This window comes from Sinohyriopsis cumingii, chromosome 6 (assembly GCF_028554795.1).
Source record: "Sinohyriopsis cumingii isolate HCF-2022 chromosome 6, ASM2855479v2, whole genome shotgun sequence".
Classification (NCBI taxonomy): Eukaryota; Metazoa; Mollusca; class Bivalvia; order Unionida; family Unionidae; genus Sinohyriopsis; species Sinohyriopsis cumingii.
In genome coordinates, this window is record NC_142966.1 from 32,560,094 (window position 1) to 32,704,272 (window position 144,179).

General features: G+C 34.2%; 1 protein-coding gene and 3 non-coding genes across 6 annotated transcripts; 1 reads left to right on the plus strand and 3 right to left on the minus strand.

Moving 5' to 3' along the window:
* Nucleotides 1-547: 547 nt before the first annotated feature.
* Nucleotides 548-85,124, minus strand: LOC149796590 (uncharacterized). Of its 3 annotated transcripts, XM_089961313.1 has the most exons (26): nucleotides 84,955-85,124; nucleotides 79,052-79,214; nucleotides 68,057-68,251; nucleotides 66,459-66,587; nucleotides 65,780-65,869; nucleotides 62,897-63,091; nucleotides 61,079-61,195; nucleotides 60,391-60,465; nucleotides 59,468-59,557; nucleotides 56,843-57,037; nucleotides 55,003-55,125; nucleotides 52,644-52,733; nucleotides 51,586-51,780; nucleotides 49,760-49,882; nucleotides 47,400-47,489; nucleotides 46,341-46,535; nucleotides 44,511-44,633; nucleotides 42,147-42,236; nucleotides 34,405-34,599; nucleotides 32,590-32,706; nucleotides 30,242-30,331; nucleotides 19,169-19,312; nucleotides 16,936-17,078; nucleotides 14,196-14,340; nucleotides 12,876-13,013; nucleotides 548-4,471 (listed from the first exon to the last, which is right to left on the minus strand). In XM_089961313.1, the coding sequence occupies exons 2-26, from the start codon at nucleotides 79,104-79,106 to the stop codon at nucleotides 3,894-3,896; spliced, it is 3,720 nt and encodes a 1,239-aa protein (XP_089817439.1). In that variant the 5' UTR covers nucleotides 79,107-79,214; nucleotides 84,955-85,124; the 3' UTR covers nucleotides 548-3,893. The 3 variants fall into 3 exon arrangements, with proteins under 3 accessions (XP_089817439.1, XP_089817441.1, XP_089817440.1); XM_089961315.1 differs by lacking the exons at nucleotides 34,405-34,599; nucleotides 42,147-42,236; nucleotides 44,511-44,633; XM_089961314.1 differs by lacking the exons at nucleotides 30,242-30,331; nucleotides 32,590-32,706; nucleotides 34,405-34,599.
* An 11,675-nt stretch (nucleotides 85,125-96,799) lies between these two features.
* On the minus strand, nucleotides 96,800-96,872 carry Trnak-cuu (transfer RNA lysine (anticodon CUU)). Its single transcript has one exon. It is a non-coding gene; the product is annotated as a tRNA-Lys (tRNA).
* An 18,607-nt stretch (nucleotides 96,873-115,479) lies between these two features.
* Trnak-cuu (transfer RNA lysine (anticodon CUU)) lies at nucleotides 115,480-115,552 on the plus strand. The gene has a single exon. It is a non-coding gene; the product is annotated as a tRNA-Lys (tRNA).
* A 4,407-nt stretch (nucleotides 115,553-119,959) lies between these two features.
* On the minus strand, nucleotides 119,960-120,032 carry Trnak-cuu (transfer RNA lysine (anticodon CUU)). The gene has a single exon. It is a non-coding gene; the product is annotated as a tRNA-Lys (tRNA).
* Nucleotides 120,033-144,179: the final 24,147 nt, after the last annotated feature.

A 144,179-nucleotide genomic window follows, 5' to 3' on the forward strand; every position in this document is an offset into this window, starting at 1 on the left:
AATCCCATACAGTTTTATGTTTACATTTTAAATCTCCATTCTGACAGTGACCCACTCATCTTAATACTAAAACTGTTACATATACGAAGTATTATGTATTTTTTTTGTTGTGACAACAATATATACCATGATTTTAAAAAAATTCTTTTTGACTATGTTATTCTTATGAAATTCTTGTTAAATAGTACATTTCACCATTGATGCTAAGAAATTAAGCCAAAACTATAACCTTTGGCATATGGATGTTGTGTGAACCACTCATGTACCAATCTTGTACCCAGTGGTTTAGAAAAAATAGTATGCACAGATGGTAAAGAAGGGTAGAACAATCTTTCATATGTGATTGGAACCCTGTGGATAATAAACATGTAAAGATGAATTATATTTTGCATCAAATGCAGTGTAAAAATATGACAAAATGTGACATTCTTATATACCAAAGTCTAAAATTTGTACTTAAAGTAGGTCTAATTGCAAAGACTTGGTTTTTTATGAAAATATGGGTGCTTAAAGTAGGTCTCATTGTAAAGACATTCTATTGTTGCAGATGACAATATGGGTGCTTAACGTACAACAGAATGTTTACTAATAATTCACCCTTTTTGGACCTCAAAGGAACTCAACAGATGCTGCATGCTGACCTACAGTGTACATGTAGAATAGCACTTTTAAACCGAACAGACAGAAATTTGCGCGGGCCATGTTCTCTTAGCAAGGACCATGCTGTTTGGGAAGAAAGTTATTTAATATTCTCCTGCAACATGTTTGCTCTTACAAATTTCTGTGACAGCAAGAGTGTGGACATTGTTAACAAACAGAAGTCAATATCAACATCTAGTGATGTCCACGTCGGTACTGATGTTAATATCGAGTACGAAACAGAAGACATCGACGTGCGGTTAGGGAAGATTCAAGGATTATGAAAGACTGGTTCCTTGCCAAGAAAGAGGTTACTTTTACTCATTTCTTGTTACAATTTTTGCATATGGAATGATCAAAGTGGATCGGCTGAATCATCGACATTATAAGTATAAGCATACATTCAGTCATTTAAAATTGAGCCAAGGGTTTATTTCAGATTTTACTTAAAGATAATAATTCAACCTCCTGTTTCTAAAAATGATATCTATCCCATCGAATATTTATTTATGCCTTCCACAATTCAACTGTGGAACCATGTTTGGCTCCCACCCACCCCCAATAATTATGCGGGAGCCTCAGTGAGGACTACTTGCATTACCGATTGAAACAATTTGGACAAATATAAAAGTTCTTTGTTTTATTTTATTGCTGACTGGGTGGAGCAAGATCAGCATACATGATTGAGAACCAAATGCAGTAGCTTAATTTATGATTCCTAAAAGACATTTGCCCTGTCTGTCAAGTCTTTTGATTGGTAAATTTAAAATAGAGATTTAATTGGATAAGGATTACAGCTTTTCTTAATGCTTATATACACAATGACTCTTTTGCCAACCAAATCTTTTTCCCATTTCATTGCATTCTTTCTGTTCTGCATAGATAAAAAAATGATCAATTATACTAATTTTGATCTTTTTACAGATTAAACTACTTGAAGGTCATGAAATTTAATGAACACAACAAAGTTAGCAATCATTTGAAAGAAGTGCAAAACATTGACAGCAACATGAAGAAGTCATACAAAACCCCATTGCCATGCTAGAGGAAATTCTGACTCCAGTAAAGGGTATGTATAAGACGCTTCAAATTTTTTGATGTAATATACATGATACATATGCATTTCAGACTCTAAAATTTTATCCCCGATACATTTTTTTTTAAAATATAAAAATTGGAAACCAGATTTTGAATTTCTTTATATATTGTGAATGTACATATTTTGGAAAAATGTATCCTAAAAGTTTTGGAGAAATCTCCCTGAGGACTGTTCCAGAAGTAGAGATGTCAATTTTTTGGAAATTTCTAATGTGTACCCATGATTCCTAATGATCGGTTACCAGAGTATACGATTAAAAGGAAATTGTATTAAATGTGAAGCTGAACTGCTTTGTTGTAGGTTCACATGTTCCAACCCCAAAAAGAGCTGTAAGCATAATTATTACTAATATAAGTGGCAAAAAGCATAATCTGAGCACAACAAGAGTATAAATTACATGCCATTATTACAGAAAACTATGAAAAATGTATATGCAGTTACAATTTTTGTCACAAATCAGTTGAATTCATGTGGATTAGTAGTAAGGATGAGAATAGACACAAAAGAAAATGATAAATTATTTGTGCATAGCAGTCACTTCGACTAGTGTACATGTCTACAGTAACTTTTGTGAATTGTTGTAAAGTCCATAAATGATGATTGTTGTATTATCCTCAACCTGCCATGTTTCGTCCCATAATGATGGTCCGGTGCAACATGTTTTTAAGTTTAACAAAATCCGTTTTCTCTAACATTTTTCCATCACATAACATCCATCAGTCGCAACGATACATCCCGGGTATTTTTGCTGTTGTTTTTTCTTAGTTTTTAAAAAAAATGATATTTGGCACCATTTATTTTCAATTTAAGCTGGACTGCTATGTGTGTAGTCCCATAACAGAATAAATCTAGGGCATGTGGGTTCACATTCAAGAACACATCTGTTTTCTTGGAACTGTTTGATGTAAAATTCATGCAGAAGTTACCAATATGTGAATTTTTATTTGATTTTTTTAAAACTGTTATTAAGTAGCAAACTTTTTTTATCATTTATATTTAATTATTTCAGTCTGTATAGTTGTCCGTTCAGTTTATTTTTTTTCCTAACATGGTATAAGACGTGCATGTTACGGTAGCCAAGTTAAACCAGACATTCATTTTGTGCTTTATTTTATTTGACCTAGTTAATGTCATCTGGATCTGAAAACAAGAGTGTTTTAAATCATGAAAAGATTGGCACACGAACAAAGGACAGGCATAAAGTTAGGACAGTCCAGCTTGAAATATCAGCATTGATTCTTAAATAGGTCACTCAAGAAAGGATTGTATTATTATATAGAACACCTATGACAAGAAAATTGTAAGCAACCATACAAGCCCCTGTGATGAATAAATGCATACATGACACAAGCCTTGAAATGTAATCATTAGTCTGTGTCAATCTGAGCTTGGAACACTTTCTGTAACGGGTACCCAATTGTTTTTTTTATTACCCAGGTTATTATCAATGGGAGAATACCCGGGTACCCATTGGCATCTTTATCCAGAAGTAGTCAAATCTGGAATATGCGATGTGACTTGCAGGTATCTTACCAATAGTGCAGTTTATATGTTTGCTGCTGAACTATGGTAGCTCTATTGGTAGAGCAATTTGACTCATAGTCCAAAGGATGAATTTTCAGACTGGGTCGGCTGCGTAAGTGTGTCCTTGGGAAAACAGTTGGTTCCTATTTTCACAGTGTGAGATAGTCACTGTGATAAAAGTGCCATCTAATCCAAACTACAATTATGTATCAGAAAAAAACTTCTACCAACTTTTTCATTTCCATTTCAGGTTTCATTTTTCAACAGTTCAAAACTGAGCCTGCTAACTTAAATTCAGTGGTCAACAGGAAGTGCATTGATTCAAAAAGAACAATCTCCAAGTGAAAATATTTTTGTAGACTGGTATATGATGAAATTCAGAAGCAGGAATGTCAATTACTCCTTTTGTTTGCTGTGAATTTTCTGGAACAGTGAAGAATGGTCTTCATCTGAAGCAAATTTCCAGCAGTATCTTTCATTATGGCCTTAAAGTTTGTAAAATAAATGTGATGTATTAAATATAATAGGTACATATATTGTACTTGACTGAATGACTTTCTAACCCAGTAGTGATGATGTATGTGTCTGTTGAGGTAAAGATGGAAATTCCATTCTTACTCTTGTTGAGACATTAAAGGGTACTAGATGAAATTTCTAATGAATGTAATGTAACAGTAATATTTTTGGTTTCAGAATTAGAAGCGTTATTTTCAGAAACAATATCCACTGGTGTTGTTGCAGGTGTTGTTGCAGTTGTTGGTAAAATAACTGGTACTGTAGCTGTTGGTAATTCACCTGATCTTGCTTCTGTGGATGAACTACTTCTTACACTTGGTAATAATTCATTTGGTTTTGCTGTTGTTGGTAAATCACTTATTAATGCAGCTGTTGCCAAACCAATTGATGTTGAAATTACTGATACACCACTTGTAGCTGTTGTTAAAGTTGATTCAAAGTCTCTCAAGTCAGTTTGAGATCCCGCATCAATGCATTTTGGTTTGATTTCAGCTGCTGTGCTTTCTCTGAAGTCAGTTTTTGACCCAGCAACCATGCATTTTGGTTTCATTTCAGCCACTGTACTTTCTCCGAAGTCAGTTTGCGATCCAGCATCCATACATTTTGGTTTGATTTCTGCAACTGTACTTTCCCCAAAGTCTGTTTGTGATCCAGCATCCATGCATTTTGGTTTGAGTTCTGTAGTGGTACTTTCTGAAAGATTGAACCAGAATTTTACTTTACAGCAGTATTAAGGCTAACTTGCTTCAAACAAACTTTCAGACAAAAAAAATGTTCTTACACCTACAATCATATGGAAATTTAATCTAAGTACTTAATATCATACAAACTCCTAACAATTATAGCTCTGATCACACCACTGCCACCACAAGTTGAAATCTGCTGAAAGGCTTATTATCTATTTAACCTTGCTGTCAATATAAATTTCTATGGCTACAGTACAAAATGCAAAGCTTAGGCTAGCTACTGTTATAATAAAAATTTATATCTTTTCATTAAAAAACTTAATTACTAAAAACAGAACTGACATTTGAAAATGAGGCTCACTTACAGATCATACAGTTTGAGGTGGCAGCAGTGTTGTTTAAGATGTCTTCTGGAGAACAGTTTGAAGTTTGAATCCTGTGGTAATCATACTAAGCTAGATACCCAGATCATGTGGTACTGTGGTAGTTATACAAAGCTAGATACCCGTATCATGTGGTACAGTGATAATTATACTAACCTTGATAACTATATTTTGTCATACTGTGGTATATGAAGCCAGATACCTACATCATGTGGTACAGTGATAATTATACTAACCTTGATAACTATATTTTGTCATACTGTGGTACATGAAGCCAGATACCTACATCATGTGGTACAGTGATAATTATACTAACCTTGATAACTATATTTTGTCATACTGTGGTATATGAAGCCAGATACCTACATCATGTGGTACTGTGATAATTATACTAACCTTGATAACTATATTTTGTCATACTGTGGTATATGAAGCCAGATACCTACATCATGTGGTACAGTGATAATTATACTAACCTTGATAACTATATTTTGTCATACTGTGGTATATGAAGCCAGATACCTACATCATGTGGTACAGTGATAATTATACTAACCTTGATAACTATATTTTGTCATACTGTGGTATATGAAGCCAGATACCTGCATCATATGGTACTGAATGCTTAAATAAAAATTATCCACACCATTGAAACCAGAATGAAACTTTAACTTTGTTTCCTTTTAAAATAAAATATAAAATTTCCAATGTTTTGATGACATTCATTCTTTTTTTTGTGCAAATCATAAAATACCCAATCAATTCGGTTACATTACAGAATTTAGGTAAATTTACAATGGAAACCTACTCTGAAGTCAATGCCTTTCTAGAGTTATGAAATGCTTGTAATGGACATGATATAACATACTTTATATAACAGCATTTGTATCTATATCAGGAAGTATTCAAAGATGAAAATATGTATTATAAACTGGTCTATCCTGAACTACACAGTACTGCACAATTTTCTACACATTTTGACTTGAAATAGGTTATGCCATTATGGCCCTTGTTCCCAATGACCATAACACTTTGCACTATTAAAATACACAAGGAAGAACTGTAAACCCTGCTAAAACACACAAACAAATTTAAAGCCAGATTCTCATTATCTTATGTAAGCAGATATATTGTAACATGTGCCAAAACCTTAAGAAACCATTATCACATGTAATGTTAATGGGAGTGGGGACTAATGGTTGACACACAAGTGTTTACAGATTTTTTTCCAATCACTGCCATTTGCCACTATTTTCTTCAATAACAAAGTATATCAAAATCAGCACCCTGAAATACTTACAAGAATAAAAAGAATATTCTACATACATCCTTAAGGTTACACTCCAGATTTCACTTGCAATTCAATATTTGCAGTGAAAGCTGCCAATTACTGGAACAGTTTTAATTTTATTCAGTTCAAAGTAAAATTATCTATTAGTCAAGTTAATGGTTCAACATTTGTCTCATTAGAATGAATATTCTGATCTGGGATGGTTTTTAGAATTATTTCATGCCTCAAGGAAGTTATAAGCAACCAATGAACATTTATTGTACAATTTATTGAGTAGAATACATCATAGCTACTACTAAAGTGACACCTCCCTGGCAAGCCAGAAAAGCAGGAAGCAGTGGAAATGACTGGGGGGATTTATGGTTGGAGTAATGACCTGGGCAATGAAAAATCGCAGAAAAAATTTGGAAATAATATATTCCAAAATAAATTATTTTTTGTTCATGATTTTTGAATTATCTTTGAAATATGACATAAAATGAAATAGACTAAATAAAACAGATACAAAAATCAGAGTGGTTTTGACAGAGTCACAGTCATAAACTAGAGGAAATGTGAGTAATTTGTTCATGTAGATATACTCCTCTTCTCTGCACCCTATCTCTATTAAAAAACCCAAACAGCTCTTCCATAAATAGTGCAGGTAAAATTATTGGTAAACATGCATATCTTCTTATAATGATCATAATATGTACAAAGTTTCACAGTAATCAACTAAGAACTGCAAGATTCTTTCAGACACTGCATCAAAAAGGATAAAAAGATTTGTCCGTATGCATGATGACCATAAATGTACCAAGTTTCCCAGTGATCCATAAGAAACTGCATGAAAAATAACTGCATTTACAAAACTCTGTCTAACAAATACATTCAGCTGCAGGACATAATGGGCAATAACTCTAACAAAAATTGAAAAAGTTATTGTTAATATGTGAATTCTGAAATGATGACCGTGTACACAGTATGTAAGAAGTTTTATAACAATCCATGAAAAACTGAAACTAGATGTGTTCATGAGATGAGGTTATGCACTATAACAGGTTCCATATAAAAATGGGCAATAACTTTTATAGAAATGGCAGAAACAAAGTAATTGATGAAATGCCTGTCTTGAGGTGATGACCATGATACTGGCCAAATTACATGCTAGTAGCAATACATCACATAATGTGGGACTAGTTACACTAGCACGATTGTGTCATACACTGCATTTGGCTACAAGACAAAAAAGACAATAACTTTAACAAATATCATGAGAATCAAGTGATTTGTTGACATGCCCATCTTCAGATGATTATAATAAAACTTTTAGGCAATTCAGTTAAATCTGTGAAACTAGGTCAGAAGATTATGTCATACACTGCATTCAGATGCAAGTCAAAAAGGGCAATAACTCTGATAAAAATCACATGAACACAGTGATTTGATGATGTGCAAATTCAGATAATGACCATAATTTTTACCCCATTTCATGGCAATCCACATCATAAATCTTTTGGTGGAACCTACATGCTGATATGACCATTCATCTAGGAGAACTTGCCAAAACAAAATTTTCAATAGGCTCCCTATGGATGACATCCTTTATGGAAGGCCATGGAGCACCATTTTCAGCTTGACCATTAGATGAATGTGTGTATGCAAAGTTTCATAGCAAACCTCCAATTAATTTACAAGGACTAGCCATTACATAAGCTCTTTTGGTCTATGTCCAGTAGAGATAAACAAATTGACCAGTAGATGACCAGCAGAGATAAACAAATTGAGAAACTTAAAAATGATGACAATGTCCCAGAAATATAATCAGGCCACCTTCTTATGCATACAAATATCTTGCCAAATTTCACTTGTCTACCTCAAGGTTTTTGTCAAAATTGTGCAAGTCCAAGAAGTTTATAGAACATACAAGAGGCAAATTTAAAAAATGGCATGAAATTCTAATCTGGTCATCTACATATACATGCAAATGAGCCTGTCAAATTTCATTGGTCTATTTTGAACTTCTCAGGAGAGATGGATGGATCTATGGATGGGAAGGACCAAAAGAAGATGTACCCGCTGCAGATGCTGGGGGCTACAAATGCAACCAAAATGTATCCAATGCATTTTTGACCCACTAAACTGGCATTCTGTGGATACTGGTAACCAAAATTTAAAGATTATACTGTGAATCCCTTTGCTCAGGAATTATTTTTCAATACATTACATAGGTTTTTCACATGAACAATAGCGCCCCCAAAGGAACTTACACTCAACTGAATGAAAAGAGTCTCCATAAATCAAAGATAAGACATTTCCTGATTCTTTCATGGATTTTGCTGATGAATGAGAAAGTCCATTGTATCAAATTGGTAAAATGTTATTTGTTTTACTGGTTTTACTTAAAATGTTCACCTGTAGGTGCAATTTTGTTTTACCTTGATCCTGATGTTATGGATTTAACATCACTAAAATTATGTTAATGTCAAGATATATACATAGGCTACATTTGGTTGCATCTAAAAGTAACACATTTTGGGGAAAAATCAAAAACATTTATTGAAAAATTAAAGTTATTATATGACTATATCCACATTATGAGTTTGATAAATAAAAATCCCTTTGTACTTATTCTGTTTCCATTGTCACAAGCCAGTATGGCTAAATATACAAGTCCAGACTATTGACTTTAAAATCCACATCACAGTGCTATCAAGTTTTCCATTGGAATGCAACTAAATATGATGTCAGGTTAAAATTCACTGGTATATGTACAAGTCATTGTGTTCATTAGGCTAGGAAAGTACAAATATGCAAGTAATGTCCTCTGAGTTGATTCAAAGTTGTTACGTCTAGCTTTTGAAATGCCATCACACAAGTGCAGATATATTTGCGGTCAAAACTGTACCACTGTCATTCAGAACCAATTATATATTTTAAGATGTTTTTAGTAAAACCAACATGTCAATACCACCATTAAGGGAAAGATTTTCAAGGTGGCGACTTTGGTGCCATGTTGGATGTCAGATGAGCACCTTTCTCTATCACAACCAGGTACATACTGCAACAGTATTTTTGTGAATACCTTGTGTTGATAATCGACTATGCATGTAGGAGAAGTGGCCATATAAACATTTCCTGGATGATCATCAATAATGCCATTTTGGAAACTGAAGCAGCATCATTTTGAAAAGAAAATAACTATTTATGCCAAGAAAGAAGTGCACTGTGTTTTTTTTCAAATAAAATACACCAGTATTACCATCTGTTCAGGATGGTAGTTGTTAAGAGATATGTCCATGCCATTACTGCCATCTGTCAAAAGATATGTCCATGCCATTACAGTTACCTGTCAAGAGATATGTCTATGTCATTGCAGCCATCTATTAAGAAATATGTCCATATCATTACAGCCATCTGTTAAGAGATATGTCCATGTCATTACAGCCATCTGTTAAGAGATATGTCCATGTCATTACAGTTACAGCCATCTGTTAAGAGATATATCCATGTCATTACAGCCATCTGTCAAAATATATGACCATGCCATTACAGCTACTTGTCAAGAGATATGTCTGTCATTATAGCCATCTGTTAAGAGATATCTCCATATCATTACAGCCATCTGTTAAGTGACATGTTCATGCCATTACAACCATCTATCAAGAGATATGTCCATATCATTACAGCCATATGTCAAGAGATATGTCCATATCATTACAGCTATCTGTTAAGAGATACGTCCATGTCATTACAGCTATCTGTCAAGAGATATGTCCATGTCATTATAGCCACATGTCAAGAGATATATCCATGTCATTACATCTATCTGTCAAGAGACATATCAATGTCATTACAGACATCTGTCAAGAGATATGTTGATGTCATTACAGCTATCTGTCAAGAGATATGTCGATGTCATTACAGCTATCTGTCAAGAGATATGTCCAAGTCATTGCAGCCACCTGTCAAGTGATACGTCTAGGTTATTACAGCCATCTGCCAAGAGATATGTCCATGTCATTACAGCCATCTATCAAGAGATATGTCCATGTCATTACAACTATCTGTCAAGAGATATGTCCATGCCATTACAGCCATCTATCAAGAGATACGTCCATGTCATTACAACTATCTGTCAAAAGATATGTCCATGCCATTACAGCCATCTTTCAAGAGATATGTCCATGTGATTACAGTCATCTGTTAAGAGATATATATATCTATGTCATTACAGCCATCTGTTAAGAGATGTCCATGTCATTGCATCTATCTGTCAAGAGGTATGTCTATGTCATTACAGTCATATGTTAAAAGATATATCTAAGTCATTACAGCCATCTGTTAGGAGATGTCCATGTCATTACATCTATCTGTCAAGAGATATGTCTATGTCATTACAGTCATCTGTTAAGAGATGTCCATGTCACTACACCTATCTGTCAAGAGATATGTCTATGTCATTACAGTCATCTGTTAAGAGATAGTAGGATTAACAACAGTTTCAAGATGGCCACAAAAGCTACAATAGCTGCTATATTTTCCATTCAGTGTTAACTGAAGGTATTTGGATAGGATTTGAATATTCAGTGTTAATAAATATATCAAATCATCCATTTCTTTTGTATTATAACATGACAGATATATTTCTGCTCCTCTTTAGACACAAATTCAATTTGTTGTTTAGATCTGGACAGTTTTATTGTTTATTTGAATTATCTCAGGACTGCAGATGCCAAACATATGGACACTATTTTAAGCAATAAACTGTATCAATCATTATAGTTACAAACTAACTTTGAGCATAATTATAATGAGGAAAAAGGAAAAACAAGTCCTATGTTTCATCCTATGGAAAAATATATTGCCAAGTAAGTTCCCTAATTTATTGCTAACTTTCATAAAGCAAATAATGACCAAATTCCTAAGGAAAAAAAATCAGAGCCACCTCCCAGTTTTGATGTCAAAGCTTAAAACTAGGGGAAAAAATACAAAATGATCCTATACCCAAGGCAAGGGCCACATGCTCAGGAAGAAAGACTCACCAGCAGTATACTGCTCTGGTGGGCAAGTGGTTAGAGAGTCCGCTTCTGATGTGGGAATTCATAGCTTCAAACCCTGGCTGAGTTATAATAAAAACTAATAAAAATGCTACTAACAGCTGCCTCGCTAGGCACTCAGCATAAAGAGGTTAGTATTAGGACTGGTTGGCCACCTGGTGTCAGGATAATGTGACTGGGTGGTACATGATGCCACATGTCTGCAGCATGATGCCCCAGAACTAGACATCACTATAAACTGCCACACTGCAGACATCGTAGCGGTATGACTGAAAAATTGTTAAAGCTACATTAAAAATCCAAATCAGACACACACACACACACACACACACACACACACCAGCAGCATTAGCAAGCTCATAGATTACTGACCACTAGTGCAGTTTTTATACCTTATCTGAATCAGAAGAACTGACGTATCCTGCAAAAGCCAGTCACAATTTGGTTTACAGAACATTTAGGAATCTTGAATCAAAATGAAAACTTCCAATAGCAAAACAAGAAGCAAAGATCAACCAAGTGCTGCAAACAGTTTTATGGTTAGACATCCAAAATGAAATTATAAGGATGACTACATGCTAAACAAGTGAAGGTGGACTGTACAAGGTTCACTATATGGTTTGTGCATTGAGTGAAATTTACATTGAATACTACAGCATACTTTGGTAATTGCTGACACAATCACAAAGCTGCATACTGAAAACATTGTGACAGTTGTCATCTAAATCTAATCATGTAAAATTTTAGGGGTACATGCTCCTGATATTCAGACTTAAAATCAAATGAATTTTGGTGCTATTTCACCCTGTTTATCTATAAAACTCTGAATGGCCATAACATTCCTTTAAGTGCTCAATATGTACTATTAAGTAGGGCAGAAACTCTCGATTATAATATCTTGAGTTACATATGGGGACTGAAAGTTCTCTGGGAAGTGATTTGTATATAATCCATATTGCATGAGTATGTGCCAAATTTAATTTAGGTAAATTTTAATCCATTGACTGATACATAAAGACTTTGTTGAATCTATTCTATACCATGTTCTTTATCAACTTCCAGAAAAAATTACTTTTTCAAAAGTGCTTGAATGACAGACAAACAAATATATGAATACTGATTCTCTATTCAAATATTCATAGAAAGTATTTTTATTTCAGTTTTACACATCCTGTATGAAATAGATTGATGGAAACCACCTGTCACTGAGATGGAGACCACTTGTTTTATTCAAGAAATGGAAATATTCTAGGCAGAATATACCTTTCTATAATACCACCCACTTTAGTGTCTCTTACATGACCTTGACACTACAGAGTTCAGCAGTAGACTACTATCTCCTGATGTGTAAAGACAGCACCAGGGGTTAATGAGTTAAGTTACAATCACCTGTCAAGCTAGACATTATAACAAGTCTTTAAGTCAGAATCACCTGTGAAGATAACCACTCAGGCAGAGTAGCAATAACAAAATTTTCAAGATGACGACCATGGTGGCAATATTCAATGTCCATGAAGCACCACTTTTATTGATGGCCAACAAATTGTTGGGATAATTGTGTGCATAACGTTTCATGGTAATAGAGGAGTAGAGATAAATTGGGATAATTTAGTAATAAAAGACCTATGATGTATGACAGGCCAACATACAAGATCTTCAAGTTTTTGACCAGTAAAGTTGACAATTATTTTACACTACCTATAGGTTTGGCTGGTTTGGCAGACTCACAGGCAGCACATTTGTTTGCTTCTAGCTCGTTCTGAATGAGGCAGACATGACAATTCCAGGCTCCTGGTGGGGTTATGCTGGCCAGTTGAGTGGATGTGGTGCCAACACCTGACAATGTAAAACAGAAATAACAATAATTTATGGCAACTGAAGTAGGGATATACAATAAAAAATTACATGAATTATTTTGGTTCCTTGATCTTATTATCATTTATCATTTTCAACCTGAAATAATTCCTAATCTTGTGTTTAATTTTACCCATATCTAAAAAACAAAGGCAGTCATATGATAGGCAGTTCTCTCCCAAACACTTCACACTTATATAACCTAATTCCACATATCACATTTTAATGGATCGAATTACTGGAAACTTTAAAGGCACAAGTACTGTAAATTAATTTATTTTGATGTGAATACATTTTTGTGGATTTGACAATTCCATTGGAACTTAAAATTCATAAGTTATTTGTAGAAATAATAAATCCCATAAATAACAGTGAAATTCAGTTATATGAGGGGATGTACATGTATTAACTAAAGATGCTAGTTGACTTGGATATTAACTAAAGAGGCTAATTGACCTGGATATTAATTGAAGATGCTATTTTACCTTGGTATTAACTAAAGAGGCTAGTTGACCTAGATATTAACTAAACTGACTAGTTGACCTAGATGTTACCTAAAGAGCTAATTGACCCAGATATCAAATAAAGATGCTACTTTACCTTGGTATTAGCTGAAGATGCTAGTTGACCTAGATATTAATTAAAAAGGCTAGTTGACCTAGATATTAATAAAAGAGGCTACTTTTCCTTGGTATTAACTAAGGATGCTAGTTGACCTAGATATTAGCTAAAGAGGCTAGTTGACCTAGATATTAACAAAAGAGGCAAGCTGACCTAGGTATTAACTAAAGGTACTAGTTGACCTAAATTATTTCAGGGTTTTATTAAAAAAATATCTTTCACTTAGCAGAGTGTCAACTAAATATTTTTCATGGGGTACAAATTTATTGGATTCTGTGTTGCTATAAAAACAAGAAATTTAAAGAAACATCCAAAAATAATCTTTTTTATTGAAACAATACGACCCCATTCCAAATTCATACATTTAAAAATACCACCAAAAATGTCATCATATTTTACAAAACCACAATTTTTACCTATGAAAACAGATAAATAAACTGTGTTTGGAGCAAGATATGTTTGTGATGTTTTGCTTCAAAATATATTTGCTTGCAACATTCTTTAAAAATTTCCTGAACATAAAAAAGTTGTGATTTAAAATACCTGATTTTCCAAAGTCAATGCCACTACCAGCACGAACAAAGTTGAAACCTGATGCCTTTGTGACCGGGGTAGTTCTAAACAGAGAACCACCTGCCTGCTGTTGCTTGACCTTTTGGTTTCGTACATAGTCTTCCAATCTCAATTCCTACATAAAGAAAATTTTAAAAATATTAAATTGTCTGATGACTTAATTGTAGGCATTCATATCTTAATTAAGATTTGAGAAGATTCTAAGTTATACATTTTAACTTATCATTTACTTCAAAAACTTTTAAAAATCAATATTTCCTTAATTAACATTGCACATTATCAATTGTCAAAACCAAATACACTGATATATAACTTGACTATGAAGCACCAAGGAAACATTTAATCAGATAATTCAAAGTACAGTGCGACCCCACTATAACGCACCCCAAGATAATGCGAATTCTGATTTAACACAGTAGTGGCATGGCTCCCGAAATTTTGTATATTCATTTGTACATAAAAAAATAATTTTTGGTCCAAGTACATGAAAATTTATTATCATTTTGGGAAGAGATCGCGCATGAATTTGAATATAATATGATCGTGGCATGGTTCCTGAAATTTAAATACATGTATGTGTATTTTTCTCATACTGGGATTTTTTTTTTAAGTATGAGAAATAGTGTGTAAAATGTTTATTATCATTTTGGGGAAGAGTCTACGTATGAATTCGTATACAATATGATCGTGGCGTGGTTCCTGAAAGTTTAATATATATGTACATGTATTTTTCTCTTACCGGGAAATAATCTTGTTTTTTAAGTATGAGAAACAGTGTGTAAAACGTTTATTATCATTTTGAGGAAGAGATAACATATTATTTTAATACAATAGGATCGTTGAGTAGCTTCTGAAATTTAACAATTTCGCCAGGTTCCTGAAGTGTTATGCAAAATAAACATTGTCGGAAATGTTACTTATTACTGATATATGAGTGAAGCCAGTAAGTCATCTTTGTGATTGTCTTCAATTAATTCAGTATACAATCATTCCTCAAACAATAGCAGACATGTGTTTCTTCTTTAGCTGCATACACAACCAAGCAGCAGACAATGTGGTGGTTGATAAAAGAGTCTCACAATTTAAAAACATTAAAAAAACAAAAGCCGCCAACATGTTTGCTGGGCTTGGTGATGTTATTAGATGCAATCAGTTGACCAGTAAATAATGTCCACTTTTTAGCTGGAAATTGAAAGGGTATGAAATTGTACATGCGTTCAACTTTAAAAAATTAATAAAAGTGACTCGTGAGCATTGCAGGCCTACTACACTTAGTTCTCGGATTTTACATCTGTATGGTGTTTGTTTATGAACTCATTATTAATTTCCTATTTTTCATAAAAATATTTTACCATTATGGAAAAGCAAGTTCACAAATGCAAGTTGTTCTCTGCACTTTGTGCAATGATTAGTATAGTAGTTTTCACAAGTTTCTTTCGATAGTCACAAAATCTGAAGTAAAAGTTACATGCTTGTGGAAAGCATGTGTTGATTGTTAATTATTCTTGCTGTAGTAATTAAAACAAATAGGTGTACAAGTGTTAATTATTGGAAATTTGCAATGGATAAATGTACACAGAAACACATATGAGAAAATTTTAGCAGTATGAAATTTGTACAGACACCGTTCATAGACCATGGAACGTAATGAACCATACATGTGCTTTGTCTTTCTTAACCTAATTTTGCTGTTAATTTTTCCCATTGAATTCAGACAAATAATGATGTGTGCCAAAATTATTAAATAGTTTAGATATTTATGCAATTTTTGCAATGGAATTACATGTATTATGGATTAACTACAAGCGCTGATGGTACGATATCAGACGGCAAGTAAACGGTGTTAATACTCTGTTCATGCTGTACATTAGACATTGAATTGAGACACAATGATCTGGGACAAAATTATTGAATATTGTAAATCTGTGTGCAATTTTTCAATGGAATTACATGCATTATGGATGAACTGCATGCCACGACAGCACGATAGTAAATGGTGTTGATACTCTATTCATCATATACATTAGACATGAATACACGTATATGTGCCAATGAGTTGTTCTATGATAAAGTAAAATACTGCAAAACCCCACATTAACGTGACCCTGATATTAATGCGATCCAAGTTTTTGGACCCCAATTACCATGTTATAGCAGGGTTCCACTGTATGTACAACTAAAAATGCCAAAATTTCATTCATGCATGTATATATTCTAGAGTTTGAATGACAATCTGTCAAACTAAGAAAACCCCAGGCAATATCCATATTGGTCTGTATAGAAATAAGTAACCTAACAGTTGAATAAAAAGAGTAATGTTCTGATGATACAAACAAAAAACTATTTTAAAGTTTTTCAGGACAATTATTGTGAAATGGTCATAACGTAAGAAAAAGTCTTGAAATAAGAACATCCATTTGACACACTGTTGAACTGCATTGGGATCAAAAGCCAAGGATTATGCAGAACATAACATTTCACCTATGTTTGGGGCCATGATGACAGTGATTACAGTAAGGTAAGTAAGACTGTAATCATAGTATGTCAGGTCACCAACATTCAGCATACAGTACCAAAGAACCAAAGATTTTTAAATATAACAACTAATGTGGAAGTTATGTGACTTCCATAAACTTTAAAAAAAATCAATGCAGATGCCAACACCACTACTGTCTGCTGCATAAAGTCTGCAAAAACAGACTGTACTTACCTCTATACTTTTATTCTCATATTCTTTCATAGCCGTGATACACTGGTGTTTGGTGTCAATATTGGTAGTAACTCCATTTATGACAATTGTGTCTTGTCCATTGGGTGGACTGAATTTGATTAGTGTACCACTGGGAATAAAACCTATAAAGAAAGAAATATGTCAGTTGATTCCTCCTCAATGTACCTTAAAAATGTCTAAACAAGATTTTTTTTCTCTCATTCCTACTAAATATGCACAAAAAGTAAAAGAACACAGATTACATTCTTACAAAAAAGTCATTACAAAATAAAAATCATGCCCTCAAAATATAAAACAGCCATTTTTTAAATTTTATTTTCCATGGCCAAATAATACTAAATAAGCAAAATGCAATCTTTTGCCTTGCAGATTTTTTCTATAGGAAAATATGTTTTTTGAGCATACAAAACTAATTCAAGGTACTGTACTTGATTCCAAATCTCATGCAACTATTTTGCAAAACAACCTTTTCTGAAACAAGGAGTGGGTGAGATAAAATGGAGGTTGATGTTAAACAGGATTATTGTTGCATGTTTGAAACTGAAACAAAATACATGTACCAAAATACACAGCACATAATGCAAACAGTTACTAGAATTTCACAACGATGACAAAAATAATTTAAATGGTTACCAGGTTTACACAATGATATAAAAAATAATGCAAACAGTTACTTGAATTACATGATGATGACAAAAATAACCAGACAGTTTCCAGGATAACATGATGATGACAAAAATAACCAGAAAGTTTCTAAGATGACATGATGATGACAAAATAACCAGACAGTTTCCAGGATGACATAATGATGACAAAAATAACCAGACAGTTTCCAGGATGATATGATGATGACAAAAATAACCAGACAGTTTCCAGGATGATATGATGATGACAAAAATAACCAGACAGTTTCCAGGATGACATGATGATGACAAAAATAACCAATTTCCAAGATGACATGATGATGACAAAAATAACCAGACAGTTTCCAGGATGACACGATGATGACATAAATAATGTCATTGTTGCTCCTGCAATAAATACTTCCTATAATCAACTGTTGCCTCCCCCTCCCTTCTGGATCATCCTGTAATAATCTATTTTCCTGGAACTGAGATTTCACAAGACTGCTCACACATTTTATTCTTCCTTCTCATTCTCTAAAGAATTTTGAGAAACAGACATAAATGTTATATGCCCGGCAAAAGTTTAACTTGTCCAAGGCTGCCAGACAAGGTTTGCTTTGGTGTCTTATCACATAGCAACACAGATGAGTTATTTATTGCCATAGCAACTGAAGTAAAGTGCCTTGCCTAAGGATACACCACAATAGCTGATGTGATGGTAGGATTTAAACCTGCATGCTTTTGGCTGCAAGACCTACACACTAACCACTGTGCCTCTTTGACTTCTGTTTCCAATAGTCATTTGTATGACATGCAGTAAATCAAATAAGGCCTATGCTACATCACCACATCAATCTACACCCTGTAACAGGTTTCCAGACAAGTGATTTATTTTAGCAATTGTATGCCCAGTAAATACTACCTAATGACTGGCAAAACAATGAACCTCGCAAACTATGGCCTCCTGATAAGGCATCAACTGTGGATGCTTTGATGGTTGTTGAGTCAAAACCTAGAAAAGTAGTGAAACAAAATGCAACTAAAGAACTCTTTACCTCAGTGGCAAAATAAGGATCACAGCTGAAAATTTCACTTTCGATTGACTGGTCAAGGACCAGTAGGAGACTATCCTGCCCAGGTCTCCATAAGCCAAGGACCGGTCCAATACCTAAATCTTAGTCCTGGTTGTGAACAGACAAGCATTTTGATTGATTAAGACCAAGTATCGTCTGGTGACCTATGTACAGGATGCTAAGGGTGCCAATCTCCAATAACATTTCCACCACCAGTCTCTCACTATCAATCAATTTCTGCTTGATTCACTCTTCTGGGATGATTTAAGGACTGAAAAGCAAATTTCTTCACTATGGTGCCCATATTAGATGTCCAAGGGGTACTATCTTTCCTGAGGACTAACCAATCCTTCGGATTAATGTGATGAAATTTTGATGGCAATTCTCTCAGTAGTTGAGGAGGAGTAGAGATAACAAACTTGTGGTAATGGAACAATGGCAGACAGATGATAAATGACAGGCCAGTACACAAGATCTTCAGATTTATGACTGTTGACAATTATTTTACACTACCTGAATGCTTGGCTGGTCTGTCTGAATCACAGGCAGCACACTTTTGTTCTTCTGCTTTGTTCTTAGTGAAGCAGACATCACAGTTCCACCTTCCTCTTTGTTTTATGCTGAACAGTGGGTTGGATGTGGAGCAAACACCTGACACTGTAACACAGAAATAATAATTTATGGCTTCTAAATGGAAGTTTCAAAGGAGGCATGGTGGCTAAGTGGATATTGTACCCAACCTGCAACAAGAAAGGAACAGATTAGAACCCTGCATATGCCTAGCTGGTGACAGCTTGGGTGTGACCAGGGGCAAATCACTTTAGCTGACTTGCCTCAGCAAGATATAATATTTCAGGTATTGATGGGCAAATAAACATCAATCAATCATCATCTGATATACTGTGAGCATGTTTTATATTTAGTTCCTTCATAACCTGATAATATTTTGAAGCATTTCATTCCTTGCTTCACTTTTACATGTTAAAGTGATTGTGTGACAAAGTAAAATCAACCGAAGTATTGACAAGATTTGACATGGGCTTAAGAGTGAATTAATAGAGAAAAGACAAAAGGTAAAGAAAATATAAATTTCCAGGTGAAAATACTGGGTCTAGAGAAAGCATGGTATTCAGAATTTGAATTTACATATAGGTGTCTTTAACATTTAAGAATAGGAAATTGATTTGATGCTTCCTTATTTCCTAGTATTTCTTTTTTAATTCTATTAGTTTTTATTGCATGTATATTAAATAAAGGTGCTCAGGCAGTGACATATATGCTACAGATGGGGAGAAGAGTAATGAGAACATAGAAACATAACAAGGTTTGAATAAAAAATGTCCAAGTACAAAAGAAATAATAGAAACATAACAAAGTTTGAATAAAAAATATCCAGGAACAAAAGAAGCAATAGAAGAATAGCAAGGTTTGAATCAAAATTGAAAAAAATGCACAAGAAACAAGAGTCCCTTCAATGGAACTGACACTCTACTGACTGAAAAGAATTTCCAGGAATCCAAGATAAGCCTGCTTCTTGTTTTTAACTGCTTATTATTAAAACTATTCCATTCCATTTCAGACACTCCAATGTACCAAACTTTGGTACACAACTATTTTCTTATGTTGTTTCTTCGGCTCCTCATTTTTTGTCTGCCTATGATGTTAACATGATATAAATTGTCCAAGCAAAACCACATTACACTGAAAATAAATTTGATATTTCTGCTTGTATACAAAATTATGCTGCTCAATAGAATAGCCTTTAACCCTTTCCAATGACATGAAATTAACAATTCCTTATAGTAGTTTTTAAATATTAAATACATGACTGCATAATGACCCCTAAATGAAAAGTTTGTGGAAACATTTTTTCCTTCTTTTAGACCTTGTGATCTTGACCTCTGACCAATAGATCCCTAGAAAATAGAATATAGAAAAAAATAGAGAAATTTCTTTGTGAAAAGTTAGGGTGTAAAGAAAGCATGGTATTTGGCATTTAAATTTAAATATTGGCATCTTTAATATTTAACAGTAAGAAATTTATTTTGCATGTATTTATTTGTTTATTGATATTTTCTTTACAGCATGTATATATATTATAGTACTCAGGCAGTGAAATTTATATTACAGATGGGAAGAATAGCTGAAAGGGTAGGAAAAGCATTTCATATTTCACTGCTTTATATGTCACTTTCTGAAATCAATGGCTAATGGAGTTGTTGAAAGCTGTAGCAACTTAATTATACATAAAAATTGCTACATATTGTTGTAAAATAAAAATTTAGGGCAAACTTGTACCAATTGGCAAATAGGTACATTTATGGCTAGTGTGACAGAAAGCATGGAATCATAAAGGAGTAAGAAACAATAGGAAGAGTGTTCAATAGAGGACTATTTTTTACACAATACAAACTGATGAATTCTGAGTGAATGTATTAATAAAGAAAATATTTCTTTATATATGTAATGAGATAACAGAAGAAAACCTATGTACAATTGAATCATTTTTTGCAAGCTGTCCCAGGTCTTTTGGAGTTTTGGGACTTGAATTTCTTTTCAGTTTGGTTTTAGTCAACTATAGCTTTGTGTTGTGTTGTATACTGAGAGCAAATATTCTTTCATTATATGCTTCTGTTGTCTCATTATACATGTAAAAGAATCTTTTCTGTATTAACACACATCTGCAGTAACATTTACACCACGAGTCTCTCACTACCAATTGACTTCTGCTTGTATCAGTGCTCTTGTATGAATCTTTTTTGGATGACTTAAGGACTCAAAAGCACAATTTATTTCTTCAATTCATAGGAGAAAGTAAGAAATATTAAAGGTCCAATAAGTACATGCAGTGAAAACTCCCTAAACTTGTTTACTTCTTACCTAATCGATAGAATGCAAAAAGTATCTTTAAATGGTCAACTTTCTCAAAGTAAAAATATTAATTGTGGAGTACCACAGGGCTCTATCCTTGGATCTCTGTTATTCATTCTATTTATCAGTGACATACCTTTTAAGATTGGATGCAGATACTACACTGTCTGAGATGGGTAAAACCAAAACGTAACTTGAAAATAAGATGCTCTCAACAGACTTCAAGTATGCATGGTGCAAGGAAAACAGTATAAATACAGAAAAAATGAAAGCCCTACTAGTTACAATGCAACAAAAATGAGCAAGGCTAGATAGCAAGATACTCCAGGTTATATTTGACAATGTAAGCCTTAATATGACCTCTCATGATAAAATTCTTGGTGTATTTGTAGATAGAAATCTTACTTGGTCTATTCACATTAAACATGTTTCAAGAAAGGTTAATTATTATCTTTGGCTACTGAGGAAAATCAAAATATACATTCCTCTTCAGTATAGGGTCATCTTTTATAAAAGTTATATCAGCCATATCTGGACTATTGTAATGTAATTTGTGGTAATACCTCTAATTCAAACATAACAACACTTTTAAGACTCCAAAAGAGGGCTTGCCATTTAATTCTAGATCAATGTATAGACAATTTCCAGGATGCAATAAATAATATAAAGATTTTAACAATACATGAAAGAATATTTCTTAGAAAGGCCATATTGATGTATAATGTATCCAGAAAAGCCATTCCTGTCTATCTAAGCAATATCTTTCACCAAAGAGATGCTGATGGTACTCCAAATGTAAGGTCAATAAGAAGCAAAAATTACATTATACCAAGGCCAAAGAAGCTATTATTTATAAAAATATTTTCAATATAGAGGTCCACTGGTATGGAACAACATTCCCAGTGACATAAGACAGGCTCCTAGTATTTCTTCTTTTCATAATCAATGTCTCAAATGGATTCAGTGTTTAGACAACTGAACAGTTCTAGTACAATAAATACCGCCTGCTTTTCTGTAATTTTGCATCATTTTCACAGTTGAATTTTTCAATGCAGGATGATATTTTATATTTTATATATGTTTATGTGTTAACAGATGCCTGTGCATATGTTCCACTCTTGATATTTTGATTTCTAAAATCACTTAATTATCTAGTGTCAAGCCAGATTCTTCACATCATGTTGTATATACTGTATATATTGTACATAACAGATAGAAGGCCTCAAGGTAGATTAGTTCTGTAACTGAGTTACCTTCTCTAAATAAAGTCATTATCATTATTATTATTATTATTATTATGTACTGCTGCAAAAATATAACAAGTCCATAGCTAAAAAAAAAAGACAAGTCCCAGACCTCAGACCACCATAATTCTCAGGCGCTGCAGGATGCACCCTTTCCCATAACCTTTAAAAATTAGTTGAATTTTCAACAAAAGTACAGTGAATGATACATTATATGTTTACTAGTCCTCAAAGACCCTAGAGATTATGACCAATGGGTCTCAGTGACCTCTATCTCTGGTTATGGTCTCTTTAAGTAAAGTTACTCTGCAGAAACTATTATTTTTTTAATAGACTTACTATGACTGTGACTTCTAATGTTTAGATACGTAGGTATCAATATTGACCACAGTGCATGCCATTCACCATGTTCAGTCAAGAAAAGTGATCTAGAATAAAAGTTATTCTTCAAAATCCAATTTTTGTTGAGTCACAATGATCTTGTAGTTTGATCTTTTGACTCCCAAATCAATAGTCTTTTTCGAGAACTTAAGTGTAAGTCATCCAAATGATTTGCTCAAATTATGTGGTTTCGAACTAATGTTACTGTGCAGAAAAAAAAATTCAGTTGCAGTGACCTTATCCTTTGAGCTTTGACCCAAAATTGATAGATTTCTTCCTTGCTTCAAGTGTTAAATTATTGGCATTTCAAGCCAAATTGAAGTTCTCGATGTAAACAAGCAGAGAGACTGCTCTTTGTCCTTTTCTGGTTTCAGAAAAGTCCAATACAGTACAATCTGTGTCATCTGAATCCAATATTTGCAATGTCTAGTTTTAACATTTCTAAAACAAACTGAACAAATAAAAAGGAAGCACTCTTGTATATATGTGTTTAAAGAGATTTAACTCCAAAATTTATGGAATTGTTGAGATCATAAAAGATGGTTAACAACATCTGTTGCTTGAAAACATAGACTTGCCAGAGCAAATAAGGCAACCATGTTATTAAAGAAAGTCCCATTTGATTTGAAATGCCAACAAAGTGACAGTGTTTGGGAACCTCTAGTGACACTTAGTGACATTCAGGTTAGAAATTATAAACTGCTGAATGAAATGACTAAGTATTGTGCATTTTTTGTATCCTTGATGCCTTTTGTTTTTAAAATCAGAAGAGGGGTACAAACAAACAGGATGGTGTGCAAATACTATAACAGATGACAGGCACTAATCATGTAAAAAATAGAGTTATAGAGGTTTATCAATAAAATTAGATACTAAAATGATTTTTGGGCTAGGCAACAGAACACCTTGTTGTCCACATTACCTCAAAGCAAACAGTTTCAACTCTTCTCTTCAGAGCCATTAAATAACTGTTCAAAACTTCTTTACAGTAATTTAACTACATTAAGCCACCAATAATGGGATGGCTCTGAGTATATAACCTTTATGACCATTATCCAAGTAGTTTGGGAGAAGCAGTGATAATATTGCACAACTGGGCTGACATGTCTTTTCACTCCAATAATCATAAAAGTGATAAAATGGTCCAAAAAGTCATTGATTTTGGGGTGTTTGTGGAATTATTTTAATTAAAAAGATATTATTTCAGCACGCTTTCTTGGATTTTGATAGAAAATGTCCATATTGTTGTTCTTTCATGGTATGATAGACATGGTCTAATCGGGAATTTTGTTACCCATTATAATTTTTTTTTCAACATTATGCTCTCATCAGCCACCTGTGCTTTCGTGTGATTTTTGAGCCATGGAACATTGTTTTGACAACAGCGAATCCTATTTTACATATATGGAACAGCCTAATGTACATTTTAAAGTGTATGGTTATGATATGAATGCTAATGCAGGAAAATATAAAAGCCAGTACATATATACTGTATACAGAGTGCAAGATTCCAAATGCTATAATCAGTAAAATTAAAATAATACAGTATGAATAAAATAAGACTTTATAATATTTTTGTAAAATCCATAATAAACTAGCATTTATGATCAGTAGCATACAAAAGGGGAGGACAGGGCAGACAGTTGCCCCAGGCCCCAGAGATCATGGGCTGCCAAATCCCTAGGTGCCAGAGGTCTTGGGGTGGTAAAACCCCTTTGGGCCATCATCATCACTCCAGGTGCCATTTACCCTTAGTATGCCACTGTTTAAGATGTCAGTAATTTGACTACCTTTAAAAGTGCATGTAATTATTATTATTCTTATTCTTATTATTTAAGTCTGAAAGAAGCACATTCATATTCATGCAGAATCAAGGAAATAATTCAAATATTCAGTTGAAATTCTTTTCTCACTTGAACAGAAATCATTTAATTTTAAATACCCAAAACTTTAAACAAAAAATCCAAGAAATGCTTCTAAAACTAATTTCCTAATACTGCAGAGTGATGAAAGATCCATGATTCTACATACTGAACAATGGCATAGCTTGAATATTTGAGCCCCTATGCAAAGCTTACCAATGTATTGCTACTTACTCAACCATGCTGAGGCTATGACATCATAGCTATGATGGATCCCTGCCTAATCTATAGTGCAAAAAAATAATTTGTGGGCCATTAAGCTTTGCATACTCTTGCTATATGGTAGCAATGCCCCTGGTACTAAATAAGAACATTTGTATCACATGGATATAGATATACCAAATGTGCTGCAAGGTAGTTGAATTCTCACTTTCTGATTTATCCATATCTATCCAGGATGCACTGTTACATTTAGGCTCTTAATAAATGCAACAAGAAAAGAGTGAAGACAACAAGCTTTGCAAAATTAAAAATATAATTTATTTCCCAAGAAAAACAAGGTAAAAATGAGAAAATGAACTTATGGTTCTACGAATAAAATCCAAAAATTATCCAAGAATTAAAAAAAGAAGTCCTAGAAATAAAAAGTCCTAAATAAATCTGAGTTAGAGTCCTAATAAAAAATCCAAGATGAAGGACGATGACATATGCTGTGGTCAGTGTTGTCCTGATGTGTCAACAGATCCTTGCTGAACCACAGAAAATAATATTCCAGTTTTGAATTCTGAACAAAATTTCATTAAATGTCTTTGTCCAAGAATTCTATATGAGCACTTAACTATTTTCAGGAAAAAGAATTAATAATTCCATAAAACAGACTTTCAACTCAAAGTGGTCACAACAAAACACCTTTAAGTGCCAATGGTTTTAGCCCAACTGAATAAATTCTCTATAGAAAATAATTTTACACTAATTTAAGATGCAAAACAGATTCCCATATGAGGGTCATGTGATCATGTTTCTAGAACAAGATAGAAGTTTTACATGCCTAACATCACATATGGCCTCGATTTCACTTTATGAATTGACACTAAGAATGAATATATATTTAAAAAAAATAAGTTGTTTACTTGAGCACACCGATTTCTGAATCAAGGTCAGGAACTAGGTCAGTATTTGATGCAAAGTTTCTATTACTAGGTGTTTATGAAAAAACGGTCAGGTCAAACTAATTTCTGGAAAATGTCAAATCCAGTAAATAATGTTACATTACAATAGCATGTATTGGAATAAAAAAATTTTAAAAACTAATAATTGAACAATTAAATTAAATCAAGTATAAATTAAATCAAATATACATAGCACTTTCCCCCATAAAGAAAAAGAAAGATTTATATAATAAGGCTTTCTTTTTACCATAGATTAATTATATATGAGGTTTAAAAAAAAAACATAAGAAGAACTCTTATGAATTATACAAAGTATACATGAATTAATATATTTCTATACACGTGAAAGTGCATCTGCTATTAAATTATCTTTTCCCTTGATGTGCGTGATGTCAATATTATATTCATGTAACAACAAACTCAACCCACTGATTTTTATTTTTCATCTTGCTGATGAAAGTAAGGGAGTTGTGATCACTAAACACAATAATCTAAGAAGGAGCTGAACTAATGTAAACTTCAAAATGTTGTAATGCAAATATCAAAGCCACACATTCCTTCTCGATTGTTGAGTAATTTCCTTAGTGCTTATTTAATTTCTTAGAAAAATAGTACACTGGATGATCAACACCATTTTCATCTTCTTCAATCAATACTGCTCCAACCCCAACAGCACATGCATCAACAGACAGTTTAAATGATTGGCTGAAATTTGGAGATGTAAGAACTAGTGCACTTTTAAGTATGGCTTTTAACTTATAAAAAGCCTCCTGACATTCTTCAGTCCAAAGAAACTTGGTTTTCCTGCTCAATAAATTTGTCAGGGGTTCAGCAATTATGGAAAAATTACAACAAAATTTTCGATAATATCCAGCCATACCTAAAAATCACATCAGTTGCTTTTTACTAACAGACACAGGGAATTCAGAGATAGCCTTGACCTTAGCATCTATAGGTTTAACTTGTCCATGTCCCACGATATGTCCTAGAAAAGTTACACTAGCACAGCAGAACTCACTTTTGGATAAATTAATTGCCAAACTTGCATCAGTGAGCCTGTCAAAGAATTTCCAAATTGTTGCTAAATGTTCTCTCCAGGGGTCATTGTAGATGCTAACATCATCGATGCATCACAATGATCTAGACCAGAGGTGATCATATTCATTAGATATTGATAAAGTCCATCTGGAGTCATGAATGCCGAAATTTCCTTTGCTCTTTCCATGAGTGGAATTTGCCAAAATCCTTTCACAAGGTCAAATTTGGTGACATACTTGGCATTTCCAATCTAATCAATGCAGTCATCGATTCTTGGTAATGGAAATGAATCTGTTTTTGTCACATTCTTCACCTTCCTATAATCAGTGCACATACTGAAAGTTGTATCTGGTTTCGGAACAAGTATACATGGTGAACTCCAATCACTTTTACTGGGCTCTATCAAATCATTCTCCATCAAATACTGAATTTCTTTTTTCAAGTATTCCTGTTTGAGAGGGTTCATCCTGTATGAGTGTTGTTTCACAGGTTTGGAATTTACAATTTCAATGTCATGGAAAATTTTGTTTGTTCTTGTAGGAACATCTGGAAATAAGCATTTATATTCAAATAATAACTGTTTAAGTTCATTCCTTTCTTGCTTTTGGAAATGTGAAAATTTCTGGTCCAGATCATTCATAATTTCTGAATCCCAAAGATTTGTCACTCCCAAATCAATAGTCTGATGGTATTCCTTCAATTAAATCTTCATTAAGTGGGACAGGTACAACTAAATTTATTGCATGTTTAACCTGGCTATCTCTCTCAATATACTCCTTTAACATGTTTATGTGGCAAAGTTGTTTTTGTTTTTGCCTCCCAGGATTATTTATGATGTAATTTAAATCATTTACTTTCTTTCCAACTGTGTAGGGACCATAATACTTGGCCTGGTTCAAAGGGACTGAATCCTAAAGATTCTTGAACAGATTCCCTAACAGCAAACAATAGTAAATGAATGCCTTCATCCCAATTTATACCCATATCAAAACAATATGATCGAATCATATTTTTCAAAGTCTGATGAAATCTTTCTAAAACCTCTTGGCGCTCAGGGTGATAGGCAGAAGATTTGAATTGTTGGATGCCTAATTCATACATAACCTGCTGGAAAATTCTAGACATGAAATTTAATCTTGATCAGATTGGACAGATTTGGTAAGGCCGAATTGAGGAAAAAACTTTATCATAGCTTTTACTATTGTTTCAGATTTAATGTCCCGCAAAGGAATTACTTTTGAAAACCACACATTATGGTCAACAGTATTGGTTACCGGACTAATGGTCTTAGGTAAGAGACCAACACAATCTACCATAATTCTACTAAATGGTTCGTCAAATGCAATAGGTTACAGATGAGCCTTAGGTATCTTCTGATTGGGTTTTCCTAACATTTGACAAGTATGACAAGATCTACAGCATTTACAAACTTCACTTTTAATTTTTGCCAATAGAAGTGAGTCAAGATCTTGTCTTAATAATCCCTAAATGGAGAAAGAAGTTTCATGGGCTTGACTAAGTATTTCCTGTCTGTAGGATTTTGGAACTACAATTTGATAGTTCACTGACCACTCGGCACCAGCAGGTACCTTGGGAGGTCTCCATTTTCTCATAAGAATTCCATTTCTAATGAAAAAACAGACAGGTACTTCAGTGGCTTCAGTTTCACTAATGGCCCTTTGAAACAAACAGGAGATCTCAGGATCTTTTTCCTGTTTGACAACAAGTGATTGTTGTTTGTCACCCTGATTAGAATATAGAGAATGAATAGTTAAAAGAGGATCACTGTGATCAATACCTTCTGACTGATCCAAACAAGGAGTGAAAGTGACTTCATCAAAAGCCTGACCATAACATGTGTTAACTAATGGAATACTTTCCTGATCAACATTATTCCCAAGAGCTTTCTTTGCCATGGCTTTAGTAACAGAACAAGCTGGGTATAAATCTGGGAATTCTTTTTCAATTGGATCGACTTTCTGATCCAAAGAAGGCTTGTTGGTTACAAGTGGATTAACCACAACTTATCTCAAGCTAGCTCACTGCCTAGTAATAAGTGAATGCCCTCAATGGGTAAAGCAGACACTGTTATGACTGTCATGGGTCCTGAGACTAAGTCAGATGTCACATTTACACAATGGACAGGAACATTAACAAAGCTGCACTCTACTCACTGAATAAGAACATTCTCATTAGAAGAAATCTCAGAAAAAGGCAAAGTATCTGACAATAAAAGACTCTGAGAAGCTCCTGTGTCCCTTAAAATTTTAATAAAGATGGGATTTGCCAAATCACCCAAGAGTCATATAGAATCCTTTGACATGAATGGTTCATAATTCTCCATAATAAAATCAAATGGGTTTATTAGACTAAATAAATGTATTGCCTTCAATACATGACCATGACCTTGACCTCTTAGAAATAAGAGCATTTGGAATAGGTCTGTCTTGATTCTGATGCTTATTTTTCCATTTGTAGCAATCAGAAATAACGTGTCCTTTCTTCTTTCAATAGGTACATGTAGGAAGAGACAAGGATTTTTGGTGAAGCTTATCAGAAGCTTGATTCTTCCACCAAATGTGATCCCAGTTATCCATATATTTTTTGAGAACATTCCCACCAAATGTGATCCAAGTTGTCCATATAGTTTTTGAGAACATTCCCACCAAATGTGATCCAAGTTGATCCTCCAGCTTTTGGGAATGAATTAGCAAAATTTGATGGAGGATGACAGACCAAAACATAAGCTCAAGATCACTGCTATAATCAATTTCAGCAGACACATACACGCACATGGAAAAAACATAATATGGCCTTGGTGCATGCAGTTAGGATTTTACAAAACTGCACACAAGTTTTATTTTTCCTTTATGTGACCCAAGTGACTGAAAATTTTAAATGTTCACCAAATGTATTAATAGCCCCATACAGCAAGATGACTGAACACTTCCTACAAAACACTGTGTTACGTAAAATTTCACTGTGTACATGGCCTGAGCATTTATGTCCAATCAATACTACCTGATGCCTGGCCAAATAATGAGCTTCCTGAACTCTGGGCTCCAAATAAGACACTACCAGTAGATGCTGTAGTACTTGTGGCAGCTAAACCTGTTCAACAAAAGAGGCAAACTGTAATATGCATGGTTTTAGAAAGGAAAATCCTGATCTTTTTGTCACAGAAGGATGCATTTTCTCCAAAATAATTTTTGAAAGATTATGACAATATACTGACTGAAGTGTGTACAGTAAAAACTGTTATAAGCGACCTCTGCTATGAGCAACCACATGTTATTTCTGACCACAATTGTAATATATGGATCAATTTTATTATGAAGATGCTTTGTCATGAGTGACCACCTGCTGAACACTATCAGCGACCATGATGTCTTGGTAAAATATGCATTTTAACACTGCTATGATCAACCGCATTGCATAAACTTCACTGACCTTTATTTAATTCAATGACCACTTATATGTTCTATTAAAAAAACTTAAAACAGATGCTGGCAACCGGTATCTGAAATTTTGTGAGCACGCTTGGAGTATTTCATATTTTCTATTGTAAACTAGACTAAAGTACATCTAGAGCATTCCAGCACTTAGCCTGGTTCACTGTCTTATTGTAGTGGATTCATCGTAGCTACTGCCAAAATATATGAGAATGACCCAGCACATCATTTGTAACAATGATCGCTTGAATAGTAAAGATTGTTCTCATCAAAAACATGCATGAAAGGAAAGAAAATATATATTGGGTACTGGTTTGTACAGATTGACATATGGTACAGTCCATAAACCAGGCTAATATACATGTCACAAATTTGCCATAGTAGTGTTGAAATTAAGGTAGTGTTCATGTAAATTATTGTTTGGCTTTAGAGTTAATCCATATTGCCTGAGGGTAAATAAGGTCTTTGTCTATTAAACTAGCAAGTGAGAATCATTTGAGGGATTCCACAGTGTTAAAGGCTTGTGATGTTTCTTCTTACAGTGATTATATGCCTGTCACCAATCTGTCATCTATTCAAGTTGGTGCGACTGAGCTGCACACTTTGTTTATAGAGTTAATCCCTGTATGTCTTCTTTGAAGTAAGCTGTTGACTTTTGTCTCTGAGTAAATGCTTTAGTTTCTGGATGAAATAACTGTTTCTTTTTTATTTCATTAATTGTTAAATATGAAATGAACATGTATAAATTTGTCAATTTTTCCAAAGCCTAGTCAAAATCATCTTTAGAGTCGATATTACAACTAAGCACTCATAATGTTAACACCTACTACCTTAATAGTAATGGAAGAAACTCCAACTAAAATGAGACAAATTTTAACTATGGAGAAAATAATTATTGTAACTGAAAGCAGTGAGAAAAAAAAAACAGACAGCTTGCAAAATAGTGGTTTAAACATCAGTAAAATTTTTTTAGGGTGTTATAAAAGAAAAGGAGTAAATCAGAAATGATTTCAATGCTAATACATGTGCATGTGATCTTCAAATGTAAATGTGATTTCATGTTTACTGAAAGAAGTATATCTTTATTGCTATATAAAATTAGATTAGAAGAATCCATACAATATTTTAGCAAGAACTATTAATAAAGAATAGAATATATGTACAGTGATTGTGGTTATTATTCTTTAAATTATTCTGAAACTGGACCTTGGAAATGTCCTTTTGTACAAACCTGTTATGAAAGACCACCTGTCTTGAGAGACTTTTTCTTCTTGGCAGAAGGGGTGGTCTCTCATAACAGGTTTCACTGTAATACGAGACATGAAATGTATGAATATAAATTCAATATGGTTTTCTTCCATAAATGATTTCTTTTATATTGTATTCATTAGTCTCTTACATTTTTTTCTCTATGCATGTCTAGCTGTAACAGGATGTCACCACCAAATGCACCATGTATATTTCTTAAAAGTCTTCTTTGCTTTTTTAAGAAGATAATTATCTCAAAATCACACATTACCTAAACATCTACAACTCTTAGTTCACATTGGTAGACAAATGATTTTATTTGAATATTACATATACAAAAATTCCTTCAAATATATTGGAGAAGCTTATAGTCACCAAATAGAGGGAACAAACAAATAGTAAATTGTAATGCCAACATTGGCTCAAAACAAATGGTACAACAACTCGTATATTTTACCAAACCTGACATCTCACTTGTATCTATTTGTTCATACATCCCCAATATATCTGACTTTAAAAGACTTTAACATTATTGATGCTGTCACCAACACCAATGAAAAATTAGTACCTATATTTCACCATGATAATGCAGACAGAATGATAATGTTTCGTAGAGCTTAATCATGATGGCTATAATTATTCTGATATGTGCCATTAAACTGCACTTACCACTAAATCCAGGTGTCTTTGCAGTATTCCTGACAGGTGTTGCAAACAGCCTTGCTCCTGTGGACTGGTTGGTCTGACCAAACAGGCCACCTGATGCACTGGGAGTTGAGCCAAATACTGAAAACAGTATCTTCACTATTGAGTATGAATTAGAAAAATAGTGTATTTCATAGCCTCAGTGTGAACGTAACATTGTGATGCAGACATTTTATTAGGAAATTCAAGGACATTTGAAGAAAAGTTTTAAAACTTGTATTCATTGTAATTAACCATGTCTAAACATATAAAAAATGTTGACTACTGTATGAAGAGTCCACAAAGTTCCACATGCAAGTATTTCATTCTTAGACATGAACACTTTTTGGGGACCCAAGCTAATGTGAAGACACAGTTTAACTAAACGGGATTGGGAATGTGTGTGGAGGAGTGTGTTTAGTCATCTCACCTAGATGAGTTTTGAAATAAGCAGTCTTATTTGCTGGTGTTTCTGAATACGAGGTTTTTTAAAAACGTTTAAGCAAATATTATGAATTCATTCCTACTGTTGATCCTTCACAATCTTTGTTCTTTTACTTACTGACAAAGTAATTTCAACCATTAATCCTACATCAATTCCCTCTGGTAATCACTACACACAGCTCTTTGTTTATCTAGGCTGAGAATTAACAAAAAAATCAAACAAAGCCTTGCTGAATATATGTGACCCAACAGGGTACTATAATCCTGGGTGGGATAAATGAGTTTCTGACTTTATGCATCTTGAAATATTTCATTATATCACCAAGTTTTCTAATTAAATGTGTTTTAACATTTAATAACTTTTCAATGACCATTGAGCATTTTAAAAACCTTTACTCCACTTTTGGGACCAAATCTTAAATTTCAAGCAGTTTTCAAGGTAACCACCAAAATTAAAGCATTTTCAAAATTGTGTGAACCCTGACCAAGGACAAGCCATGCTTTGACTAACTGAACCAGACTGTAATGAAAGATTACATAGCAATCTATTATCTGAGTAGCCACAATAAGCATTGATTATGATGCTGAAAATAAATTCAGGCTAAATTGATTTCTGAATGCTTTGTATGTCTTCAGTTAGCTCTCATAATTTCTACAATGAGGAACATTCATGAAACAAGCAGTTTCATTTTCTGAATGCTGCAAACATTTTAATTGTTGTTTGGGTGTGTGTGTTTGATTTGCATTTTTCATGTAGCTTTAACAATCTTTCAGTCATATTGCTATGAAACGATGTCGGCAGTGTGACAGTTTATAGTGATGTCTAATACTGGGGCATCATGCTGCAGACGCATAACATCATGTCCCACCCGGTCATATTATCCTGACACCAGGCTGATCAGCCCTAGCACTAAACTCTTAATTTTGAGCACCAAGCAAGGCAGCTGCTTGTACCATTTTCATACACCTTTGACATGACTTGGCCAGGGTTTGAATCTGCAACCTCCTGCATCCAAGGCAGATGCTCTAACCACTAGGCCACTGGAGCAATCTAACACTTGTTTTTCCAATGAAATTGGAGAGCCATGTTGTGGATGTTTTTAAATTTCAATCAGTCATACTTTAGGTTTCATAGTTAATGACATAGTGAAGCCATGGTAGTTCATTTTGTAGAGCATCAGATTCATAATCCAAGGGTCAAGGGTTCAATAAATGGGACATCTTCATTACTTACTAAAATATAAATGGGTTAATTCCATAATCAACAGTATACAGTAAATATCAATTTTCTTATCTTAAAGCTTACAGATGAAAAACACCCAACAACTATTACAGGTAACATTCAATTTTACTTACCAAAGCATGTGTTCTGATTCCCTCCAAAAGTAGTAGTTTGCTGGCCACCTCCAAACAGTCCAGTGGCAGTGCTCGAACTAGCATTTTGCCCAAAGAGGCACCCACTGGGGCCTGCAGTGTTTGATCCAAATCCTGGTGTACCAAATCCTGCAGAAGTACCTGTGGTTGTTGCAGTTACGGTACTGGTATTACCTCCTTTATGCAACAAACCATAAGAAAATGCAAAATACAATGTTTTCTTGAGAAGAAAAAAACACAATAAAAACTTTAATTTCAGATAACTGCAATCTGTCCTAAAATGAGAACATTTACCAAAACAAACTGATTTAGTTTTTGAAAAACATAAGTTTTTCATTTACTTGAAAACTGACCGATTGTGATCACAGGCTTTACAAAAAAATGTTGTACAAAATATGAATTTTCCCAGCTGTACTTTTTCCATCATATACTGTGGAAAAGGATGGAATACAATGGAAAAACATGGAAAACCCTGGAAAACTATGGAAAAAGGAAATATTCTGCAGAATTTAGCATGGAAACCCTGGACATTGTGCATGGAAAATGGTGGACATGCCTGGAAAATGCTGGACATTTTGGACTTTGAAATTTTTCAGCATGGAAAACCCTGGAAAATGCTGGACATTTTGGACTTTGATTTTTTTCAGCATGGAAAACCCTGGACAATGATGGACATTTTGGACTCTGAATTTTTTTCAGCATGGAAAACGCTGGAAAAGCATGAACAGTTTGGAGTTAGAAATTTTTGGATAAATTTCAGCATGGAAAACCCTGGAAAAGGATGGACAGTTTGGACTTAGAATTTTTGAGATAAATTTCAGCATGGAAAACCCTGGAAAAGAACTTAGTCAATTTTCAAGATTGGTGCAAAGAATTATTTTGAATTACCTAAAGAAAGAGCAATCATGACTAAACTGCGCTGTAACACAGATTTTTGAACTTGAAACTAAACTATTATTTTGAACCTATGATAAATATATACTGAGAAATAGAGGACACAAGTCAAATAAACAAACTAAACCATACACACACAAACACTTGGCCCCTGCTTTAAAAAAACAAACTACAAGTGTTGAAGTAGTACATCATTTATTGTATGTACCACATATGTAATTAAATGTTCATTATCAAATGAACATCACTATACAAAAATGTTGGTGTAACACAAACTATACATGTATGAAAAGATATCCTGAAAAATTAGTTAAATCCTGACCAGAAAATATCTGGTGCACATAAAATCATAAATATGTCCAAATCTGTTCACCACTTGAGCTTGACACTACAGTGTATAGTATGAAATTCTGCTGTGCAATGGTGAGAGCCATTTTAGTCCTTTTCATGATGATTGGGGAGAACAGTACCATAAATGGCATTCCACTTTCAACAACAATAATAGGTTCTCGAAGACACTTGATCCTATTTTTGATGATGAAAGGAAGTCTTCTTTCTTGTCAGAGCCAACTTCATTCCAAAGAGATGTTTGCTCATAATTATTAGTTATGTACACCTGTACAGCCCCCAGTTTCACACATTTCTTCTTTATCGGAGTACAATTTTTTGCAGATCTCACAATAAAAATTATATTTGAGATACTCCTTACTGAATTCACATTTTTCCTTCAAATCTTTGACAATTGTCAATCCTGTGTTTGCTGAAGGAAGATGCAACTGAACTGAGTCCAAAAAGTCACATATTTAGCATCTGACAAATTATGTCTTGTTGGCAAAGCCCCAAGGACAATAACATGTTCAGACTTTGTGATTTCACTACAATATATATCTTTTTATGGGGCTATGACATAAAGTGGGGGATCTGTGACATGGGATGGGTAAGACTGAGTTGCTTCATTCACCTGATGATACTGTTCATCGTCTGAACTTGATTAAAACTCTATACTTTCTTCTGAGTCAGATGAAAAACTCATGTCACTGTCACCATATCTAGTTGGTTCATCTGTTGATATTCTCATTATATTTGAAGATTAGTATTACGTACTGTCACCAATTTCATAATATCCAAGACCAACAGAACTGGATTCACCTAGATCAACAACACTGTAATGAGAAATACAAATTTTAGTGAACATGTATAATTCATATTAAAATCTTAACATTCAAACATTATTGTTTTGTTGTGGGAATTGAATATGTACAGTTAATATTACACTGTTACAGTAGTTTAGTTTGACAAATCCAATGTTAATGCATGCATCATTTAAACATGGGTAATGCAAACATGATACACAATGAATGCATGTAAATGACAAGTAATTGATACACAATAATATACTCAATCATACAAAGTACATGTGATACAACATACACTTCATAAATTTATGTGATGTTTTCAGAAAAACAACTCAAGTTTCATAACGTTTTAGGGCGTTATAAGAAAAATGAAAGTAAAAATTATATTTAACATTTTAAATAATTAAAAACTGAAGTATGATTAAATGACAATGCATAACAATAAATTATTATATTTTGTTCTGCAAGAATCAATACTGATCAGATATTTCCAAGAATTTCTGTAATTGGCTGAGTTGGTTGTGTATGGTGTACATTGTGCATATATTGTGTATGGTGTGTTCGATAAACCATACAGAGTGAATGTTCTGTTCAAACATGCACATTGAATATTCTGTCTGTAAATACTGAATGATTTCACCATATACTCAGATTTTGTTGAACTCTGAAAAGTCCATTTAGTATTGTATAGTGAAATTTGTTTATTCCTTAAATTATTGATATGGTAATGAAACTGTGTCAAAGATATGAGCCATGTTAAGCTGTGAATGTACTAGGCAAGAACAAATGTATAAAGGATAATGCTAATCAACACACAAATAAACAATGTTGTGGGAGACAGATGCAGACATTATTTAAAATGTGAAAAAAATCTATACTACTCCTGGAATTACCATTGTTTTCTCTTCCTCCAGTACATGGTGCTTTTATGAATGGACTTTTACTTTGTGGAATTAACTTCATACTGCTTATATATTTTGTCCTGAATGCCAGTACCTGTAATGCACAAACAGCATTAAAACGTTTACAGACTGTACAGTCAGACTGATTAAAACACTAACATATTGTTCAAAAATCATCTTCATGGTAAAACCTGGGTAAATTTTAATCTTGCTAAGATTAATGTGAAATATATATATGTTTTTTTGAAAAACAAAAATACCTACTCTAATTTTAAAACTGGTGGAAGAGGAAACATTGTTTTTGGCCTTATATATCTTCTCACATTTATAGAAATTAAATCAGTCAATTCTTTTAACAACTATTTTGTATTAAAATTATGTAATGAATTTCAACCGTGCAGCTTTTAACACATTTGTCAATATATACCAATACCAGGATTAAATAATTAGTGCCAAAAGCCGGTGCTAACTAATGACTATACCTGTATCACATGGGTTCCTATACTTGCTTACAATTTAATTACCAGTCATACATGTAATATAGTACATGTATCACTGATAGTTAAAATGTAAGCACAGATACCATTATGAGCCCCTGTGGCCAATCCGGGAGAATAAATTTAAGATCAGTCTTGAAACCAATGAATTATATAGTGTTGGCCGGTGCATCATATAGTCAGTTTATACTTGGGCAAACGAGATAAATTCGAGACTCCGTTTATTTCATACTCACCTATAATATTTGGGTGTCCAATTTGTGTTGTCTTTCAATTTGTGTTCCACACCTCCTCACGATATTGCCTCTTGGTCATAAACTTCGTCTTCTAAAACCACTTTATTGTAAACCGATCATTCCCCAAAATATCCAAATCACGGCATTGGTATCCGATGTATAAATAGTAACTCTTTAGATAAATCATAAATCAGAAGAGAACAAAATGTCTTATTTTTCTGTGAAGTATTCTTCTTCATGTATCGGAGTCAGGTTTTTGTCATGCAGAAATAGCCGAGGTTGACTTATTACAATTAAAAAGCTGGCATATTTTGATTTCATGCATTTGAACAAAATTGTCTGCAAAAAAAAAAAATAATACAAAAATGTTTCTGTAAATTTTGGTTCCAAATTTGGCACCGTAAAAGACTTTGGATAATCAGTCTAGAATTTGGGCGCAATTTTCGATTAGAGTGTCACTGAAATTGTACACTATAAAATATCCCAGGATTTTAAGATGACCACTGAACCAGAAATAGCCCTGGTGAATGATCGTCCCATTCAGGGCGGCTTAATTTGTATGGCTGATGTTCACTTGCCACAAAAAGAAATGAAGAAATATTGAACGGAAGAGAAAGTGATGGCAGTTTGTTGTGGATTCAAGGGATACCATGAGTGTATTATGGCAAAATTGCAGGGAAGTCATTACTCAGTCCAAATGTAACAAATGTAGCAAAATTATTTACACAGCCGCCGAGTACCTTAGCTGCGAAAGACTTTGTGTGACGTACATTTACGGAAAGCTATTACGAAATATATCCTAAGGAACAATTTCTTTTTTTATGCTGTTTGAAGACTGATAAATTAAACATCAAACCTGTAAGGATACTGAAAGGTATATGTTGTTTTAAGCTTTGTTTACATAATTGGCAATATTTTTTACTTATCCCTAATGCACAATGACCAGTCATCTCATGGCTGTGTTTCTAAAAGTTGGTACATGCCAGCCTTGCGAATATATATTTCTAAATTGTAAATTTCACTTTAAATTTTATTCACCCATGATTTTATTAATGATCTGACTGGTATTTGTATTTTTGACCTTTTCATTATTATTTTCCAGACATTGTACTATTTGTAGCAATAAGTTACATTTGTTTTAATTAATTTCAGAATGTCGGAAATATACAGGTAGATCTCTTTTTCAACCAATGAATCTTTCATTCAGATTATGGCTTGTTTCTGTCTATCCAATTTATATTCAGCCATTTCAGTAATATTTAATAGTAACTTATTGTATAATTAATAAGAATGTACAGCTGAAAACTGTTGCAAATGATTATCAATTTTCCTCACCAAAAATACTTGATTAGTTTGTGTCCTTTAATTTCAGAAAAAAAAGTTGCAAGGCACAGTTATGTAAACAACTTGATGGTGACAGCTTCATTGAAATTCTTCGATCTTTTAATTTGTATCAAGCAAGCGAGAGGTAATACCACATTTGTTTCAAATTCAAATGTCTTGAACATTAGCTGTAACCTGGAATTGTGTATGTAGATAAGTAAATATATCAGAAACTTAGTGCATATATGGTAAAAATTTTAATTTCAAAATTTTTTCACACCCAGCATGAGGCAGAAATATGTGGAATTTTGAATTTAACAAAGCTGCTAAATAAATATTCAGAATGCCGTACAGTTCTGATGAATATATTGGCAAGATGCTAACTGGGGCAAGAGCCAATACCAAGTACACAACAAGGCCACCTTGCCAAGACCAGTCCAGAATTCAACTAAATTATGGTATATTTTAAATTATTAACCATGCGTTTTAAACATTGTTAACCTATGACAAAGTATATGCCAAATTGTAACAAAAATTTTTTATGAACTAAGACTGGAACATTATTGTGAAATTTAAACATATACACAACTACTACTTGAAACATTATAGTGTAGACAAGCAATATTGAATGGACAATGTAAATCTACTTTGTTTAAAAGGTATAATCACGACTGTATGTATATGGTAGCCAGTTTGTGTGTGCATGATTCAGATGTTTAGTAACATAGCTTTAACAAATTTTTAGTCACATCGCTACGGTGTCTGCAGTGTTGCAATTTATAGTGATGTCTAGCACTGGGATATCATGCCACAGACATGTAGCATAATGACTCCCACCCAGTCACATTATCTTGACACCAGGTTGACCAGTCCTAACAATAACGTCTTAATGCTGAGCACCAAGCAAGGCAGCTAATAGTACCATTTTTAGCAAGTCTTTGGTATGACTCAGTTAAGGGTTCAAACCTGCGACCTCTCACACCCACAGCAGGCACTCTAACTACTTAGGCCACTGGAGCAGTTAGGTAGCCAGTTTAATTTGTGACGAAAACCACAGGTTTTAAGTCTATTAAATTAGTCATCAAGCCAAGTGCCTCATTACAATTACTAACCTCAGGGATTGTAAAAGTACTGTAATTGCATGAAGATAATTCAAGATTTCTCATTCTCTCACTCTCTTTATATATATATATATATATATATATATATGGTACTGAACTAAATTTGAAATCTTGCTGGATTCTATTTATTAATATACAATGATTTGTATTTCAGAAATCATCAAGGAGAAGTATAACATTGAGGAGGTGATGGTGAGGCAGAAGCTTTGAAATTTGGTTAAACCATCAAGAGTACCATCACTTCCACAAACTCCAGTGGTGACAACAGAAAAATAAGAAATGTGGGGATTGAACTATGAAACAACACTTGTAAAAAAATTTTTTAAACGAAACTATTAAAATTGAGATAGAAGTTAATGTGAATTTCTGTTATTTTGTTGTTAAGATTGCTTCATAATAAATTCAAACTATAACAAGAGTAAGAGTACATATTTCTAGAAACTTGGATGATTTAAGGAGTATGTAATCTGGATTTTATGACACACCAGTAGAAGTGTAACAACATTTATGACAACTTAAGCCATGTTATCTACTGAATACTAGTGCACGACCTATTAAGCTACCAGTGACAAGTATAGTTTTTAATTTTTGTTTCCTTGTTCAAAAGTTACTAAACACCTCAATCCATATAAGGAGTTGATTAGGGTAATTTGGATCATGTTCTTCTTCAAATTATCATCAAAAAAAATTTGCATCGCTGTTAAAGTCTTGTTTTCATAAAAAAAATCAACGATTTTCAGCTAAATTTGAGTGTTGTCCAGGGTTTTCCAGCCTACCCTGGACATAGCCTGGAATGTAGTCCAAATACTCCAGCATTTTCCATGCTAGAATTGTCCACATTTTCCATGCTAGAACTGCCCAGGGTTTTCCAGCCTACCCTGGACAGAGGCTGGAATATTAGTCCAAATACTCCAGCATTTTCCATGCTAGAATTTTCCAGCATTTTCCATCGTTTTTCATGGAACATGATGGAACATCTACAGCTGGGTTGTACACCATGGAAGCTATAGTCTGAATATACCTCCCCATTTATTTGTATCACCTTCTGATTTAAAAATGAAAACAACAAATGAGATAAAAGATGCTCAAAACTTAATCAGTTCATTTATTGATTTATAAATTCAAACCTGATTATGCCCAGGGGGGCCCAAACACCATTATCGTCTGCGTGTTAGCAAAGGTTGATAGAAAATGAATGACCAACACATGACAGATGCCAAGTAATATGGCAAGTACACTTGGCCTTATGAGCTAAATGTAAAAAAATAGCAAACGTTGATAGAGGATGACATACCAACACATGACATATGCCAAGTTATACCGTAAGTACACTTGGCCATATGAGATAAATGTATTGCTGCTGCTGAAACAGATAAGCTCAAGATTACTGCCATAATCAATTTCAGAAGACACTGGCCTAGGTGCATGCAGTTTGGATTTCACAAAAGTGATATTTTTCCTTCATATGGTCTAAGTGACTGAAAATTTTATATGTTCAGCAAAATGTAATAATTGCCCCATACAGCAAGATGACTGAACACTTCCTACAAAACCATGTCTTATGTAAAATTTAACTGTATGCATGGCCTGAGCATTTATGTCCAATCAATACTACCTGATGCCTGGCTAAATAATGAGCTTCCTGAACGCTGGACTCCAAGTAAGACACTACTGGTAGATGCTGTAGTACTTGTGGCAGCTAAACCTGTTCAACAAAAGAGGCAAACTGTAATATGCATGGTTTTAGAGCGGAAAATCCTGATCTTTTTGTCACATAAGGATGCATTTTCTCCAAAATAATTTTTGAAAGATTATGACAATATATTGTCTGAAGTGTGTACAGTAAAAACTGTTATAAGTGACTGCTGCTATGAGTGACCACCTGTCATTTCTGACCACAATTGTAATATATGGATCAATTTTATTATAAAAATGCTTTGTCATGAGCGACCACCTGCTGAACACTATCAGCAACCATGATGTCTTGGTAAAATATGCATTTTAACTTTGCTATGACCAACTGCATTGCAAAAACAGGAATAAACTTCACTGACCTTTATTTAATCCAATGATCACTTATACATTCTATTAAAAAAAAATTTTAAAAAGCAGCTGGCTATCAGTATCTGCAATTTTGTGGGCATGCTTGGAGTGTTTCATATTTTCTATTGTAAACTAGACTGAAGTACATCTAGAGTATTCCAGCACTTAGCCTGGTTCACGGCCTTATTGTAGTGGGATCATCGTAGCTACTGGCAAAATATATGAGAACGACCCAGCATATCATTTGTAACAACGATCGCTTGAATAGTAAAGATTGTTCTCATCAAAAACATGCATGAAAGGAAAGAAAATAGATATTGGCTACTGGTTTGTACAGATTGACAGATGGTACAGTCCATAAACCAGGCAAGTGTACATGTCACAAATTTGCCATAGTAGTGTTGAAATTAAGGTAGTGGTCATGTAAATTATTGTTTGGCTTTAGAGTTAATCCATATTGCCTGAGGGTAAATAAGGTCTTTGTCTATTAAACTAGCAAGTGAAAACCATTTGAGGGATTCCACAGTGTTAAAGGCTTGTGATGTTTCTTCTTACAGTGATTATATGCCTGTCACCAATCTGTCATCTATTCAAGTTGGTGCGACTGAGCTGCACACTTTGTTTATAGAGTTAATCCCTGTATGTCTTCTTTGAAGTAAGCTGATGACTTTTGTCTCTGAGTAAATGCTTTTGTTTCTGGATGGCATAACTGTTTCTTTTTTATTTCATTAATTGTTAGATATGAAATGAACATGTATAGATTTGTCAATTTTTCCAAAGCCTAGTCAAAACCATATTTAGAGTCAATATTACAACTAAGCACTCATACTATTAACACCTCCTACCTTAATAACAATGGAAGAACCTCCAACTTAAGCAAGACAAATTTTAACTCTGGAGAAAATAATTATTGTAACTGAAAGCAGTGAAAAATAACAGACAACTTGCAAAATAGTGGTTTAAACATCAGTAAAACAAATTTAGGGTGTTATAAAAGAAAAGGAGTAAATCAGTAATGATTTCAATGCTAATACATGTACATCTGATCTTCAAATGTAAATGTGATTTCATGTTTAATGAAAGAAGTATATCTTTATTGCTATATAATTTTCTTGTAAGAAGAATGCATACAATATTTTAGCAAGAACTATTAATAAAGAATAGAATACATGTATATGTGCAGGGATTGTGCTTATTTTTCTTTAAATTATTCTGAAACTGGGCCTTGGAAACATCATTTTGTACAAACCTGTTATGAAAGACCACCTGTCTTGAGAGACTTTTTCTTGTTGGCAGAAGAGGTGGTCTCTCATAACAGGTTATACTGTAATATGAGACATGAAATATATGACTTTAAATTCAATATGGTTTTCTTCCATAAATGATTTCTTTTATATTGTATTTATTAGTCACTTACATTTTCTCTCTATGCATGTCTAGCTGTAACAGGATATCACCACCAAATGCACGATGTATATTTCTTAAAAGTCTTCCTTGCTTTTTTAAGAAGATAATTATCTCAAAATCACACACATTACCTACACATCTACAAATCTTAGTTCACATTGGTAGACAAATGATTTCATTTAAATATTACATATACAAAAATTCCTTCAAATATATTGGAGAAGCTTTTAGTCACCAAATAGAGGAACTAACAAGTAGTAAACTGTAATGCCAACATTGGTTCAGTGACAAATGGTAAAACAATTTATATATTTTACCGAACCTGACATCATACTTGTATCTATATATGCATACATCCCCAATGTATCTGACTTTATAAGACTTTAACATTATTGATGCTGTCACCAACACCAATGAAAAATTGGTACCTATATTTCACCATGATAATGCAGACAGAATGATAATGTTTCGTAGAGATTAATCATAATGGCTATAATTATTCTGATATGTACCATTAAACTGCACTTACCACGAAATCCAGGTGTCTTTGCAGTATTCCTGACAGGTGTTGCAAACAGCCTTGCTCCTGTGGACTGGTTATTCTGACCAAACAGGCCACCTGATGCACTGGGAGTTGAGCTTGAGCCAAATACTGAAAACAGTATCTTCACTATTGAGTATGAATTAGAAAACTAGTGTATTTCATAGCCTCAGTGTGACATAACATGGTTGATGCTGACATTTTATTACAAGGACTTTCTAACAAAAGTTTTAAAATTTGTATTCATTGTAATTAACTGTGTCTGAGCATCTAAAAAATGTTGACTACTGGATGAAGAGTCCACAAAGTTCCACATGCAAGTATTTCATTCTTAGACATGAACACTTTATGGGGACCCAAGCTAATCTGAAGACACAGTTTAACTAAATGGGATTGGGGATGTGTGTGGAGGAGTGTGTGTATGGAGGAGTGTGTTTAGTCATCTCACCTAGATGAGTTTTGAAGTCAGCAGTCTTATTTGCTCGAGTTTCTGCCTCCAAGGTTTTTTAAAAAATGTTTAAGCAAATATTATGAATTCATTCCTACTGTTGATGCTACACAATCTTTGTTCTTTTACTACTGACAAAGTAATTTCAACCATTAATCCTACATCAATTCCTTCTGACAAAGCACTACACACAGCTCTTTGTTTATCTAGGCTGAGAATTAACAAAAAAAAAATCAAACAAAGCCTTGCTGAATATATGTGACCCAACAGGGTACTATAATCCTGGGTGGGATAAATGAGTTTCTGACTTTATGCATCTTGAAATATTTCATTATATCACCAAGTTTTCAAATTAAATGTGTTTTAACATTCAATAACGTTTCAATGACCATTGAGCATTTTAAAAACCTTTCCTCCACCTTTGGGACCAAATCTTAAATTTCAAGCAGTTTTCAAGGTAACCACCAAAATTAAAGCATTTTCAAAACTGTATGAACCATGACCAAGGACAAACCATGCTTTGACTAACTGAACCAGACTGTAGTGAAAGATTACATAGCAAACTATCATCTGAGTAGCCACAATAAGCATTGATTATGATGTTGAAAATAAATTCAGGCTAAATTGATTTCTGACTGCTTTTTGTGTCTTCAGTTAGCCATCATAATTTCTACAATGAGGAACATTCATGAAACAGTAGTTTTATTTTCTGAATACTGCAAAAATTTTCATTGTTGTTTGAGTGTATGTGTGTGATTTGCATTTTTAATGTAGCTTTAACAATTTTTCAGTCATATTGCTATGAAAGACTGTCAGGTGTGTGAGTTTATAGTGATGTCTAACACTAGGGCATCATACCACAAACATATAGCATCATGTGGCACCCAGTCATATTATCCTGACACCAGGCTGACCAACCCTAGCACTAAACTCTTAATTTTGAGCACCAAGCAAGGCAGCTGCTTGTACCATTATAATACATCTTTGGTATGACTTAGCCAGGGTTTGAATCTGTGACCTCCTACATCCTCTGCAGATGCCCTAACCACTTGGCCAATGAAGCAATCTAATACTTGTTTTTCCAATGAAATTGGAGAGCCATGTTGTGGATTTTTCTTATTTCAATCAGTCATAGCTTTAGGTTTCATAGTTAATGACATAGTGAAGCCATGGCAGTTCATTTTGTAGAGCATCAGATTCATAATCCAAAGGTCAAGGGTTCAACAAATGGGACATCTTCATTACTTACTAAAATATAAATGGGTTAATTCCAAAATCAACAGTATACAGTAAATACAAATTTCTTGTCTTAAAGCATACTGATGAAAAACACCCAACAACTATTACAGGTAACATTCAATTTTACTTACCAAAGCATGTGTTCTGACTCCCTCCAAAAGTAGTAGTTTGCTGGCCACCTCCAAACAGTCCAGTGGCAGTGCTTGAACTAGTATTTTGCCCAAAGAGGCACCCACTGGGGGCTGGAGTGTTTGATCCAAATCCTGGTGTACCAAATCCTGCAGAAGTACCTGTGGTTGTTGCAGTTACGGTACTGGTATTACCTCCTTTATGCAACAAACCATAAGAAAATGCCAAATACAATGTTTTCTTGAGAAGAAAAAAAAAAAAACACCACAAAAGCCTTAACTTCAGATAACTGCAATCTGTCCTAAAATGAGAAAATTTTCACAAAAAACTGGTTTAATTTTTTTAAAAGTCCTTAAGTTTTTCATTTACTTGAATACTGACTAATTGTGATCACAGGCTTTACAAAAAAAAGTTGTACAAAATATGAATTTTACACAACACCATGGAAGCTATAGTCTGAATATAGCTCCCCATTTGTTTGTACTACCTTCTGATTTAAAAATGAAAACAACAAATGAGAGAAAAGATGCTCAGAATTTAATCAGTTCATTTATTGATTTATAAATTCAAACCTGATTATGCCCAGGGGGGCCCAAACACCATTATCGTCTGCGTGTTAGCAAAGGTTGATAGAAGATGAATGACCAACACATGACAGATGCCAAGTAATATGGCAAGTACACTTGGCCTTATGAGCTAAATGTAAAAAAATAGCAAAAGTTGATAGAGGATGACATACCAACACATGACATATGCCAAGTTATACCATAAGTACACATGGCCATATGAGATAAATGTATTGCTGCTGCTGAAACAGATAAGCTCAAGATTACTGCCATAATCAATTTCAGAAGACACTGACCTAGGTGCATGCAGTTTGGATTTCACAAAAGTGATATTTTTCCTTCATATGGTCTAAGTGACTGAAAATTTTATATGTTCAGCAAAATGTATTAATTGCCCCATACAGCAAGATGACTGAACACTTCCTACAAAACCATGTCTTATGTAAAATTTAACTGTTATGCATGGCCTGAGCATTTATGTCCAATCGATACTACCTGATGCCTGGCTAAATAATGAGCTTCCTGAACGCTGGACTCCAAGTAAGACACTACTGGTAGATGCTGTAGTACTTGTGGCAGCTAAACCTGTTCAACAAAAGAGGCAAACTGTAATATGCATGGTTTTAGAATGGAAAATCCTGATCTTTTTGTCACATAAGGATGCATTTTCTCCAAAATAATTTTTGAAAGATTATGACAATATATTGTCTGAAGTGTGTACATTAAAAACTGTTATAAGTGACCGCTGCTATGAGTGACCACCTGTCATTACTGACCATAATCGTAATATATGGATCAATTTTATTATAAAAATGCTTTGTCATGAGCGACCACCTGCTGAACACTATCAGCGACCATGATGTCTTGGTAAAATATGCATTTTAACACTGCTATGACCAACCGCATTGCAAAAACAGGAATAAACTTCACTGACCTTTATTTAATCCAATGATCACTTATACATTCTATTTAAAAAAAATTTTAAAAAGCGGCTGGCTATCGGTATCTGCAATTTTGTGGGCACGCTTAGAGTGTTTCATATTTTCTATTGTAAACTAGACTAAAGTACATCTAGAGTATTCCAGCACTTAGCCTGGTTCACGGCCTTATTGTAGTGGGATCATCGTAGCTACTGGCAAAATATATGAGAATGACCCAGCATATCATTTGTAATAATGATCGCTTGAATAGTAAAAGATTGTTCTCATCAAAAACATGCATGAAAGGAAAGAAAAAAGATATTGGCTACTGGTTTGTACAGATTGACAGATGGTACAGTCCATAAACCAGGCAAATGTACATGTCACAAATTTGCCATAGTAGTGTTGAAATTAAGGTAGTGGTCATGTAAATTATTGTTTGGCTTTAGAGTTAATCCATATTGCCTGGGGGTAAATAAGGTCTTTGTCTATTAACCCAGCGAGTGAGAATCATTTGAGGGATTCCACAGTGTTAAAGGCTTGTGATGTTTCTTCTTACAGTGATTATATGCCTGTCACCAATCTGTCATCTATTCAAGTTGGTGCAACCGAGCTGCACACTTTGTTTATAGAGTTAATCCTTGTATGTCTTCTTTGAAGTAAGCTGATGACTTTTGTCTCTGAGTAAATGCTTTTGTTTCTGGATGGCATAACTGTTTCTTTTTTATTTCATTAATTGTTAGATATGAAATGAACATGTATAGATTTGTCAATTTTTCCAAAGCCTAGTCAAAACCATATTTAGAGTCTATATTACAACTAAGCACTCATACTATTAACACCTACTACCTTAATAACAATGGAAGAACCTCCAACTTAAGCAAGACAAATTTTAACTCTGGAGAAAATAATTATTGTAACTGAAAGCAGTGAAAAATAACAGACAACTTGCAAAATAGTGGTTTAAATATCAGTAAAACAAATTTAGGGTGTTATAAAAGAAAAGGAGTAAATCAGAAATGATTTCAATGCTAATACATGTACATGTGATCTTCAAATGTAAATGTGATTTCATGTTTAATGAAAGAAGTATATATTTATTGCTATATAATTTTCTTGTAAGAAGAATGCATACAATATTTTAGCAAGAACTATTAATAAAGAATAGAATATATGTGCAGTGATTGTGCTTATTTTTCTTTAAATTATTCTGAAACTGGGCCTTGGAAACGTCATTTTGTACAAACCTGTTATGAAAGACCACCTGTCTTGAGAGACTTTTTCTTGTTGGCAGAAGAGGCCGTCTCTCATAACAGGTTTTACTGTAATATGAGACATGAAATGTATGACTTTAAATTCAATATGGTTTTCTTCCATAAATGATTTCTTTTATATTGTATTCATTAGTCACTTACATTTTCTCTCTATGCATGTCTAGCTGTAACAGGATATCACCACCAAATGCACCATGTATATTTCTTAAAAGTCTTCCTTGCCTTTTTAAGAAGATAATTATCTCAAAATCACACACATTACCTACACATCTACAAATCTTAGTTCACATTGGTAGACAAATGATTTCATTTAAATATTACATATACAAAAATTCCTTCAAATATATTGGAGAAGCTTTTAGTCACCAAATAGAGGGGACAAACAAGTAGTAAACTGTAATGCCAACATTGGCTCAGTGACAAATGGTATAACAATTCGTATATTTTACCGAACCTGACATCATACTTGTATCTATATATTCATACATCCCCACTGTATCTGACTTTAAAGGACTTTAACATTATTGATACTGTCACCAATACCAATGAAAAATTGGTACCTATATTTCACCATGATAATGCAGACAGAATGATAATGTTTCGTAGAGATTAATCATGATGGCTATAATTATTCTGATATGTGCCATTAAACTGCACTTACCACTAAATCCAGGTGTCTTTGCAGTATTCCTGACAGGTGTTGCAAACAGCCTTGTTCCTGTGGACTGGTTATTCTGACCAAACAGGCCACCTGATGTACTGGGAGTTGAGCTTGAGCCAAATACTGAAAACAGTATCTTCACTATTTAGTATGAATTAGAAAACTAGTGTATTTCATAGCCTCAGTGTGACATAACATGGTTGATGCAGACATTTTATTACAAGGACTTTCTAACAAAAGTTTTAAAATTTGTATTCATTGTAATTAACTGTGTCTGAGCATCTAAAAAATGTTGACTACTGGATGAAGAGCCCACAAAGTTCCACATGCAAGTATTTCATTCTTAGACATGAACACTTTATGGGGACCCAAGCTAACGTCAAGACACAGTTTAACTAAATGGGATTGGGGATGTGTGTGGAGGAGTGTGTGTATGGAGGAGTGTGTTTAGTCATCTCACCTAGATGAGTTTTGAAGCTAGCAGTCTTATTTGATCGAGTTTCTGCCTCCAAGGTTTTTTTAAAAAATGTTTAAGCAAATATTATGAATTCATTCCTACTGTTGATGCTACACAATCTTTGTTCTTTTACAACTAACAAAGTAATTTCAACCATTAATCCTACATCAATTCCTTCTGACAAAACACTACACACAGCTCTTTGTTTATCTAGGCTGAGAATTAACAAACACAAAGCCTTGCTGAATATAAGTGACCCAACAGGGTACTATAATCCTGGGTGGGATAAATGAGTTTCTGACCTTATGCATCTTGAAATATTTCATTATATCACCAAGTTTTCCAATTAAATGTGTTTTAACATTCAATAACGTTTCAATGACCATTGAGCATTTTGAAAACCTTTCCTCTACTTTTGGCACCAAATCTTAAATTTCAAGCAGTTTTCAAGGTAACCACCAAAATTAAAGCATTTTCAAAACTGTATGAACCATGACCAAGGACAAACCATGCTTTGACTAACTGAACCAGACTGTAGTGAAAGATTACATAGCAAACTATCATCTGAGTAGCCACAATAACCAATGATTATGATGTTGAAAATAAATTCAGGCTAAATTGATTTCTGACTGCTTTTTGTGTCTTCAGTTAGCCATCATAATTTCTACAATGAGGAACATTCATGAAACAGTAGTTTTATTTTCTGAATACTGCAAAAATTTTCATTGTTGTTTGAGTGTATGTGTGTGATTTGCATTTTTAATGTAGCTTTAACAATTTTTCAGTCATATTGCTATGAAAGAATGTCAGGAGTGTGACAGTTTATAGTGATGTCTAACATTAAAGCATCATACCACTTACATATAACATCATATCCCACCCAGTCATATTATCCTGACACCAGGCTGACCAACCCTAGCACTAAACTCTTAATTTTGAGCACCAAGCAAGGCAGCTGCTTGTACCATTATAATACATCTTTGGTATGACTTGGCCAGGGTTTGAATCTGTGACCTCCCACATCCTCTGCAGATGCCCTAACCACTTGGCCAACGGAGCAATCTAACACTTGTTTTTCAAATGAAATTGGAGAGCCATGTTGTGGATTTTTTAAAATTTCAATCAGTCATAGTTTTAGGTTTCATAGTTAATGACACAGTGGAGCCATGGCAGGTCATTTAGTAGAGCATCAGATTCATAATCCAAGGGTCAAGGGTTCAACAAATGGGACATCTTCATTACTTACTAAAATATAAATGGGTTAATTCCATAATCAAAAGTATACAGTAAATACAAATTTCTTGTCTTAAAAAGCATACTGATGAAAAACACCCAACAACTATTACAGGTAACATTCAATTTTACTTACCAAAGCATGTGTTCTGATTCCCTCCAAAAGTAGTAGTTTGCTGGCCACCTCCAAACAGTCCAGTGGCAGTGCTTGAACTAGTATTTTGCCCAAAGAGGCACCCAGTTGGGGCTGGAGTGTTTGATCCAAATCCTGGTGTACCAAATCCTGCAGAAGTACCTGTGGTTGTTGCAGTTACGGTACTGGTATTACCTCCTTTATGCAACAAACCATAAGAAAATGCCAAATACAATGTTTTCTTGAGAAGAAAAAAAAAAACCACAACAAAAGCCTTAATTTCATATAACTGCAATCTGTCCTAAAATGAGAAAATTTACACAAAAATCTGGTTTAATTTTTTAAAAACGTCCTTAAGTTTTTCATTTACTTGAATACTGACTAATTGTGATCACAGGCTTTACAAAAAAATGTTGTACAAAATATGAATTTTACACAACACCATGGAAGCTATAGTCTGAATATAGCTCCCCATTTGTTTGTACCACCTTCTGATTTAAAAATGAAAACAACAAATGAGAGAAAAGATGCTCAGAATTTAATCAGTTCATTTATTGATTTATAAATTCAAACCTGATTATGCCCAGGGGGGCCCAAACACCATTATCGTCTGCATGTTAGCAAAGGTTGATAGAAGATGAATGACCAACACATGACAGATGCCAAGTAATACGGCAAGTACACTTGGCCTTATGAGCTAAATGTAAAAAAATAGGATAAGTTGACAGAGGATGACATACCAACACATGACATATGCCAAGTTATACCATAAGTACACTTGGCCATATGAGATAAATGTATTGCTGCTGCTGAAACAGATAAGCTCAAGATTACTGCCATAATCAATTTCAGAAGACACTGGCCTAGGTGCATGCAGTTTGGATTTCACAAAAGTGATATTTTTCCTTCATATGGTCTAAGTGACTGAAAATTTTATATGTTCAGCAAAATGTAATAATTGCCCCATACAGCAAGATGACTGAACACTTCCTACAAAACCATGTCTTATGTAAAATTTAACTGTATGCATGGCCTGAGCATTTATGTCCAATCAATACTACCTGATGCCTGGCTAAATAATGAGCTTCCTGAACGCTGGACTCCAAGTAAGACACTACTGGTAGATGCTGTAGTACTTGTGGCAGCTAAACCTGTTCAACAAAAGAGGCAAACTGTAATATGCATGGTTTTAGAGTGGAAAATCCTGATCTTTTTGTCACATAAGGATGCATTTTCTCCAAAATAATTTTTGAAAGATTATGACAATATATTGTCTGAAGTGTGTACAGTAAAAACTGTTATAAGTGACTGCTGCTATGAGTGACCACCTGTCATTTCTGACCACAATTGTAATATATGGATCAATTTTATTATAAAAATGCTTTGTCATGAGCGACCACCTGCTGAACACTATCAGCAACCATGATGTCTTGGTAAAATATGCATTTTAACTTTGCTATGACCAACTGCATTGCAAAAACAGGAATAAACTTCACTGACCTTTATTTAATCCAATGATCACTTATACATTCTATTAAAAAAAAAATTTAAAAAGCAGCTGGCTATCGGTATCTGCAATTTTGTGGGCACGCTTGGAGTGTTTCATATTTTCTATTGTAAACTAGACTAAAGTACATCTAGAGTATTCCAGCACTTAGCCTGGTTCACGGCCTTATTGTAGTGGGATCATCGTAGCTACTGGCAAAATATATGAGAATGACCCAGCATATCATTTGTAATAATGATCGCTTGAATAGTAAAGATTGTTCTCATCAAAAACATGCATGAAAGGAAAGAAAAAAGATATTGGCTACTGGTTTGTACAGATTGACAGATGGTACAGTCCATAAACCAGGCAAATGTACATGTCACAAATTTGCCATAGTAGTGTTGAAATTAAGGTAGTGGTCATGTAAATTATTGTTTGGCTTTAGAGTTAATCCATATTGCCTGGGGGTAAATAAGGTCTTTGTCTATTAACCCAGCGAGTGAGAATCATTTGAGGGATTCCACAGTGTTAAAGGCTTGTGATGTTTCTTCTTACAGTGATTATATGCCTGTCACCAATCTGTCATCTATTCAAGTTGGTGCAACCGAGCTGCACACTTTGTTTATAGAGTTAATCCTTGTATGTCTTCTTTGAAGTAAGCTGATGACTTTTGACTCTGAGTAAATGCTTTTGTTTCTGGATGGCATAACTGTTTCTTTTTTATTTCATTAATTGTTAGATATGAAATGAACATGTATAGATTTGTCAATTTTTCCAAAGCCTAGTCAAATCCATCTTTAGAGTCAATATTACAACTAAGCACTCATAATACTAACACCTACTATCTTAATAACAATGGAAGAACCTCCAACTTAAGCAAGACAAATTTTAACTCTGGAGAAAAAAATTATTGTAACTGAAAGCAGTTAAAAATAACAGACAACTTGCAAAATAGTGGTTTAAACATCAGTAAAACAAATTTAGGGTGTTATAAAAGAAAAGGAGTAAATCAGAAATGATTTCAATGCTAATACATGAACATCTGATCTTCAAATGTAAATGTGATTTCATGTTTAATGAAAGAAGTATATCTTTATTGCTATATAATTTTCTTGTAAGAAGAATGCATACAATATTTTAGCAAGAACTATTAATAAAGAATAGAATATATGTGCAGTGATTGTGCTTATTTTTCTTTAAATTATTCTGAAACTGGGCCTTGGAAACGTCATTTTGTACAAACCTGTTATGAAAGACCACCTGTCTTGAGAGACTTTTCCTTGTTGGCAGCAGAGGCGGTCTCTCATAACAGGTTTTAGTGTAATATGAGACATGAAATGTATGACTTTAAATTCAATATGGTTTTCTTCCATAAATGATTTCTTTTATATTGTATTCATTAGTCACTTACATTTTCTCTCTATGCATGTCTAGCTGTAACAGGATATCACCACCAAATGCACGACGTATATTTCTTAAAAGTCTTCCTTGCTTTTTTAAGAAGATAATTACCTCAAAATCACACACATTACCTACACATCTACAAATCTTAGTTCACATTGGTAGAAAAATGATTTCATTTAAATATTACATATACAAAATTTCCTTCAAATATATTGGAGAAGTTTATAGTCACCAAATAGAGGGAACAAACAGGTAGTAAACTGTAATGCCAATATTGGCTCAGTGACAAATGGTATAACAATTCATATATTTTACCGAACCTGACATCATACTTGTATCTATATATTCATACATCCCCATTGTATCTGACTTTAAAGGACTTTAACATTATTGATACTGTCACCAATACCAATGAAAAATTGGTACCTATATTTCACCATGATAATGCAGACAGAATGATAATGTTTCGTAGAGCTTAATCATGATGGCTATAATTATTCTGATATGTGCCATTAAACTGCACTTACCACTAAATCCAGGTGTCTTTGCAGTATTCCTGACAGGTGTTGCAAACAGCCTTGTTCCTGTGGACTGGTTATTCTGACCAAACAGGCCACCTGATGCACTGGGAGTTGAGCTTGAGCCAAATACTGAAAACAGTATCTTCACTATTTAGTATGAATTAGAAAAATAGTGTATTTCATAGCCTCAGTGTGAACATAACATGGTTGATGCTGACATTTTATTAGGAAATTCAAGGACATTTGAAGAAAAGTTTTAAAACTTGTATTCATTGTAATTAAACATGTCTAAACATATAAAAAATGTTGACTACTGTATGAAGAGTCCACAAAGTTCCACATGCAAGTATTTCATTCTTAGACATGAACACTTTTTGGGGACCCAAGCTAATGTGAAGACACACTTTAACTAAATGGGATTGGGGATGTGTGTGGAGGAGTGTGTGTATGGAGGAGTGTGTTTAGTTATCTCACCTAGATGAGTTTTGAAGTTAGCAGTCTTATTTGCTCGAGTTTCTGCCTCCAAGGTTTTTTAAAAAAATGTTTAAGCAAATATTATGAATTCATTCCTACTGTTGATGCTATACAATCTTTGTTCTTTTACTGCTGACAAAGTAATTTCAGCCATTAATCCTACATCAATTCCTTCTGACAAAACACTACACACAGCTCTTTGTTTATCTAGGCTGAGAATTAAGAAAAAAAATCAAACAAAGCCTTGCTGAATATATGTGACCCAACAGGGTACTATAATCCTGGGTGGGACAAATGAGTTTCTGACTTTATTCATCTTGAAATATTTCATTATATCACCAAGTTTTCCAATTAAATGTGTTTTAACATTCAATAACGTTTCAATGACCATTGAGCATTTTGAAAACCTTTCCTCTACTTTTGGCACCAAATCTTAAATTTCAAGCAGTTTTCAAGGTAACCACCAAAATTAAAGCATTTTCAAAACTGTATGAACCATGACCAAGGACAAACCATGCTTTGACTAACTGAATCAGACTGTAGTGAAAGATTACATAGCAAACTATCATCTGAGTAGCCACAATAAGCATTGATTATGATGTTGAAAATAAATTCAGGCTAAATTGATTTCTGACTGCTTTTTGTGTCTTCAGTTAGCCATCATAATTTCTACAATGAGGAACATTCATGAAACAGTAGTTTTATTTTCTGAATACTGCAAAAATTTTCATTGTTGTTTGAGTGTATGTGTGTGGTTTGCATTTTTAATGTAGCTTGAACAATTTTTCAGTCATATTGCTATGAAAGAATGTCAGGAGTGTGACAGTTTATAGTGATGTCTAACATTAAAGCATCATACCACTTACATATAACATCATATCCCACCCAGTCATATTATCCTGACACCAGGCTGACCAACCCTAGCACTAAACTCTTAATTTTGAGCACCAAGCAAGGCAGCTGCTTGTACCATTATAATACATCTTTGGTATGACTTGGCCAGGGTTTGAATCTGTGACCTCCCACATCCTTTGCAGATGCCCTAACCACTTGGCCAATGGAGCAATCTAACACTTGTTTTTCAAATGAAATTGGAGAGCCATGTTGTGGATTTTTTTAAATTTCAATCAGTCATAGCTTTAGGTTTCATAGTTAATGACACAGTGAAGCCATGGCAGTTCATTTAGCAGAGCATCAGATTCATAATCCAAAGGTCAAGGGTTCAATAAATGGGACATCTTCATTACTTACTAAAATATAAATGGGTTAATTCCATAATCAAAAGTATACAGTAAATACAAATTTCTTGTCTTAAAGCATACTGATGAAAAACACCCAACAACTATTACAGGTAACATTCAATTTTACTTACCAAAGCATGTGTTCTGACTCCCTCCAAAAGTAGTAGTTTGCTGGCCACCTCCAAACAGTCCAGTGGCAGTGCTTGAACTAGTATTTTGCCCAAAGAGGCACCCAGTTGGGGCTGGAGTGTTTGATCCAAATCCTGGTGTACCAAATCCTGCAGAAGTACCTGTGGTTGTTGCAGTTATGGTACTGGTATTACCTCCTTTATGTAACAAACCATAAGAAAATGTCAAATACAATGTTTTCTTGAGAAGAAAAAAAAAACACAACAAAAGCCTTAACTTCAGATAACTGCAATCTGTCCTAAAATGAGAAAATTTACACAAAAAACTGGTTTAATTTTTTAAAAAGTCCTTAAGTTTTTCATTTACTTGAATACTGACTAATTGTGATCACAGGCTTTACAAAAAAAAGTTGTACAAAATATAAATTTTACACAACACAATGGAGGATACAGTCTGAATATAGCTCCCCATTTGTTTGTACTACCTTCTGATTTAAAAATGAAAACCACAAATGAGAGAAAAGATGCTCAGAATTTAATCAGTTCATTTATTGATTTATAAATTCAAACCTGATTATGCCCAGGGGGGCCCAAACACTGTTATCGTCTGTGTGTTTTACTCCAAACAGAAGTTTTCAGTGTAAAAGACTACCATGCTTGTGAGTCATATCCAGTTCCAGGACAAGTCCATTTTCAGCAAAGGAGCGTAAGCAGGACTACACATACATGAATGTACATAGAAGGAAAATACTATGTTGTCTGCTTCTGATATTTACAATGTCAAATCAAGCAAAGGAAAAGAATGACAAATTTGCCTTTCCCATGGATTTGACAAGCTGTGTAATTTCTATCTTCATTGTGTGCAAAGAGATATAATTCTAAACTCTCAAAATTATGGTAATTTATGGAATTATCCAGCAGTTAGGAAATAGGATGAACTACGTCACAATGTTGTCTGAGGGAAAGAGATCTGCCCATATTGTACACAAAATGGCACCCTGTTAGTATGGAAAGTCCATTGAGCATGAAAGGTGAGGAAGATACTAGTGTTAGAGCCAGTCTGGTCACAGTCTGCTTAGAAATTGTAAATCAATGAATGAACTGACTAAGTTTTATGCACTTTTATCATAACAGAGTTTTCAATTATTGAAATTGGTACTGGGGTACAAACAAACAGGGAGGGATGGTCAGACTATACCATATTAAAAAAATAAGAAACTGAGGTACAACTTTTGACAAATACAGTAACTCATTAAATATAAAATCAACAAAGAGTTAAAAGATTTTGTTAAAAACTTTCAAAGAATTACATTTGTTTATATTTCCTAATAGCAGATTTTGTATACAAGATAAGATAGGCATTCAATCTCAATTAATGGTACAGATACAGAAAAATGTGAACATTGCAGACATCCACAGAAAATTTAGACAACAAAAATAACTGTCAGTTAAACAATCTTAAATGCAGATAGGGCTAAGATTTTATTAATATAAAATACCATCTGAAGAAAATGAAACTCAAGTCTATCAATGAATCTGAGACCAGACCTTGTGTAGAATAATGGTTGATACAACTACAAACAATGAATTTTATTGGTTGGCCCGACTTTAAATCAGATGATGACTGCCAACAGCTGTTTATACTAGGTACACAATTAAAAATAACTCTATACATCCTTTAATTACTCTTTACTTTGCCTTAACCAATCCTTCTCTCATTTTCTACCATTAATTCTTCACTCTATAGATTTCTATTCTTAATGTCAAAGGTGACCAAACTATTTGGGCTTGGTGACCTATAATTTGAAATAATCATTGAAATTTTCAAGTAGGTCACTCTATAGCTATTAGAGTTTGTTGGTACTGAATACATTGCTATGGAAACCAAACTGCTATCAGGAGAGTCACCTGACCATAACAGAATTTTGGCAGAGCATGCCTTGAGGAACATTCCCACCAAGCATGATCCAAGTTGTGCCTCCAGCTTTTAGAACATTCCCACCAAGTGTGACCCAAGCTGTCTGCACAGGTTTTAGAACATTCCCACCAAGTGTGACTTAAGTTCTCCCTACAGTTTTTGAGAACATTTCCACTAAGTGTGATCCAAGCTGTCAGTACATTTTTTCAGAACATTCTCACCAAGTGTGATCCAAGTTGTTGCTACAGTTTTTAGAACATTCCCACCAAGTGTAATCCAAGTTGTACATATATTTTTGAGAACATTCCCACCAAATGTGATCCAAGTTGATCCTCCAGCTATTGGGATGAAATTAGCAAAAGTTGATAGAGGATGACAGACCAACACATGACAGATGACAAGTTATACCATAAGTACACTTGGCCATATGAGATAAATGTACTGCTGCTGCTGAAACAAATAAGCTCAAGATCACTCATAATCAATTTCAGAAGTCACTGGCCTAGATGCATGCAGTTTGGATTTCACAAAACTGCACACAAGTTTTATTTTTCCTTCATATGATCTAAGTGACTGAAAAAGTTTTATGCTCAGCAAAATGTATTAATTGCCCCATACAGCAAGATGACTGAACACTTCTTCCAAAACACTGTCTTATGTAAAATTTAACTGTATGCATTTCCTGAGCATTTATGTCCAATCAATACTACCTGATGCCTGGCTAAATAATGAGCTTCCTGAACGCTGGACTCCAAGTAAGACACTACTGGTAGATGCTGTAGTACTTGTGGCAGCTAAACCTGTTCAACAAAAGAGGCAAACTGTAATATGCATGGTTTTAGAAAGGAAAATCCTGATCTTTTTGTCACATAAGGATACATTTTTTCCAAAGTAATTTTTGAAAGATTATGACAATATATTGACTGAAGTGAGTACAGTAAAAACTGTTATAAGCGACCTCTGGTATGAGCAACCAACTATTATTCCTGACCACAATTGTAATATAGGGATCAATTTTATTATAAAAACACTTTGTCATGAGTAACCACCTGCTGAAAATGACAAGCAACCATGATGTCTTGGCAAAATATGCATTTTGAACTTTACCAACCTTTATTTAATCTAATAACAGCTTATACATTCTATTAAAAACATTCTTTTAAAAACAGTCCAGTAAAAACCATCTTTAGAGTCAATATTACAACTAAGCACTCATAATATTAACACCTACTACCTTAATAACAATGGAAGAACCTCCTACTTAAACGAGACAAATTTTAACTCTGGAGAAAATAATTAGTGTAACTGAAAGCAGTGAAAAATAACAGACAACTTGCAAAATAGTGGTTTAAACATCAGTAAAACAAATTTAGGGTGTTATAAAAGAAAAGGAGTAAATCAGAACCAATTTCATATGCTAATACATGCACAAATGATCTTCAAATGTAAATGTGATTTCATGTTTAATGAAAGAAGTATATCTTTATTGCTATATAATTTTCTTGTAAGAAGAATGCATACAATATTTTAGCAAGAACTATTAATAAAGAATATAGTATATGTACAGTGATTGTGGTTATTTTACTTTAAATTATTCTGAAACTGGGCCTTGGAAATGTCTTTTTCTACAAACCTGTTATGAAAGACCACCTGTCTTGAGAGACTTTTTTTTGTTGGCAGAAGGGGCGGACTCTTATTACAGGTTTTACTGTAATATGAGACATGAAATGTATGACTATAAATTCAATATGGTTTTCTTCCATAAATGATTTCTTTTATATTGTATTTATTAGTCACTTACATTTTCTCTCTATGCATATCTAGCTGTAACAGGATATCACCACCAAATACATCATGTATATTTCTTAAAAGTCTTCTTTGCTTTTTTAAGAAGATAATTATCTCAAAATCACACACATTGCCTACATATCTACAAATCTTAGTTCACATTGGTAGAAAAATGATTTCATTTAAATATTACATATACAAAAATTCCTTCAAATATATTGGAGAAGCTTTTAGTCACCAAATAGAGGGGACAAACAAGTAGTAAACTGTAATGCCAACATTGGCTCAGTGACAAATGGTACAACAATTCATATATTTTACCGAACCTGACATCTCACTTGTATCTATATATTCATACATCCCCAATGTATCTGACTTTAAAAGACTTTAACATTATTGATGCTGTCACCAGCACCAATGAAAAACTGGTACCTATATTTCACCATGATAATGCAGACAGAATGATAATGTTTCATAGAGCTTAAACATGATGGCTATAATTATTCTGAAATGTGCCATTAAACTGCACTTACAACTAAATCCAGGTGTCTTTGCAGTGTTGCTGACAGGTGTTGCAAACAGGCTTGCTCCGGTGGACTGGTTATTCTGACCAAACAGGCCACCTGATGCACTGGGAGTTGAGCCAAATACTGAAAACAGTATCTTCACTATTGAGTATGAATTAGAAAAATAGTGTATTTCATAGCCTCAGTGTGACATAACATGGTTGATGCCGACATTTTATTACAAGGACTTTCTAAGAAAAGTTTTAAAACCTGTATTCATTGTAATTAACTGTGTCTGAGCATCTAAAAAATGTTGACTACTGGACGAAGAGCCCACAAAGTTCCACATGCAAGTATTTCATTCTTAGACATGAACACTTTTTGGGGACCCAAGCTAATGTGAAGACACAGTTTAACTGAATGGGCCTGGGGTTGTGTGTGGAGGAGTGTGTGTGTGTAGTCATCTCACCTAGATGAGTTTTGAAGTTAGCAGTCTTTTTTGCTGGAATTTCTGAATACGAGGTTTTTAAAAAAATGTTTAAGCAAATATTATGAATTCATTCCTACTGTTGATGCTTCACAATCGTCGTTTTTTTATTACTGACAAACTAATTTCAACAAGTAGTCATACATCAATTCCTTCTGACAAAACAATACACACAGCTCTTTGTTTATCTATGCTCAGAATTAACAAACACATTCAAACAAAGCCTTGCTGAATATATGTGACCCAACATGGTACTATAATACTGGGTGGGAAAAATGAGTTTCTGACTTTATGCATCTTGAAATTTTGTATTATATCACCAAGTTTTCCAATTAAATGTGTTTTAACATTCAATAACCTTTCAATGACTACTGACCATTTTAAAAACCTTTCCTACACATTTGAGGCCAAATTTTAAATTTCAAGTATTTTTCAAAGTAACCACCAAAATTAAAGCATTTTCAACATTTTATGAACCCTGACCAAGGACAAATCATGCCTTGACTAACTGAACCAGACTGTAATGAAAGATTACATAGCAAACTATAATCTGCGTAGCCACAGTAAGCATTGATTATGATGCTGAAAATAAAATCAGGCTAAAATGATTTCTGATTGCTTTATGTTTTCAGTTAGTCATCATAATTTCTACAATGGGGAACATTCATGAAACAGTATTTTCATTTTCTGAATGCTGCAAAAGTTTCATTGTTGTTTGAGTGTGTGTGTGTATGTGTGATTTGCATTTTTAATATAGCTTTAAATATTTTTCAGTCATATCGCTATGAAACAATGTCGGCAGTGTGACAGTTTATAGTGATGTCTAACACTGGGGCATCATACCACAAACATATAACATTATGTGCCACCCAGTCATAATATCCTGACACCAGGCCGCCCAGTTGTAGCACTAAACTTTTAATTTTGAGCAGCGTGCAAGGTAGCTGCTTGTACCATTTTTATACATCTTTGGCATGACTTGGCCAGGGTTTGAATCTGCAACCCCCTGCATCCAAGGCAGATGCTCTAACCACTAGGCCAATGGAGCAATCTAACACTTGTTTTTCAAATGAAATTGGAGAGCCATGTTGTGGATTTTTTTAACATTTCAACTAGTCATAGCTTTAGGTTTCATAGTTAATGACATAGTGAAGCCATGGCAGTTCATTTTGTAGAGCATAAGATTCATAATCCAAAGGTCAAGGGTTCAATAAATGGGACATCTTCATTACTTACTAAAATATAAATGGGTGAATTCCATAATCAACAGTATACAGTAAATACAAATTCTCTTATCTTAAAGCTTACAGATGAAAAACACCCAACAACTATTACAGGTAAGAATCAATTTTACTTACCAAAGCATGTGTTCTGACTCCCTCCAAAAGTAGTAGTTTGCTGGCCACCTCCAAACAGTCCAGTGGCAGTGCTTGAACTAGTATTTTGCCCAAAGAGGCACCCACTGGGGGCTGGAGTGTTTGATCCAAATCCTGGTGTACCAAATCCTGCAGAAGTACCTGTGGTTGTTGCAGTTACTGTACTGGTATTACCTCCTTATGCAACAAACCATGAGAAAATGGCAAATACAATGTCTTCTTGAGAAAAAAAAAACACAATAAAAACCTTAATTTCAGATAACTGCAATCTGTCCTAAAATGAGGAAATTTGCAAAAAAACTGGTTTAATTTTTGAAAAATGTCCTTAAGTTTTTCATTTACTTGAATACTGACTAATTGTGATCACAGGCTTTCCAAAAAAATGTTGTACAAAATATAAATTTTACACAACACCATGGAAGCTATAGTCTGTATATAGCTCCCCATTTGTTTGTACTACCTTCTGATTTAAAAATGAAAACCACCAATGAGATAAAAGATGCTCAGAATTTAATCAGTTCATATATTTATTTATAAATTCGAACCTGATTATGCCCAGGTGGGCCCAAACACCATTATCGTCTCTGTGTTTTATTCCAAACAGAAGTTTTCAGTGTAAAAGACTACCATGCTTTTGAGTCATATCCAGTTCCAGGACATAGCCCATTTTCAGCAAAGGAGCGTAAGCAGGACTACACATATATGAATGTACATAGAAGGAAAATACTATGTTCTCTGCTTCTGATATTTGCAATGTCAAATCAAGCAAAGGAAAAGAATGACAAATTTATGTTTCACATGGATTTGACAAGCTGTGTAATTTCTATCTTCACTGTGTGCAAAGAGATATAATTCTAAACTTGCAAAATTATGGTAATTTATGGAATTATCCAGCAGTTACTGAATAGGATGAACTGTGTCACAATGTTGTCTGAGGGATTTTTGTTGTTTTAGGGTTTAACGCCATTTTTCAGCACACGATAAGCCATAGATGGCGGCCAGTATTAATGGTGGAGGAAGAACCCAGGAAAACCCTGGAAAAAACCACTGACCCACCAGAAGCTACTGGCAAGCTTTCTCAGATACCCACATTAGCCGAGTCCAAGACTCGACCTCATGCAGACAGAGGTGAGATGGCAGTGATCTGTAACAGAGAGCGCTTTAGAACACTTGGCTGCTTGTGTGAGGGAAAGAGATCTGCCCATAGAGTACAAAATATGGCACCCTGTTAATATGGAAAGTCCATTAAGCATGAAAAGTGAGAAAGATACTAGTATTAGGGCCAGTCTGGTCACAGTCAGCTTAGAAATTGTAAATCAATGAATGAAATGACTAAGTTTTATGCACTTTTATCATATTAGAGTTTTCAATTATTGAAACTGTTAGGGGGGTACAAACAAACAGGGAGGGATGGTCAGACTATACCATATTAAAAAAATAAGAAACTGAGGTACAACTTTTGACAAATACAGTAACTCATTAAATATACAATCAACAAAGAGTTAAAACATATTGTTAAAACCTTTCAAAAAAGAATTATGGTTGTTGATATTTCCTAATAGCAGATTTGTATACAAGATAAGATCAGTATTAAATCTCAATTAATGGTACAGACACAGAAAAATGTGAACATTGGAGAAAACCACAGAAAATTTAGACAATAAAAATAACTGTCAGTTAAACAACCTTAAATGCGGACAGGGCTAAGATTTTATTAATATATAATACCATCTGAAGAAAATGAAACTCAAGTCTATCAATGAATCTGAGAATAATGGTTGATACAACTCCAAACAATGAATTGTATTGGTTGGCCCGACTTTAAATCAGATGATGACTTCCAACAGCTGTTTATACTAGGTACACAATTAAAAATAACTCTATACATCCTTTAATTACTCTTTACTTTGCCTTAACCAATCCTTCTCTCATTTTCTACCATTAATTCTTCACTCTATAGATTTCTATTCTTAATGTCAAAGGTGACCAAACTATTTGGGCTTGGTGACCTATAATTTGAAATAATCATTGAAATTTTCAAGTAGGTCACTCTATAGTTATTAGAGTTTGTTGATACTGAATACATTGCTATGGAAACCAAACTGCTATCAGGAGAGTCACCTGACCATAACAGAATTTTGGCAGATCATGCCTTGAGGAACATTCCCACCAAGCATGATCCAAGTTGTGCCTACAGTTTTTAGAACATTCCCACCAAGTGTGACCCAAGTTGTCCCCACAGGTTTTAGAAAATTCCCACCAAGTGTGATCTAAGTTGTCCCTACAGTTTCTCAGACCATTCCCACCAAGTGTGATCCAAGTTGTCAGTACATTTTTTCAGAACATTCCCACCAAGTGTGATCTAAGTTGTCGCTACAATTTTTAGAACATTCCCACCAAGTGTGAGATAAGTTGTCCATATATTTTTGAGAACATTTCCACCAAATGCGATCCAAGTTGATCCTCCATCTTTTGGGAAGAAATTAGCAAAAGTTGATGGAGGATGACAGACCAACACATGACAGATGCCAAGTTATATGGCAAGTATACATGGCCTTATGAGATAAAAGCATTGTTGAAACAAATAAGCTCAAGATCACTGCCATAATCAATTTCAGCAGACAGTTACACACACACATGGAAAAATATAATATGGCCTAGGTGCATGCAGTTTGGGTTTCACAAAACTGCACACAAGTTTTATTTTTCCTTCATATGATCTAAGTGACTGAAAATTTTATATGCTCAGCAAAATGTATTAATTGCCCCATACAGCAAGATGACTGAACACTTCTTCCAAAACACTGTCTTATGTAAAATTTAACTGTATGCATTTCCTGAGCATTTATGTCCAATCAATACTACCTGATGCCTGGCTAAATAATGAGCTTCCTGAATGCTGGGCTCCATGTAATACACTACCAGTAGATTCTGTAGTACTTGTGGCAGCTAAACCTGTTTAAGAAAGGAGGCAAACTTTAATATGCATGGTTTTCTTCTTTGTATTATTACTTTTATATTGTATTTATCAGTACTTAACTTTTTCTCTGTATGCAATTGTCTATCTGTAACAGGATATCACCACCAAATGCACCATGTATATGTGTTAAAAGTCTTCTTTGCTTTCTTAGAAGATATATATCTCAGAATCACACATATTACCTACATATATACAAATCTTAGTTTACTCTGGTAGACAAATGATTTTAATTAATTATTACCTATAAAATACATTCCTTCAAATATACTGGAGGAGCTTCTAGTCACCAAATAGAGGGAACAAACAAGTAGCAAATCAGTGTCACATGGTACAACAATTCATGTATTCAACAGAACCTAAAATGCCTCACTTGTATCTATATGTTGATACACCCCCACCATATCTGACTTTAAAAAATGTTTAACATTGTTGATGCTGCGACAATACATCACTGAACAATTAGTTATGTTTCACCATGATAATGTAGACAGGACGATCATGTTCTGTAGACCTTAAACATGCTAGCTACAACAATTCTGATATGTCACATGAAAATGGACTCACCACTAAATCCAGGTTTCTTGTTTGCAGCAAATACAGTGTTGCTGACAGGTGTAGCAAACGGCCCTGCTCCTGTGGACTGGTTATTCTGACCAAACAGGCCACCTGATGCACTGGGAGTTGAGCTCAAAGCTGAAAAGAATAAGTATCTTCATTACTAATTAGAAAAATATTTCTCCTTTCGTCTCAATGTAAACATAACATTGTTTATACAGCCATTTTATTAGAAAATTCAAGCATATTTCAAGAATTTAAAAAAAAAAAAATTATTTGTCATAATTAACTGTCAAAATGCAAAAATCAACTGTGTGAAGAGTTCACAAAGTTTCACACATAAATAGCTCCTTCTCAGTCTAGAACTCTCTTTTTGACCTAAGATGATGTGATGACACTGTTTAGCTTAACAGGTATGATGTGTATGCAGGTGGATATGTGTGTTTGCAGTCATCTCACCAACATCAATTTGTAAGTTTAACAGCAGTCTTATTTGCTAGAGTTTCTGATTCCAAGTTTTTATGTTTAAACAAATAATATAAATTCATTACTACTACTGATGTTTGACTAACTTTGTTCTCTCATTTTTGACAGGGGAATCCAAAGTAATTTCACACATTAATCTAACACCAATTTTCTTTTGACAAACACAACAGATAACCCTTTGTCTAATTGCTTTGGACACCTTACACATATACAGTGATTACAGCCAGCAAACATGTTTGAAAACACAATTACCATTTTGGAGTACTTGAAGGACAGTTTATAAACCTTAATTATCAAGTCAACAAACAGATCAAGGCAGCATCCAATCATTTAAACATCACAAGGTGGTTACAATCTGAAACAAGTCTGAGAATTAACAAGCACATCCAAACAAAGTCTTGCTGATTATGTAAGTGACCCAACTTGGAAGTATAATCCTAGGATAAATGAGTTTCTCACTAATCTATGGATCTTTGAATGTTTCTTTATATCAGTAAATTACAGTTTTCCAATATGTTAAAGTTCAAGAACTTTTCAATGACTTCTGAGCATTTTCAAGAACTTTCCCAGTATCTTTTTGACCAAATCTCAAACTGTAAGCATTTTTTAAGGCACTGACCACCAAAATTAAAGCACTTTCAAGATTGTGCAAACCTAAACAAGGACAAGCCCTGATTTGATTTAACTGAACTAGACTGTAATGAAAGACTACATCGCAAACTGCTACATGAGAACCTATAATAAGGATTAATTACCATGCTGAAAATAACATCAGACTAAACTGATCTCTGACTGCTTTGTATATTGTTTTCACATCACCTTTTGATTCAAATACTGTCCATGTTTTCATCATGATTTCTATGAGGTGGAGTATTCAATGGAACTTGTAGTTTTGTTTTCTGAAGGCTGCGAAAATCTTCATTTTGTTATTTGAATGAAATCAATAAAATAAATAGAATTGGAGAGCCATGTTGTAGACTTTTCTTATTTCAATCAGTCATAGCTTTCAGTTTCATAGTTAGTGAATCAACAGTATACAGTAAATACACATTTTCTTATCTTAAAGCTTACAGATGAAAAACACCCAACAACTATTACAGGTAACATTCAATTTTACTTACCAAAGCATGTGTTCTGACTCCCTCCAAAAGAAGTAGTCTGCTTAACACCTCCAAACAGTCCAGTGGCAGTGCTCGAACTAGTATTTTGCCCAAAGAGGCACCCACTGGGGCCTGCAGTGTTTGATCCAAATCCTGGTGCACCAAATCCTGCAGAAGTACCTGTGGTTGTTGCAGTTACGGTACTGGTATTACCTCCTTTATGCAACAAACCATAAGAAAATGCCTAATACAATGTTTTCTTGAGAAGAAAAAAACACAATAAAAACCTTAATTTCAGATAACTGCAATCTGTCCTAAAATGAGAAAATTTACAAAGCAGTGCTCACAGTTGTGCTTTGCCCAAAGAGGCCCCTAGTGGGGGCTGCAGTGTCTGATCCAAGTCCTGGTTTACCAAATCCTGCAGATGTACTTGTGGTTGTTGCAGTAATCGTACTGGTATTACCTCCTTTATCCAACAAAACCATGAAAAAATGGCAAATGCAATGTAATCTTGATAATATAAAACATAGTAAAAGTCTTTTTTTCTTCAGATAACTATAATCTCTTCAATGATACAAAAATATACTTGTAGATAAATTTAATTTTTAAATAACTTATAGTTTTTCACTGACAGATTTGGGCTTTATACAAATTAATTTGTTGTGCAAAATATTAATTAAACACAAGACAATAAATACTAATGCATTAGGAATTAATGGTGACTTTTGACAAAAATGACCAATTCTTTAAAGGCAAAATATTTTCAAAGAATTAACTGCTAACATTGCCTAGTAGCAGATATGTGTTCAAGATGTAACTCATAAATACAACTGTGTCATTTACATGTATAAAAAGCTTAATTTAGTCAACTGCCATCAAATGTTCACAAAATCAGTAAATATGCATTTAAATAAACATGCATGTAACTGTCATGGATACAGAACATACCCTATCCAATTAAATTATATATTTCCACATATCTGTTTAAGAAGACTGTGTTGTAGCATTTTTTCTGTTAAGTCTTTTTCTTAACACATGTATTGGTTTTCACTCTAATGTGGCAAAGCTAGGAATAAAATACAGCTGATGAGAACTGGTTAAAGTGCATGTTACACAGCATTGTACATCAGGTTCATTTATTGATAATGCTGCTAACAATTTCTGTCAAACTACAGTATTTACCTTAAACATGTTTGTTTACAGAAAACTGATTAGCAACATCATAAAGAAACACTGCTTCAAGCTTGTAAGCCATTGCATAGTTTTTAAGTTACTGCAGATTCTACAAAGCACTCCATTTTCAATTATTCTGTGTACAAATATGCAACAGTAGGAAACAAAATTACAACAATCTGATGGATGTTTTACTGAATCTATCAGAGATATTCAACAAAAATAGGTATTACATAGTGAATCCAACCAAACTAAGACATAACATATACAACAAAGGAAATAATTTCATATTGAGCAAAGTAAGACATGCACATTATTGCATTTGTCAGCTGTTTGATAAGCCTAATGGGTGGAGTAGAAAATGTTTTGTTCTAATCTTTCTGATTAAATGTCATTGCTTTAGCACCTGCAAGCCATCTACATGTTTAGAAATATTTGTAAATGTTGCAGGATTAGTTATAAAGAGGAAGATGTGGTCCAGAACTGCCGGCCACATTATGTAACAAACTAAACCTCAAAAATATTGTGCGAACCATGGTACAGTAGGACTGATACAAAATTTGATGAGAGAATGTATGGAGGTATGGGTTTGGGGGAAATGTTTTAAAAAGGAAATGAAGATATAATAAAAGCTTCATGTTGTTTTATGACAAACATTAATATCATACAATTGACAGACCAATTCAAGTACAACTGTTGGCTTTTGGTAAATGGGTCCAAAGTAGTTATATCAGGGATCACATAACAGCTGACAGACCAATTCAAATACACTGATCACTTGATAACTCACAAATGGGCTTCTAACATTGAGTCAGGCACAGATTCCATTTTATAAAATAGAAAATATTCCAAAACATTTGGCATCTATTTGTTGAATACATAGAAAATAGCAAACCAAAATTTGTAACTAAAACCTTGATATATTACTAATTGTTTCACTGAGGATTCGAATAAACATCATTATATTCTCAATCATGAATAAGAAGCTGTATATTTGGCAATCATTTCTTTTCAAACAATATTCTCAGCACACTGTGAATAACAATATTCATCAAATGTTTGACCAATAATAAATGCCACTAAGGCTAGCTTTACTCAAATTATAAGCCATTCACAAAAATAAATAGCTGATGGGCTAATTGGGTTCTTATGTGGAAATGAAATCTGTAACAAACAAATGGACATCACAACATAATATACTACAACTTATGGTGGGCATACAGAAATATAACTCATTTCAAACATGGTAGTAAATTACCAAATTTATTAAATGTATATCTTGAGCTTTACTTCACACTAATTAAAATACATTCCAAATGGTGTGGAGGTTCCAAATGTGTCTGGAATAAATATACTTATTATTAGAAATGAAACTAAATAGATAAATTACAAACCAAGATAATTCTTTGATACAGTGAAAACAAGAGACTCAAGTACCTCCATGTCTTATCATCTGACCATTACACTTAGCTGCTTTAATAATAATAATAATAATAATAATAATAATGCTTTATTTATAGAGGGCGACTCATTAGTCAAGGACTATTATCCCTTCAGGCCCTCTAAGCAGAGTACAACAATGTACATTACATGAAGATTGCAATAATTACTGTTTATTTTAACATGTTTAGTATTAATATACTAAATTCCATTATCTATTAGAAACACATACATGCTCATGATATATCTTCTTCAGTACTCTAATATTTTCAGCAGATTTTACATGTAGTGGAAGCTTGTTCCACATAACTGTACCAGAGTATTGGAAGCTCTTTTAAAATTGTTCTGTTCTTGGTTTTGGTGATAGAAGGTTTCCATGTGATACTGATCTCAACTGGTATTGTGTTGAAAAAGGTCTGAATAAGTCCTGAAGATACTCTGGTGCAGTTCCATGTAGACATTTATATAAAAGAACTGCCTTGTGAAAATCTGTCCTGTCATATATTGTGAACCATTTGAGTTCTGTAAATAATGCTTTTGAGGGATGACCAATAGATGCATTTAAAATTATGCATGCTGCTTGTTTCTGAAGTTTATAAATCCTTTCAAGCTCAGATTTAGCACAGTTTCCCCATACATTTTAACAATAATCCATTGTTGGAAGAATATATGACTTGTAGTATAGATTTCGAGTTTCCATAGGTAAATATTTCTTGATTCTGCTGAGTAGGGCAATTTTGGATGACAGTGTTTTACAAAGTTTATCAATATGGTCATTCTATAATAAATTATTATCTATGGTCACACCTACAAGCTTTTCATGTTTGACATTTTCTAATGGATGATTATTTATTGCAAGAGATAGTTTTGGGTTCCCCAACTTGTGTAGCTTTTGTGATGTCCCCAAAATCATACATTTTGTTTTGCCTTCATTAATTGTCATCCTATTTTGTTGTGCCCAGTTTTGGATTCTAATAAGGTCTGAGTTTAATCTCATTTGGATAACTTCAGTTTCAGAACAAAATGTATACAAGGTTGCATCAACTGCAAACAAATCTGTATTTGTGGATTCATTATTTAATGGTAGATCATTGATATAGATAAGAGGAGAGGGCCTAAAACTGAGCCTTGAGAGGCCCCTGAATGAATTGTGTGAGTTTGAGAACTAATACTGCCAATGCTTACTTGTTGAGACCTTTGGTTTAGGTATGATCTGAACCAGTTTAAAGAAGAATTGTCGAACCTGTAACAGTTCAACTTTTGCAGCAGAATTTCATGATCAACAAGATCAAAGGCTTTCTTGAAGTCAAGGAAAACAATCCCAGTCATATGTCCATTATCCATTTCCTTCAGCCAAAGATCAATTAATTTGGTAAGTTCTGTCTGGCATGAGTGGTACTTTCTAAATCCTGATTGCGCTATATGAAATAGAGAGTATGTTTCAAAAAATGTATAGACCTGAATAGCTACATGCTTTTCAAATAATTTTGAGAAAAACAGGTAGAATTGATATTAGTCTGTAATTCCCTGGATCCTCCTTTTCTCCTTTGCACATTTCAGTGTTTCTGGAAAATTACCACTCATTATACTTAAGTTAATGATATGCGTTAGTGACTTTGTTATTACTGGTGCAGCAATTTTAAGGATTCATGGACCATTCCCATCCAATCCAGAGGATTTATTAATATTCACCTTAATTAGCATATCAAAAACATCAGCTTCACGAACATTAGCTATTGAAAACTAATTATCATCAGGAATTTTAGCTCTTATAAATAATAGAAGAGCATCAAGTTCACCTGGGCTGTTAGTCTGTTTTTGAATACTGTTACTGGAGATGCTTATGAAAAAATTGTTGAAAATTTCCACAATGTCTTGTACAGATGTTGCTATATCATCATTTTGCTTAAGTCTAGGGGGAAGACAACTGTTCATGGGAGGGTTCAGCTCTTTTAGATACTTCCACAATGTCTTGATACTCTTACTTTCATCAATAGCCTGTTTATAATAGTTCTCTTTTGCCTTATCTATCAGGTGCTTAGTTTTATTCCTCCACTTTCTATAGCTTTTCATGTCTTTTCTCTTGTGGAAATATTTATCTCTTAGGTGCCTAGCCTCACTGATGTCAGGGGCAATCCACTTGGGTGTAATTTGGTGTTTAACCCTTTTTGTTTTAATTGGGGCATGCTTGTCTAAGGCTGCATTGAACATCCAATACCATTTGTCTAAGGCAGTGTTGACATCAGCTATATTACAAACTGACTGGAAGGGTTTGCAAACTAAATCATTTAAGAACATTTCCTCATCAAGCTATTTAAAGTCCCTGTATTGTATTTCAATGTGTTGACCATTTTTACATGATTTCGGAACATGTCTAGTTATACAGACTGGGTAGTGTTTACCCAGTGCATGTATCATTGTAAGAACAAGCCTATGTAAACTATCTCCCAACCATTATATTATGCTGAATTTACCTCATTAACCAAATCCTGATTTTAAAAAAAATGTCAAATGTTAAAGCCATGATTACTATGCATTGTCTCTCCAAGATCCTGCCAAGAAATGACAAGTATGTGTGTGTGTGTTTAGGAATTTTAATATAGCTTTAACAATTTTTCAGTCATATCACTACAATGTCTTCTGCAGTGTGGCAGTTTGTAGTATGTCTAGCACTGAGGCATAATGCTGCAGACATGTAGCATTATGTCCCACCCAGTTGAACTATCCTGATACCAGGCCAACAAGTCTTAACATTAACCTATTAATGCTGAGCAACAAGCAACAATGCTGCTAGTATCATTTTTTTTATAACTCTTTGGTATGACTTGGCCAGGGTTCAAAGCTGCGACCTCCCGTATCTGAGGCTGACACTCTAACCACTAAGACCACCAGAGCAGTCACTGACATGTTTAGCCAAACAGGTATAAAATCATTTCATTAGCACAGTGGTTATTAACCTTTCTGGTTGGTGGTGTTAGCATTGCCACACATCAAATGCTAAAATAAAGACCTGGGTAGGAAATTTCAAATTATTAAGATTGATCTGAGCAACCCACTCAAAACAGCATGGCACCCTAGTCTGGGGTCGCAAGCCATGGGTTAAGAACCAATGCATTAACATGTATGGAACTTCTTCCTAACTCCACTCACCCCAAATATTGGTATTTAAACCAGTTTACCAAACCTGATCAGAAACAATCTCTAGAATGATAACAAGGACAGCCAATCACAAGCAAGATCACAGCAGCAATTTGCATGGACCCTATGTATTATCAAACTCACAAGTGGATACTATAAGCATTCCAAGCAATGTATTCTCGATAACAAAAACATAATAAAAATCTTTATTTTAGATAACTATAATCTCTTCAATGATAAGAAAATTTACTGGTATAGGTTTAATTGTTAAATACCTTACTAAAGCTTTTCACTCACAGATTCTGGCTATAGGCTTTATAAAATACTGTTGTACAAAATATTAATTAAGCATGAGAGTACAAAAAAACCAATGCATTCATAATGAACTATGACTTTTGACAAAAAAAGTCAACTCCTTAAATATAAAATCATGCACAATTTTTTTTCTCCCAAGGATTAGTTTTTGACAGTGCTAGTAGCTAATACATTTTAATGATGATGTTCTCCCTCGTAAACAATGTTATAACATTTACATGTTTAAAAAGCTTAATTTTGTCAACTGCCTGCAAATTTTTACAAAATCTGCAAACATGTAGACAAACATGCATGTGACTGTCAATGAAATAACCATTCCAATTAAATAAATATTACCAAATATCTGTTTAGTGAGATTTATTATTATTGTTATTATTATTCTCTTGTATTATGTATCTGATTTCTATACCTAATGCTAGGGTAATGCTATTATTCTTCTAATATAGTATGTATCTGATTTTTATATCTAATGAAAAAACTCGTGAGAAATGGTTATAGTGCATCATATTATAATGTCATATATCAGGCTGATCGACTGATACTGCTGAGGAATGTTTCAGTAAAACATACTTGGGATGCTGGGAAGGGACTTTCAATGCAAATTAATTAATCAAAGATGCAGTTTCGAGTTTTGCATTATTTTCATATCAACTCTTTGGATAACCAGACTACCCTGGTGGCATATATTTTTTTAAAACTGCCTTCCATGCATACCATGTACATTTCAATGGAACAGCCCTGAGAAAAATTTCTTCAAATAAAGTATTTACCTTAAAACATGTTTGTTAAAAAAAACATGATTATTTTACCTTGCACATATATGCATCAGTAGTAAACAATGTCACAACAATCGAAAGGAAGTTTTACTGAAACAATGAAATATGTTCAACAAAACTATATTGCAAAACAAGTTTATATTTTAAATAAACTTTCAGATAAGAAACTGACAATGTCAAGTGTTCCACAAGGATCAGTTTTTTGACCATTACTCTTTCTGCTCTACATCAATGATTTACCACATCACATTGAGCTATCCACCACCAACACATCTGCAGATGATATGACATTATATAACATTGGATCAACAGGCCATGAGATTAGCACTAAACTAAATAAAGATTTGGTAAAGTAAATAACTGGTGTGAGCTCAGTGTTATGAAGATAAATGCAGCCAAATCAAAAGCTATGATCATAGGTAGTCGAGCAAGAGTAAAAGCTGAGAAAAATTATCTCAAAGCAATGATAAAAGGAATGGATATACAACAGTATAATAAATGATAAACTACTTGGCATTATGATAGACCAGATCTTGTGCTGGGAAATACAAGTTGATAAGGTCATTACAAAATTAACACACTGCTTATCTCTTGAACAGAATAAAATCTTATGTCCCTCAAGAACAGAGGATGATATTCTACAATGCATATATCATGCCACACCTTGAATATTGCTGTTCTATCTGGAGTAATAGTGGTATAGAAAATCAGGAAAGATTACTGAAATTTCAAAAAAGAGCAGCTAGAGTTATTCTTGATGCTGATTTAGATACATCATCAACAAAAAAATCTGTCTGAAACCCTAAAGTGGCTTCCATTTCAGCTGAGAACTCAATTTCAGAAGGGTTTACTAGTCTATAAATCTTTACATGGTTTGGTTCCTGATTATCTTAAATGTAATTTTAAATTTGCTAAAAATGTACATCTGTATGAACTAAGATCCATCTCAAACAACAAGTTATATTTACCTAAACCAAATTCAGAGTTTATAAGAAGAGTTTTGCTTTTTCTGGAGCCAAACTATGGAATTCCATACCACCTTATATAAAGTCAGCTGGCACATGACAAGTTTTTAAAAAGCTTCTTAATCAACATCTACAGAAACAATCATTTGTATAATTTAGTTTAATTCAGTGCTACTACTTTTTACACCATTGTTATCATGTACATGCCTATAATGTTTTACACATGTTCACTACTCCTGTATGTACTCATCCTTGAAGCCTTGTACTTATTTTATTTTAGCAGTAGATCAATTGTCAAGTTTTTAACAGCATTTGTTGTCTAAAAACACCTTATATTGTAAAAATTGTGCTTTATATATATATATATATATATATATATATATATATATATATATATATATATATATATTTGTACAAATGTCATTGTAGAAGGCCTCATGGGAGATTGGTCAGTTGACTAAATGAGCTTCTTCTTTAAAGAAATAAATTATCATTATTATTATTATTATTATTATTATTAATATATTGTCCGTCTCGAAGGGTACTTAACGATCTTTGGCATTTGTGTTTATGATTTATCATTACATCTACATGATGGATTCTGAATGGCCACAAGATAATGCAAAATTTACCATCTGGCTGTTGAACAACTACTGGCAACTGCTAACACTGATAGCAATTTTGTTCCATTTGTTTATGAATATCTTCATGAGAGTGGACTAACGGACCTGCATATAAGCTCCAATATAATCTATATGAGTGCAAAATAAAAATAAACCGCTGGGACCACCCTGAAATACCACAACCAACTCAATGCAAGCTTGGAATCCTTGCATTTGCATATGAAAATGCCCAGTTGCTAACTAAATTGGATATAAAATCATCCTGGTATTGTTTCTACAGTGATGAAGTAGAATTCACAGTGAATCCACCCTGATACAATTTTCTGTCAATTATATTGGCCAAGCAACAATGACTCAGCCAAGCACAGGGATAATAACTGTAATATGGTGACAAGCCCTTGGAAGGTAAATCACAGGAAACATAAATATTAACTGGAAAGATATTCTTTTATGATTATGGCAGCTGCACCATTGAAAAAAGATTCTTGGTTGAAAGTGCATGTACATGTTTTACCCGGCTCCAATGCATCTGGAAAAGGTCTGTCTGTTGAACAGTGGTGATATTATGAACAGAAGAACTTTGATGAACCCTCAAAGGTACAGATGCAGCAAACTAAATGAAATAACTACAGTGAGATGAGATCATCAAGAAATCCATCAAACACACAAAGTACAATGTGCTTTTGTTGTGCATGCAAATTGTAAACTTGCCACCAGGACCAGCATCTCCTTTGGTGTGACGGGAATCACAGCTGTAGTTACTATGATATAACACCAATCTGATGTGCTGTCAGGGCTATATCAATAGTGACCAGTGTTATGGTTGGTGCTGGCAAAATAATTTCACTGAAGCTGCACAAAATAAATACATGTCTATTCGGAGACTCTCATGGCTGCACCAAAGTTGTCCCAGCACAGGCTGTAATCTGTGGCCATTGAAGCTAAAACAATTAACACAACTGAGATTGAGATATTGCTAGCCAAAATGGAAAACTTCTGACTACTCTGTACACAGAACCAGAACATTAGCACAGAGACAAATACAAAACATGGATGTGATAAATTATTTAAGCATTACAATTGATTAAACATTTAGAAAGAGTTGATTCCAGCCCGAGACACAGCAGGAGATTTTCTCACATTAGATGCCATGAATGATAACCATAAGGATGTCCAAATGCCACGCTCACGAGTGAAAAAGGGTATTCATGGGGTACAGAAGGTGCTGACCCGTGCAGATCAAAAATCCCTGCCAAAAGCCACATTGTCAAACTAGTTAGGCAGACAATATTGTGACTCATAGATACAAATGCATATTGCATTTTTCTAAGGTGCATTTAATAGTATGTTTTAAAACTGAATTCGTGGTTTATTTTAAATTTGATTGGCATGACTTACATTAATATCACTCTCATCTAGAACATTGATATATCTGTATCTTGCATGTTTAAAAAATCTTGTTAAAGATCACACTAAGAGAATATTTTGGTAATACCACTTGCTCAACTTGTCAAAGATCAGAGTAAGAGAACAATAAGATAATTCCATTATCCCAGCTTCTCAAAGATTATAGTAAGAGAACACTTTTGTAACTTCACTAGCCCAACTTCTCAAAGATCAGAGAAAGAGAAAATTTAGATAATTCCACTAGCCCAACTTATCAACGATCAGATTGAGGAAACATTTAGGTAATTCCACTAGCCCAACTTGTTAAAAAGTCAGAGTAAGAGAACAGTTAGGTCATTCCAATAGCCCAACTTCTCAAGATAAGAGTGAGAGAACATTTACGTAATTCCACTGGCCCAACTTGTTAAAAAGTCAAAGTAAGAGTACATTTAGGTAATTCCACTGGCCCAACTTATTAAAAATCAGAGTAAGAGAACGTTTAGGTAATTCCACTGGCCCAACTCGTTAAAAGTCAGAGTAAGAGAACATTTAGATAATTCCACTAGCCCAACTTATCAAAGACCAGATTGAGGGAACATTTAGGTAATTCCACTAGCCCAACTTGTTAAAAGTCAGAGTAAGAGAATATTTAGGTAATTCCACTGGCCCAACTAGTTAAAAGTCAGAGCAAGAGAATATTTAGGTAATTTGACTAGCCCACCTAACAATGACACAGTTTTCAACAAGAGCCAGCCTTCTATGTAGCTATAAAGTAAAAACGTTTACTATTAAACTTACCACTATAACGCAATAAACTTACTATAAGGTAAGGACATATGGATACACACACAAAGACACACACACACAGATGCCAAAGTGAGCATTATTTCATGTTTCTGAAAAGCAGATTTGACCAAAATGGACTGAACAATCTGTTACAAGTATCTTTTAAAGGAAATCAACAATATCCTGTCCCATGAAGGACACAATATCTTTCCTACTATTTCAAGTTCCATCTAGAACAGTTTTATATCCAATCCATTTATTAATGAGTTGCTAAAGTTGTGATTTTGTCGATGGCATGAATGATAGTAAGTTCTTTGCATTTTTCTTTCATGCTGACCCAATATAAGTTGCATGATAAAGGCCTTTTGCACAATCTTGTAAATAAAACAAATAATGTGAAGCATATTCATTTACTTGTGGAGGAAGCAAATGGTGTTCCAAATGGTTTTGCCCCAAACATGCTGAACATGTATCCAACAGCTATCAATGCCTCTGGTGCTGGTCTTCTCTGATTTCCCACAAAATGGAATTAATACTGCTGTGTCCTTGTTTATTTCCTTCCTTCTCTTTTTGATATCTGCAATCAAACATTAAATGAACTGTCAATCAAATGTATGTTTTTTACAATATCTTCTCTATTCTGATAGCAATGTTTTTTACAATATCTTCTCTATTCTGATAGCAATGTAAACTCTTTGTTACAAAGGACAATAAATGAATGAGGTGAGTTGCAGTACTGGTGTAGGTTTTTTGCTTATATAGAATCAGGCAAGGTTTCTTTCTCAGAGGATATCTTCCAACATATTTTCCTGTCCTGCAATATAAATAATTACCAACATATTTTCCTGTCCTGCACTATCAATAATTACCAACATATTTTCCTGTCCTGCACTATCAATAATTACCAACATATTTTCCTGTCCTGTACTATCAATAATTACCAACATATTTTCCTGTCCTGTACTATCAATAATTAACAACATATTTTCCTGTCCTGTACTATCAATAATTACCAATTCATTGACAGTTTAACAGCAATTTTCTTAATGAATTTCAAATTGAAGAAAGTTTAAAAGTATTTTCCTTCGAAAGCAGCCACTTGTCTATTTTAAAGCAGCCAGTAATCTTTCTGAAAGCAGCCTGTTGTTTCTCTGAAAGTGGCCAGTTGTCTTTCTGAAAACAGCCAGCTGTTTATCAGCCAGTTGTCTTTCTTGTCTTTTTGAAAGCAGCAAGCTGCCTTTCTGAAATCAGTCAGGTGCCTTTCTGAAAGCAGGCTCTTCTCTTTCTGAAAGCAGCCAGTTATCATTTTGAAAGCAGTCAGTTGTCTTTTTGAAACCAGCTATTTGTCTTTCTGAAAGCAGCCAGCTGTCTTTCAGCTGGTTGTCTTTCTTGTCTTTCTGACAGCAGACAGCTGCCTTTCTGAAAGCAGCCAGTTGCCTTTCGGAATGCAGCCAGTTGTTTGTCAGCCAGTTGTCTTTCTTGTCTTTCTGACAGCAGACAGCTGCCTTTCTAAAAGCAGCCACTTGTCTTTCTGTAAGCAGCCACTTGTCTTTCTGAAAGCAGCCAGTTGTTTTACTGAAAGCAGCCAGTTGTCTTTTTCACCATTTCACTGCTATAAATTACTTTAGAGTCACACCTCAGACATACTGTCATGCTATTGTAAATTAATTTCAAAAAGAATTTCCCCCAAGACAACTCTAAAATAATTACTCCCAAATGCAACTCCAATGTAATTACCCATAATATAATTCCAGTGTAGGTACCCCCTCATGCAACAGATGTGAATAGCCTAATACCACTTTAGTGCAACTGACATTGTCTTACCCTGGGACACAGTGACCCTACCAGTTGATCTGAGAACATACAGTGTTTGGAACTTAGTATTTCTTCATACGTCACACATAACTGCAAGTGAATGTTCAAATGGTAGGTATATCTTATATATGAAGATTATTCAGCCACTTGTACTATAAATATAAAAAAAAATGAAATATATATGATGTGCTCAATTATCGATAAATAAATAATTATGCAAATCAAACTGAGATACACAGAACTCAAATGATCATGAGAGAGAGAGAGAGAGAGAGAGAGAGAAAGAGAAAATGGTGGGGATCAATTAAAGCGTAAAGGCACTTATCTAATCCTAATCTTCAACACAATTTTAAATCAATGATCAATACATATACTACATGGTTCTGTAATTTTTCTACTTCATACTTGCACAGTAATGTGCACTCTATATGGTTCCTCAATATTGTGCCAACTGAAAATTATCTTCAACTTTCAAACTTTTCACAGATTTTACATATTCACCTTTATTAAAATCTCTTTTTTTTCAGGCACTGGTGAAGAGTGACTTTGTCTGGTAGAATGTTTTCTAATTCATCATGGTAGAGACCATGAAGTCAAGATAGTATCATGTTTGTTGAGTATCATGTCATAGGTATCACTGGAGCAGGATCACATGATTAGTGGGCAGAGTTATCTTTCATTTTGCATTTTGTCAATAGTCCTAATAGCACTCTAACATACGTACCCCCAAATCACTCCAATGTTGTTTTCCCACTACCACTCCAATATGATTACCCCAATGCATCTGCAATGTAGTTACCCTAACAGCACTCCAAAATGATAACCCCAAAACCACTTCAATGAAATTTACCTAATGTAAGTTCCCAGTAACACTCCAATTAATTTTCTTAATACCATTATAATGTAAGTACTCCAATATCACAACAATGTGATTACCATAATACCACTCCAATGTGACCAGCTTATTTATACCCCCTCAATGACATAATTCAAATACTACAATATTGTCATTATCCCATTACAATTTCAATGTCATTATCCAAATATTATTCCAATTCCATTACCTTAATGCCAGTCCAGTGTCATTACCTTAAAATCTACTCCTATGTCATTAACTTAATACCACTCCAGTGTTATTATCTCAATATTACTAATATTCAACTACACCAGTACTACTTCAATATTATCCTAATACCACCCTCATGTAAGTACCCCAATAACACTCCAATGTCATTACCTTAATACCACTCCAATGTTATGACTGCAATACCACCATATTTACTTACCTCAATACTACTCCGAAAAGATAACCCCAATGTGATTACCCTAAAATATCCCTAATGTCAGTGGTGTCACTAGGGTTGGTGTCACCCATTGTGGTAGCTCATCGTGTCACCCCCATGGATCTCCTTCCTGCACAAAAATTCAAACATTTTATACACAGTCATTCTGGCATCACCCCCTCTGATGGTGTCACCCGGTGCTGTCTGCACCTCCCTAGTGATACCACTGCCTAATGTAAGTAACCAGTACCACTCCAATGTAATTTTCCTAATATTGGTATAAGTACTCCAATACCACTACAGTGTGATTATCCTAATACCACTTGAATGATATTATCCCAATACAACTCCAAACATTATCCCAATACCACTCCAAATGGCATTATCTAAATACCACTCAAATGTTATTACAACCCATTACTACTCCAATGTGATTACCCTAATAACACTTGAATGACATTATCCCAATACCATTCCAATGTCATATACCTCATTACCACTCCATTGTCATTATCCCAATATGATTCCACTGTTACTACTTCATTACCACTCCAATGTTATTATCTCAATACCACTCCAAATGTTATTACCCAATACCACTCCAATGTCATTACCTCATTACTACCTCAATGTCAATATCCCAACACCACTCCACTGTTATTACTTATTTACCACTCCAATGTTATTATCTCAATACCACTCCAATGTGATTACCCTAATAACACTTGAATGACATTATCCCAATACCATTCCAATGTCATATACCTCATTACCACTCCATTGTCATTATCCCAATATGATTCCACTGTTATTACTTATTTACCACTCCAATGTTATTATCTCAATACCACTCCAAATGTTATTACCCAATACCACTCCAAAGTGATTACCCTAATACCCACTCAATTCATTATTTTATTTGTGACATTGCTCTGCTTCTAAGGATAATGTGTACTAATCTTAACTGAGTATATCCTGGCATATCACATCTATCTACTATTGACTGCCTGCATTGCAGCCATCAACCCACAGCATTATCAAACAAATTTAAATTTAATGTGACTGTAGTGTGGTGGCTAACCATAAATAGAAATTAGTAGCTCTGAGAAAGGACTTGATATGAAATATTACATAGAATCAGGATTACTGTGAATGATTATTTAGGGATGAAATGTTTTAGTGGTGTAACCATAAATTGTACTGCACATAAATAAGCAATAAATAAGCAATGCATTTGTCCATTGTTGGCATTTTTATTCAATCCTGAAATTCATAAACAGGAGTCAAATTCACTGAGACCAAAGTTTTGGAAGGAGCCACCTTTTGAACAACAAGCTGTGCAAGTTTGCTAAGTAGAATGTTAACTGATCTGACCTTCCCCCAAACAACACAGAACATGTACTTCTAGTAAAGAATTAAACCTTATAAATAATGATGCATACAAATATCTTTTAGAATACAACTAGTGATATATTGCTTAATTTATATTATTTATTTTTATTACATGAGTAGTGATATGTTACTATAACCATTAATTATTTTTTATAACACTAGTAATATTTTACTATGAACATTAATTATTTTTATAACACAACTAGTAATTATTTACTATGAAAATTAATTATTTTTATTGCACAATTAGTAATATTTTACTATGAACATTATTTTTATAACATGACTAGTAATATTTTACTATAAACATTAATTATTTTTATAACACAATTAGTGTTATTTTACTATATTAATTATTTTTATAACACGACTAGTAATATTTTACTATGAAAATTAATTATTTTTTAAACACAATTAGTTATATTTTACTATTAACATTATTTTTATAACATGACTAGTAATGTTTTACTATAAAACATTAATTATTTTTATAACACAATTAGTGATATTTTACTATGAACATTAATTATTTTTAGAACATGACTAGTAATATTTTACTATGAAAATTAATTATTTTTTAAACACAATTAGTTATATTTTACTATGAATATCAACCTTATCATGAATAACCAAAAAAGCTCTGTATGCCATAAAAATGTTTTAATGTAATTTTCCCTCCCACAAATCCAGAGGAAGTCATGAAGTCATATCCTTGTGAAGTTGTTGAATGATCCAGGAAGGTAACCTGTAGTGCCATAACTATATGTCCCACCAGGATGAGTTGAGCCTTTTAGGATGAAAGATCTCTTAATAAAAGCAGGAGAAAGTGTATTTGGATCTCCATCCACAGCATGGAAAACATGAGATCTCCATCCACAGCATGGAAAACATCATTAAGGAACAGTTTTGTTCATCTGCAATGCTTGTGGTAAATGCACTAGCTTTGTGAGCCAAACTGCATAGCAAATTCATTTGATCTTGGGCAATTTCTCGATATGTGGAATGAATAACCCAGTTTATCCAGGATGAAAGTGTCTGTGCTGATATATCAATCCTTTCCCACCATGAGAGGTAAGAAGAGGCATTATCTTCCTCAATGCAATGGCTCAGACCTTCTTATGACATCTTGGAGATGAAGTGTCCAGAGTAATAATGGATTCCATTACAAAAGTCTGATTCCCCATAAATGGGAGCCTTGCTCCTCTTACTCTGATTTACAGACACCATATTTATATGGTACTGATACCTATCTCTGGAATCTTAACTGGTCCTTCCTTCAAAAGAATATCCTGCATACATCTGGATTAACAATACTTTTATTTCTTAAATATCACAATTATTAGTAGTTCAGAAGTCCAGACCTAGCTTTAGAAAACCACTGAGGTTACTTTGGTAATATTCACTACAAGTTCACAATAAAAACAATGATTCTTTAGAACATAACCAAAGCATATGACTCATATTTAACAGCCTTATTATCTGAAAAAAGAAAAACAAATTCCCTTAGAAAATAAAACAAATATCCCATTCACACTGCTTGGATTTAAGGCAGTAACTGATGTGTGACAGATGGACCTCTGATGTCATGGATATATCAGCTGCATGTGTGACAGATGGACCTCTGATGTCATGGATATATCAGCTGATGTGTGACAGATGGACCTCTGATGTCATGGATGTATCAGCTGCATGTGTTTTTGGGTATACATTTTACTAGCAACAAGTAAGTCTTAAAACAGTTTTGTCTACATAATCAGTTCCAGATAAAAATTCATCATTCAGCAAAATCAATTGTAACTCTCATTGTGAACGATTATTGTAACATACCTGTAATACAAACTCTGTGTTGCTGTAACTTACAGGAATCACAAGTGTGTGCTGCTTTGATTTTACAGCTCTGGAAGATTCAACACAGTAGTCAGTACCCACTGATATGAACATTTAACTGGGGGGTGGGTGGGACAGATCATTGGCTGATTCCTTTCTTTATGCACTCAAAACACATCCTTTAATAAGAAAAACATGCATGTTCTACAAACCGGCATTGTTTGCTATTTATAGTTCAATAGCAATCACTATCAAGTCAATCATGATCAAAGTTAAGCATCACAAAAACATCTGACATTTTGCAGAAACTGACATTGTTGGATGGTATGGGTCAACAGTGACCATTAATTTAAATCAAAATTAAATTTTATGGACCAAATCTGAAATGGGCTGACATTCTTTTGGATAGACTCTGGAATAATCAGCCACCCAGAAAAAAAAGGGTGATAACAACTTCTTGGTTCAAGCCTCGACCATGTCAAGGCTCGATCTTTATAGCTTTATCTTTTATCATTAGTTCGTTGGTAATTATTATATGAGGAAGCAACAACTTTAGACAGATCATTTGAAATAATAGGAATGAGAATTGCACAGCCTGTTCATGTAAAACAGTTTGGATTTTTCATATCAGGAAAAGCCTTAACATCTGAAGATAAATATAGTTCCACAACTATAATACGTTTTGAGACGGCACATATAACATCCTTAAAAAATTCTACCTTTGCAAAATAACTGCAAATTCACTGACTCATTATTGCCGCAATGAGGAGTAGTCCATCAATGTAAGACACCTCCCCTGAGTGATATATTTTTTTTTTTTATAGGCCGCCTATACATATCATAATAAAGAATGGCTGTGTGGTAAGAAAATGAGCATTCTCTTCGTGCAAAGCTGTTTCATATCAGTGTATCGTCAAGATGGCGTCAGTTCAACTACGGTATTTTACAATGTTAATGGTTAAACAGTCTCCCTCGTTGTGAACTACGATGGAGCTTCCTGACAATAAACACATTCTTATCACTTAATTCTAGTTTATACTTACATTTCTGTGCATACATACATAAATAATGTTATTAATAATTTAGATCTGCGCGTAACTTCCTTTTGTTCTGTCAGTCTGTGTATACTGTACACACATTAGGAACCAACTATCGGTAGTCTACTTTCATTTTCTTTACTTTCGTTTTCGAGCTTGAGCTTGACGTTGGAAAGTGTTTACAATTTATTCTGGATCTCGCCCACCCGTCCCCAGTTTGGGCACAGAGACTGATATCGTTGTTTACAATTAACCTGTCATATATTTACTTTATGATAATGGTATTATATGTACATGTATTACTGATAGGTAAATTGTAAGCAACGATACGATACGAGCCCTTAGCCCTACATTGAAAGACGTATCACATGTTATTTATGTTTCAGTGCTATCGTACACCCAAAAAATAAATATCAGCGTCGAGGTCTTACATATAGGACTATACGAGCCCTGTGAGACTGGACACTTGATAGCAGCCAGTTGATGGGTCTGCTTAAACACAGTAATGGAGATGAAATACAGTAATGTAAATGATACAAACGTAATGGAGCACGAAATTCAGCATAATGTACGTAGACGTTTAAATATGGAATTTGTTGAATGATAAAACTAGAAATTGTTGTACTGTTGTTATTGTTCATCCACTCGCATTAATATGTTATATGATTGTGCTGATCCTCTACAGTAACAAAAAACTACAAGAGGTCTCAGGCTACACCTTGTCCAGTCCTACAATGTAAGACATAGCACATGCTGATTTTGTTTAGCACAAATATCAGCGTCAGGTCTTACATGTAGGACTAAACCTAGTCCTACAATGAGGGAGACGTCTTACATCGTATGACTATGCTACACCATGATAGCAAATATCTATTCATTTCACCAGTTATGAGTTCTTGTTTTTTAAATATGATTTAAAAAGGTTATTTGGAGTAATTTGATAAAATACACTATTGTAGAAGAAATCGCAGTAATGGACCACTGAGTTTTAAAAATTTAGTGAATGGACTTAAATATAATAACTAAAATAACAAATTGCGTTGTTATAATTTTTTAATTTTTATTAGCGACTTTTCGAGTGTTATAATTCGTCATCTGTGAAATGTCTGACAATTTTTTTAGAAGAACGCATTGTTGGTTTCAAAGTCGTATTTACTGTGGAGATAGAAGATACTCTAAAGTATTGGTCTGATCTGTTTTTGAAAACGTAGAAGTTAAGTACATTTCACGAAGACTAATTGTTTTATACACTCCAGACACTGCTCTCTCCTTCCAGCAAGATATTATATATATATATATATATATATATATATATATATATATATATATATATATATATATATATATATATATATATATATATATATATATATATATATATATATATTATGTATCTGCGTCAATGTACAATTAGATGGATGGAACAGAATGAACTAGTCAGACAACTTTAATGAAAGGGTGCTGAAAATACATTTTCTTTCTCCATTTAGCTGTGATTGGAAAGATTTCAGTTGTAACACAAAAATCGAGACTTTTAACACAGTGAATAGCAAATTGTTCATAAATACATTAAAATACTTTACTGATAAGTATGACAGTTATGTTAGGTCAAGCAAACGAATTCATTGATGACACTACCTTGTTATATATATTTTAGTCTGTGTTATTTGTTGGTTTTTCTTAATGATTATATGTTACTTACATATGTATTTTGTACCTGACATTGTCCAAAATGAAGGTCATAGTGTGCCTGACCAGTGACATTTTTTTTTGTAAACAGCATAATGCTTAGTTAATATTTATCTAAAATTATAGGTTAGATATTCAGATCAATATATTTAGACAGAATAAGTTTTATTGTTGTGTTCAGTTTTTAGTTTGGGTGGATTTATTGTTTCAAACTATTATTCACAAGAATTACAAAGTGCTCAATAATATTCTTGGACTGGAACATTAATCTGGAATTTTAGTGACAAGGACATATGAGATTATATTATTGTGATACATCAGAATCCTGTTTGCACATCAGCACACTCCATGCCACTAGCACATTAGTACGTTAGAGACTACAGGCACATCAACACATTAGTTATTGGAACTTATCTGAAATACCACTGAAATTCAGGTGGAACTTCATACATTTGGACATGAGATAGAACGTTTTGGACTGTTTGGGGTTTAATTCACAATACATATCTTTCTTATTTAAACTGCACTTAGTAATCTAGAGAAATACATTATTTTTGTTGAATTTTGTAAAAGATGTTGGTTTTCGTTCGTTTATGTTACTTAGTTTAAGACCATAGAGTCGTAACAAATTATGCGGCTGATTGGATATATCTTTGTAATTACCGTGGATAGCAAAGGAACGTGCAACAGGTGTGAATATGCGGCATTTGATGAAACCATAATTTTACTAGTTTGAACTGGTTACGCATCCGAATTTTGTCTTCTCTATTTTGTAAATATTTTATAATGAGATCGTCCAGCCTGATATCTATAATTTACACGGGAGGTAACCAGCCAAAGATTCGTCTTGTGTATCTCTAGTTACTTCCCATTGCACATTTCTTTGCCATAAACCAAAACACCTGTTCCTAACCATGCAATCGTTCTTACAACAGTGTATCTTCTATTACAACTTGATGATCATAGCAGAAAGAAGCAAAGCTTAACAAAATTAAACAAATAATTTAGCAAAGCTTAACAAATAATTTAATTATCCGAGGTAAATAATCAAAATGTAAAAGGAACTGACAGCGTTATGAATTGAATCCAAAGTAATCCTAAAACCAATTATGTTCAAGTCCAAATGAAATGAATGTTCGGAACGAATTTCAGATCCCCGAATACAACAGTCTGCCAACAGTTCTGATGGCATCAAATTGCCATTGTCCAGAATTCCTTTGAATAATTCACAAAAGTCCCAGAGTAATATTTTAGTCAAATAAACACTTTGTAGTTTCAATAAAAAAATCTAAATAAATGTTTCTTCTCAAATAATATCTAAACACAACTTTACATTTGTCTGCAGACCGATGTTACAACAATAACACAAGAAATAGGACTGACTAAAATCTGTCCAGCTCCACGGATTTATATATAGGTACAAAGAGTGAAAATGAATTTTGCTTCTACTAGCTACGTCACGCATTGCAAATACACCACATCGTAAAAGAACCCACTGACCTAACCTATCCAATGGGAAACAACTTAATGTTTCTAAAACCACACCAGCTAATGAGAAATTATGATTTCAGTCGAAAAGTCAATGAGCACATTGCAATCCAATGACAAATTTAAGTAAATATATCCTCTCAAAATAGAACTAAAACAACAAAAAAGGCTGATTCCCCTAGATAGATTGTAAATTAGGAATTTATCGTTCTAACGTAAACAACCTTAATTTAAAACCTAAAACACAATAAGTAGACCAGGATGAAGGTCATTTTCCTATCAAGGTTGCAAACAAGTTGCTTCTAGAACATTATAAATTTCTAAACAAAACAAGACCTTGAACTCGAACATATTTATAACTTACAAACAAGACCACTTCTAAAGTCGAAAGCCAATGTCAACATGTTTACATCATCTTAAAGTACAATATACTGTACAATCATGACAAAAATTAACTATGTAATATATTATTTACAAATTACACTGGTCAACAGTGAAATCATTACTGACTTGAAAAGGCCCTAATCTGTAGTATTTTGGTGTGCCGAACACGAATATAACCGTGAAAAATTTGTATTGGCTCTCGTTTTGAAGATATTCATATACCTCATTTTCTATGTTTCACTGTGTAAATTTCTCCAGTAGGACTGCAGCAACATCCGGAATAATGATGTAACATTGCATAATACCATCATGCTCACATCATCCACAGTTGATTGCATCATTTTCTGATGTAATGCAATACTAATGCCATGCGGCTGCTGAAGTAAGTTGACGTCAGCAGTGTACTATACATGTGTAGGCCTATTATACTAATGCCAGGCGGCTGCTGAAGCTGACGTAAGCAGTGTACTATATAAAGCCCAATCAGATAGGTTCAGCATTTAAAATATTTTAGACGTTGTGCGAGACAGTTCAAGCTACTGTTACATAAAACTTATTATTTTATCCATTTACGTACAATAAAGAACAGTAATGCCTCGAAAGTGTGTTAATACCGCGGACAATTTTTGCTATATTTGTGGGGAAGTGACATTTGCCAACCAGAAGAAAAGTATCAATTCTCAAGTGAAGAAGGCATATCATCTTTACTTCGGATGCAAGGTTGGTGACCTAGACAAGCCTTGGGCTCCGCATATATGCTGTGCTACATGTACAACACAGCTTTCACAGTGGTTGAATTGCAAAAGGTCATCAATGCCGTTTGCAGTCCCAATGGTGTGGAGAGAGCCAAGCAACCACCTAAATGACTGTTACTTCTGCTTGGTTCCTCCTCTTTCCGGCGGAATAACGAAGCGAAAGAAGTCGAGAATAGTCTACCCAAACATTCCGTCTGCATTGAGACCAGTTCCACATGGTGAGGGACTTCCTATTCCAGAACCTCCAGCAGAATATTCTCTTGATTCATCTGACGAAGACAAAGGTGAGTCGACCTGTTCTTCTCCTGGTCCATCAGCATGCAGTGATCCAGATTTTCACTGTGGTGCATCATCAACCCCACACAGAATAACACAGGAAGAACTAAATGACCTGATTCGTGATTTGGACTTATCAAAGAACAAGGCGGAATTGCTAGGATCAAGACTCCAACAATGGAATCTTCTAGAAGAAGATGTCACAATTACTGCATATCGAAAGCGCCACCAGCAATTGGAGCCTTTCTTCAGAAAGGAAAGTAATCTGATATTCTGTTCCGATATTGAGGGCCTCATGAATGCTTTAAAAATCACTCATGACCCACAAGAATGGAGACTATTTGTGGACTCTTCGAAACTGAGTCTCAAGGCTGTGCTTTTGCACAATGGAAACATTCTTCCATCTATTCCAGTAGCGTATGCTGTCCACATGAAAAAGACATACGATAACTTAAGGCAGCTACTGAATTCCATTGAGTATAACAAGTACAGCTGGCACCTCTGTGGTGATTTGAAGGTAGTTGCCCTTTTAATGGGACTGCAGCAAGGATATACAAAATACATGTGTTTCTTATGCGAGTGGGATAGCCGAGCAAGGGAAATGCACTACATGAGGAAGGAATGGACTCACAGGCAGAATGTAGCCATTGGAGAGAAGAATATCCAACACCCAGCTCTGGTTGAGGCTCAGAAAATCTTGCTACCACCCCTTCACATCAAACTAGGTTTGATGAAGAACTTCGTGAAAGCCATTGACCGGACTTTGCCAGCATTCCGATACCTGCATGAAAAATTCCCTCGACTCAGCGAAGCAAAGATTAAAGAGGGAGTTTTTGTGGGTCCTCAGATTCGAGAGCTTTTCAAAGATGACCGGTTCAACAACTTGCTGGAAGGTGACGCGAAACAAGCATGGAATGCTTTTCGCCTAGTTTCTACAAACTTCCTCGGAAATGTTAGGGCAGAAAACTATAAGGAACTAGTAGAAGACATGTTGATGAAGTATAAGAAACTTGGCTGCAATATGTCTCTAAAGATTCACTTCCTTCATTCCCATTTGGATTTCTTTCCTAGCAACTGTGGTATTGTTAGTGATGAACACGGCGAACGTTTTCATCAAGATATCGCAACAATGGAACAAAGATACCAGGGAAAATGGTCCACTACAATGCTGGCTGACTAATGCTGGACACTCCTCAGAGATGCTCCCGAACAGCTGTACAAGAGACAGGCGAAGAAATCTAAGATGTAGTCAATGACTTGACTTTTTATAGGTAGGCTATTACAGTTGACCTTTTACTATTGGAATGCATTTCGTTATGTAAACATTAATTTCTTGCAGATTACAAAAAAACTAGAGCCAATTTTGCAATTTGACTGTCATATTCGTGTTCAGCACATAAAAATTGATAAGAATTGACTAATTTTATTTCAGTAACATGACTTTTGTAAAAATTTGTTGTCCAGTGTTATCATTACAATCTAGAATCATGGACAAAAGATAAACCCATAATATATAATATATATTATAGATATACATGACAATGCAAGCCTTTTCCCTAATTTCATTTTATGAACATAAATATGAATTTGAAGTTTTATTGACACAGGACTTTCCTTTAATTAGGAAATAAGATAAATATTTTTGAAGGTAAGTGTTTCATTTCATTTTAAGGAGGTTCTAAAAGGAATATGTTAACAAACGTAAACTAGGAAGACGATGTGTAGAAAGGATGAAGTCAATTGCAGCAACGGCTCTGGGAACAACACCCGTAAGTGGAGTATAATCAGTGCAACAAAACAACGATGACAACTATAGTGAAGTGAAGTGATTTTGATTTTTAACGTAGCTTTAACAATTTTGCAGTCATATCGCTACGATGTCTGCAGTGTGGCAGTTTATAGTGATGTCTAGCACTGGGGCATCATGCCGCAGACATGTAGCATGATGTCCCACCCAGTCACATTATCCTGACACCAGGCCGACCAGTCCTAACACTAACCTCTTAATGCTGAACGCCAAGCGAGGCAGCTGTTAGTACCATTTTTTAAGTTTCTGGTATGACTCGGCCGGGGATCGAACCCACGACCTCCCGCATCCGAGGCGGACGCTCTAACCACTAGGCCACCGGAGCGGCAACAACAATAAATTCAAAGCCCCCCAGCAACAGAGATGTATAGGGTTCTGTAAGTCGCAGTAGCGATTTGGTGCCTCCCATCTTTTATTTTATTTAACGATGCGCTACGTGAAACATTCTCCTCTTAATTGTCCTCGTCGTCATCATCGTCGTAGTGTTCTCTGTGTGTGTGTGTGTGTAGATCTGGGTCTGTAAGATGAACTCGACTTATAAGCTAGTACAGACGGTACACAAACAAATTTCTTTCAAAATCTGATATAAAATACTGCCAACATGTTGAAAAACAAACAAACAAATAATAATAATAATAATAGTAATATAATTTTTTCTCAATTATTAGAGAAATTATTTTCATACGACACCAACTTTGTTGAACAGGTAAAAAAAATTGAAATGTAGAAAGACAATCTTAAAATACTGATTTCGTTTGTCATTTTTAAAAATCAGCATAAAAGACTATAATCTGTAACTAACTCCACTAAGTACGGTTTACGCTGCAAAAAGAGTATTGCCCGTTTAGGAAATTTGGTTTCTATCACATGCTTGTACATAATAATACATTCAAGATCTTCGCAATGATTATTTATCTTCGACCTTTATGTGATTATTTTTCTACCCACCCTACTCCGTACCCTTACTACCTCTATATTAGATGTGTAATCAATGACAGTAAGAAACATTTATATCCAACATTCTCAAATTCAAATAGTATACAAACTCTTTTGACTGCTCTATCTAGTCTTAATTTTATAGATACATAGTCAGCATCCTTTGTACAAGCCTGTTCAAGCTTGGATATTGTTCCCCATTAAGGTCGATCATATTTTGCTCATTTCTATTTGTAGCTTATCAAATGTTCACAGTTGTGTTCCCCATTACGGTCACTCAGCTTTGGATCATCTACTCATGTAGCCTATTAAATGTTCCCCATTAAGGACTCGCCGCTTTTAGGGTCTCTAGTCATTTAGCCCGTCAAATGTTCACTGTTGTGTTCCCCATTAAGGAAAGACACTTTGCTTCGGTGTAGTCCGTGAAATATTCCAGTTGTATCAACCTTTAATGACACTCAACTTAGGACCATTTAGTCTTGCAGTCTGTGAAATATTCACGGTTCTGATCACCATTAAAGACACCCAGCTTGTGTGCATATACATATGTAGCATTTCAAATATTCACTGTTGCATTAACTTTCCGATTCTAGCTCCAAATACAATAACACAGATATAGTGACACCCGTTTGATTTGTTTCAACCCAGATCCATATTCAATTTTAGTTTCCATACTTTACCATTCATTTATAACACTATCCACAAGATGAAACAAAGGTATTCACTTAAAAAGAACTGTTGAAAGGTAATCACTGAAAAAAGAAACGTTGAAGACAATGGAAGGAGGGGGAGACTGAATTTAGAAGTTAAAACCAGCAACTTTCTTTTTTAATTATTCTATATTACACTTTTTGAGAGGCTTAAAGAACAGTAGTAGTAGTAGTAGTAGTAGTAGTAGTAAATGTTATAAAAACAAAACAAAAAAAGTACAAATTACTACTATTGTCTTCTAAAATAATGGATATCTTTATGATTTCAACACATAAAATTTACTAATAAAAAAACTGGTTTTCTGCTCTTGTGCTCTTATCATTAGCCACGTACATTACGAAATGATAAGACAGCTGACAAGAGAACGGGTGGAGGTGGAGACATTTCTTTTTTCATTTGGTTCAAACGATCTGGAAGCTTTTTACATATGTTGGTAAATGTTTGGTGATTTCAAACCCGAGTTTGTTTTTGATCAACCTTCAACAAATGCTGGACCCATCTTGTACATAACTTTTTGAGCTTCAAGTGATTCTTCGATACAGCAAAGTGATTAAAGCCCATAATAACAGAAATATCACAGACTGGGTATCTAGCACCCGAATCAATTGCCCTTTTCACAGCACATTATAAATTTCTAAACAAAACAAGACCTTGGGTCATCTTCCGTGGTTTTCAGACCATTTTTAAAAGGATAAAAGCAATCATAATAGTAGGATATGACAGACAGATGCATCCTAAACGTTGTCCAAATGGTCCTTGATATCAGTCAGAGTGCACTAAGAGCGCCCGGATTTTTCAGTATTATCGTTGCACAGTAACAAAACTGTTCTCCATCCCGACGTTTTCACGCCAAAGTCGCCACTGTCATTTACCTCTGTTACATGGCACGCATATATCCACGGGTACAGTTTCAGATCATTTTATAAAACGCTGTTTTGTCTATCGATCTTTATTAAATTCAATGACATGTTAAAAAATACCCAAAATGTACAACAAAATATTTAAAACTTTTCAAAAATGCCTCTCGTAAGCATTTTCGCCGTCAGCTTCCAGCGTTTGCATTGACTAATCTCTGGTCACTAGATTCATAAACGGCCGTGATAACTGTGACCATCTGAATGCACGAAAGATATTAAGGATAAAACATTTACGTACTGTTATTTAATAGGTCCAATATGCAATTAATGTATACTAGTTTCAGCAGTTTAAGCACTGATGATGACGATGACGATGATGATGATGAATTACAATTAAATTATATATCTATCCATCATCATGTTTCAATTTGACTGTCAGTATGTCTGTAAAATAATGTATATTTCTGTCTACATATCTGCCCATTTTGTACGTAAATCTTTCAAATGAAATCGATCTTATTTGCATGATATACAACCATAAATTATTAAATGTAAAATTCAGATAAACAAACAAAAACTTTTAAAAAAATCGGTAAAATCTTTTATATTTTCTAAATTTGACGACAACATCAACGGAAGTACTTAAGCGATCAGCAAGCGTAGGGAGAGATCACGCGTAGGGAGAGATCACACGTAGGGAGAGATCACGCGTAGGGAGAGATCACACGTAGGGAGAGATCACATTGGATAATGAAGATACATTAGAAAATGACATTAACATATTTTTCACACAACATTCACCTGGTATAAATGAAATCTAAAAAGAAAAAGATGGAACAGTTCAATTGCATTTGACTTACGAAATCAGTTTTCAGGCAGGACCGGATTCAGATATGGTGAGGCCCTAAGCTATGTGAAGCTGTAGAGGCCCTATTTGGTAAGTGTTAACAGAGAATAAGGCTGTGCAACAGCTAAACTTAGCAATTTTTTGCAACTTATTACAATATCAGTTATGTAATTTATATAAAATATTTTGCATAAATAATAGCAGTGAACATATGATGCAAAAAAGTTAGGTTATTTCTTAAATATAATTTATTATAAAACTGTAACAAATAAAAAATAAAATCCTGACATTTTGAGAGACCCATTCAGACTGTGAGTCCCTAAGAAATAGGTTGTTTAGCTTATGCCTAAATCCGGCCCTATTTACAGGTTAACTTCATTCAATAGTTTAATTTAGTGTTTACTTAATCGAAATATGTGGGTAATATTTAGATTTTTTTTATATACCTTATTCAGGATCTACATTGACTTAACTAAATATTAACAACGGGTTCAAAGTTTGAAATAAATTTTGCTAAAATTGGACTCGTTCTCCAGTTTTAAACAAGACATGGTTGCGTCAGAAAAATGGTGTTTGGCTGGGGATTTATTTTTTTTGTTTGTAGTTTGTTTTGTTTGGTTTTTTTGTGTTTTTTATATATAAATAAAATCGAATCGGAACATCGTTGCTCGAAAACGAAATCTCTTATTGTTTTCCTCGGAAGTTATTTATATATTCCAAAAGTCTTGATAAAGTAATGTCAACATCTTTAACAAGAAAAGTAGCTGATTTACTTGTGAATTACCTTTAAATATAACAAAATTATTGTGTTGTGATACGCCAATGTCACTGGTGTTTATTGCAAGAATACAATTTTACACTTTGTACTTTATTTTCGACTTTGTTAGTTGTAATTGGGGTTTTTACTGAGCTTTATATTGAGTGATGTCATTGCTGTGATGATTTATGCACGAAGATGAAAATATACATATATGGTGTCATGAAGTAAAATTTAGAAATGCAAACAAATTACGCGCAATATTGACAAAAGTGAGAGAGAAGGGAAAAAAAAGATAGTACGCCCGATGTGGGGCTCGAACCCACGACCCCGGGATTAAGAGTCCCGTGCTCTACCGACTGAGCTAACCGGGCAGATATGGTTCCCGTTCCATAATATTTTATAAGAAAATATGCATCAACCCTTTTAATTATTTCAGTTAAGCCCTATGTGCTGTGCGAATAAAAACAAATACCGTATAAACGTTTTCAAGATAGCACGATAAACCCACAGGCACTTGATTTTGGGGAAACTAATGTGTACCCTCACCATATAACACAAGGTAACTAACTCTCGCCGGTCACAATCTGACCACTCGATGACTCTGATCTAATTTTCCGATACTATCTACGCATTCAGTCACTCATAACGCACACCACTTCAAAGAAGACAAGCTATATGGTGAGTGTACGCATTAATTTCTCCAGAATCAAGAGCCTGTGCGATAAATTTCTATTTCACTTTACTACTTACAGCTACATCTATTCTGTTGAGAGCTTTCGGTTTCAAAGACGATAATGAACAAGAATTTAGATTATAGACAAAACACAGCATACTATATAGATACAAAACATAAGACAAAACACAGCATACTATATAGATACAAAACATAAGACAAAACACAGCATTAAGACATAGATACCATGTGACATGCAAACACAGCATTGTACAGAAATACAACGTGACCAAGCACAGCATAGAATATATACACTGGGACATACAAACACAGCATAATACATAGATACAAAATAAGGACAAAATACAATACGCACAATTAAAAATCTAAGGAAACAAATCGATTTAAAATGGCATTGATTAAAGTTAATTCCGTATTTAGACAAATAATAAAACACAGGTTAGGATCATCTGATTAACGAAATAAAGGATATGCAACTTACAACTACAGATTTAAATTTCAATTCAGTTAAAAGCAACATCACCAATTTAGGACTAAACGCATGCTGAGATGCAGATTATGCCTCACATAAAAAAAGCAAGGGACTTAACAGTAGGTTACTTGATTATACAAAAGACACGACCTCCCGCATCTGAGGCGGACGCTCTAGCCACTAGGCCACCGGAGCGGTTGCGGGGGGGGGGGGGGGGGGGGGGAAGCAGGAGGTTATTATTTACAGATAGTACATTTACAGTCTTTACTGATTCAGAATAAAACTGACGATCTAAAAGTTTTAAAACTTGATTTGTAAATCTAAAAATATTGGAATATCTAAAATTTCATTTAAGGCATTGAATCGTCCAAATATGTGGGAGCTCATTTGCGCAATCAAGGGGAAAAATTAGCCGGCAAATGGCGGAGAACTCATCCACACGCTAAAACAAAGTGAGCAAAATAGAGCCACGATGCAAATTGTTTGCTCAAGTTCAATAAAAAGAATGTTCTTTAGTATGTTTATGTTTGAAGAAAAAAAATATTTTAAAAATAAAACTAAAACAAAAACCAAAGCAATCTGGGAATTTCTCTGCCAAGAATAAGTCATCAAATGTAACTTGCTCGTAATTAAATAAGGCATATCCCAATGCGGCTGCTGTAATATGTAACCTAGTATTTATAGCTGTTGCGAATAAACAGAACATTCTGACTATAGAAGGAAATACAGGTCTCATCTCCACGTTGAAAATGTCGCTGTCTTATTGTCAATGGAGCTGAAAAAGAAAGGATATAAACAAGAAAAGAAAACACTAATTTGGAAATTATTGTTGTTGTAGGGTTTAACACCATTTCTCAGCACAAGATAGGCTATACATGGCGGCCAGTATAACTGGTGGAGGACGAACCTGGAAAAACCCCGGGAAGAACCACCAACCCAAGGGAAGTTACTGGCAAGCTTTCTTACAAACCCACACTTGTCGAGTCCGAGACTCGAACCCACGCGAACAAAGATGAGATGTCAGTCGGTAAAGGCGAGCGCTTTAGATCGCGTGGTCACCCGAGTTCCTAATTTGGAAATTTCTTTTATAAGTTTGCTTTCAGTCACGTTAATTAGGTTGACTATTAATTAGCATTCTGAGAGAACGTTGAATTGAAACCGTGCAAATTATTTTTTGTCTTCTGCTATATATTTTCTTTCTTCCAATTTTTCTTACTGTCTTTTTTCTATCGTTTAAAAAAATACCTGTACTGTCGAAAGTAATATTAGCGTTCCATTGTTTAAAACTATTTCCGTTACATGGCTATCCTTGACCTCATTGAAAAGGCAGGGCCTGTAACAGTCTATCACGCCATACAATTGTGTCGTCTTCCATTTTACGCCTGAAATAAACACCATTATCACGGTCATCTGAGGTCATTATCACCGAGTTCATTTCCATCGGCTGTAAATCTGAGACAATTTTAAATGAAGAATTCACTGTCATCATGAAATGGAGTTTTACACATTATTCTGGCCTTACCATACAAGCACCAGTTACGACTGAAAACCGAATTTTGGTTAGATACAAGAAGTTTAATCATGAACACTTGGCTCAAAATTTCTCAAATCAATTTTTTTTATTTTTGTGTGAAGAATGTGTCGTTCGTTTTTAAATAACAGTAAGGTTTCTGTTTTACTTTGTAGTTTCACAAGTGCACATACGCTAGTAGAAATTAACAATCATATATATATCAATAAATCCATGTGCATACATGTTCAATCTCTCAGCGTTCTATACGTCAAAAAAAAGAGCGAGAGAGAAAACTGATTGAATGGTTCAGAGTCATTTCAGGACCAGGTTTGCAAAAGCGTCCGATGCTGTTGAAGGTAAACTCCCATTTTCAATACACGTCATGTCGTCAGCGCGTATTTTAATCTTTCCAAATACTGGGACATTCTTCATCTCTTACAATTCAAAACGTTTCTTTCAAATTTAAAATTTCTTTTCTTTAAAAAATCTAACCCTACACAAAATACGAAACTATAGAGCGTCACCTAAGAAAAGCATTTCTGGATTCTACTTTAAATACAACACGATCCGATTGTTCAAATGTCCGAATTCACTTTTTATTATAAAGTCACCCTGTGCAAAATACGAAACTTGGGAGTGAAGCTTAATGAAGCTGGATTGTATGAAAGTGGAATATAAAATATCCTCAGTGTTGAATTAACGAGGTCCATAAATCAGTAAAATAATCAAAATGTCCAATTTTGTTTTGGTTGAGCTCTACATGTTTATATTTTGCATATACCCTAAAGATAAAGAATTTCCCATGTTGGGTATCTCTATTTTAAAAAAGACATTATACACACACACACACACACACACACACACACACACATATATATATATATATATATATATATATATATATATATATATATATATATATATATATATATATATATATATATACACACATATATCATTGTTAAGAGAAAGTTTAGTTTCCTTTATTTTCGTGTGGGTTATATTTGGTCTCACCTCAGATTTGGACATTTACACAAAAAAATGCTAGCTCCGCTTGGTCATTTTCACTTCCTGGGCTTAGAGGAAAGCTGTTAAAAATAAAAAAGCAGATAATATTTATTTACTTTTTCTATATTTTGTAATTCACTCACTACAAATACAGAGGCTGGAATTGCTAACTGTGTCGGAATTCTTGTTTATTATTTAATAACTGTAAAATTTAGTTTACTTCGGACCAGTTCAGGCTGATTTTTCGAACACATTGGGACAGTTATTTTGATCAGCTGGGTGCTTAGATGATGCACAAATGTGCAAAATACAACATGTAAAGGAGCTGAAGCCACATTTCATGGAAGTAGCATAGAGGTATGCTAACATTCTCTCCATTGTGCATTTTGCAAACAATTTCACCTTAACCCCGTCACTGTCATTAAGTACGCAATATATGTGGAGCGCAACCTTGTATATATATATATATATATATATATATATATATATATATATATATATATATATATATATATATATATCCAGCTTACTTAGGTCAAATTTACAACTTCTCAAGTTCACTTTGTCCTGCGCATATACCGATATATATTTCCATCATGTTAATTTGCATTTTACTTTTCGAAATTACCTAAATATACCACATCGCCCGCTGAAAATATGAATTATCAAGGAAAAAAAAAACAGTATTCCAATAGGTGAAATTTATAGGTTGTACATCAAGATGAAAATCCAAATATTCTGACAGGTGACAGTTACAGACAGTACCTCAAGAGGAAAATCTCAGTATTCTGTCAGGTGAAAGTTACAGACTGTACCTCAATAGGAAAATCCCAGTATCATGAAAGGTGAAAGTTACAGATTGTACATCAAAAAATATTTCAAGTAATAAGAGATAGGAATACTTGCACATTTTGCATGTTCAAAAATGGCGTGACACTCGAAAAATCCATATCGTACTTCGAGATTAAGAATATATTTCGGGTGAGAATACTGTCCATGTCTAAAACGTATTTGTGTACTTAAATTCGTCTGTGGAGTCTCTCTACAGACCTTTTTCGAATACCGGATTTACGCAACATTCACGTGTCTTTCGGCATTCGCAACTTCTCGGTAAATTCAATAGAGCATACGCCGAATGTATGATAGAAGCTGGTATTCGCTGTCATTCGGACCACATCACGTATTTACGAAAAAAGGGCTGAGTGAGAAGTTACTAATGCAGCAATGTTTTTCATTCGTAACTTCTATGTCCATCCTACTCGTAGCAATACACGAGGTTATCCGAAACAGATCGCATTTGTGTTTTTTTTGGCAAAGATTTTTTTGGGGGTGGGGGGTGGGGGGGCAGATTGCTACCAGAACATCCTCTCCGTGAACTGCAGTGATTGGTTGGTAGCATCACATCGACGTGTTGCGTCGGGGGAAAAAGCATGGCGATTTCATACTTTCGCCAAGATGGATGGTCAATTCTCGTTCAGTAAAGACCCCCTCCGGTATACACTTTAGAATTTGGTCACATGAGGGACTGGTAAAGGGTTATCTGCGATATCTAGCATAATTGTATATACCTATCTCTTCCCTCGAGTTTATTTCTCACAGAATAATCAATTTCTATTGCTATGATTTTTCTTTTCATATTTGTTATTTATGTTAAATTATTAATTGATTTGTGCTGGATTAAAACTGTGTCCGATGAGAGCTTTTATTTAAAAATAATTCCTTAAGGTTTGAGTGAATCCAAAGATCAATGCAATCATCTCAGTCATTACAGAGCGCATATTCAATACTAGCTGACAATTAATAACCTTTAATAAATTAAATAAAATGGCCGTCTGTCGCATTTCACATCACTGAATGCATTGGGTGAGTTTTTCGCATTTCACATCACTGAATGCATTGGGTGAGTTTTTCGCATTTCACATCACTGAATGCATTGGGTGAGTTTTTCGCATTTCACATCATTAAATGCACAGGATTGAATTAAGAAAATGACAGTTGGGCATATTTCAGATCATTAATTGTATCTGGATGACAGTTGGCATATTTCAGACCATTAATTGTATCTGGATGACAGTTGGCATATTTCAGATCATTAATTGTATCTGGATGACTTAATAAAATGACATTTTGTCGCACTTCTCATCAGTAAATGCGTATCGATGAGTTAAGAAGGAAAAAAAAATACTTCACAAATAATGCTCAACATTCACAGAATGTTTTATCAGATCTCACATGCCATCACTAAATTATGAATGGTTTACAGTTTACCGTAATATAATAAATTAACTAATATATATACCTCGTTCAATAAGGTTACAATGAGAAGAATTAATGAACGACTCCAATTGTAGCGCCTCCCTCACCTATTTTTTTTTTTTTTTTTGTTTTGAATCACCAGTAGGCAAGCTGAGCTAAGTTCTGGTGTTCCGCAAGGACCTTCTTTAATAGTCGAGTCACCTTTCGTTCCATGTGTCACTGCTTGCCCACCTGTTGGTTGCCTCTGCAGTGACAGGAAAGATAGATCCTGCCCCGACTTTGCAGCAGGGATCAACCCTGACTCCTTGCTTGTATCGTTAGGCATTTACTACACACGAACTACTAAAGTAAGCGCGGCAGAACGCGGTAACATCCCCCATTTTATACATTAACATGACAAATATATCCCTCGCGAGCATAGAAATAGCGGTATTGTACAAAACCCTTTTCTCTAATAGGGTATTGGGTAGTGGTGAAATCTTCTCACATACACAACAAACATAATTCGCAAAAGCGTTCGGACCCCACACGTCTCTTCGCAGTAAGGTTGAACGAAGAAGCTCGCAGAAGAGTGGCTTCTCTTTTGTCTGTCTTGCAAAAGCCAGAATGCAACGAACAAAAAAGCTCCCAGAGTTTAGCAAAAACGTTGTTGCACGGTGATACATCAAACGTGGTGCTACATGGTCTCAAGCTTCCCCTTTTCTGCTACTACATTTAATTACTGCCTTTTAGGTCAACATATTTCCCATAAGTTTCGGAATCAGCTCCCCTGTGTCATGCTTGGGATGTAATGGAGATTTGCTGGGTAAATGGTGAAAGGTACTGGTTATATATGAAGAAGAAAAAAAGAAAACAGTTCGCGGGGATTTGTGTTTTCCAAGTACATCTTGTCAAATAAGTTATCCATTACTAATTTTGCTGAAACTCGCTATCATTAACGATACTTCTATGAAACTTGTTCGTTTCTTAGACTATCTCTACAGATGTGTCCTCAGTTTCAAAACTTGTTATGTTTTCATCTCTTTGTATGACCATCCACCATCCATTTATTCATCCATCCATATCCATTCCCGCATCCAACATCCACATTTCCCTTCTGAGACCTCTCCAAAACTATACAAAATATGTTGGGTACACGTATCAGACATTATCCACGCGTTCTTTTCCGGGTCAACACATTATATTTCATGTACATTTTGGTGGTGCATGTGATCAAGATGAATCTGTCGTCCCTTAAATCTTACTCTGAATTCACAGTGCACTACCAGTTATTAAGGGTTTTTAAAGCTACCTTGGGTTTATTTATCATTTAAATATGATAGGAATTTAATGCTGAAAAATGTCTAGCATTTCGTTCAAATTTGCTGCATGTTTTCCCCACCCATCTCTAGGAATGTGTTCTGGGCTTACGAACTATGAGTCTAAGCTCCGATAATAATAATATATGGAAAGGCTTCACAAAATCAACTTGTATCATTAAATTAGTAGCGAACACATGAAAATCAATACCATATATAACATAGATAAAAGGAGGTAAATATTACGGTTCTCCACTTTCTAACCAGATTTGGTATATATATGAACACCCTCAATCCACCCCCATCGATTTGTATTGCCGCCACAACTTTTAAGTATGGTCTGCAGGACAAAGGCATCATCATCATCATCACTGAATGGCACTTAGACCTTCGTTATACAAACTCGGGTGCAAATAAGTCATCAGCATGCAAAATGTGTACGTAATTAAGTGCAGTAGAGACATTGGTCACATGTGTACGTAATTACATACAGTAGAGAATTTAGTAAAATGTGTTTGTAATTAGTACAGTAGAAAATTTGGTAAAGTGTGTACATCATTATGTACAGTAGTTAAAATATAGTCACATAGATCACTGGCTGCTGTTTCTGCAGTATTCAGGAAAAATATAAGTACTATCAGAGAAATAACGTCTGCCATTATCCATCTCCAATCTTTATTCAACACACAAACGTATTGTAATAAATACATGAGAATAAAGTTTTACAAATAAATGTGGAATCAACATAAAGAATTTTAATAAAATTACCAAGAAAGGGAACATTAAACAGGCGTAGAGTAATTTAATTATATTTGCTGAATTTTCGCGAAATTAAATTGTAGAAAAACGGTCAATTATAAATAAATATATTGTGCTGAAATTCTCGACAAAAGAATTTCAAATGATACAATTTAACTTAACATTGTTTTGACCATCGGAGTTAAATTTTCAGCACCAAAATGTATAATTCCATCATACAATAAGAACAAAAAACTAACAAACACAACGAAACTTCAAACAACCGTTGTGTAATTCAACAGATAATAATGCAAAACCTCAATACCGGAAATGGAATTTTCAAAGCAGTTGATGCAATATGGGAATCTTGAATATGCAACTTACATACATCACTGAAATAGCTTTTGCCACACTTTCATTGAACCCACCTTTTGTCACTATATGGTCTCATGGGCAAATTCCTCAGTAGTTTTAACTCACGTGAAATTTATCTGAATATATGTGTATTTTGAACTCATAAGAAATTTATCTTAACGTATGTGTATGTTTGAACTCGTGTCAAATTTATCAGAATGCACGTGTATTTTGAACTCACATGAAATTTATCTAAACGTATTTTTCAACAGTACATTTCTAATGCTTGCACTCTTTCACCTAACAAAGTTTCAGTGAATATATGAAACTTGATACCACATTTAGTATTCAAAAGTAAAAATACCGCCTCTTATCTATGAAAATAAATAATGACTGTTATACTGTCATGATTGAATATGCATTCATCATTGCCTCTGTAAACGCGTATTTCATGGGTGAAGAAGTGCTTTAGACCAACGAGATAACTACTGAATCCTATTGTATGTCTGCATGTGCGATCGCCTTGATAGATCACAATCACACCTCACTTTCGTCCGCCTGAGTTCCAGTCTCGACTAGGCCAACATGGATACGTGAGAAAGCTTGTCAGGAACTTCCCTTGGGTTGGTGGTTTCTCTCAGGGTCTTCTCGAGTTCTTCCTTTACTACATATACTGACCGCCAAAATAGACTATCATTTGCTAAAATAGAGCGCCCCCCCCAAAAAAAAAAAAAAAAAACCCACACCAAACAATGTATGTAATATTTTGATTATAAAGGACATATCCCCTTGTACTTTAGAATACAGTTACTAAATTAAGGAATTTGACGGCAAGGGTAACAAGTGTATTCTTTGACACACCCTGGTTTTCAAAGTGCACCTTCACAAACCTGTCTATTTCTCTGCCAATCATTTATCACAGCTGATAAGCGATTCGCGAATTGATGATATTATCAATATTCATGCAAACAGAGTATTTCTTTGCGCTTCAGAAGTCTTGAATTCACTTAGCATAACTTAAAGTGTTTAAATTTATTTACTATGGAACAATCACGTCTTTAAATCATGCTACTAACAACTTATTATCAAGTCATTCATTTAGATGACTTCCCGAGTGTAATAATTAGTCAAAACTGTGTTGCATAGCTTAAATATTAAACTTATATTACCTTAATGAATGCTGACGTACTGTTGTGTTTATTTACTTGTGTGTGCGTTGCTCATGCTTTATTTGCCTACCAATGCAAGATAAAACCAAATTAAGGGTGTTATATTTACACGAAAACAAGAAAACAAGATTTTATCTATGTCATCATTCTCATATGGTCACAATGAATTAATTTACAATTTATGACTAATATATATATATATATATATATATATATATATATATATATATATATATATATATATATATATATATATATATATATATATATATATAGAGAGAGAGAGAGAGAGAGAGAGAGAGAGAGAGAGTGTGTGTATGGATAAAAGTAGGATCCCCACTATCGCATCACATACGGAACTACCTTTTTCCCATTGGGAATAATATCAGCCCTTACATCACCGCTGGAAATACTTTTTTGCACACGTAGGAACTATATCTTTACCTATTTATGCTCTATTATGACATAAATTAATTAAATAATTTTCAATTTATATGTCTGATTAAACATAAATATATTGACGGGTAGAAATACGTATATCATCACGCATACGGAAAGACAAGATGATAATTATTTTACAAACATTTTAAACAAATCGTAAGTTTTAAATGTGGTAATATTCTCTTCACCTCAAGAAGTACAAAGCCGAGTAACAAGGGCGATCCCTGTATTTAATACGTTTCCCATTCGTGGTATAAAAAGAACCCTAAACAAATTTAAAGCGATGATATAAACACGTTTTCAGAACCCCATTTAGAAATCAACAAAGTCATTAGAAGATGTAATTTAATCATTGGGGGAATCTTCGCATTAATTGTCTCTTTATGTAAAAAAAGAAGAAGGCCCACTTCGTCAGATAAGGTACAATCTGTATCAGAGAACAGTATCATTGCTCTCTGTTTAGTAGATAAAACACAAATTACTATTGATCAAGGCTGTCACCCACACACATACGCACATTTGACACCGTATGTAGTTACTTATAAGTCGATTCCAACTGCAAACATAAAGCTCGATCTGTCCTCGAACAATAAGCCGACAGAACAGTGTATGTATTGTTTGTTCGACTTATTACTCCTACTAAAATACAAGATATACATCAACTGAAGCATTATGCTACGGAAGATCTGAGTCTGTGTAGTTTGCACTTGAATTCGTGTTATAAGAGAGTATATACCCGGTATGATACACTGTTGACCCGACAATTCATTTTCATATTTTGAACTTCTTTATTATGCTATTTCAAAAGTGTGATTATCATACCTGTCATACACGTGTGTTACAACGCCTTTAAATAAATTATGTCATCTGTAATGTGTTCCTTAACTTTACGAAATCAGATAGCATGGGTTAATCAGATGAAAACAGTTATATTCAAAAGTAATATCAAAATAATAAAGCGATCGAAACCATCCACAGATTAGAGCCATGAAAAGTAAAATAAAAATAATAAAATAATCGAAACCAGCCACAAAATAGAGCCATAAATAGTGTAAAACAAAATTACGACACAAACACCAAAAAAATATTTAGCTTCAAGACATTTGGAGTAAATTGCCGTATAACAGGACATTCTACGGTTTCTGACCCTAACCAACGTGGTGATAAGATTAGAACCTGTGATCTTTCGGCTGACGAGACTGGCACGCTAGTCAATGAGCTACCCGGCTCTTGTCTCCATTAGTCGCTTTTCATGACATGCAGGAGGCAGTAAATGGTCTATTCGACATCACCGATTTGAAGGATCCAATATATTGGTCAAGACAATGTGATTTAAACTATTTTTTGTTGTTGATTGACCTTTATTGCTAACTTGTCTTTTCCATTTACACAGTAGTAGTAACAACATCAACAGGTGGAAGACGTGTAATAATGGCGTGGTCAACAGAATCTTTGAGACAGTGCTAAAACTAATACCTGATTTTAATATTCAAATATTCGAGCCTGTTTTCGATTCACATTCGAATTTTCGCTATGATGTCTCGTCCGTTGTCATTGACAGTCATTATTTATGCAAATAATGGGGACTTCCGTTGGACGAATGAGCAGAAACATCTCTTTTTTAGGGTTTTCTAAATTATCATTAATCCCTAACTAGGGTTGAATCCATTGGTAATTCATCAAATTGGAAAAAATGTCTAGGTGTTTACCGAATTAGGTCAAAATTTGAATTTCGTGGCTTCTGATTCAAAAAAGGATCGCAAATATTTAATGATGACATCACAGCCAATATTCGAACATGAATCGAATAAAGTTTACGAATATTCGAATAGTAACATCAGGTATTCGTTTCAGCATTATCTCACAGCTGTTGTTGTTCTTGACCTCACCTGCTAATGTTGTTATTGTGTTCAAGGAAAAGAGAGGAAAGGCAGGGAAAATGTAAAACCCCAAAACTGGTATGAATCACCTCGTCTTTACCTACAATATTAATCTGTCAGCTTATTACGCGAGTTCGAATCTTACCATCACATTAATTTGAGTCCGCTATAGTGGTGTGTCCTGCTGTAAGGTAATTTACTCCAATTGTCTCGAAATTACATAATTTACTTGGGTTGCTATGTCATAATTTTATTTCACACCATGTATGGCTTTATTTTAGGACTGGTTTAAATTGTTTTCTTATTTTTATTCGACTTTTGATGGCTCTATTTGTGACTGGTTTCGGTTGTTTTCTCATTTTTATTTTCAGTTCAGGAGGACATTACAGCTGCAGAGTATCAGCTGATGTAATGTATGCAAAGCTTTTGTAAGGTACCTGGTTGACAGCTATACTAATTGCAAAATTGAGTTCGGACAATAAAGAGGTTGCAACTAAGACAATAATTGCCGTGTCAACAGTGTATCATACTGCATGTTTTCACTTTATAACAGGAATTTAAGTGCAAACCGTACAGACTCCGATATGCCGTCGCATAATGTTCCGGCTGATCTATATCAATGCAGTTTATTAAGAGTAAACAGTAGAACAGAAAACATGGACACTGTTCTGTCGAGTTGATATGTAACTACCAGACAGAGAGTAACGGTACTGTTCAATAATACAGACTTCAGATCTAGTGAAGTGATTAATAACCCAACCCCAACCCCCAACTCCAATTATTGCGAGTTTTCCCCTACTTATTTAACTACATCTTCTAACGACTTTGTTACTTTCGAAATGGGGTTCTGAAAATGTGTTTTATTAAGGTTTAAATTTGTTTAGGGTTCCGTTAGGACCAATACTGGGGAACATATTTATACACTGGTCATCTTGGTTACTCAGATTTTTTTATTTACTGAAGTGAAGAGGTTACAAACACATTTAAAGCTTACGATGCGTTTATAATGTTTGTGAAATAATTATCATCTTGCTTTATCGTATGCGTCCTTATGCCCGTCAAGGCACGGAAAAATACAATATTTACGTCTAAAATAAGACGCTTACCTTTGAAATATATTCATTTAAGTTCTTTCCTAAAATATCATACATATATTACAATACCATACGTAAAGACAGATATATTCCGAAATGAGAGAAAAAGGAGTTCCTGAGGATAATGCCGCGGTAGCTATACAGAATCTTTTGAAACACAAGAAACGCCCTGACACTGCATATGTATCGGTAGTCATTAATAACTTGTAATTCCTTAATGTAATGACATAGATAAGATAATTTCTTCAGGTAAATATAGCTTCCTTGATTTGATTTTGTCAATAATTGGAGGACAAGCATAGTTTGGGATAAGTACGCATAAATAATAAAGAAATATATACAGTAAGCATTCAGTAAGGTCATGTTAGTTCAATATTAGAATCGTGCAACCCAGTGTTGTCTAATTATTAACTCGGGATGTCATTCAAATACAAGGTTTGGGAATGATATTTTGGCAGCATGATTTAACACTTGACTGCTCCATAGCTAATGCGCTGGAATGCATGTTTTCAAAAGACATTTTAAGACTTTTTGACGCACATTATATGCTCTAATTTAACATCAATGTCGATGGTATCATCAATTCAATTAGTGAGTCGCTATTGTCAGCTGTGTTAAATGATTGGCAGAAGAAAAGAAAAAAACATTTTGGAGGGTACTGGTTTGTAAAGTGTACATTCAAAACCTGTGTGTATTAATTAATGCACTTGTTACCCTTGGAGCAAATTTTCTTAATTTAGTAACTGCATTTTAGCGTGAGATGGGATATGTCATTACTAATCAAAGTCATCCATATATTTATACATACATACATACATACATACACATATATATCCATCCATCCATCCATACATACATACATACATACACACATGCATGCATGCATGTATCCATCCATCCATCCATCCATACATACATACACAAAACTGTGTTTGTTAATTATTAATTTCCTCTGTCATTTCCAAAAACATTACATTCCAAGTATATAAAACAATGGTTGTTTGCTACAAACTTGGGTATTCTGATTTCTGACCAGTACAAACTGTCTTGCCGGTTGGAAGAATAATGCTAATCTTTTTCATTTGTATCGCTACATGTCATGCGTCTGACTGGTTACGTGATGATGAAGGATTTGCCCTGTCAAAATACTTTCAGTAAATTAAATAGTAAGATGTGCATTGTCAAGTCATTTTATACTGTGTTTGAACAAGAAAACTTAAATATTTGCATATATATTCAACGTTTGACAAATTTACGACTCAATAGAAAAACCGTCGGTGCCTGTCCCCATTCACCATTACGTGACTAAAATTTTGGGTTCTATTTTTACAGAAACCCCAAACAGTTGCACACGGCATTCATTGTAAACAGGGCACACTTTCTATTCTTTTGTGAAAAACATCATGGAACCGATCAGAGGCTGTTTACAGTTGAGCAGGATGCTTGCTAAGGATATCCGTAAGGATATTATGTGACTGTTACGTAGACCGGTAAGTTAACGTGATATTTTGCAAAATAAGAGAACTATTCAAACGGATAGCAAATATACTACAGAGGTCGCGCTACCAGCTGAAGGGGTCGAATAATGTAAAATGTTGTCTTATTCTGTTATGAAAGCTAAAACTACTTCGCCCTGCTATTTTTCAGACGTGCAATGACATGAAAATATGATTTTTTAGATGCTTCCTCGCTGTAGCCAGGAATTTATGACACTTTTGTGTTGTAGCCGAAGGCGAAATGTATGCAGTGTTGATACTAGTTACGGCGACAAACAAACTCTTGCAGGTTCACACGTCTGTTTTAATAGCTAACTGACCATTAACCCTTTCCCCAACCAGATATCTCTGCTTGATTCCTAAAGTTCGGACTATTGTACTATTTGATGATGAAAATGTACCAACTCCAGTTTAAAGATTTAAACATCAGTATGTATAAAGTATATTAGCTTTTTTAAGAATATAATCGGTGAAGAGCACTATCGTATTTAAGTTTTGTTAAAATGAAGATTTTAACTGCCGTGTTTTTCTTTATAAATCAGTTTGAAACCGTAAGTGAACCTTTAATAGCGGACATCGCTGTGTCTATGTAACACATCAATAAATTGTACGTTTTCGTAAATAATTGGGCAAAACGATTAAGGAAAATATATAATTCAATGAAAAATAGTTTAAATATTATGTGATAGCAGATTTAGCCTAAATATCGAATCACGTAGATCAGAAACATACGAAACAAGGCTATGTTGTGGAATTCGAAAAACCGCTCTCAAAGTCAACGTTGTTTTCATTTTTGTGAAAATATGACAAAGATAATGAAACAGATACTATTTAACCAATGCATGTCGTTACTACCAGTATGTAGGAAAATAATAAAACCATATTTTTGTAGTCCTATCAATGGATTGTTGTAAGGAAGCTAGAAAGTGACTGGTTATATTAAAGAAAATCCCTCTTTCTAAAAACAGATGCACTCACACGGAGCAATACGTGTTCTTGATTGTATCGGTTCAGTTAGAAAAAGAAGGGTCTATTTCAGTCATATATCGACTTTAATGCTTCAGTGTGTTGCAATGAGTAGTTACAGTAATATTTATCGACAACTATCAAATTATACTGTTACGTTTAGGCTCTTACAAAACTCAACAAGAAAAGAGTGAAGACAACAAGCTTTGAAAAATTTAACAAATAATTTATTTCCCTAGAAAAACAAGGTAAAATGAGAAAAAGAACTTACGGTTCTACGAATCAAATCCAAAACATAATCCAAGAATAATCCAAGAATTGAAAAATAGAAGTCATAGTAATAAAAAGTCTTAATGAAATTGAGTTCGAATCTAGATGAAATCCAAAATGGAAGGCGATGACATATGCTGTGGTCAGCGTCGTCCTGATGTGTCAACAGTTTTTTGTTGAATAACAGAAAATAATATTCAAGTTTTGAATTCTGTGTAAATTTATATAATTGTCTTTGTCCAAGAATTAATTTAGAGCACAAGTATTTCCAGGGAAAAATAATAAATAATTTGAAGAAAAATTAAAAATTCCACTCAAACTGGTCACAACAATACACCTTTAAGTGTCAGTGGTGTAAAGCCCGACTGACTAAATTCTCTATAGAAAAAGTTATACAGTGATTTAAGACGCAAACCAGATTCCCGTATGAAGGTCACATGATCATGTTTCTAGAACAACATAGAGCTTTTTACATGCCTAACATCACGTAAAGTTGTTTACTCTTACTGATTTCTAAATCAATGTCAGGATCTAGGTCAGCGTTAGATGCAAAGTTTCTATTATTAATGTTCACGAAAAACAGTCAGGTCAAACTGAATTTCTGGAAAATGTCAAATCCAGTAAATAAAGTTACACTAAAATGACATGTAATGGAATGGGGAAAAAAATTAAAACTAAGAAACAAACAATTAAATTAAATCAAATTTAAATTAAATCAAATATGCATAACAATAAGAACAGTATAGTATGACGTCACTTGTGCATTTGCTCCTATGTACATGTTACAGGGGTTGTTTCAAAGTAGCTTAGAAATCGTTTTGAATGCAATTATATACAAAACTTCCAGAAAATAAAATAAAATATTAGAAGACTTTATAGCAACAGCAGCATCAGCACATAATAAAGACCAAAACGTTTCCTTTGACATCAAGTGCTTAGTTTAGAAGCCATCTTAAGCAAGTTGGTATGCCATGGAGCATGCATAAAAGCCAAGAGGTGAATGAAGAATCGATATTATATATTGCAAATGAAAATATGGCAACACAATATAAAGCCAAGAGGTGAATAAAGAATCAATATTATATATTGCAAATGAAAATATGGCAACACAATATAAAGCCAAGAGGTGAATAATGAATCAATATTATATATTGCAAATGAAAATAAGGCAACAAAATATAAATCTAAGGCTATATCAATATTTTAAATTACACGTACTAATAGACTACAGACTCAATTTTAAGTGGCGATGAAGAAGCTGAATACAAAATATTATTAGCAGATGTTGTGGATCGATTTCCAGCACCCAAAAACTGTCAATTGCTGGCTCCCACATATTTTATAAATTTTAAATAGAGAAATGAAATTTTTGTTTGTAAGCCTTTGTTACATGAGTTACATTTTCTACCCTAATCAAGTTTTAATACCAATTTAATGGAACATTAAACAATGATATATCTTTTGTTGTTTTGTGCTAATTGCATATGGTCACTAACATCTTAAAACATAGTGAGAAAATGTTTTACCTGAGAATGTAGTGATAGCTTTTATGCTTTCGAAACATTAAATTTTAAATGTTACACACATAATTTCAAATTTTATGAAGTAAGCAACATACAGGTACCCTGACCATTTGATGAAATATACAGGCGCACTGGCCTTCTTTAAAGCAAAATAATTTTACTCATTGGATGCATACATACATACATACATACATACATACATACATACATACATACATACATACATACATACATGGGCCCCGAGTGGTCGAGTGGTCTAAAGCGCTCTCCGTTACGGATCACTTCCATCTCACCTGTCTACGTGGGTTTAAGTCTCGGATTCAGCCAATGTGGGTATGTGAGAAAGCTTGCCAGTAGCTTCTCGTCGGTCGGTGGTTCTTTCTGGGGGTTTCTTCCTCCATCATTTACATTCGTTGAAATATCATATTAATTTTCGTTTTAAGTTTCACCTGATGCGTGAGCTATTATGTGCATTGCATTTATGATAGGAAAGGCTATTTTAAGTTGGAAGAACTTGTGCCTAACCCTTTTGCTTTGGTATTATATGCAATAAAATATGTTTGAAACCAAAACAATCTGAAATATGCATCAAATACTGCTAGCAATAATGTATAGGCAATAAAGTTTATTACAAGCACTTTCAGACATATACACATACATCTAAAACATAAGTAAACGATCTAATAATTTTAAACAACAATTATAACAAGACAGATACCATGAAGAGTTAGTTACTAATGCAATAGTAGCAGATAGAGAAGGTCGTGTTCTGTAATTAAATATTTAGCTCCCAGAAATCTCCTAAAATTAAAGTCGAAGCTAACTATAGTTGTGATTTTTAACTCGTTATAAAAAAAACATTCCATTTTTGGACACTGGAGCAAATGGATCACAAGTTTTGGATCTGGCTTAGACAAAATTACTTTTCAGATCTACATTTTACTCAAGGTTTGATATTTTAGGGCGTTAAATAATATAGTGTTTTGTATGCAAGGACACCTGTGTAATATTTAACAACAATTCCAAAAGGGGTGACAACTTGTCTTATTCTCTGAATAGGTCTTTGCTAACTGTCATAGTGGACATGTATACTGTTCTCTATGCCTGCTTTTTCATCTTTGTTATTAACATTTTATTTTTATTTAGACTTATACATTTAACTTTTATTTATTGTTTGTAATTACATATTTATTTCTGTATTTTTCTCTTCAAAGTTCAATACAAACTAATTATAATTCTATATTTTCTTTAAGCTTGTGTTCTTGGTCGGAATTGCCCTCTTATGATAAAGAACCTGGGGTAAATCCGACCACTATACAGAACATTGCATACTATTGTTATTTGTTATAAAACTGGTGCAATTTTTACTTTATAGCGAGACAAAGTATTATTTTAAGACTACAATAACATAATTATTATGTTATTGAAAGCTGTACAAATCTTGGATGATTGATGCCTGACTAGGGTCCTGAATAATATTTTTAAAAAATCATGAATGCCGTTTCTGAACTCGCGCGGAAGAGAGAATACCGAGGCGATTACGTCATTTTGTCACACGATGACCTTGTCTCCTGGAAACATCTTTACTAATTTGCATACGCATATGCACAAATAAAAACAAAGAACACAGCAAGTAATTTGCATATCTTTGCTGTAAACAGCAGAACGTACATCCACGGTCTGAATTACCCTACCAAATATGACCATGTTACCCTAAAAATGATTGGGAAAATCCCGTTTGTTTGATACAGCATGGGAGATATAGTGAGCTTTATGTAGTGTCTATATTCTTCATTTAGCTATGTAGCCCGGTTAGCTCAGTCGGTAGAGCACGGGACTCTTAATCCCGGGGTCGTGGGTTCGAGCCCCACATCGGGCGAATATTTTTTTCTATTTTTTTTTCTTCATATATAAAATATCTTTAAATAGATCGTTTACACCAAACATTAAAATTAATCATAACATCATAATGGGAAAATAATTCCCATTATTTTCCGACTTTATTTTATTAGTTTCAACGTTGTTTTTTTCCTCCTACATTTGTCAGTTTTCTTTTTCATCACCCAATCTTGCCCAAGAAAATAAATATCCCTAATAAGACTTCATAAACCCGTTTGACCCCATCTTTCATCACAACTTAACTCAGAAAATCAGCTGGGTGAAAAGCTTATAATCACACTTCAACATCTGGACAAAGTAAATAAAGAACGTAAAAAGAAAAAAATAAAATTAAGAAAGTCGACAGAGGTTTCAAAGTGTAATCGGTATTCTTACAATAAAGGTTCCCTATATGACAAAGTTGCATCCTATATCAGAGTTGCTCTCCATATCACAGCAAAATTGGGATCGTAACTTTTTTTCCCCATATGTTGCGGTGATGAACTGAATCCTCGTGATTAAATAGCATGAACATTAGATATTAAATCATTTCATTTACTACATTTCTATTACCTATTATAAACCTTCAAAAATTAGCACAGTAGTAGTGTTTAGTGTAAACGTCCAACAGACTATTTAAAGATATTCGCTAAAAATAGACACCCCCCCAACAAAAAAACCGAAGAAAAAAATATATAAAGAAAATAACAAAACAAAACAAACAAACAAGAACAAGAAGAAAAGTCGTGCGTAGTAAAACACGTGCCTTACAGGATTAGATTACTCGGTCAAAGTTATGAAAGAACTCCAACAACACCTTCGTTTCTACAATAACAGCACATGTTGAAAAAATCGTTTAATTGTGCTTTTTCCCACAGCACAATGAGTTTTGTATTGGCTGAATTATTGTATCGGTTCAGATTCATTAATCAAGCGAAGAAAATAGTTAACACGGATTCCTCATTAACATTTAGATGACGAGAATAGTTCAGCTGGTAAATAAATATAATTCCTAACTAGATTATTGATCACATTTTACAATTTCAAAATTTCATAATTTTATCAGCTCTGTGAAATATCATAGCATCATTTGGTAAAAAATCACTATAATTGACATACCCGTCAAGTTAAATTGCATTAGGTGCTTCCATTTAGACACACACACACACACATACACACACACACACACTCACACACACAGGGGCGTATTAACCATTAAGCAGACTAAGCACGTGCTTAGGGCACCAGGGCCAAAGGGGGCACCACAAAGTTGAGAAAAGGGTGAAAAGAAAAAAAAAACGAATGAAGATTTGCAAAAAAAATTGATAAAACTAGTGCAAATTGATCATAATGTTCTGTTTCTTGATCATGGTGCACCCTAGGGTTATCTTCCCAGGTGTACGTGGAAAGGAGGGGGGCACCAAGATTTGTCAGTGCTTAGGGCACCAGTGAGCCTTAATCCGCCCCTGCACACACACACACACACACACTCTCTCTCTCTCTCTCTCTCTCTCTCTCTCTCTCTCTCTCTCTCTCTCTCTCTCTCACACACACACACACACACACACACACACACACACACACACATTCCAGAAGACGATAGTCCTCACAGGCCTTAGGAAACGAGATGCCCCAAATGTATCATGTTGTCGCCCCCCTCCCTGGAATTTGCGCGCTGTCCCTTGTGAGCACTGCAAGTGTTCGATTTAATAGTTCAACAACTGCCTGATCGCGGTGAATTACGGTATGTCCTCGTCTGATTTTGACGTTATGTTTTTTCATCAGAGATGATACTGCACCAAGAAATTCCTTGCTAGGATCAACCTGTAGCAATTGTGGCCATCGTAGACCACCTTGTGGCCCGGATCCGCGCTGATAAATTCGTTCATAAGGAAAAAAGAACATCAGTTGCTGTTTTAGTTGATAGATGTTCTGCTTTTTTATACCTACTTGCAACGTCAACGACAGTCAACGCCTATTTGTATGTGCACGATTGACGTCTGAAAATTTTAATAGTATCGTGTGATAAAAACAAAATCTCTGCTTGATGAACTTCATTGGGAGCGCTGACAGCAACATGTGTATACTGAATTTGTTTAGGTGGTGGTAGATAATTTGCAATATTGCCTGTCGTGTTAACCTATTTGCAGCAACAGAACGTGTGACATAATAATCTGTTGAATAATTACCATCCCCTAATACTAGTTTACTTTTCATCGCAGATTTTCAAAGCAAGCAAGTTTTTCTCTGAGAGATTTATTTATCAAGGAATTTAAAGAGTGAATCAACTTCACATCTGCAATATGTCGTTGTTGTATATCTGTATTTTTATACGCAACATCATGAACGTGACATGCTTGATCAATCGCATTTATTGGATACTCTCCAGGTCTTGGTTGATCTCGCTCGTCAAGTCAGATGTCAAGTCGGGTTCCAAGACAACAATACTTATATCCAGGAAGATATTTTTCTCTTGAGCATATAGCTCATGGAGATTCTGGTAATTTTCCTAATGAAGCAGCGATATCGCAACCTGTCTTCATACGAGAAGAAATACATTTGTATTTTTTTTGGTACCATATTTTACACACTTGCCTGTAAGTGCACGCATTTTGTTTTCGTTACTTTTGTTGTCAATTTACTGGTGGGGGTGGATGCTCTGCATCGAACACAATATAAATCCATTTATTTATTATATTTGTACAACATGGATATCATTGATTTCTCAGCGACACGAAAGCAAGGGCCAGTCAAACATCATCCAACGCTACCAAATTCTATCAGAGCATTTATCATAGGTCCATCTGGGTCTGGTAAGACGCAATTATTAATTAATCTGATAACGAGATGGCTCAAGGTGGATGAGTTAAATTTAGTGGCACCATCTGTTGATGCTACAAAATGCTTAAAGATTTTAATGAAAACTAAAAATTGTAAGACGAGGACGGCAATGGTATTGTTGATTTTATCACCGATATTGACGAAGCCCCATCTGTAGATGACCTCGATGGATTTATTAATATTCTCGTAATATATGATGATGTAATGCTGGACAAACAATCAAATCCAGCTTGGATATTTTCTCTAGGAAGGCATAAAAACTCAGACGCGATTTATGTTACTCAGTGGTATACACAATTGCCTAAAGTGATCAGAGATAACTGCAATATTTTAGTTGTGTTTAATGGAGTTGATACACATACTCTGCGAAATAGTCACTGGACATGATGTTCAGGGGATATGGATATTATTCAGTTCAAAAACTTATTTTCATGTGCGAAAGCTACCCCACACGGATTTATCACAATAAATTTAAATGATCCTCGGTCGCGACATCGTGTATATCTTGATAAATTTTTCTGTTAACAGACAGAAGCAGGGAGGGTGACGATCAACAGTGAGTGTCCTGGTGGGTAAACAAACACACCTACAAATTTTGAAAACACAAGCGACAAAGATAAAGTAACAGAATGGGCTAACCCAATTAAAGAAAATCTCGGTCGGTTAGAGGCTTTGGTTTGATGTTATTGACCTTGTATTTTAATTTTTTTTTCTCCGTAGGAAGCTTTATTTTCAAAGAAGACTTGATCCAAAATTGGTATGTTCACCCTCTCTTCTGCTTCTCCTTCTTGCTTTGTTTACTGACTTCAATAATAATAATAATAATAATAATAATAATAATAATAATAATAATAATAATAATAATAAATGTATTTTTTTAAAATTAAAATAATTACAGAAAATGAAAATATATAGACTTCTAAGAATCAGTCTTCTTACACCCCGATGCAGTCTTTAACATTTAATTTAATATTTATTTAATAAGAAGGATAGACATAAAATTAATGTTATCATGTGGGGGGGGGGGAAACTGATGTAGTTTGGTTGAAAACAAGTCAAGGATTGGGGCAATATCGTTGTTTTTGTACTGGACGCTGGAAATGGAAAATTCTGACTGAAGCTATGTAGATTGTACAGGTTACTTATGTTGATGACTAGATGGTCCAAAGCTTATTGTTCTTAATAGGAAACACAAAAGGAAAGTTTTAATGGCCAGATGTGTAGAAAACCAAAGTTTAATTTTTTTTTTTTTTTTTTTTAATATTCTTAAGCGGGGAATATAACAACAATGAAAATGGTTTCGTGTGTAAATCGGCAAAAGCTGAACTTCCATAATAAAAAATGTATTTTACTTTAAAAACACTGATAATGCCACCACCACCACCATAACTTGTATTCTACGTAAAGGCACTGGATTGAATCTTAAAAGTATAGAAACTAAAAACGTTATTTTCTGTTTTAAAAAATAAAGAAAATCTAAAACGTGTTCAAGGAGCCAAGATAACGCACCAAAAAGAAGTGAATAGAATTTTTTTTATTGAATAAGAAAAAAAAAAATAAAGAGTCTCGCCCGATGTGGGGCTCGAACCCACGACCCCGGGATTAAGAGTCCCGTGCTCTACCGACTGAGCTAACCGGGCCGAACGAAACGTATAAGATACAGATTATACATAAAGGTATTATATCCAGCCCAATGCGCTTTGTACTGTACAAGAAGAATAATCACCAACACAGGAACTCCATGCGAGCTTGATGTTGAGAAAACAAAAACAATAATCTGGAGGAAAAAAATCATACAGATTGACAAAAATACCTTAGATTACCCCGATGACCCGTTCTGACATAGGACCCTATCTATCATAATATATAGAGAAGAGAGAAGGTACGGATCTTGCTTCATCCATGACCCTCGATTTCCCTCTGCTGTTTCCGTCTTTAAAGGCACACAACCATACTCTATGGCTTCTTGTACTTTTGAGATATTTTTCTATCCATCAAGCCATCATTGACTTTTCTGCGTTGTACCAAACTGACGTTACGGGCTCCAGAACTTGCGATTTTCGCGAAGTTTTTCATTGTGGACACTTCCGTGCTCATGTGAAAACCGGTGACAAGAGCGATATGGACAATGTTTTCAACTCTATGGTGCATCCCTTCTTGAATTACAGAACAGCGGTAGATGCAAAAGTAAGTTTTTTACTTACCATTAACTCGATTCAACTTTAGGAATCCTGTTCCATGCAAGAATTATACATTGTCTTCTTCACTGCACACCACATCGTATACATGCATCTCTATTTTCAATATAGGAAAACTATGCGGCACTAACGTCAACGCCGAAATATGATTGGCTCAAAAAATTATACTTCTTTTCATAGGAGCACGGAAGTGTCCACAATGAAAAACTTCGCGAAAATCGCACGTTTCGGAGCCCGTAACTTCAGTTTTATATATTCATATTTTAGATAGGTTCAAGAGACTAAGAGCAGAACCAATGAGTCAGTGGGAAGGTATTTGTATAAACCGTTATGGATTCTCAATAAGAAATAGGGAGGACATATACAAAAATAATAAAATAGTCAAACAACTGGAAATTCCAAGGAAGTTTAGAAATGTTAAAGAATTAGTTTTAAAATATAGGGATAAAAAATAGCTTTGGGAAAAGGAGCAAATTTTAACATATAATTGGATAAGAGAGGAGTTAACAAAAAATATCAAGAGCACAGTAGAAAAAGAAAATATATACGTTGACTGGGATAGAGCATGGCGAAATTGGACAAAACTGGGATCTTTGAAAATCCAAAGCCTCTGCTTCAAATACATGCATAATGCGTGGTTGACAGGAGAAGCTGCAGTGAGACGGCGTATGGTCAGAGTACCGCCGAGATGTCCACTGTGCAAAACAGGACCATTTTCAAAATTTCATGTTATGACGCAATATTCAAAAACACATAATGACCATTTAAAAGTCATACATGAAATTAGGAAAACTCGTCCCAATAAAAACCAAAATGTACTATATTTAGATGGGAATTTCGCAAAAAAGACACTATATGAAATTAGCAGCTATAGTGTAACAACAATGAGGGCATGTGGCCAAGTGATAGTTATTGGGACTTAATATGGAGGGGCGGGGGCAATGAGAACTACCCACAGGGGATAGTTACCTTAAAAGGACTTGACCCTCGTACCCCCGTATATACATCATGAATACTAACAACTGTACTGACACTAGACCGTATTAAGGAAAAATGTTCAGGAAATTTTTGGAAATAAAATAAATTATCAAAGGCAGCCAGTTCGAGAGAGTGAAGTATATAATAATAAAGGAAATATGGAGCTCCCACGAATATGGATGACCTTATTAAATAAGATTTGCGAAGTGCCACACACATATATAGCATACATCAAAACACTAATGGTATTCTTTTCTCATAAAAGTAACACACCGTCACTTCGCCAATATTCCAAAATGACAAAAAATCCGTTAAAATTTTTCTTAAAACGAATCTATAAGATCCAGTTATAAGGGTCGAAAGACAACCGGGTTTGATGTGATGTAGAAGGCTATCCCTACACGAAAACAATTTATAGCACGAACAAACATATAACATAATCACCTATAGCATACACGGGATATAGGGACCTCTAGCCAAGGTCACAAAATTAATAGGAGAGGGATTTCGAGATAGGTGATATAAACCGAGATAGGTGATATAAACCTACTCGGAAGAACAAACCTATAGAATACACTAGGAAGTTAAATACCTCGTCAAAAATTCATCAAAGTGTTTGAACAAAATTCTTTAAAAAAAAAAATACCCAGTAACATATCGGCGGGGGGGGGGGGGATTCATGAACACATGAAAACACTTTTACTCTTTGGCTAGGTGGGGGGGTAATGTCCTCTCCCTCCCCCCCCCCCCATGACGTCCCTGCCTATAGGCATATTGTGTTTATTACTGAAACAATTGTTCAACCTGAGCCACAAAAAACAAATATTCCTGAATCACAAATTTCTCAACCTGAGTCACAAATTTTTTAAACAAAAAGTTCAAAAACAACCTCAACTTCAATTTTTTAAACAACACTCTTTTCAACTACAATCTCCTTAATCACAGTTTCTACTAATTGATATTAAGAATAAATTTACAAATAGTGGTTTAGACAATATCATAAATCAGAATACATAGGTACAGTAGATACTGCCGCACAGGGATACAATCAGACAAAATTATGCAAAACCGAAATATGTTGGATCTTGGAAAACAAAATATAACTGGGTTAAAGATGTATATATACTAACAAACTTGCTGAAGATAACGACACGAATGTGAATCAATTTAAAAAAGATATAAGACAAAACGAATCTGGCACACCTCCTGGTGCTACTGGAAGTGGTTTTGTTACTTAAGGAACTTGTCCTGACAGTGTTTTTGCCGATGTTGATGGCTTAGAAGTTCTGATCAGGGAAAACGCACAGGGAATAATTCAGCAGAAATTATTAATGAAATATCTTATATTTGCCGAAGATTATTTACAATCGGTATTATGGATATTATTTTTTTTATCGATCTCTCATTAACGAAATTCCTGATGATTATTACAGCGATTGAAACTTGTAATTAATCAACTTGTAATTTAATAAAAAGATCGTACATAATGTTCAACGTGAACCTGTAATGGACAGAATACGAAATTCGCGATCAAACAAAGATTAGCTCCATTAGGACGAAGAAAACCACAACCAGTAAAATAACCCAGCACTCAATTTATGCCTGAAAATATCGGTAAAAAAAAAACAAATCAGGCTGCAAATCAAAAAGGTATAGAGCTGAATGTTAATGAGGTCGTTCCTGCAAAGTTGACCAATGAAACTATGCCGGTAAATACAAGTTTTATTTCAGGAAGTTGTTTTCGTGTTAGACGATGACAATTATAACACTGGACAACAAATTTTTACAAAAGTCATGTTACTGAAATAAAATTAGTCAATTCTTATCAATTTTTATGTGCTGAACACGAATATGACAGTCAAATTGCAAAATTGGCTCTAGTTTTTTTGTAATCTGCAAGAAATTAATGTTTACATAACGAAATGCATTCCAATAGTAAAAGGTCAACTGTAATAGCCTACCTATAAAAAATCAAGTCATTGACTACATCTTAGATTTCTTCGCCTGTCTCTTGTACAGCTGTTCGGGAGCATCTCTGAGGAGTGTCCAGCAGTAGTCAGCCAGCATTGTAGTGGACCATTTTCCCTGGTATCTTTGTTCCATTGTTGCGATATCTTGATGAAAACGTTCGCCGTGTTCATCACTAACAATACCACAGTTGCTAGGAAAGAAATCCAAATGGGAATGAAGGAAGTGAATCTTTAGAGACATATTGCAGCCAAGTTTCTTATACTTCATCAACATGTCTTCTACTAGTTCCTTATAGTTTTCTGCCCTAACATTTCCGAGGAAGTTTGTAGAAACTAGGCGAAAAGCATTCCATGCTTGTTTCGCGTCACCTTCCAGCAAGTTGTTGAACCGGTCATCTTTGAAAAGCTCTCCAATCTGAGGACCCACAAAAACTCCCTCTTTAATCTTTGCTTCGCTGAGTCGAGGGAATTTTTCATGCAGGTATCGGAATGCTGGCAAAGTCCGGTCAATGGCTTTCACGAAGTTCTTCATCAAACCTAGTTTGATGTGAAGGGGTGGTAGCAAGATTTTCTGAGCCTCAACCAGAGCTGGGTGTTGGATATTCTTCTCTCCAATGGCTACATTCTGCCTGTGAGTCCATTCCTTCCTCATGTAGTGCATTTCCCTTGCTCGGCTATCCCACTCGCATAAGAAACACATGTATTTTGTATATCCTTGCTGCAGTCCCATTAAAAGGGCAACTACCTTCAAATCACCACAGAGGTGCCAGCTGTACTTGTTATACTCAATGGAATTCAGTAGCTGCCTTAAGTTATCGTATGTCTCTTTCATGTGGACAGCATACGCTACTGGAATAGATGGAAGAATGTTTCCATTGTGCAAAAGCACAGCCTTGAGACTCAGTTTCGAAGAGTCCACAAATAGTCTCCATTCTTGTGGGTCATGAGTGATTTTTAAAGCATTCATGAGGCCCTCAATATCGGAACAGAATATCAGATTACTTTCCTTTCTGAAGAAAGGCTCCAATTGCTGGTGGCGCTTTCGATATGCAGTAATTGTGACATCTTCTTCTAGAAGATTCCATTGTTGGAGTCTTGATCCTAGCAATTCTGCCTTGTTCTTTGATAAGTCCAAATCACGAATCAGGTCATTTAGTTCTTCCTGTGTTATTCTGTGTGGGGTTGATGATGCACCACAGTGAAAATCTGGATCACTGCATGCTGATGGACCAGGAGAAGAACAGGTCGACTCACCTTTGTCTTCGTCAGATGAATCAAGAGAATATTCTGCTGGAGGTTCTGGAATAGGAAGTCCCTCACCATGTGGAACTGGTCTCAATGCAGACGGAATGTTTGGGTAGACTATTCTCGACTTCTTTCGCTTCGTTATTCCGCCGGAAAGAGGAGGAACCAAGCAGAAGTAACAGTCATTTAGGTGGTTGCTTGGCTCTCTCCACACCATTGGGACTGCAAACGGCATTGATGACCTTTTGCAATTCAACCACTGTGAAAGCTGTGTTGTACATGTAGCACAGCATATATGCGGAGCCCAAGGCTTGTCTTGGTCACCAACCTTGCATCCGAAGTAAAGATGATATGCCTTCTTCACTTGAGAATTGATACTTTTCTTCTGGTTGGCAAATGTCACTTCCCCACAAATATAGCAAAAATTGTCCGCGGTATTAACACACTTTCGAGGCATTACTGTTCTTTATTGTACGTAAATGGATAAAATAATAAGTTTTATGTAACAGTAGCTTGAACTGTCTCGCACAACGTCTAAAATATTTTAAATGCTGAACCTATCTGATTGGGCTTTATATAGTACACTGCTTACGTCAGCTTCAGCAGCCGCCTGGCATTAGTATAATAGGCCTACACATGTCTAGTACACTGCTGACGTCAACTTACTTCAGCACCTGCATGGCATTAGTATTGCATTGCATCAGAAAATGATGCAATCAACTGTGGATGATGTGAGCATGATGGTATTATGCAATGTTACATCATTATTCCGGATGTTGCTGCAGTCCTACTGGAGAAATTTACACAGTGAAACATAGAAAATGAGGTATATGAATATCTTCAAAACGAGAGCCAATACAAATTTTTCACGGTTATATTAGAGTTCGGCACACCAAAATACTACAGATTAGGACCTTTTCAAGTCAGTAATGATTTCACTGTTGACCAGTGTAATACAAATGTTTAGACATATATCCGATCATGCACTAGATATGGACGCACAAATTCTTAAAGATGAATCTAAACGCAATTATCAATATTATTCTTATGACGCACGTGTACCAAATCAGCGTGGTCGAATAGAACTACAAATTCAAGATACAAGCAGATATTTTTACCTGCTGAAGCGTTTATTAAAGTAGAAGGAGAAATTGTAACAGATGTCGTCGCTAATACACCATATATAGCTGGATGTTGAAAGATGGAAATAGAAGATTTTCATGCGCAATTCCAATGTCACATATCTTTGGATTTCGTAGAACTCTCTGAAAGGTTATCTTTGGGGTGAAATATACAGTTGTACTTGTGAGAAAGGGCAATGATAATGATGTAATCTGGCGAATAGCCGCTACTGCTGCTGATGACGGTAAAGTAATATTAACAAAACTTTCGTTGTGGATGCCAGTATTGACTCCATTAGTTTCTGAAGAAGAAAAGTTAATTATTTTTATGAATTCAGGTGGAAAATCATTCAAAGTAATGTTGTTGGGTTATTTACATGGCATATAGCATCACAACAAGGAGTTTCTACACCAATACATATATGTATTGCTTTACAATATGTTGTATGACAAAATTCACAGACACATAGTCATATGATATTTGACGACCTTGAAATTAGTGAAATTTCTTTAAGGATAAATGGACATCAGGAACCATCTGAAGATATATTGTTAAAGATTGAAAATAATCTTGTAGCGCGTGCATATCATAGCTTATTGACGTTTATGGGACGTGATCAAAATATGGAAACTGGTTTGCATATATCACAGTTAGATTTTAGAAATATGTATCCGATCTATTACTTTTCGCTGGAACATACAGACTTATTTAAACAATCTGTTGTTGATATTCATTTTAAAGCTCGCGTAAACCAAGCTGGCGTTAATTACAGAGCAATTGCAGTTATACTCAGCGATAAAGCAATGCTGCTTGAAGGTACTGGTAGACGAATGAGAGTTATTGACGTTCCAGTAGAAAATATGAAATTAAATCGCTCACGATATTTATAATGTCATATCATCAAGTTTGGGTCAGTCTGATTCCTGGTCAGATTAAAAAGCTTCAATCAAAGTTAGCTAAGAACTGTGGAATAAAAAATATCCCTAAAGAAAAGATCAGACCACAGATGGTCAAAATAAACTATAATTGTCAGAAACTCAATCTTTCTGCGAGTGCCATTAAAGATTCAATCAAGCCTGGTGGTATATTTCCACTTCTTGCAGCTATACCAGCTTTATTAGACGCTGCAGCCCCAGCTGTTGCAAAAGCTGCTGCACTTGATGCTGCTGGAACCGCTGGTTGATTAGCAGTAAGAAACAGTTTGGAAAAGAAATGAAAACTTCTAAAACAAAGACAAAGGGTATAAGATTGCCAGGAACCCCTCACTGGTACGGAAAAGGCTCTAAGACTTCCATTGGCACTTCGCTGATTCTTCCCATGTCCAATTTTGATTTGCTCGATGTTGTTGAAAAATTAAATATAAAAATTTCAGAGATGTTTTTTATGCATGATCGTTTTACCAAAATAACCAAACGATGTTGAAACGTATTATTAATCTTTATAAAAGTTAATGTCCAGGAACTCATTGGGTTGCATAGCGATTGATCCACGTGGAATTGTTTGGGTTGGCGACACCAAAATAATTGTTAAAATATGTGAGCACGATGAAAAATATTTCAAGTTGATATTCAACATTACCAACACAGATAATAACAGATCCGCCAATATGTGACCGTGAATTAATTGCTGTACTCGACGATGTGTCATCGTCAACATTACCACCTCCTAAAGTCGTACACGAATATATAAGTAGACGGTTCTTCGTTTTAAACAGATATTAAAGTATAATGGTTGATATTTACGGAAGATCTTCTAAACAAAAACAAACGAAAAACCCCGACGAAATAACCCATGAAAATGTGAGTAAACAGATTATTGATGAAATATCTGAATTAGTAAATCTTGCAAATGTAGATCCAAACGAAGATGTATTTCAAGATAAGTAATGAAAATTAAAAACAAGGAATCTTTGATTGAAATATATTACCGTTAAAATTAATGGAGTAGCTGAAAATAGCATAGCTGTGTTTGATAGTAATGGAAAAATTAAACCCGGTGTTAATCTGTCAACGATATTAGATAATATTCGTAGTCGAGTATAAAAATCCGGTGATACAATTACTGGTTCTCTCAATATGTTTAATAATTAAATTACCGATCTTGGAGAACCAGACTCAGACAATGACGCTGTAACGAAGAAATACAATAAGAACCTACCAAGGATGAACTAATAATAATGAAATAACCTCATTTAGAACTGATTATTCTAATCATGTACAATTGTTTATGAGTTTCGTAGAAACATAAATAGATCCATTAATGAATTTTTTGGACGTCCACCAGTCATCGGTATTAAACTATCCGACATATAAAAAAATGTATCGACAGTGTAGTATATACAGTAGCGCTCTGGACAAGCATTATGGTCACCACGTAATAAATCTAGCAAACATCGCCCTGAGGTTACCGGTATATACAGGTTCTCAGTACTTGGCATTACATTTACAATATCTACCACAATTTCACGGCGTTATCCACTTACTGGATCATCTGGATCTATGTTACTGATGTTGGAGCAAAACGATGCGTAAACATTTGCAGTGGAACCCGAAGAAACAAAAAACTCGGCTTGATTTAGTATTGGTGTCTTGAATTAGTCGCCAAATTCCCACCTAATTGAAATATAATTAGCATTCCGATCAACGTTCGCCATTTAAGATACAATCAAGCACGTGAATGGCAAACAAAACTAAAAAATATCGTTGACGAATATACAGTAAAAGCAAAACAATATCGTAGACGTGTAGTTGTTGCTGACATAAATGTGTAATCCGCGTCTGCTGTTATTGCTGGAACCGGCGTATTATTACCAACAATAATAATGACATCACCAGCAGTTGTAACAATTCGTGTTTCAGCTGCAACAACAATTGCTGGCCTTCTTAATATTATTGCAAAAATATATGTTCATGCACAAATGCAAAATTGCATGAGTATATAATAAAATTACACACAACGACGCTAGCATACTCCAAATTATCCTCGTTAATATCATCAAGCCTTAGTGAAAGGAACAATATCAGCTTTTGAGTTAACGGAAATTACTAAAATTTACAAGGAAGTAATGACGCTGATAGAATCTACGGCTGATTTAGAAAATAAGTATTTATAAAATAATAATAATAATAATAATAATAATAATAATAATAATAATAATAATGTCAACACCGAATGAACTACTTCTGCAGATTGTCGTTAATATAACTCCGTCAAAAACAACGATGAACTTACAAAATCAGTCAACGATCTTATCAACGAAAACTTTTCCAAAATAATTGAATCACGGAGAAAACTAGCAGGTATTCTCAATCAAAACAATGATCCTCATTGTGAGGGCCGACATATTTCACCAGGAATCGTTATTATAACTTCAACTATTGCAGTTAATCTTGTATGTGGCGTAACTGATAGCAGCTATCAAATAGACCTTGTAAAATCCAGTCAGGCCCATCAAGGATATATTTTATATACATTTAAAAGTACCTCCTTGATACTTGATTCTACAAGAATCCGTGAATCCTGTTTATCTACGTTGTCATAATCCGTTATTATCAAGAAAACATTTCAAACTTACTGACCAAAATGGATACCTTCTTGATATAAGACAAATAATTCTGAGAAAAATTATATGTAAGATCACACATCTCCACATTCTTCAATCATGGGAAATACAAATATTATAACAGCTTTTATTTTTTACTGATTCTCGTCCAGATTTCAGGTAATAGCTCCTAAAAATAATGGAAATCAGTCAGATTTTTTAATTTTATGGGGAAATAGTTACTAAAATAATTAAATATCATTAAAAATAACAAATTAAAAAGACCATAATAATCAGGTAGAATAAAAAATCTGAATCCCTTGACAAAGTCAAGATAAATATTATAATCTGAATAACTATTAACTTTCACTTTCACAATCACTAGCCGCGACAGTGACCCCAATTGCCATAACTTTCATTTTCATCAGTGTCACTACTTTCACTTTCATAACCCCCCTTAGTGACGTTGTTACTACAGTCACTGACAGCACTTTCACTTTCACAATCACTAATGACAGCACTTTCATTTTCACCATCTGACATTATCTTTTCAAATGCCTCACGCGCGTGTTAATAATTTTATTTTGTTTCACATTCGTAAGCTAATTTTAATTTTTAATCGCAAGTGAGAGAGATACGAATTGTGTAACTTCTATTTCTTTGACCGTAGCCAAGGATTTGAACATAGACTGATGGATGAGCTTAATGAATCTATACTCTGGTGGTAGTGTATATCTATCCTCGAATTTTCATGTTAGTAATGATCAAAATTACAAATATTTGTATCAGGATCAATTTGAATTTTTATGCCGTCATGGTTTAATATTTTTATTGCAGAAATAATAACATTAATATTTTCAAAGTTCATTATAATATATATATATATATATATATATATATATATATATATATATATATATATATATATATATATATATATATATATATATATATATATATATAAGCATAATTTGCTAAAATAATAAACCGTAGCATGATGAGCGATTATCATTCATGGGGTCCCTTCATATGTGTGCCTTTCCATTTGTGCCTTTGTGCCTTTCCATAGGGTCCTTTTGTGAGATCTTTCTTATGGTCTTCTTGGCACACAACGAGGCTTTACTTTTTGGCTGACGTTCGCCCTTCAGTGAGATTGAGAACTCACATTACGCTACGGTTTATTTTTGGAGTCTCCAACTGCATAGACCCCCCCCCCCCAGCGAATCCCTAAACAAAACGAAATTTTAGAGATTCAGAGGGTTGTCTATGCCTTTCAATTTCATGTACACCACCCCCACCCCCATATTAAACCCCGGGGAGAGTGAAAAACTCTCCAGTATGCCTCCATGAAATACAAATTGTAACAGTGGTGGACTCGATGACCATTGTGGGCAGGACTGGCGTTTGGGGGTGGCAAGTGGGGCGACCGCCCCAGGCCCCGCTCTTGATGGGGCTCCGCGCTTCAGGCCTTAGGTCGTCCTTTTGAATTTGTCAAGCTATATACTCCGGTAAATTGGAAACGCTGATACAGGCCGCACGTAATGCACGCAAAGTTGCGAAGTCAACTTAGTCAACTAGTCTAGACATAATCAGTGTTTGCAGTAGCATACCAGTCGAGATACTCTGGCCCCGCGCGGTCATGGTCGGCCCTAGGCCCCGCGTACTCATAACGCCGCCTCTGGTTGTGGGACCCCGGAATTGTGACCCTAGTTGCCCTACCCTGTCCGCGGCCGGGCCACACAGCCTAACGTTACTACCAACACTGGGATAGAGGATACGCACGCTAGTGACTCTAAAATATGTAAGACGGTATCCCTTAAGAAAGAGGGAAAATAGAGTCCTGTTGATGAGTCATTTGCTCTCTTACCATCATGAAGCAATGAAAAATATTGAATAAACACGAGCCATTTCAAAATAAAGAATAAACACTGGATATTTCAAAATTAAAAATAAACATGTGTCGTTTCAAAATTAAAATTGCCATGAAGTAGTTACATATGACGAATAAAGCATGTGATACCATTGCCCAGAGGAACAAAATGCATTATTTTGATTGGTTATAAAAGGTGTGGGGAGCATTAAAAATTTAATAAATTTATAACTTATTTTTCAGCTTTTCGTGCGAAAATCCCTTCATTCCCTGGAATATCCCTTCATACATGAACATTATATCTGGACTGTGTCTAAACTGTTTTGCGTATGAAATCTACCATGCAATCAGATACCTCAAAGTTTGAAGCTTAATATCTACATAAAACTTATATTTATTTAAGTAATAAATTAATTATACGTTTTTCAGGCTAAATGTTTCATTTTAAAAATGAAAAGTATTTGTATCAATGTGCAAACAGACATCCCGATTGCAATGTACGATCTGATCCTGGTCTACGCTGTTTTCTTAAAATTATATCCATTAGGAATAACAATCTAATCTGATCAACGGCCCAAATCGCTACTGAAGATTTGGATCAAAGTTATTCATTCAGATGGGATTTCAGGAACTCATCATTTTCAAGCTAAAACTATATACTTTTTAAGTGAAAACAGATAACCTGTACTTTTGAAGACATTGCGAACCATTACCCCTCAAAACTGAATCATTGTATAAAAAAAATGAATCATGCCGCGACCTAACCCACCACCGCAAAGTTCCAGAGTTTTCTGTTTGTCTCAAAACATAGACAAAAGAGGAGGGAGGAAACTAAGTCTTAATCGATGCTAATTATCTAAGATTATCAGTTTATTTTGTACGTTCTTTGGTTGATAGTAATTTATAAAATGTCTATGAATAAATAATAAATTTAGACCAATCACCAATCACGTTTCCGGAAATATTTAGACGTTAACAGATGCTTCTAAATATTACACTTCAAATAAGATACAATATTGCATTTACTAATCTATGATCAATCACTATTTCGTAGTTAAAACACAAATTACTTTTTACTAAGTTTCACACACACACACACACACACACACACACACACACACACACACACATTTGATATGTTACACTGATGACCCTGGCATTTAGTTCGTTAATAATAGTAATTTATTCATTATCCTATTTCAAATTTTGCAATTACCATATCTATCATAAAGGTATCTTGCAATTATCATATCTATGATAAAGGTATCTTGCAATTATCATATCTATCATAAAGGTGTCTTGTAACGCCCTCACATAAATTATATAATCTGATCACTTTTTACTTCAAATTACGAAATCAGATATCCCAGGTTGGTCAACCCGATAACAATAATTACACTAAAAATAGAATAAAATGAGAAAACGATTGAAACCATTCAGAAACAGTGTCAACAAAAATTATGAAGGACACAGGATATAGGCAGATAAAGACGAAGTGATTTATATAATTGTTTTTACTTTGGAGTTAGTTTCATTGCCTTGTAGTAGTATAGTACTGATAGTAATAGTAGTAGTAGCAGTAATAGTAGTTGTTGTTGTTGTTGTTATTGTGGGCTTAACACCATTTTTAAGCACATGATAGGCTATATACATGGCGGCCAGTATATCTGGTGGAGGAGGAACAAGTGAAAATCCCGAGAAGAACCACCGACCGAAGCTTTCTCACATACCCAAGTAGGCCGAGCTTAGGACTCGAACTCACACGGAAAGAGGTGAGATGGCAGTGATCTTTAAAGGCGAGCGCCTTACATTAGTACGCCACCCGGGGCCCTAGTAGTTGTAGCAGTAGTAGTAGTTATAGTGGTAGTAGTTGTTGTTGTTGTTGTTGTAGCAGTATTAGTTGTTGTAATAGTAGTAGTAGTAGAGGGGAAGGAGGCGGCACAGTAGGAATTGTAGCAGTGAAGTCAATGGGAACAATAGCCATAGGAGTAGAGTAGGAATGGTGAAGTCAATGGGAACAATAGCCATAGGAGTAGAGTAGGAATGGTGAAGTCAATGGGAACAATAGCCATAGGAGTAACAGTAGGAATGGTAAAGTCAATGGGAACAATAGGCATAGGAGTAATAGTAGGAATGGTGAAGTCAAGTGCAGCAATGCCATAGGAGTAATAGTAGGGAATGGCGAAGTCAATGGCAACAAAGCCATAGGAGTAACAGAAGCAAAACAGCAGAAATAGCACAATTAAGAAACAAAGTCAACTGCAACAACAAGAATAACATCCAAGTCACGGATAGAGCAGAGTTATCTGAGATGGTGTAACAACAGTAGCGATTTGGTGCTTCCAGTCGTATTATTGTACTCAACGATATTATATTTAAAAAAATTGAAATCATCGTCATCATTATCGTCGTCGTTCTGATCAGATTATTATAGCTCGTGTAATCTAACATTATTGTGAAAATATAACTAAGTGAAGTCAATATGAATGCACGAACAAAATCTAGATGTTTTCCCGAAGATCGCATGAAGGTTACGACTCACTGACTTTCATGTGCCGTTTCTTCATCATTCACACATCGCCGTAATGAGATTGGTTCGATGACCATTATCACGTCGAATACACTTTGTAAATGACATCCGGTATCAAAATAGATGGAGCGTGGCCAAGTTTGAAATGTACTGTCAAAAATCAGTCAAGATGCAACTTTAAACTTATTTTATGAATAAGGATAAATCATTGAATTTTATGTGCAGCATATTCCTTCATGAAGGTACTTCCTCTGATAAATATATTTTAAAATCGAAATAAATAAAAATGTCTTTTAAAAAATTAGTGATAAATCTTTTGACTGAAGAATTTCTTCTGAATGAATTCCCTCAAAAGTTTATTCTACGTATTTTATCAATGAACCGTGTTCCATAGTATCTTGGCAGATTTTGCTGTAGTATGCATTTGTTAATTGGGATATTTGTATCAAATGGCTTAAGAAATTTCGAACTTAAGTTGACATTCTGTGGTAATATAATAAACTATTATTTTCATCAAACAAGGGCCATTTGACTTGTATAGCCTTAAATTGTAATATTTTGTCACCCTATAGAATTGGTGAGTAAAAGCAATATAAACAATCCTATAACCATTGTGTTATTGTACGAGTTAGACGAGAAAGAATATCAAATACTTCGAATATAATATGAATTTTCTAAGCTGATACTGTATCTGCGATAATAGTGTTTATAATGTGTCACTTGGATCGAAATTTATCCTGCAAATATTAAACACGGGTTCCACTGTTTTCAGTGTTTACAAAGATCATAATGTACCAAGAACTCAGTAACGTCAAAACAAATGTACAACCTGCTTACTGCCATATGAGCTTTGGTTCCGTGACCAGAATACCTTTACGTCATGTTGATGTGGAGGTGGCCGTGGTAGTATGAGCGCGGGAACGTGTGGGCTGGCGATTAAGATGCCACATCTTCGCATGAGGGGTCCCGGGTTCGAAACCAACCGACCTCCAAATATTATCTCTCAGGAGTAATTTTCTTAGGCCAGTGCACAGAGTAATGCAGATTACTCTATTATAAACACATAAATAAATAATAACCTTTACGTCATGTTGAATGACGCAAGGTAGCGGCGACAGTTTTATTAGTTGTGTTTTGTAAGAGTTGCACACCACAAGCAACAGCAATATATGGGGTGTACTTAAAAACAGTCAGACTTGGGTTCAGTTGATATTTGTATTATTTTTAAAGTCTACTGTCATACGAAAACTCATTTCTTTAACAATATAATATGCACAAAACGATGGCATGTCGGGAGAGTGAAATACTCATGTGAGTGAGATGAACATGGAAACATAATTTTAGTTACTTCGGCCTTGCCTTGTTAAGAAATCAACAAAACTAGCATTTCCACCGAAAACTCTAAAATAACAAAGTAACTCTAGAATAAATGAGTGGAGAAATTTCCCACTTTTGGCCGATCTGTAACCATGACAGCTTGACTTCGGTGACCTTTATGGAAAGACTATAGGAACTCTACGGATTTCATAACTTGTATGGTGTTCAAAAGTTCTTCAGGTCAGAGAAAGGAACGTATAGCCATAAAGTAAAAACATATTTCACTAATATGTTTATCATCAATTTTATAAGGTATTGAAAGTCATTTCTTTTTAAACGTCTAAGTAGAGAATATTATGAATAATGCTGAGAAATAGAACCTACCGTATTATTCCATGTATGATACACATTATCTTTAAACATGATCTATAGGATTATTAAGGAAAATGTAACATCATCAGGTCGCTATCACTTTTTACATGTAAAGTGCGACCTAAACATATACAAACGTGTTGTTTATAAAAAAAGTCTCTGGACGTTTAAACCATACGATATAGCAGTTACATTAAAAACTTCAAGTGTAATGTTATAGTAAGGCACTCAAAGCTGACCATCCTTTAGTCAAATATTTAACATAAAGTCTTAATAAATAAATACCGTGTCAGTCGGTTGAATTTGTCACTATTCAATGAAACCATTAAAAAAAAACGATATGAATTCCTTGGCCTGGTGTTTCCATCAACAATGTTAAAATCAGTTTTGCTGCATACTGCTGGCTTCTCTTTTGTACAACTCCTAATTACCATTCTTTGGTGCTACATAAGGCTTACATGGCTGAATTATGTATATATACACGCAATTTGGTGTGGAAAAAAACTGATAATAAACTTGTTTGTATTATTGTTTTTATACAAACGCAACCTCTGACGTCAACGCGTTGAAATGCACATTGAGTTGTATTTTCCCCGTCGTATAAGATAACATTAAGTTCCAATCTACTATGTATATATCGCCAACAAGGCTGAGATCAAGGAACCTTGTTTTTGGAATCGACTGGTAAGCGGGATAAAACCTCACTTTTGTTTCTTTCCTTTACTTTCTCTTCTTCCGTTCATTTCTTTCGTTATCATACAAGTATACCCATTTAAATAGAACCACTTTAGATAACAATATTGCACCTGTCTTGCGCACTTTGTCATACAGAGACAAGATGTATGAATTGTTGGTTTATGATATTTTGATTTTGAATCAACAGATCAATTTAAGGTACAATTTCATATTCGCTCCAAACGTGTGTGTGTATGTGTGTGTGTGTGTGTGTGTGTGCGCGCGCGCGCGATTTGGACTTTTTTACGTAGCTTCTATATTTTTTCAGTCATATCGGTACGGTGTCTGCATTGTGGTAGTTTATAGTGCGCTCTAATGTATGTATGTATGTATGTATGTATGTATGTATGTATGTATGAATGTATGTATGTATGTTTGACTATTGCATGGATTAACATTTCTTAAGATATCGATAAACATAATTCTTGTGAAAAACGAATAATAAGCCTGATTATTAATAACATTCTATCTGGCAGTAACCTTCAAGCATTTAATTTTTAAATTATGTGAAATTTATGATTTTTTTAAAAAAGAAAGATTATCATATTTTCTATCCATTCAAAATAATTAGACATAAGATAGTTTTTCACAAAACGTTGAAGAAAATTGTTCCTTCACAATAACAATGTGTCCTAATTATCAGAATTAAATCTGTACCAGTCAGCACGCGTCTCACACCTATGCATAGTAGAACAGACCCAACAGGCTGTTCAAGAACGCTCTTTACTGTAATTTAGTTTTAATTAAAAAAAAAGTTAAATGGAAAACATTTTTACTTTGTTAAGTTAGATGATATTAAACTATCCAACTGTCCGTCTGTCTGTCTGTCTATACTCCTTTCTCTTTCTCTTTTATTTCTGTATTTTCTTGTAGTGTAGATATAAAACTTTAAGCTATCATTTCAGTAGCTAATGTTGTGTTGTTTTTGTGGGGTTTTTTTGTCCTATAGCCATGGTACAGATTTAATTCACTCTTTCAATCATAAATCTTTCACATCCAAATCCATGGCTTATCCTTTCTCCCAATAATCAATAGCTAAATCTCCTTTAAAGGGATGTTTCCTCAGGATAGGCAAATACAGTTTGAACATAAATATTTTGATTGGACAGTGCGAACGAAGTTTTCGGAACAAGGGAGGAATATTAATGATAATGAACTTAAAACGAATTTTTAATGAATGCACTGCTGTTTGAAAGGGAAAAAAAAATGTTTGGACCATAGCATCTGCCTTCATTTGGAATATTTTTATCTTTATCCTTAAAAATGACGTCAATACAAGGTGATATACATAAATTTTGCATGAATGTGAACGTGTAGTTTCCCAAGTTTAATATGCTAGGATAAATAATAAGCATTGCTTGTAGAAGACAATTCAAGTGTAGATTGTACTCCATATTACGGACAATCATGTTCTGGCCATCTCTATGTCTAACCTATCACATTTTTACTATTAGACCTATCCATTTATACTCCATATTACGGACAATCATGTTCTGGTCATCTACATGTCTAACCTATCACATTTTTACTATTAGACCTATCCATTTATACTCCATATTACGGACAATCATGTTCTGGTCATCTACATGTCTAACCTATCACATTTTTACTATTAAACCTATCCATTTATACTCCATATTACGGACAATCATGTTCTGGTCATCTACATGTCTAACCTATCACATTTTTACTATTAGACCTATCCATTTATACTCCATATTACGGACAATCATGTTCTGGTCATCTACATGTCTAACCTATCACATTTTTACTATTAGACCTATCCATTTATACTCCATATTACGGACAATCATGTTCTGGTCATCTACATGTCTAACCTATCACATTTTTACTATTAGACCTATCCATTTATACTCCATATTACGGACAATCATGTTCTGGTCATCTACATGTCTAACCTATCACATTTTTACTATTAGATCTATCCAGTTCGAGCTCCAAATACAAGAACAAAGTGAAGTTTGTTTATATTAAATGCCTACATCAATACACTCGTTCCTTGTTTTCTACTCAATTATACATTAAAGGTTCAGTTTTCATACGATACCATTCACATTACATCTTGATACCTTTGATGAAACAAAGGCACTCACTTAAAACTAAACAAGGAAGACGACGTGGGGGTGTAAAAGAGAAACCAAAAACGTTTTTATCTACTTGATCTATCGATTTTCACTTTATGCATAATTAAAGAACATGGTTATTATTATTATTATTATTATTATTATTATTATTATTATTATTTTAGTAGTGGTAGTAGTAGTAGCAGTAGTAGTATTAGTGCAAGCTAATGCAAAAATAAATCAATAAACAAAATATATCTAATGTTTTCTAACTGATCTAATACAATATAATCATATAAATAAATGAACTGGTTTTCTTCTTTGGTACTCTTAAACCATCTAAATTACCAAATAATAAGACAGCTCTGAGAGAGAGAGAGAGAGAGAGAGAGAGAGAGACTTTATTTCGTCTTCAAATATTTCCACGCGACTTTTGCAATTGAGTTGGGAACGTATTAGAGACGACTTTACCTGAGCAGTGTGAAAGGCATGATGAATATTTATACTATTTGATGCCATAAAAATGGCACAAAATATATAAAAGTTTTCTAAAACATTATTTCTGATAACTATTTCTCAACTGAATTTCTGTAATTTTACCAGTTCATAGCAACTGCTGGGTAATTATTATCATCATTTGAATATTAATGATGCATAACGGCTGACGATTTTCATTTCCTAATTATTTCATTGGAACTTAGAGAAATAATTTTTAGCATTACACCACCCCCAACCACGACAAAAGTTCCACCTATAAAGGATCCTGTTAAATATGTAAGAATGTGGCATTCTGGAAAGTCTTTCATTCCAGCCCCTTAAGTGTGAATTAGCTTTTCGCTCCAGCCCCTAAGCATGAATCAGTCTTTCGCTCCAGTCCCTTAAATATGAATTAGTCTTTCGCTCCAGCCCTTTAAGTAGGAATTAGTCTTCGCTCCAGCCCCTTAAGTAGAAATTAGTTTGTCTCCAGTCCCTTAAGTAGGAATTAGTCTTTCGCTCCAGCTCCTTAAGTAGGAATTAGTCTTTCGCTCCGGCCCCTTAATCAGGAATAAATAAATAAAAACTGCCTTGCATTTCAGACACGGAAAATAACTTTTGATGATGAAATTTGACCAGACGCCGAAACCTGCTTTGATGCATAGCTGAATCAGACATAGATTGTTTTCAGATAGGGTTAAATAGTTTAGAAAATGACCCCCCCCCCAAAAAAAAAAAAAAAAAAATAATAATAATTTACAGATTAAAGGTCAACCCAATCGTACCATTTTCTGAAGTCACGTATATTTATATGATCAGGCCATGAAAGAGGTGAATTTTCGAAAAAGGAGTGGGGAGAGAGCGCGAGCATGTTGTGCCGAAGAACGAGTTTAACCTTCTAAGCTTCGATTTTGGAGCAACTTTGTTACAAAATAAAAAGAACATTTTCTTTTCCTACGCCACTCCTTAAAATATAATTCTTTTGGCACCACACGATGAAATATATCTGGTATCAACGTAGGAAAAAAATATACTCTATATCTTTAATGTATATTTCATAAGATCAAGAAATATATTAATGGGAAAAATGATATCGCCTCTGTATCACTTTTGAAACTACTTTCCTTTTCTAATTAGGAAGTATATCTTCCCTTATGCATGCTATTCAGACCTGCATTTCCAAATTTAGACCAATTTCAGTTTTCTTCTTCTTTTCTTCTTTCTCTCCTATCCTTCCACCCCAACCCACAAACCATTTCCCTATTGCAATGAATAGAGCTTAAAATGTGTCATGAATGTTGGCCCACTAGTATACATTTATTTAATCAATGAAAAGGCGCCGTCAAGATGCTAAAATAAACCACAAACAACAGAAAGCAGGCCTAAAGTATTAACTTTTTTTTATAGTTAGATTTCAGCATGAATTATCAGTGACTGAACTTACATGGCCTGTTGCTATTTGATACTCTATTTCACCCATACACTATCGTATACCCGTTACACTCAATGACAAACAGTACAATTTTGTAAGAAAATATATTGATTACATATAATAATAACATTATTTAAACAGCAGTTTTAACTGTCATCAAAATCATAATCATGACCGAAAACGAGGGAGAAATCAGGCCCTGATTAGTATCGATTTTAAACTGAAATTAAGTGCTAATCGAATGTTGGGTACATAGTCTGTTACCGGAGTAGAATGAAAGCTTGCCAACACACAACAACAATTCACGTCGCAATGCAACAATTAAAAGAAATGTAGAAACCAAAATCATTACAAATAAACTCACAATAATTGAAATCTGTTTTTATTGACGCTGCTATGCAGTACATGTTGACCGTTCGGTCGTGCTTCCATAGAATTTCCACCCAAGCAATGTTGACTTTATCAATCCGCACAGGAAATGTGTTAATGAAAATATAAATTTCTTCGTTTCGCATGAAAACATTCATTAATTTGATAAGATACACAAAATGAATGATTAAATGTACAGTGTAAGTTTGTAAAATTCGCTGTTATAAAGTTGTTCTAAAAATTTCGGAACTTCTTTTTATCGATATAGTAATGCAGTCGTTAATCTCATTGACACATAATGAAGGAAAATCCATGAAAATGGAGTGCTTTTTCCTTTAAAATTTATAATTAAAGGAAAATCTGCGTTTTTTGAGTAGATATAAGGAAACATTTCACACGTGAAATGGAAACATTTTGTATTGTCACGAGTGGCCTATCTACATAAACAAAATGTTGATATCCTTTATCTCTATTTTCTCTTCGCCTTTGATAGTAAAGATCCATGTCATTAGCAATATTGATCTGTCACCTTGACATTCATGACATGACCGAAATGGGACACAAAACATTTTGATTAAATATGAAACCACACAAATACCAATCAGCGACCCTAATTTTCAAGTTTGGTTATTCAGTGTAGCAAACTATACACTTTGTATTCATTATGCATATATTTGTTGACCTTTACCCCAAAAGGTTTTATACTTACAAAGCAAAACAGTCGCGTAAATATATCATAATAACCTTGAAAGGAGCAATATAAAATGTGGCAGGTAATGACATTACGACATTGTCAGCAATATAAAATGTGGCAGGCAATGACATTACGATATTTATTTTCTTAGATTCGTTTTTATTTTTCTTTTTAAGTATTTATGGAACAGTACTGTTATATAGCTGCACATTAATAATAGCTTTAAAACTGGCATCGAATTTATTTGAATGTACGTGCATGTTTAACTCACAGGAAATTTATTTGAATGTACGTGCATGTTTTACTCAGAGGAAATTTATTTGAATGTACGTGCATGTTTTACTCACAGGACATTTATTTGAATGTACGTGCATGTTTAACTCACAGGAAATTTATTTGAATGTACGTGCATGTTTAACTCACAGGAAATTTATTTGAATGTTCGCGCATGTTCAACTCACATGAAATTTATTTGAATGTACGTGGATGCTCAATTCACAGGAAATTTATTTGAATGTATGTGCATGTTAACTCACAGGAAATTTATTTGAATGTACGTGCATGTTAACTCACACGAAATTTATTTGAATGTACGTGGATGTTCAATTCACAGAAAATTTATTTGAATGTACGTGCATGTTTAACTCACAGGAAATTTATTTGAATGTTCGCGCATGTTCAACTCACATGAAATTTATTTGAATGTACGTGGATGCTCAATTCACAGGAAATTTATTTGAATGTATGTGCATGTTAAACTCACAAGAAATTTATTTGAATGTACGTGCATGTTAACTCACACGAAATTTATTTGAATGTACGTGGATGTTCAATTCACAGAAAATTTATTTGAATGTACGCGCATGTTCAACTCACATGAAATTTATTTGAATGTACGTGGATGTTCAATTCACAGGAAATTTATTTGAATGTACGTGCATGTTAACTCACATGAAATTTATTTGAATGTACGTGCATGTTCAACTCACATGAAATTTATTTGAATGTACGTGCATGTTCAACTCACAGGAAATTTATTTGAATGTACGTGCATGTTAACTCACAGGAAATTTATCTGAATGTACGTGGATGTTCAATTCACAGGAAATTTATTTGAATGTACGTGCATGTTAACTCACAGGAAATTTATTTGAATGTACGTGCATGCTAACTCACAGGAAATTTATTTGAATGTACGTGGATGTTCAATTCACATGAAATTTATTTGAATATACGTGCATGTTCAACTCACAGGAAATTTATTTGAACGTACATGCATGAATGTTTTAGATTTACATTAATAATATTTGCACTCTTTCACCTGCAAAAGATCAAGCAAATATTTCAAGCTTGAAGCCACGTTTGCTATAGAAATATGACAAATAGCGGCATAGCTATGAACACAACTGTTATATTGTCACGCACACAATGGAATTGTTTTCTCCGTCGATGTTCATTTCATGAGTGAAAAACAGTTTCATACCAACAAGATCTCTATTGAATACTTATTGTTTGCTTACGTTCTGAGTATGTATGTATGTATGTATGTATGTACGTACGTAAGTATGACTTTGATTATCAAAAACAGATCCCTTGCAGTTTAGAGTACGCTTACAGAATTAATGAATTTGACGGCAAGGGTAACAAGTGCATTCGTTGACACCCCTTAGTTTCAAAAGTGCACTTTGTCAAACCAGTACATTCCAATCTCTACGAATCATTGATCACAATTGAAACTAGGGACTCGCGAATTGAAGATATTATCAATATTTATGTCAAATTCGATTATTTATTTGTGCTTCAGAAAGTCTTAAACTCTCTTTGCACAATTTGTAATGATTCAAGTTCATTACCTATGGAGCAAACACTTGTTTAAATTATGCTGCCAAAATATAATTACCAAACTTTTTGTTTGGATGACATACCGAGTATATATAATTAGACAAAAATTTGTGGCACAAGTTAAATATTGATTTTATGTGACATTACTCAGTGGTTCTAAGAATTTGTTTTCTCGCACAACGTGAACATTGCTGAAGTTCTCGTCGTAACGCTTAATGATTGCAGAGGGAATTGGAAGACCACTTACCAATCTTTCCTAATGTTAGATTGTAAAGCGATTCGAATGAAAGCGCTACACACACAAACGTAATAATAACTAACACTTCTTGTTCTACGAATATAAGTACAAAGCTATTTTTTATATCAAAAGTCTTTCCTTTCGAATGCGATTAAGCCTGTTTTATTTTGGCAAAGTTCAGTTTCTCTATTAACTATATATAGAACAGCAATGTTATGTAACTACAAACTTTGATAACCTCTGACCTTACTGAGAACTCATGTATATGCATTTCTTGATTATTTATATGTACGTTCCCCATACTGTGTTTATCCGTCAATGCCTGATAAAAATCAAATCAAACATGTTAATTTTTTTAAAAATGATTTTATTTATGTCCCTCTCATAATCATTATAAATAAATAAACTGGCTTTTAAAATGTTGCCATGAAACAGTTTTATATTTTAATAATGTTGGTGTATCTAAATGTCAATCAACTATGGCACGCGAATATGCATACAATAATGATTTCAACAGCAGACTATCAAGTCTGTGTTCTCTACATCAGTAAATAATTTCCACTCATTAATAATTTATTGAAACAGAGAAATAAAGAAAATATATTAACACCTGTTTTCTGAATGAATAGAACATGGCACACACCAGCATTGAAATCTCCACTGCTTCTATTTAATCTTCCTGTCTCTATCTGTGATTGTCTCTCTATCACATATGACATAAGGGAAGATATTTGGGGATATGTGGAGAGAGAAAAAAGAATTGAAGGGCGGATGAA

Coding starts and splice junctions, on each gene's coding strand:
- LOC149796590 (XM_089961313.1), bottom strand. CDS start 79,106: ATGTTCAGCATGTTTGGGGCAAAACCATTTGGAACACCATTTGCTTCC. Junction 44,634..46,340: donor GAGTCAGAACACATGCTTTG/GTAAGTAAAATT, acceptor TACTGTTTTCAG/TATTTGGCTCAAGCTCAACT. Junction 42,237..44,510: donor AAAGACACCTGGATTTCGTG/GTAAGTGCAGTT, acceptor TTTGTTGAACAG/GTTTAGCTGCCACAAGTACT.